The sequence below is a fragment of the Bufo bufo genome, chromosome 2, assembly GCF_905171765.1.
Source record: "Bufo bufo chromosome 2, aBufBuf1.1, whole genome shotgun sequence".
In the NCBI taxonomy this organism is placed as follows: domain Eukaryota; kingdom Metazoa; phylum Chordata; class Amphibia; order Anura; family Bufonidae; genus Bufo; species Bufo bufo.
In genome coordinates this window covers 27,531,196-27,667,339 of record NC_053390.1, presented here as the reverse complement: position 1 = coordinate 27,667,339, position 136,144 = coordinate 27,531,196, and the positions used below count along the sequence as shown (strand labels likewise).

Here is a 136,144-nt window from a genome sequence, read left to right as displayed (position 1 = left end):
GGCTATTGTCACTGACCACCTTGCCCCGTTGGATTTGGCAGGAAGACAGCCAGTAGGATGTTTACTGCTTGATGCACTTTAGCAAGTGATTGGCTGTGTAGTTGCTCATACCCAAGCCGATCAGCTCTAACACGGCATGGCAATGCTTCACTTTAAACATATGATAGTGCAACGTCCTGGTGCCCATGTCTGGGGTATCCCTTGCCCCTTAAGAGGTTTTTACGATATACAGTACAGACCAAAAGTTTGGACACACCTTCTCATTCAAAGAGTTTTCTTTATTTTCATGACTATGAAAATTGTAGATTCACACTGAAGGCATCAAAACTATGAATGTGGAATTATATACATAACAAACAAGTGTGAAACAACTGAAAATATGTAATATTCTAGGTTCTTCAAAGTAGCCACCTTTTGCTTTGATTACTGCTTTGCACACTCTTGGCATTCTCTTGATAAGCTTCAAGAGGTAGTCCCCTGAAATGGTTTTCACTTCACAGGTGTGCCCTGTCAGGTTTAATAAGTGGGATTTCGTGCCTTTATAAATGGGGTTGGGACCATCAGTTGCGTTGAGGAGAAGTCAGGTGGATACACAGCTAATAGTCCTACTGAATAATAGACTGTTGGAAGACCATTTCAGGGGACTACCTCTTGAAGCTCATCAAGAGAATGCCAAGAGTGTGCAAAGCAGTGCCCAAGGACTCATATAATTCCACATGTGTTAATTCATAGTTTTGATGCCTTCATAGTCATGAAAATAAAGAAAACTCTTTGAATGAGAAGGTGTGTCCAAACTTTTGGTCTGTACTGTATGTCCCTCTGTTAGAGCAAGTAGTCGTGACGCAAGTTGCAGTTAAGCAACGAGGACAATGGAGTCCCCTTTGTAGATGGTAGTGTTGGTACCCAGATATAGGCTTGCCAGAGTGGTGTAGAGTGGCCTACAATTTCTCTTAAGGTGTTATATGCACGTGCTCCTACCTGGATATCCTTGGATCCCAGACTTGGTTGGACGAAGCAGTGCAAAAAGGGGTGAATAACTTGGATAATGAAGGAATAATTGAGTCCAGACTTGTAACATTGAACACAGCTTTACTTGGCATAAACTTTATCAAGGAACAATCTTCCAAACTTTATCTTGGTCATCAGCAGGCATTGGATTAACTTCTGGCAGGCAAACACTTCTGCAATAATCTCAGCTCTGCTATGCTGTAGCTTTCTCAGCTATGCTGGCTGGACTAAATAGGAACTTTTCCTCTTTTGCTGGAACTTAGCTGTCTGTGATCTGTCTCTTACTTTATCTTTATCTTTAGTCCTAGGAACTTCTTCCTGGCTTCAAGCTCACTTAGTTTGGATTTAGGCAATGCTTACCCAGGAGGGGACATGCAACCATGTAGACCTCACAGGCAGCCCTGTGGGCCCAGCAGAGCATGCAGTGCTCTGCAGGCCTAGCAGAGCAGGCAGTGCTCTGCTGGTCGACACACAACACCTCCCCTTAGGAAGGGTAACTTAGACTGACCTCTAACTAACTCCTCTGTCTCTAGAGAGGGGAATAGAATGGAACAAGGGTTCCATTCTATCTAACACAGCTCTGCACAGAATTCATTTAAACAGTAATTAGAAAGGGAATACATACACACATATTGCAGGAAATGGCAATAAATATAGGAGATGACACATGATGCACCACCAAAGATAGTGGGGGGACCAAAAGAGGTGGTAATGCCACTCTGGGGTATTACAATAGGAGGGAGGAGGAGGAATGCTTCTGTTAGGGACAGGAAGATGGTCCATGGAGAAGGATGTGGAGGAGTTGGATAAGTGCCTGTTGTGGGAAACAGACCATTACAAACGTGCAAATATCAAGAGGACCTGGCTTGTTGCTGTGGTGCTGCCATGAAAAACATTGACCCAGTGGGCTGTGGAAGACATGTACTGCCCCTATTGATAACATCTGCTCCTGGTGTCCACCGTGGTGTGCACCTTGTCACACAAATAATCCCAGCAGACGTTCTTGCTTCCAATACGTTATATTCTTTATTTCATCTTCAAAAATTACAAAGTTACAGGACGCGTTTCAGCCCGTCCAGCCTTTCTCAACTGCATGAAAGGCTACATGGGCCGAAACGCGTCCTGTAACTTTGTAATTTTTGAAGATGAAATAAAGAATATAACGTATTGGAAGCAAGAACGTCTGCTGGGATTATCTGTTGGACTTTGTCATGGGAATTGCCCCTTCCCGTGCAGCGTGAACAAGGAACGTAAGCTGTTGAATCTTTTTTCAACACCTTGTCAGACTGGGAAAATTGCAGGAGTGGACCACGTGAGAGTACAAGGCAGGGATGGCCTTTTTTTTCGAGAAATAATGCCAGCTAGGTATTCTCCAGCAAGGCTGAGTGCACTCCATCAGCTCCCTAAAGGCAGCAGAATCTATTGCCAGCAACTTGGCCAGATGGGAATTAAGTTTGGGCACCAGCGGATTGCTGGGCACATAGAGTTGTTTCTTGACCACAGATTCTGTTATCGTTGGCTGACGATGGAGTGGAGGGAGGAGTCGTCTGAGTGGGAGAAGCAGTAAGTGATGATGACAAGGACACTGTACGGCACGTGGATTTGGCCTTAAGGAGGACATTCTTGTTGCTCTACCTGGTGGCTACTTCTTGCCGCTTCATGTGGTTCAGTAGAGCCATGGTGCCTATGTTTGAACGCGTTGGCTTATTTTATTCCTGCAAATCTTGCACATTGTAATGCACCTGTCTTCAAGCACTGTGAAGAAAGACTGCCAGGTGGGAAATACTCACACAGAGTTAGCAGTGGCTGAGCTTGGCTTAGGTCTGGTATGTTTTGTGCCTAATGCACCCACAGTATTAGTGGCATCAGCAGTTCCTCAGCTGACCATAATAGAATCTGATCTGGTAGTTATTGGGAAGCTCTGGCCATATGTTACCTCTGCTCTTTATTGCTGCCGCTGCCACCACCCTCCTCCTCTGATGTTGAGTCCTCCACAGCACCCTGATCCATCTCCCAGGTCCAGTTCAACACACAATCATGTCATAGTCAACACCATGCACGCCACTTTGATCAGACTGTGATATGTCATTGTGGGCTCTTTGACCCCCCCTTTCCGATTGCCTGCTCTGTATTTGCCCAGAGTGCCACTATCGCTACCACTGGCCCTACCCCCACCATCATGGCTACAGCCCCTACTATCACCACCAACAGATATACACATGGGATCCCACGCCTCCTGCTGAACCTCCTTCTCATAGTAGTCCAAACACTAACAAATCTTATTAACAGAGAGACTCTCTTGAGTATTTTCCATAATGCTTGGTGGGGTTTGGTTGCCTCTTGTTAAGAAAAAAGAAGATACCCCACTAGAAGGGAGCAGTGAAAACAGGATACAACTGAGGTTTTAAGGAGGAGCAGCAGGAGGAATGCTGTGACCTCTGGCTCCAAGGGACAGTGACTCAAAAGTGACGTGCACATCATCTTGCTGTGACTGAGAGAAGGAAAGGAGTGAGCCATCCAGTCCACAATCTCATCCTGTTTGTCCTCAATAATAATGTTATGCCTTTTGGAAGCCAAGAAGAACTGTGGCCTGCTACTACTACTACTAGCCGAATGGCTGGTGGAGCTCCTGCCGCTTGCTACACACATTCTGACTCTGGGAGGATGAGGCATGAGTCTTTTGTTTTGCACTCTTCCATTTTGTAGACATTTTATTATGAGGCCTATAAGTGAAAAGTCTCGAAAAACGCAACCCAAAAAAACGTTTTGTCTGGTATTGGGCGAAAACCATTTGTCCTATACTAAATCGAGTGTGCGGATTACAAATCCAAAGTCAGAATTGTTGTAACACGTCACAAAATTTTGTTATGCATAAGTATGCCTAAATGAATTAAGCACTTGGAAAGCATTGAATAATTTTGAACAGAACGAGTTTTACTCCAACAATTACCTGATCTACATCAAAGTTTGCATAGTAAATAGTGTATGAAAATGTAATGGAATAACAAAATTTCAAAAAGTCTTGTTTTTCAGTTTAAAAGTCTTACTTGAGCAAGGCCCAGTACTGTTAAAAGTGCTTCAGGCATCTGCTTTTGCGTTTGTGAATGGTCATATTTTCCCATTGCAAAAACCAGCAGTAGTCCCCCATCATGTTGGGATTCCAGCGGCCTTGATACCTGGTCTCCATTGTAGAAATATCTTTATGGAACCGCTCTCCATGTTCGTCACTTACGTGTCCCAAATTGGGTGGGAAAAAGTCAAGATGGGAATGTAAGACATGCACTTTCAATGACATTCGGCAGCCAAGTTGTTCATATGCTGTAAGCATGTTGTCTACTAATTCAGCATAGTTTGCAGCTCGTCTGTTCTCAAGGAAGTTCTGCACTACTAGCACAAATGCATCCCAAGCTGCAAGCTCCAGAGGGTTCAGTTTTGTTCAGAATGTGTCATCATGCATTAGTTTGTTGATTTCGGGGCCAATAAAAATTCCGGCCTTTATTTTAGCATCAGTTTTCAGTGTGCTAAATTTCACCTTCAAATACTGGAAACCATTTCCATCACGATCAAGTTCAATTACAAAAATTTTCATGAAACCAAGTTTAATGTGAAGTGGTGGAAGATAAACTTGAAGTGGATCCACCAGTGATTTGTGTTGTACATTATACTGACCAACTGTGTGATTATTGTCATTACGACTGTGTTTATGTTTCTATGACTGTTCCATAGGCACAAGAAACACATGCTTTGTGTACCCTAACTGTAGGCCAAGCAGCAGTGCTACCACTTTTAGGTCAGCACAAATTTTCCATTTATGTTCTGAGTATTTGATCATTTTCAAAATTAACTCCATAGAAGCATGGGTCTCATTCATTCCAACTGCATGAGCCAATGGAACAGATGGTTTTTCGTTACCATTGTGCAACAAGACAGCTTTTAAACTTGTTTTGTTAGAGTCTATGAATAGCCTCCATTCATCAGGAACATGTGTACCATATAACTCCATCATAAGACCATTTACATCAGTACAGAAACAGACATCAATTTCCATTGCAAAGTATGCAGCTAACTTGGTGTGTCGATGACGAAAGGTGTGAAGTTGTGTGCCTTGTTGTAGCAAATTCCATTCCTGAAGTCTAGAAGCTAGGAGTTCTAGACTTTTCTTTCGATAATGACAGATCTCTTCCCAGGATCATCTAAATCTGTGCGGCTGACCCTCGAGTTGTTCTGGATCAGGATATACATTGTTACAATCAAACATCATCAGATTAGAACCATCTGTTTCAATTGCCGTTCCTGCTGTGGGAGGTGCAGGCACTGGATTCTCTTCATTGTGTGGTACTGGTTTAAAAGCAGACTCAGTCAGGATACACAATTTGTCACTTGTTTCTCTTTGAATATCCGGCAATTTAGTCATGCAAAATTAACAGTCTGAATGGTGATTTTATCTGCTCACGTCAAACCATAGGCACTGGCAAAAGCCATTCCTTTTCCTTTTACCATTCAACCACTGCGTTAGCCCAGAGTAACACACAGTGCAACAAACACGAGGTGCCCAGATTTTATCTTGATCTCCAATTTTACAGTCAAAGTAATACTTGTAAGCAAGACGCACTCGCTTTGTCAGATTCTTGCGCTGATCATAAGTAGTGCATTTGCCACATATGTAGCAGAAATTGTCTGGATCGTTAACACATTTGCGTTTATCCATCTTAAGTTTCAAAACTGATAGCACTATAACAGATCACTTTATCAAAATCTATCCAGCTTGCCTTATATACTTACTGCTGACATCAACCTGAGGACATCAGCCTGAGTGCGTCCGGACAGGTCTGGACATGACCATTGGAATATTTCCAATGTTATGCATTAATATTATAACTGAATAGACTTTGCATGTATAACTTAAAATCTAGACGTGTCAGGCAAATTCCGAGTTCATTTTGGAATCATTTTAGTATAAATCACATGTTTTTCTCTCAGTAGCAAAATCATTGTTGCGCGGTTACCAGTACTAGCAAAATTGCAAGTGTGTTGTCTGTTATTTAAAGACAGAGATGCAATTGCATGTCCCTCCTCTTCTACAAACTCAAGGCGCACTGGTATTAACAATTTACTTTGGAAATAATGCAGTGTTTGCTGTGAAATATCTTTGAACTATGTGTTTAATATCAGGTTCAACATTTGTTATAGTAGTAAAAATGTCTATGAAAAACACGGTCTGCTGCAATAATGCATCCGCTAACACTAATATAACAATGCAGTGTTTGTGGTGATGTCTTTGAACTTGCAATATCACACTAATTCAACAATGACATTATTGTACAAAAAATGTCTATGAAAAACATGGTTTGCTGCAATTATGCATCCGCTAACAATGCAGTGTTTGCCACAAAATCTCTTTTGAACTGTGTGTTTAATATCACTGGCTTAAAAATGGCATTATTGTCATAAAATGCTTTTGCTATAATTAAACATTTAAAGGGATTCTGTCACCAAGTTTTGGGCTATAGAGATGCAGACATGCACGGCTAGATCGCCGCTAGCATGTCCGCAATCTACCTGTCCTATAGGGCTGTGTGCTTTTATTTTCTTTAAAAAAGGATTTTAGAGATATGTAAATTAGTCTTGTAGGTGCCCAAGGGGCTATACGAACCTTCCTGGTGCCCAGCACCGCTTACGTCCTCCGAATCTCCTCCTTTCATCACCGATAGATTGCCGTAATCTCGCGATGCGTGAGCTTGCGCAGTGCCGGTATAGTTGAGCAGCACAGGGAAGGAACACTATACCGGCACTGCGCATTCACATGGGTGAATAAATCAGCATTTTTTATCTGGAGTGCTGTCCGGTTTCCTGTCTATAATATTGGGTAAGCAGCTATACCCTTGGACTTAGCACCCGCCATTGTTTTTCATCCAGTGCCGCCATCGTGTTTTATTGTGTGTGTGTGTGTGTGTGTGTGTGTATATATATATTAGTTTTATCTTGCAGGGGGTTGGTCTTGAAATGCAGCACTGGTAGGCTGAATTTTAATTGTTGCAGCAGCAAGCAGCTTAAGCAAAGCATGACCAGCCCCTCACTCCTTCAAAGCTTTTTCTGATCAAATTCCCTAAACTCTACACAATTATATCATTTTATTCTTTCCCTGTAGTGTCCCTATCACACTATAGTAATTGCTTGTGACTCTTTAATTTTTAGCACACACTGCGGATGCACTTCTTCCAGGTCAGAAAATGAACAGAGTATGGTGCTTCTGCTGGTTCAGAATAGGCATCTCTCTGCCTACAGACAAGCCCTCCACTTCCTCCCAGTGTCATGTGATCCTCCATCTTCTTCATCCTTCATGATTTTTTCCCAACAATATTAACAGTAAAATAGTGCTGGTCGCTGTTTTTATGCAATTTGTCCGAAGTGAACCACAGAACCTTCAGATTTGTTTGGCTCACAAATTTTTTGTGAAGTTCTTAATTTATCAGTTTTGTTTAGAATCAATTCGCTCCTCCTTACATCAAACCAGCAGCCATCTCACATCGCTTGACATACCTTTTATCCCCTGCCCTTCTGATAATCACACTGATCTAACCTATAGAGAAAGAAAAGAGCCCAGTCTATCACCGTCCAGACTTAAAGGGGTTTTCTGGCATTTTTATACTGATGAACTATACTCTAGATAGCAATAATGAAGGACCGGCACTCCTACATAATCATTAACTGACCTTTCTCCTAAATGATAATTAACATTTAGCAAACAACATGTGACGTGATATATGCAACTGTTTTCCCCAAAACCATAGCTTATCCAAGCGATTCTGAGAATGTTTTTTGTGACAAAATGTACATTATGTTTAAGGTAAAAAGAATTTAACCTATATTTATTTTAAAAAATCCAACATTTACAGAAAATTTGGAAAAACATTTGCTATTTTCTAAATTTGAATTTCTCTGCTTTTAAGACATACCTTGTTCTGTCTTCATGCACGTTCACACAGTGTGCAGTCTGACATTCAGCATAAACCATTCCTGCCTTCCAAATAAGAGGACTGTTCTTTGTAGTCTAACTTGTTTGTTGGCAAAACAGGAGTATTTGATTGCTTGATTGGTAAAACAGATATGCTTTTACAAGGATGGTGGAGTTTAAGAAGGAGATATGCAGAAGGACAGCTCTGCTGATGTGCCCTGGTGACGCTTCTCTTTCCCAGGATGCTTTTCACACCCGCAATGCTTTGCACCACCCACAATGCAGCAGTCTTTGTAACAGGAAAAACAAAGTGTAATATAACTTAACACCCCTAGATGGTGATATAACCACACTAATCACTACAGAAATACCAAACCCTAGCAGACGTGATCTGTTATCATTTTTCCTAACCCTGCTGGGCAGAACATACCTCATAAAATAGTTATTAATTAACATTCACCATTTGTAAATGTAATAATATTTTTTAGGACAGCAGAATGCTTTGATTTTTAGAAGCAAATTTTCATTTCTTTTTTTAAGGAAATTTCCAAAATCCACTTGAAGACGAACTGAGTTTTTAAGTCATTTTGTGGGGCTTATGTCGTAGAAACCACCCATAGATGACCCCATTTTAGAAACTACACCCCTCAAGTTATTCAAAACTGATTTTACAAATGTTGTTAACCCTTTACATGTTTCACGAGAATTAAAGAAAAATGGCGGAATTTAAAAATTTCACTTTTTTTTGCAGATTTTACATTTTAATAATTTACAGAAACACCCCATGTTTGGTCATCAACTGCTCTATGGGCATATTGCAGGGCTTAGAAGGAAAGGAGCGCCATATGGTTTTTTGGAGGGCAGATTTTGCTTGAATAGTTATTGATCGGTGTACTGACCACTTTGATCCCACAGGCTTTTAATAGAATTTAGAAACATTTGGCTGTGAAAATAAAAATTTTCATTTCTTCCAATAAAATGTTGCATAAGCTCCCCATTTTTCATTTTCACAAGGGGTAACGAGAGAAAAAGCACCACAAATTTTAAGCATTTTCTCCTGAACATGGCAACAACTTATACGTAGTGGTAAATTGCTGTTTGGGCACAGGGCAGGAATCAGAAGAGAAGGAGCACCATATGGTTTTTGGAGGGCAGATTTTGATGGATTAGTTTATGGGTGCCATGTTGCTAATTTCTGATAACAATACATTTTATTTTTCACAAAGCATTTTTGAAAAAAAAATCCTGTTTTTGTGTCACCATTTTTTGAGAGCCATGTTGTTTAGATTTTTTTTTTTGCCGTCTTTTGTGGGAGTTCATTCTTTGTGAGAGGAGTTGACGTCTTAATTAGTACCATTTTGAGGTACTGTACATAGTACCTTTTTGATCGCTCACTATTAAGCTTTTCGTAAGGCAAAGTGACACCGTTTTTTGTTTGTTTACAGCATTCACCTGAAGGGTTATATCATTAAATAGTTTTATAGAGCAGGTCATTATGGATGCAGTGATACCTAATGTCCATTTTTTTAATTTTTGTTTGCAATCTTACACAATAAAAGCATATTTTTTTTATGGTGTTTTTGATATTTTTTTACGTTTTTCTGTAAATTGTCAAGTGTAGGGGCTCATATTTTGTCTGTGACATTTTCAGTGGTACTATTGTGGGGTACATAGTACTTTTTGATTGCGTGCTACTACACTTTTTGTAATGCCAAGTGATCAATAAATTGCTATTTTGGAGTCGTTTAAAAAATTTTATGCCGTTCATCTGACAGGGTAGATCATGTGATATTTTTATAGAGCTGGTCATTACAGACGCGTCGATGCCTAATATATTAATTTATTTTTATTGTATACGGCTTGATGACGGGAAAGGGCACTTTTTTCTTGAAACTATTATTTATGTTAAAAAAAAAGAAAAAAAGACAAGCCCCGATGCCTGTGGAAGGCATTAGGCTGCCTTCCCAGCCATCGGGTCCCCATCACCGCGGCATGGGGACTCAATGGGGTCAGAGAGGGAGCCCCCTCACTCTGCAAACTCTGTGTATGCCACAGTCGGCGTTGACAGTGGCATACAAAGGGTAAATGTGCCAACATTTATGCATTCACCCATGCCGGCGTATACAGCAATGGCTTGGATGTTAGGAACAGCTGGACCTCTACCACTGATAGAGAGAACGCAGCACCTGCAACCGCCCAACCAGCGCCATAGCTTTATGTCACCTGTTTTAAAGTCACTTTCCTCTGCGCCATACATGTACGGCAGATGTCGGGAAGGAGTTAAAAATGTATACATACACTTGTTCAAAGGAGGTATGAACATTTTATAACTTTGGAGAGAAGAGTCTAATCTATAAACAGATCTACAGGAGGCCATGTATTCAGTCGCTGTGTGCTTTTGTCTCCACAGATGGATCCAGGAGAAGAAATCCACCAGAGAGATGTCCCCGTCCTCTGTATTCCCAGGACTGTCCAGAGGAGAAGGTCCCAGAGAATCCTGAGGTAGATGGAGCTGAGCCCTATACACATCTATATAGGGGGTCCTGCAGTCATAGAGGGGTCATAGATTGTAGGGGTCTCTTATGTGGATCTGTTAGATTTCCCACCTGTCTGCTGTATTGTACTGAATTGTTACAGATGAGAAATCAGGGGGAAGATCTGACTGATATTAAAGTGGAGGATGAAGAAGAGTGGATGATGGGCGATCCCTCGTGCAAGAGTGAGGTGGAGGAGGACATTCCAAGAGATGTCACTACAGGTATGGAATCATAAATGGAGAAAGTGACCTCAGATTCTGTCCTTGGTGCCTTCAGGGCAGGAGGAGAATCTGATCACTGGCTGGTGTGTTACTCTTTGATTGGAGATGTCCCCATCACATCATGGAGTGTTCCTCTTATCCAGCTGACAGTGATCTCTGATCAGATTCTTCTCTGATCCCGGCTGGTCCTGCAGGACATGACGCATCCACACACCCACTGGGAATTATGCGGGCACAGCTTTTGTGTCTGTTCTACATGTACTCTATTCTGCAGGAAATACATACCATCAATTTCCCTTAAAACACCCTGAATTCTTAGTTTAATAAACCCAATGGGTGCTGAAAGCCTTTATTAAAGACTGTGATTGATAATCTCAATCTTTCTATTCCACTACATCCCAGAAATGTCTATAAATGTGATATTTGGTGATGGTAAGGCCATTAGGCTGTACAGACCCCATTGTCATGTCCATGAATTCGGCCGACACCTGTGCTTTACCTCATATATCTTGTTAAATATACACTATGGCCATGATCAAATAGTCTATAACAATATTCAAGAGAATCTCTGACTATACTATACAATGTAACCTGTATGTGGTATTAAATAGATCTCATAGACCTGATGAGTTTGATGTACTTACGTTGAAATTCCATGTCAGAATGGCTGATGCTAAAAAGAGCATTTTATGAGTCCAGGTAGAACTAAAGAGCGTTCATGAGCTATACTCCATCTCTGTCTACCTTTAATCTATGTTCACAAGCTCTTTTCATTGTACCTCCTCCCCAACTGTTGCTGAAATCTCACATGTAGCTTACTAAACTAGAAAAAGAATTATATATAACCCCCACATAGGTAATATACATAGAGATAATAGACACAAAAAGAGGGTTCGGCTAGATATACTGAAACAGATACTTAGGCAATATCCTGGGCAAGTACACATAGACAATACTATGTGAAAACAATGTGGGCTGCTTAGTAAATTTACTCACGGTTCCTGTGATTTTGGAAATATGCCCATTAGGGTTTATCATCATAAGTGGTGTTGTTGGGAGATGAACTGTCCCTGGGCATCCCTTTTGGCTATCCCTGCCTAAAAGCGGAGCACCCGCCCCGAAAGGGGCGACCCCACTTATCGTGGCTAAACCCTGAAAGATGCCCTAGAAAGCCCTAAAAACTTATAAACATAAGTCCCAATGAGTTTCCCCATTAACGATGGTCATGGTTCATCAGGGGACAAAAAGCAGTATCAGATGAAGTAGAGATGCTGGCAACCAAGATAGTGTGGGCGCAATAATATGTCCAAAATCGCCCCTATTTATACCTAAAATGATGGTCATGCGGGCACACTGTTTTAAGACAGTGTATCCACTGGGCCTCCTTGCAGAGAATCCTATTGTCCCAGTCACCACCTCTAGGGGATCTACGAATTACTTGGAATTTAAGGGTCCTATTATCTCCAATCTGATTTTCCAAAACGTGACGTGCAATAGGTTTATCACGATGATGACAAATGTCACCAAGATGATCTCCTACCCTACGTCGCAATTCACGCTTTGTCTTACCAACGTAGTTTAGGGGGCATTCACAAGTACATAAGTAGACCACACCCTGAGTCCTACAATTTGCTAAATATCGCATTTGGTAGATCATACCTGTCGATACACTGGTAAAGGTGGTAGACTTAAGGATCATAGGGCAGCAGAACCAGTCATTGCCGCATTTAAAGGTCCCAGGTGGTTTTCGATCAAGCCAGCTACCCTTTCCATGCGGTTTGGTATAGTGACTATGTACCAGTCTATCTCTGATTGATCTGCCTCTCCTATAGGTGACTAATGGTTGTGGAGGAATAAGGTCACTTATATCAGGATCAGATAGAAGCATTCCCCAATATCTCCTCAGGACACCCAGGACTCTCGGATTCTGTTCATCAAATGTACCAATTATTCTCATAGTCTTGTTCTCCTCTTTGGGGTGAGGACTAGAAGTAAGGAGGGAGTGTCTATCTTTTTGTAGAGAATGTTTAAATGCATCCTTTAGAATCTCAGGAGGATATCCTCTTTGAGAAAAGCGTACCAGCAGATCTTTAGCTTGTGTTCTAAAAGATTCAGATGTGGAACAATTTCTTCTAACACGTAAGTATTGTCCCTCAGGGATGCCCTTTTTCAGGCTCAAGGGATGGTAACTATCCCACCTCAGGAGACTGTTAGTGGCTGTCGGCTTTCGATACTTCTCAGTACATAGTTCCCCATTTTTCTTGGCTATATAGATATCCAAGAAATGTTGAGGTGGGTAAGTTACCATCCCTTGAGCCTGAAAAAGGGCATACCTAAGGGACAATACTTTCGTGTTAGAAGAAGTTGTCCAAAATCACAGGAATCATATTAATATGTATGTTCCATTTCTTATTTACATACGCTTGTTAACCTGCTTCTTTATCTGACCAAAATTGGTCATATATGTACAATTATAGCTCTAAGGGCACCCATGGTTAATGGTATAAATTGCCTCTTTCCCTGTTTTTTTTTTTATCATCCCCCTTCCTCACTTTTGATATCATAATTCTTGGCTAACCCTTTTCTAATACAGGTGCGCTTTAAATTCATGCTCCTCCTCCCCTATTTGCATATTACAATTTATGGTCGTTGGTGCAGGCAAGTTTTTTTAGGTCTTTCTAGGGCATCTTTCAGGGTTTAGCCACCGATAAGTGGGGTCGCCACTTTCGGGGCGGGTGCTCCGCTTTTAGGCAGGGATAGCCAAAAGGGACACCCAGGGGCAGTTCATCTCCCAACAACACCACTTATGATGATAAACCCTGATGGGCATATTTCCAAAATCACAGGAATTGTAAGTAAATTTACTAAGGCAGCCCACCTTGTTTCACACAGTATTGTCTATATGTACTTACCCAGGATATTGCCTGAGTATCTGTTTCAGTATATCTAGCCACACCCTCTTTTTGTGGGCACGTCTATTATCGCTATGTATATTACTTATGTGGGGGTTATATATAATTCTTTTGTTTAATAGTTTTATTATGTATTATTAAAGGTTATGTTTTAGATTTTTTTTTAACTATTGCCTTATTCCTCTTTCAATAACACTTCTGTGAGTTATCTGAAGTCTCACATGTGCTCAATACAACCTGCAGTCTTCATAGCCCCAAGTTACTATAGCTTCAAGATAGCAGGTGATGGAATTAGAAGCTGTAATTTCATGCTCAAAAAACGTCAGCTGGAAGAAAGGGAATCTCTCACTCGAGCAAGGGAGACTGCAGCTTGCACTGAGTAGAGATATTTCAGAAGCAGCAGCAGGGGAGGAGGTACACTAGAAAGAGCTTTCAAATAAGCTCCTGGTGGGAATTATCATCTGGATTCCTCACCGACATCAGAGGTCTAAGATCTATTTTATTTTATTCTGTCAAGGAATGTAATGAAGGGTGCCTATTTGGTGTTGAAGTGCAAAATGTGTTGCCAGAGTACTGAGCTGGTTGTCAGCCATGGTTGAGCGTTTCAAATTTTTAGTTTTTAAGTCCGGATTTACTGTATGTAATAAAAATCTTGACTGGGTATAAAACAGAATCTTGGACTTTTGTCAGGAATTTAGAATTTATTTTTTTAGCCAAAGCCAGGGGTGGATTCAGAGTGAATTGCTAATACTTCTCCTTCCTGCTGGATCCACTTCCAGCCTAATAGGAATGGTATATGTTTGTTTACTCTGTAGTTTGAAAAAAGACTCACAAATTTAAATTTTTATCTGAACAGAAACTTCCAGTAAGAAATCTGAAGAAAACATCATGTTATCCCTAAATTATAAAGAAGAAGATGACAATATCGTGCCAGTGGCCGATGAGGAACCCCATTAACCCTTAATATACATCCACGACTTAACAGGACCAACGTACCTATATCCCCCCTAATTGCGTGACGGTCCTCCTGACCAATAAAAGTTAGTTGCCCCAAGCATCAGGCAGAAAGGGGGGTAAAAGGTATCAGGTGGTGAAGTGTTTCAAAGATAAGCTCAGGTCCTTTGTCACACAGGAGAATTCCCACAAGGAAGAAGCCATACTCCTGGTTTTAGAATGTGGGGAAGTGCTTTATACATAATTCAAATCTTCTTAGACATCAGAGAATTCACACAGGGAGAGAAGCCATTTTCATGTTCAGAATGTGGGAAGTGCTTACATATAAATCACACCTTGTTATCCATGAGAGAACTCATACAGGAGAGAAGCCATATTCATGTTCAGAATGTGGGAAATGTTTTGCAGATATATCAAATCTTGTTAAACATCAGAGAAATCACACAGGAGAGAAACCATATTCATGTTCAGAATGTGGGAAATGTTTTACATATAAATCTAGTTTAGCTAAACATGAGAGAAGTCACACAGGAGAGAAGCCATTTTCATGTTCAGAATGTGGGAAGTGCTTTCCATATAAATCACACCTTGTTATCCATGAGAGAACTCATACAGGAGAGAAACCATATTCATGTTCAGAATGCGGGAAATGTTTTACATATAAATCTAGCTTAACTAAACATAAGGGAATTCACACAGGAGAGAAGCCATATTCATGTTCTGAATGTGGGAAGTTCTTTTCACATAAATCAAATCTTGATGTACATGAGAGACGCAATAAGAGAGAAACCCTTTTCACATATTTAACATATTAGGTTATTATGAACCTTAAACAGCTTGGGTAGTCGTGATCTCCCAGACAACCAAATACATATCTTGGAGTCAATTGTGACTGAAATCCATGGAGGAAACATATTGTGCTATAGAGGCTCCTTCCACATTTGTGTTAGAAGCTCAGTTTGGTGCTTCTGTCACTGAAATTGTCAAAAATAGTGGAGAGAAGAGTCCTGCATGCATTTCTCAGCAAAAAAAATTGTTCTCCAGGATGGAAACCGAACGGATCCCATTATAGTCAGTGAATTGTCCCCATGAACCTTTTTTCTTCTCACTGTATTCATACCTCCACCCACACTGCGGGAGAGTCCAGAGTGACATGGGGAGAAGTAACAACGTTCCATGTAATCGTTTTATAACATATGTGGACATATTAATATTTCATTGTCATACAAACAAGATTTACAGATTAAAGAAAATCTTTTATTTGCTCCAACGACAGCATCACCATTGTCACTGACAGACATTGTCTTCTCAGCTCCTATTATTCTTTCTCCTAGCACTCCTACAGACTAACCCTCCTGTGCGGAGACAGTGATTTGGTGGCATGATGACTATATCACAGATTTTTCTGACCATGTGATCTGTGATAATTAACCCCATATGTACATTCCTGCGGTTTAATGGTAAACCTATCTAGATACTGGAGCTGAGTGATATATTTCTGGTGGGAATCGCTTATGATCCCGGAATAATGCCAACATGAATTCAGCGACCATTTTTCTGAAATTTTTATTACCTTTCTCAATATAACACTTAACTCCAGGTGTGAGGAATAATAAAAATATTTTAAAAAAATAATATACTGTATATAACTGCACAAGAGCAATGCTATTATACAGCTATACACAGTAAAGCCAAACAATATATCTCTAGGTGATCTACAGATCTCATTTCAGGTTGTATATCTGGATTCAAAAGGGCCATTGATACCACATAACAACTTCTGGAAAACATCTGATAAACCCTGTATAGGAAGATATACAGTATATATTTTCTTAATTACATATATTTCAACTCTTACAGTTAAAGGGGTTCTCCGGCAATTAAGAAAATGAAAATACTTAAATATTACTTTTATAATAAATATATTCCCAAATACCTGGGGAGCAATCATCAGGGGAAACAAAATGGCCACCATCAAATTAGTTCACACAAAACCTGTCCTAATCACACAGCAGACAAATTACTTTACAACATTGAGGTAAAGAGCTGCCTCATCCTCCTCTCTGCTCTACTTGTCAGGGATTATGATCCTGAATACAGCGGATAAGAACTTTAGATGAATCTCTGGGAAATTTAGTACAGAGAGGACGGACAGGACAGACTGTGGTAATGTGTTGCTGTGGTAATGGAGACTGCATACAAATGATGCTACTCATTAGCCACACCCCACAATCCTCTCATGTCTCCTCATCATCTCCATTCCCCCAGAGATTCACCTGTATTCAGGATCATAATCCCTGACAAGCAAAGCAGAGAGGAGGATGAGGCAGTTCTTTACCTCTGTGTTGTGAAGTAACTTGTCCTCCTGTGTGATTAGGACAGGTTCTGTGTATACTAATAGGACAGCGGCCATTTTATTTTTCCTAATGATTGCTCCCCAGACAAAATGAGCCATTATAACTAATGAAAGGTATTTGAGAATATATTTATCATAAAGTAATATTAAAATATTTTCATTTTCTTAATTCCCGGAGAACCCCTTTAAAGTAAGATAAGTAAGACATTTATGGCATACTCACAAGCTGAGAGAGGAGAGCTGGTTTATGAAAACAGTGGTGCAGTGAGTTTGGCTTTTTCTTGCTGACCAAACCTCTGCACAAAGCCTGGATATAGTGGTCAGTGGAATGGGATTGGGACCTCCATTCTACAGATAGTTGGAGGTCCCAGAGGACACGGGGTATGCTATAAATGTCTCAGATGAGAATACCCCTTTAAGCAACTTTGTTGTTATTTATAATGAAGATAATGATATGTACAGAACTGTTCTGAAAAAAAAAAAATCGTTTATGACCACTGCCCTGACTTACTCCATATGCTTCCACCTGAAGCTGTCTGTTGGGGTTACCTGCACAATTGCTTGTAGAGGTTACTCCGTAGAGGGGAAGGAGTCCAATGGCAGCGGACACAGGAACCGAGGAGCACGGAAACGGAATGGATGAATGATCCCGATATGCAGGAATGGCGGTGGCTCAATGGACCCGATAAGGTCCACGTGGTAGATGCGAAGAACAAGGAAGGCAAGAGAGTAGTCAGGCAGTCCTGGGTCGGTACACGGGATGGCAGGTACTAGGATTCAGGATGAGGCTGGAGAGTAGTCAATGGAGGCAGAGTTCGGTACACGAGATGGCAGGTACAAGGATTCAGGATGAATCCTTGAGTTTGAATGTGACATCATAATTTGAGCTGAAATCTGATAGGTCCAATGTATCTTTGACCCAGTTTTTGAGAAGGGACTCTCAGCTTATATTTTTGTGGACAGCCACACTTTGTCCCCAATATGAAAAACTGGTGCTGGTCTACGGTGTTTGTCCGCAGCTTGTTTGGAGCGTCTTTGGGCCTCGTGTAAATGCTCCATGATTTTTCCCCGTACTTCTTGCAGGTTAGTTAACCGTTCGGTTACTGCTGGGAGGGCCGTGGTGATTGGCAGATGGGGAATGAAGACTGGATGGAGGCCTGTGTTTCCGTAGAATGGGCTGAAAGAAGTCGAACTGTGTTCCGAGTTATTGTACGCAAATTCTGCAGTGGAGAGATGTTCCATCCAGTCATCTTAAATGGGTAATAAAACAGTGTAGATACTGTTCGAGGGTTTGATTAGTTCTTTCAGTTTGACCATTAGATTGTGGATGAAAAGCTGATGACAAATTTACTTTGATTCCAAGGGCAGAACAGAAGTTTTTCCAGAATTTGGACGTGAACTGTACCCCGCGATCAGAGACCACGTTGTCTGGAATCCCGTGTAGCCGGAACACTTCACGGATCATGAGTTCTGCTGTCTGTTTTGCAGATGGTATTCCTTTGAAAGGGATGAAGTGTGCCATCTTGGTAAGACGGTCTATGACGACAAGGATAGTGTTCATTCCTTGAGAAGGAGGTAAATCGACCACGAAGTCCATAGAAACTGAGCCCCAAGGGCGAGATGGAACCGGAAGAGGTTGTAATAATCCCAGAGGGGAAGAACGTGGTGTAGTGCGCACAGGTCAAACATGAAGAAATATACCTCTTCACATCCCCTTTATAATTGGGCCACCAGAAGGAACGAGATAACAGTTCTTGAGTTTTTTTTATGCCCAAGTGACCGGCCAACTTGGAATCATGAGCCAGTTTAAGGACTTCAAGTCGAGCTATTTCAGGAACATATAGTTGATGATCCGGTTTGATCCAATAACCATCCTTGAAGTGAAGAGGTTACCTCACTAGTGGGGTGGCTAAGAAAAGAGTCACTCTGATATCCATCTTTAATTAGTTTCCATAAATCCTCCGAATGGGTGGCCCCCAAGAAGTTTCTTTCAGGCAGGATCGTGGTTTGATTCTTATTTTCTTGGGAGGAGTCAGAGAACATTCTGGACAGCGCGTCTGCTTTGGCGTTCTTAGAACCTGGACGGTAGGTAATAATAAAGTTAAAACGAGAAAAGAACAGGCTCCATCTGGCATGTCTGGAGGATAATCTTTTGGCGTTATGCAGAAACTCAAGGTTCTTGTGATCAGTCAAGACGGTTACGGGAATGGTGGCCCCCTCCAAAAGGTGTCTCCATTCCGAGAAAGCTTCCTTGATCGCAAGTAGTTCTTTATTCCCGATGTCATAATTTTTCTCGGCTAGGGACATTTGGAGACAAAAATAGGCACAAGGACGAAGCAACTCTTTATCTCCTGCACGTTGTGACAAAACCGCCCCCATTGCTGAATCAGATGCATTTACTTCTACTGTCAATGGTAGTTCCGGATCTGGATGGATTAGCATTGGTGCGCCTGTGACAGAGTCTTTAGTTGACTAATGCGTCTTGTGCCTCGGGAGTCCAGGTAAAGTGTAACGGTTTTCTTTGTGAGTTGTGTGATTGGTTTTGATGACCCTGGAGAAAATCCGGATGAATCTCCTGTAGAAATTGGCAAAACTGATGAATCTTTGTATGTATTTTACATTTCTGGGAGTAGGCCACTCCGTTACAGCTCTAATCTTGCTGGGGTCCATCTCTAGACCCTTCGGAGAAATGATGTATCCCAAAAACTGAACAGTTGTTTTTTCAAATTGCATTCTCGAGTTTAATGTAGAGTTGGTGTTCTCGGAGTCTCTGTAGAACCTTGCAGACATCCATACGATGTTGCTCCAGACTTTCAGAAAAAATTAGAATGTCGTCCAAGTATATTATTATGAACTGATCCAACATGTCCCGGAACACATCGTTAACAAAGTGTTGAAATGTAGCTGGCGCATTACACAGTCCGAAAGGCATAACGTGGTATTTGAAATGTCCATACCGAGTTCGGGAAGCAGTCTTCCATTCGTCACCCGGACGAATACGGACCAGGTTATATGCTCCTCTGAGATCGAGTTTCGTAAATATTCTGGCAGTGCGTAGTCTTTCGAGAAGTTCAGATATTAAAGGAAGGGGATATCGATTTTTTTACAGTGATACTATTAAGTTTCCGGTAGTCTATACAGGGGCGTAAAGAGGAATCTTTCTTTTCCACAAAGAAAAAAAGGAGACCAGCTGGAGAGGTAGAGGGTCGGATAAACCCCTTTTTTAGATCTTTATCTAGATATTTTTTCAAAGCCTTCAATTCAGGATCAGAAAGCGGATAAATGCAGCCAAACGGCATTTCCGCTCCCGGTAATAGTTCAATCGGACAGTCGTAAGAACGGTGAGGAGGAAGCTTATCTGCATTTTTCTTGTCGCCAACATCCTGAAAATTCTTGTATGGCAGAGGTAATAACTCACTTGTAGACTGTTCTGGAACCAGAGGGATCGCTGGAGCCGAAGACTGAGGGTCTTGCAGGCAATTACACTGACAGAATTCCGACGGGAAGTGTAGTACATGGTTTTCCCAGTCAATGGATGGATTATGAATCGCCAACCATGGGATCCCCAAGATTATGGGAAATTTGGGTGAAGAGATCAAAGAAAAATGGATGTCCTCAAGGTGATCCGTGTTGATGCGTATTTGGAGCTTTACCGTTTCTTGCGTAACTGGACCTGAGGAAAGAGGTGAGCCGTCCACAGTCTCCATATCCAATGGTGTTGTTCTCTTTAATAGTGGGATATGGTTTTTATGTGCAAATGTTAAGTCCATAAAATTGCCCCCGGCCCCAGAGTCCAGCATAGCAGAGCAGGAGATTTCGAGTTCAGAGGTGAAGATCTGATTGGGTACCATGAAATGAGACTCGGGGATAGTAGTTTGGTCTTTCTTCCAAGCAATAGGGAAAATAGAGTTTATTTCAGAGTGTATGGAATTTCTGATTCCAATTGTTCTTCTATCTCTCTGACCGCGTGTATTCTACGGACCCTTATAGGGCAGTCGATAGCATAATGTCCCGGTTTTCCGCAGTAGAGACAAAGATCTTCTGAGATGCGTCTTTCCTTTTCCGCTACAGTTATGAATCTCCATAATGCATCGATTTGCATAGGTTCCGCTACAGGCTCAGGATTACGGGGAGCCGATGGCCTGAAAAAATAGGTGGGTCGTTTTTCCTGCGCCCATGCTTTCTCCCTTCTCCTTTCAGTAATTCTCTAATTGACTCCGATACAAAGTTGAATGAAGTCTTCTGGAATATCTGTCCTAGCAAGTTAATCTTTCATTTGTTCAGACAACCCCCGCCGGAACTGATTCTTTTGGGCGGCATAATTCCAGGTGGTGCCGGTCACCCAGCGGCGGAATTCGGCTGTGTAAACGGCCACTAAAACGGTTTCCTTGGCATAGATTATGTAGTTTTAGTTCCGCAGTAGCGCAACGATTAGGATCATCAAACACCTGACTTATGGCAGAGATGAAGGTCTCCAGATCCCGCAGAAGGCTGCTGTCGCTCTCCATATAAGGAGTTGCCCATGCGAGAGCCTCATCAGACAGAAGATTGATGATGAACAATACCTTCATCTTTCCAGTAGTGAACCGGGCTGGAGTCATTTCAAAATAAATTTTACATTGGTTCAAAAAACCTCGGAATTGGCGTCAATCTACATTAAACCTTGCTGGGAGCGGCATGCGCGTATCTCCAGCTGGGGCCTGCTCCTCCAGGAGTTGTCTCTGTAGGGCGATTATTTCCCCTTGTTGATCTTGTACCACACTTTGTAACTGGGAAAACTTTTCCTGATAAGTGGTTCCGAATTCTTGTAGCTCTATAACTTGTTTTTTTTAGGAGCGTCACTGCGGTCTCCATTTTTGTGGCCAGATTATTCTGTTGGGGTTACCTGCACAATTGCTTGTAGAGGTTACTCCGAAGAGGGGAAGGAGTCCAATGGCAGCGACACAGGAACAGAGGAGCACGGAAACGGAATGGATGAATGATCCCGATATGTAGGAATGGCGGTGGCTCAATGGACCACGTGGTAGATGAGTGCCGAAGAACAAGGAAGGCAAGAAAGTGGTCAGTCAGTCCTGGGTCGGTACACGGGATGGTAGGTACAAGGATTCAGGATGTGGCTGGAGAGTAGTCAATGGAAGCAGAGTTCGGTACATGAGATGGCAGGTACAAGGATTCAGGATGAGGCAGGAGAGTCGTCGATGGAGGCAGAGTTCGGTACACGAGCAGGTTAGCAGACAAATACTGAGAGGCTGAAGCAAGACTACGGCTGAGATAGCTCAATAATCTGGCAAGGGAGGAAGTGACATGGTCTTCCTTAAATAGGGTGTACACAGATCTGATTGGTCAAACCAAAAGCAGGAATATTCAGGTCAAGGAGGTGGTTCAAAAAAGTAACAGAAACTGTCCAGGAAGCTCTGTGGTCTAGTGAGCAAGGCTACAGCCTAGTATGCCGGAGTCTCCCGGTTTGATCCCTGACACTGTGTTTATGGACGAATTTAGATTAAAGAAGCACTCCCACAAAAAATATTCTCTCTGTTAGAAAGGTACATGATGTAAACTTTATTGTATTTGTGAGTTATAACTTCCCTTCTGATCCTCAGCTGTGTCATATGACCAACACTCTGATCTCCAACTGACACAGGTCTGTTAGTTCTATATTTATTCCTAGGAGATTGATCAAATTTCATCAGTCCAAGAGGTGGACACTGCTCTAAAAAAGGCTCTAACAAAATTAAGCAGATCCACATTCTGAACAAAATATGCCAGTCTAATGGCAGCCATAAACTTTCTACCCAGAGTATGCATGCCGGCATTTAAGCTCATTGTTCCTTGCAGAATTAAAAGCAATGTGTCATCAAAAAATGACCTATTGTTCAAATCACATTTTAATGTTAACATATTTTTAAATAATTTTTGATTATTTTAAATTTTTCATGTCACTATCTATATTTAAACAGAAGCCATGAATTCCTGCAGTTTTTCCACTGGCCACTAAACCTCATAATAGGTGCCACTTCTTGGCCTGCAAAGATCATTTTATTGCAGTTATCTGCTTATCATAACAGGTAGGATTACGATGACAGATATCACCTCTGTGTATAGATAAGACATGATCCTCCATTCACAATAGGTGATTGTCAGAGCTTATCTATCCTTTCCTTGTACAATGACCTCTGCACAGGTCACGAAGCATACCTAGAAAACTCTCCCATACAAATCAATTAGGTCCCCTGCTGACCATTGTGTCTATGGCCCATGTGGCAGCCATAAAGCAATTTTCTAAATGCTGTTTAGAACTCAGGCAAGATGGCCGCCCCCATAATCATGTTCAGAAACTAGAATAAAAAAATAATAATCTGCAATCCGAAAATGAAAAGAGATATGTGCTACTATCTTGTTTTAACTGGCAGAAAATAATATGGTGACATTTCTTTTAAGCCTGGTTTAACACTGCTGGCACAGCCATCCGACAGGCTGTTCCGCCATAGAATGCTAGGAATTGACCAGACACAAACCCAGCAGTATTTGTCCAGCCGATTCTCTGCATATTTGCTAGGTTTCAGATGAATCACCGCCAGACTCCATTATACTGTAGTTAATGGGGCCAGATGGTAATCTGGCAGTTACGAATCCGGCAGGCTCTTCTCGACCACAACAAACTGTAAACCACAATGTGAAACTAGCCTAAGAAATAAATTCTCAACCTGATCTCTTTAGGCTAATAGATCTCAGGACATCCTGAAACATCTAGGGAATGGATATTATATTCCTCATTAGATGAAAGCTCATAACAGACACTGGAAGGAGAAGACCTGTTTACAGATACCAAAGAGCAATCCTGATAATGCCATTAGCAAAAATCTTGTCAGAGAAGTACAGATCCATTGATGACAAGACTAGGATCTCCCTCTTCTCATGGCAGATGTCTTAGCCAGAAATTACCTTTTTAGACTAGGTATGTATATAGGACCTCATTCTCAAATTCAAAGGGAGATAAGTCTAAAACTTATAGAACTAAGGCCAAGTCCTATTATGACACAGATCGGAGTATGGAAGGTCACATCTTAGCAAACCTTTTAGGAACCTGCTAATCAAGGACTCTTGTGACAAGGATAACTTAAAGAATAGATATGGCCAACATTTAGACATTTTAGGTTCATACACTCAGGCCTTTTCCAAACCTTTCCTGCAGGAAGCATAAGAGGTTGATAATCTGTGCTTTGGAACTATCCACTCAATTCCCGTTGAATCGATTCACTTGATCCTTGTGTAAGCCTTTAAGGGGATTGAGACCTGGCTAGACAAGGTCTTCATGACTGTGTCCGAGAGGCTACTAGGTTGCTATAGTGGCTGTCCGGTTAAGTCTTCCCAGGTCATTGCAGAGTTGAGTGCTCTAGACACATATGAATTGCACTGTGGGGAGTCTTTAGATGTACCCTTGACTCATCTGAATGAGCTTGGAACAAAATTATCTTTTCATGGATTGAAAACCAGAGTGTGGCAAGGTCTTTATAAATTAATCAGAAAGGCCTGTAGATAGTAATAGACGCTGATCAACCTTTAGGCTATGAGACTGTACAGGGTGGGCCATTTATATGGATACACCTTAATAAAATAGGAATGGTTGGTGATATTAACTTCCTATTTGTGGCACATTAGTATATGTGAGGGGGGAAACTTTTCAAGATGGGTGGTGACCATGGTGGCCATTTTGAAGTCGGCCATTTTGAATCCAACTTTTGTTTTTTCAATAGGAAGAGGGTCATGTGACACATCAAACTTATTGGGAATTTCACAAGAAAAACAATGGTCTGCTTGGTTTTAACGTAACTTTATTCTTTCATGAGTTATTTACAAGTTTCTGAACACTTATAAAATGTGTTCAATGTGCTGCCCATTGTGTTGGATTGTCAATGCAACCCTCTTCTCCCACTCTTCACACACTGATAGCAACACCGCAGGAGAAATGCTAGCACAGGCTTCCAGTATCCGTAGTTTCAGGTGCTGCACATCTCGTATCTTCACAGCATAGACAATTGCCTTCAGATGACCCCAAAGATAAAAGTCTAAGGGGGTCAGATCGGGAGACCTTGGGGGCCATTCAACTGGCCCACGACTACCAATCCATTTTCAAGGAAACTGTTCATCTAGGAATGCTCGGACCTGACACCCATAATGTGGTGGTGCACCATCTTGCTGGAAAAACTCAGGGAACGTGCCAGCTTCAGTGCATAAAGAGGTAAACACATCATCATGTAGCAATTTCGCATATCCAGTGGCCTTGAGGTTTCCAGTGATGAAGAATGGCCCCACTATCTTTGTACCCCATATACCACACCATACCATCAATTTTTTTGTTCCAACAGTCTTGGAGTGATCTATCCAATGTGGGTTAGTGTCAGACCAGTAGCGGTGGTTTTGTTTGTTAACTTCACCATTCACATAAAAGTTTGCCTCATCACTGAACAAAATCTTCTGCGTAAACTGAGGGTCCTGTTCCAATTTTTGTTTTGCCCATTTTGCAAATTCAGTGCGCCGATCTGGGTCATCCTCGTTGAGATGCTGCAGTAGCTGGAGTTTGTAAGGGTGCCATTTGTGAGTAGCTAATATACGCCGAAGGGATGTTCGACTAATGCCACTCTCCAGTGACATGCGGCAAGTGCTACGCTGTGGGCTCTTGCTGAATAAAGCTAGGACAGCCACTGATGTTTCTTCATTAGAGACAGATTTCATGCGTCCACATTTTGGCAAATCCAACACTGAACCAGTTTCACGAAACTTAGCAAGCAGTTTGCTAACTGTAGCATGGGAGATGGGTGGTCTCATAGGGTGTCTTGCATTGAAATCTGCTGCAATGTCCTGGTTACTGCGTTCACCAGACATCAACACAATTTCTATCTGCTCCTCACGTGTTAACCTCGGCGACATGTCAATGGCTGTAAACAAAGAGAAATTTGTAAATAACTCATGAAAGAATAAAGTTACGTTAAAACCAAGCACACCATTGTTTTTCGTGTGAAATTCCCAAAGAGTTTGATGTGTCACATGACCCTCTTCCTATTGAAAAAAACAAAAGTTGGATTCAAAATGGCCGACTTCAAAATGGCCACCATGGTCACCACCCATCTTGAAAAGTTTCCCCCCTCACATATACTAATGTGCCACAAACAGGAAGTTAATATCACCAACCATTCCCATTTTATTAAGGTGTATCCATATAAATGGCCCACCCTGTACTTCTTCAGGTCTTGGCAGAGTTCCGTGCCCTAGACACACACGATCTGCAGTGGGAGAAGTCTCCAGTTACACCCTTGACTCATTTGAATGAGTTGGGAAATATGACCTTTTGGTAGATTGAGACCCAAAGCGTGGCAAGGTGTTCATGAATGAATCAGAGAGGCATCTAGATATTAATAGAGACTGGTTAAACTTTGTCAGGCTGAATCTTTTCAGATCTTGGCAGAGTTGAGTGTCCTTGACATCCAAGATCTGCACTGGGGAAAGTCCTAGTAACACCCTTGAATCATCTGATTTGGGAACCATGACCTTTTCGGTCTAAATGGTATGACGGCTGTACTGTATCCTGGTCTACCCTGATCTTCATCAATACCAAGGAAACCGGAGGGCAAATGTAGGCCAGCCTGCACCTCCAAGGAATAGATAGGTTATCTACTGCCAATTGTTTGTCTTCCTGATAAAGGGAGAGGAATGTTTCCATCTAGCCACTGAACCTGACAGCCCTGGGATATTCTCTTGTACTTCCCACATCTTGGCAATCTGCTTGAAGATCTCTAGATTCAGAGACCATTCTCCTGGAACTGCTAGACCTTGACAATGTTGGTGAGCAACAGTGTTGAGGGAGCCTCAAATATGTAAAGCAGACAGATAGGTCAGGTTTAATTCTGTCCATGCGATGATCCTTCCCACTTCCTTAAGATGTTCTGATCTGGTGCCACCTTGCTTGTAATGTTGTCTGCTCTTACACTAACTTCTTCCCTAAATCTGTGGGGTGAGTTAGACAAGATCTTCTATAGCATTAAATATTTTGAGGTTTGAGAACAGAGACCTCTCAAGGGACTCCAAGAGTATGCGGACTGTATGCCCCTCCAGGTGCTAATCTCAACCTAGTTGAGAGTCATTACTAGTCAACAGAAGCCAGATCAGCCAGAACACTTGTCTCTGAGATGTTTCCACCATCTGAGGGCTTGACCGGCTTAAATGACAGGGTGCATTGTTTGATCCCTCTGGGTTATGTTTCCACAGGCTCAGAAACTCTTCTTAAGATATAAGTGCCTTAAGCCTCAAGAAGCTGCATTTACATCTGCTTACATGATGCCTAAAAATCTCAGTTGCCAAGATGCCTTCCCCAGCACAAATGTTGAAATGACTGGCCAGTAGCCTGAAGAAGGCCAATCATCCAGGTATTGAACCATAGAATTTTCTGTGTTCTTAAGGAGGCAGCTATATAGGACACCACCATATAATGGTGCAAATAGCTGAGGAGATCCTGAACAGATGGGCTGTGAATTGCAGGAGCATGACACTGTCTGCTTTATGAACAGCTATTCTTAAACATTCTCTAATAAGCGTCTGTTGCTAGGCTCCGCCTCCCCCTCTCTATCTCATGTGGAGTGAGTTGGCCGTGTGTGCAATCTGAGAAGCAGAGATCCCCTCGCGCGCTGAGGCAGCTCCCCTTGCTATCTCAGGAGGAGTGAGCTGGCTATGTGTGCACACTGGGATGCCGAAAAGCTGAATGCCACCCGCGTGCTAAGGCAGCCTAGGAGGGAAACGGCCTAGAGGTGCGGAACGTGGGTTGCCTGGTTGTAGCCCGTCACACAGAGACTGGGGGAGACAGAAGTGGCAGGGAGTCGAACGCTTCTGAGAGCTGTGGAGGCGGAAGTCAAGGATGGCGGAGAGTGGTGAGCGGGACACTGTGCTGTGTCGGGGGTTGATGTGCTTGCCTTGGAGGGAGCAGGAGAAGACAACTAGTTGGAGGAGGTGGTTGGAGGTTGGAAAGTGTTTCCTCCTTGACTGTGTGAGGGAAGGGGGATTGTTAACATTAATTTTAAATGCTGATAATACACCCCCCCCAACTCCTTCACCCCCCCCCTCCTTATTTGCCTCCTTTCTTTTTTGCTAACCACTCATAAAAACATCCTTTTAATATCCTGCCATTTCTTTAACTCCTGCTTGATAATCTTGGGATTTGGTCGTGAATGGGGTCACCTGAAAGAAGACCGAACTTAGTTTAAAAAGGAAGAGAAGGAAGAGGAAAAGGGGGAAGGAAAGAGAAAGAAAGTTATTTACTTTGACTTTAAGTGATGGGAAGATTGAACTAGTGATATATTGGATGGACTGAGGTGGAATAAGTGGACTGTACCCGTAATTTTTATATAACAACTAATATTTGTTAACAAGTACTAACAAAGCTGCTGATAGTGGACAGTTGTTGTGGATTGTTATTATTGTTTTTTCCATACTTATTATATAGGATACACTCTCTTCCTTTTTGAAATGCCGCACACCGATAATTCTGAAAATAATGAGTTTAAGAGCGACAGATGAATGCCCGAGATGTAGGGAAGAATGCACAGGTTTAGTACATTTAGTTTGGAGATGCCCCAAATTGTTCAGATATTGGTTGGATGTAGCAGGGATTATTGAAAAAGTTTTGGGAGTTCAGATATATGGGGATCCCGTGATATGAATATTAGGAGGCACAACACATTTGAAACTACGGAAAGTAGTTAAGCAAGCACTGTGTCTATTACTATTCCAGGCAAGATTGCTCATTTAAAAAAATAGAACCAAAAAGATCAACCCCTCGTAAGGGAATGGAAGAAATCTGTTAATGAAATTATAAAAATGTAAAAGATAATTATGAAAAACAGGGGAAAAAAATTATTGTTTCATAGAAATTTGGAATCAATGGTTTAAGGTTACATAAAAAGAAAAAAAAAGGAAAAAAAATTGCCTCCCCCCCCCCCTCCTCTCTCTCCCTAATTGAATGGGTTTTGGGATGGGGTGGGTGGTCGGGGTGGGGAAAAGGTAAATATGTTATGTGCAATAGTAATGATTATGGATTTTATATGTTGTATTTGATAATAGTATAAATAACTAATACATTCTCTAATACAGGAGAATGGGTAAGTAATCAAAGCCTTGCTTCTCAATCAGGAGTAGGACCACCTTAGCTGAGATTCTAAAATATACAGCCACCCTGACGGACTTTGTCAAGGATTTATATCCTCATGTCTCGGTATTGACTTTAGGAACTATATTTACCCTTAAGAGCTGCTGTAATGATCTTCATTTCATATCAGAGAAGGCCTCCATTGTCTTATCAAACTCTGAACCCAAGAGTCTACTTGACTCATAATCTAACCCACAGAGGTTTACCTAGAAGGATTATTCCTAGTCTAAGCCAGAGAGCAATTTACCCATGGTAATCTAGGCCATAGATTTGGCCAAAAGCTCATCAGTTAGGAGCTAGCATCACATTAAACGTTTAATAGCCTGGATATCTGACCTGAAGGATACATTTCCTTAGGGCTTTGGAGACATTATGAGCAGTCACAGCAACTTGAAGGTAGGGTTCTCTAAGAGCACTCTCAGCTCAGAGGAGCAAGCCACAGGCAGGCATCAAACTCATAGCTCCATTCCAGCAGGAGGACCCCTTAAGTTGCACTTTTCAAGCCTAAAGCTATGTACTTTGCACTCCAATGAGGACTGACACCCTCAATTCAAGATTCACTTTATGCAGAAGAAAGATCTGATGTAGTATACATTTCTACAGAAGAAAACTGATCAGATGACTTTCTGGCCTTTTAGAACTACAAAACAATCTTATTCTCTTCAGTACAGCATCTGCTGAGTAGATGTGTAGGTCCCCTATCTAGACCTGAACAAAGCACTGACTTGTTCAGGGTTGAGAGGCCATCCATAGTGAATCTGGACTAATTTGGTTAGTAAGGATAATTTACAGGATGTTTCCATTCTGCCATCATTTTTTTCAAAGCTTCAACCACTTTGAAGGCCCCCAAGAGGTGGAGACCGGAGCTTCCCTCTGGTCAACATCCTGGTCCCTTGACTAGATGGACATAAACAATTTCTGTTTATTTATTTTTCTTCCTCAAAATGAATATTACCCTCTTTATTCTTATCTTCCTCAGAGGATAAGAATAAAGAGGGGAATATTCATCTATTTGAGGAAAGAAACCAAAACAGAAATTGTTCATGTCCATCTGGTAAAGGGAAACAGTTTATCCTGAATTCTTCATCAGAATTGTGCACTGATCTGGGTTGTTGACCATGGCAATGTTTAGAATTTTCCTGAAAGCAGAGAGACTGTCAGCTTGGATTTTCAGATCAATCAACATTTCAGAGATGTTTCACAGCAAGGTCACAAAGGTAACATTCTGGCTCCTTCGTAATTCATAGCTATCAGACAAGGGCATATACTGTATCATAATCCTTGCAGCAAGGGGCTTCCATTTGGAAGTGACTTTCCTTCCCGCTGTTGCCAGGACCTGCTGAAGACAATACATTAAACATTTACACCAAGAAAGGAAAAAATACATATAAAATTATACAACTAAGTATAAACCGCTGTTAAAAAAGCATTTTAGCCCTACGTTCAGACTAGACAGTGTGAACAGGAGCCAGAGTAATGAAGCTTCACCTAGAACACATCCACCAAAAGGACCAGAGGTCCCAGACTGATAGGTATTTTTAACAATACGAACATTGGTCTTCTCAGGAAAACTCATCTCATCAGGCTGCCTAGAGGGGAGGAAAGGTAAGTGCAGAAGTGCAAACAAGCTCAATACCAGGCAGCTGCAGCAGCTTCCAAGGTTCAGAAACCAATACAAGGTTAATGTAGCCCAGAATAAAAAAAACAGAAACATTACAATAAATCCAGAAGCAAAGCAAACCATCTGTCCAAGTCCAAATAGGACAGGAAAAAAACACATGGTAGGAGGGGATAGGTATCTTTATATAGGCTCAGGGGTCTCTAATAAATTAGTTTGATTAAATTAAAAATTCATACCTCCCAACTTTTTTGTGTTTAAAGAGGGACACTTACGGTTCATTGTGTGAAAGATCCATTTTTTCGGCATATTTATACACTCCACTTTTCCCTCACGAAACAGTGCAAAAATTATCTGAATATAGAAATGTCTAAAATTCTAATTGCATCTAATAATGAAATAATATACAAGGTGGGGTCTAATATACAGAGAGGAACCAGAGAAACACTTAGAAAATCTATACCTCGGATCAAAAAGAGGGACATTTATAGAGCAAAGAGACTTGGGACAAACAGACTTGGGTAAAAAAGAGGGACACTTGGGAGGTCCGAAAATTCCATCTGTCCTACTAGTCCACAGGGGTGTAAATCCCCATTATTGTGCTGCTGGTTAGGACTTAAGGGAAAAGGGTTGTGATCACCTCAATCAGCCATTTGGCCATCTCCAGTAGTCAGGTAGAGCTGCCCCTCCCTGAAGTGCTCTTCAAGGATTCCAATAAATAAGATTCGGTCAATGTAAAGGGAGAAGATAATTTGGTTATTTCTGCGTCTGAGCAGCAGGATAAAATAAATTATTTTTGTTTGTTTTTTACAAACAGGACATTTTGTTCTCCCTCCCTATTTCAGTCTCCAACCTCTCGATATGAAGAATCTTCTCTAATTGCTCAGTCACCATCTGTACAATGAGAACTGAGCCCTGTAACCATTGTTATAGGAGACATCTATTTGCCACTAAGCTAGTGGAGTGGAATAACAGGGGCAGATGTGTCACCCCCGACTGTTGTGGTCCCTTAAACCCTTTAGGACCTGAGGGTTTTACACTTTTGTATTTACGTTTTTTACTCCCGGCCTTCCAGGGGTGAGAAGTTTGAGAACCTTTACATTTTTCTGTTCACATAGCCGTATGAGGGCTTGTTTTTTGTGGGACAAGTTGTACTTTCTAATGGCGCCATTTAACATTGTATACAATGTAGTGGGAAGCTGTAGTGGGGAAAAAATGCAATTCCGCTACAGTTTTATTCTGACCCCCCCCCCCAATTTTTTTTATAGTTACATCTATGAAGCTCACTTTTATAGGAAAAAATGGGCCTCTGAATTGAAGGAGAGCACACTACTCACATGTGGCATGCACTCTGGAAATATTGTATGGAATAGTGATAATTGTACTTTTTCAGTTTGCACACACTAATTTTCCATAAGTCCTCCATGATGTAACACTTTTGTGAGAGAATTACTGTCAATTCCCTCTTATCTGAGGTATACTCTCATGTCCAAGGCCTTCTTATCAAAGGAAAACTCATGTCCGAGGCCTCATCTGCTCCTTCTTATCTAAGGAATATTCTCAGGTCCAAGGCCTCACCTGATCTCCTTCTTCTTAACTAAGGAATACTCTCATGTCCAAGGCTTCACCTGATCTGCTACTTCTTACCCAAGGAATAGTCTCATGTCCAAGGCCTCACCTGATCTGTCCCTTCTTACCTAAGGAATACTCTCATGTCTAAGGCTTCACGTGACCTGCTTCTTCTTATCTAAGGAACATTATCATATCCGAGGCCTCACCTGATCTGCTCCTTCTTACCCAAAGAATACTCTCATGTCTAAGGCTTCAAGTGATCTGCTCCTTCTTACCCAAGGAATATTCTCATGTCCAAGGCTTCACATGATCTGCTTCTTCTTATCTAAGGAACATTCACCTGATCTGCTCCTTCTTACTAAGGAATACTCTCATATCTGAGGCCTCATCTGATCTGCTCCTTCTTACCTAAGGAATATTCTCATGTCCAAGGCGTCACCCGATCTGCTCCTTCTTACCCAAGGAATATTCTCACGTCCTAGGCCTCACCTGATCTGCTCCTTCTTACCCAAGGAATACTCTCATGTCCAAGGCCTCATCTGATATGCTCCTTCTTACCTAAGGAATACTCTCATGTCCAAGGCCTCATCTGATATGCTCCTTCTTACCTAAGGAATACTCTCATGTCCAAGGCTTCACGAGATTTGCTTCTTGTTATGTGAGGAACATTCTCATGTCCGAGGCCTCACCCGATCTGCTCCCTTTTAAAGGGGCTCTCCAGGCTTTTAATATTGATGACCTATCCTCAGGATATGTCATCAATATCAGATCGTCAGGGGTATGACACCCGGCAACCCCGCCGATAAGCTGTATGGGGAGAGGGCTGCGGTCCATGCACACATGCACTCAGTCCAGCCAAGTATGCATATGTCCTGACACCGACACCAATCCACCTCTGGACTTCACACACCGACACAGCACAGCTGACACCTTTTATTTATAGAGGGATCAGGTGCCAATAGACTGAAGGTGAGGTCACCAGGGAAGACACAAGGCACTATTTATCCTCACCTCACCCAGCCACCAGCCAATAACCAGCAGACATAATGTCCCTAATTAACCCATCAGTACCGAAGCCGATTACTGAAGTAAACCTGACAACCAGCAGCCAGTAACAGTGTCAGAGCACCAAGCAAAAGTCAGGACAAACTCCACATGACATCTCCCTCCATCTCACAGATCTAGCTGACCCCGCCCCCTCACTGATCACATGACATTTAGGTCATCACAGGTCCTACACCACACCACCTCCCCTCCACTGCTGAGACCCGCCCACTACACGGATCACATGACGATGACGTCACCCCAGGTCCTTCAGCTCTGGCAGTGCAGCAGATACTGGGCAGGTCCTGGTCGGTAGTCAGGGCTCTTGTTCTCTCTGGTATCAGCCATTCCTCCAGCCTGCAGGTAAGATGAGCTGTGAGGAGACAGTGTGGTGGAGAGCTCAGACATGTCACCTCTGGAGATTCTCCTCCATTACACACAAGGAATCCTTCTCCGCTCCTCAGCTTAGTGTGATGGGGGGAGGAATAGTGGGGGTTGAAATAATTCGCAGGCCCCTGACTGTCCTGGTGAGGGGCCCCTGCCTCCAGGAGGAGAATGAATGGCTCGGGGGCCCGGCCTGAGCTCAGCTCTCTCCAGTCTCTTCTCTAGGAGTTGTGGACACAGCTGAGCACAGCCCAGAGGTGGGACCTGCATCTATCAGACATTTATCTCCTGTGGAGCCACCAGAAATCTCCATGTTGGGGCCCCTTCAGGCTCAGGAAGTGCGGTTCTGGAGGTGACATCTGGTCTTGTCCCCTGGATGATTTCCTCTCCTCTTCTCATAAAGGCCCCTGCAGTACTAGAAGCCTCCAGCTCCTCCAGTCCTCTCCTCTTCTCCTGAATGAGCCACCAAGGATGGACAGGAAGGAGATCAGCAGAAGAATATTAGACCTCACCTTGGAGATCATCTCCCTGCTGAGCGGAGAGGTAAACTTTTCTAGATTTCTCTCCTCTTTATTGTATTCTGTAACAAGTCAGACATCGGGAAGGAGAAGCCATCATAGGAAGTGATAGGAAGAGTCCAGGGTCCTGGAGAACGGCCTCCAGACCTTCCAAGTGACGGAGAACCTGAAGATCAGCCCCCAGTATGGTGAGTGATGTGTCATGTGACCAGTGACCAATAGTCATGTTGTAGGAGCCATGAGAAGGTAAGTAGGCACGTTGTACCCAGGAGGAAAGGGCCGGAGGAGAGCACATGGCCCCTGAAGGGTTTATTCCCTAAGTGTCTCTCTCCATCCACAGGAGTACACAATAGTGAAGAAGACATCGGGGGACTGTGTGACTCCCATCATCCATCTCCAGGAGTCAGGAGGGCGGAGCAGGACCCCTCACCCCATCACAGAGCCTCCCCCTCACCCCCTGATACACGAGCAAAAGATCCTAGAACTCACCCACAAGATGATGGAGCTGCTGACTGGAGAGGTGACACTGCTGGGAATGCTGGGAAATTCTCCAGTAACAGCACTGGAGGGGTCTGGGTGATGACGGTGTCATTGTGTTGTCAGGTTCCTATAAGGTGTCAGGATGTCACTGTCTATTTCTCCATGGAGGAGTGGGAGTATATAGAAGGACACAAGGATCTGTACAAGGAGGCCATGATGGAGGAGCACCAGCCTCTTATATCACAGGGTAAGAGCCGTCATGTGCAGTGTATACACGTGTGTGCAGTGACATGTAATGGAGGAGCACCAGCCTCTTATATCACAAGGTAAGAGCCGTCATGTGCAGTGTATACAAGTGTGTGCAGTGACATGTAATGGAGGAGCACCAGCCTATTATATCACAGGGTAAGAGCCGTCATGTGCAGTGTATACACGTGTGTGCAGTGACATGTAATGGAGGAGCTCCAGCCTCTGATATCACAAGGTAAGAGCCGTCATGTGCAGTGTATACACGTGTGTGTGCAGTGACATGTAATGGAGGAGCACCAGCCTCTTATATCAGAAGGTAAGAGCCGTCATGTGCAGTGTATACACGTGTGTGCAGTGACATGTAATGGAGGAGCACCAGCCTCTTATATCACAAGGTAAGACCCGTCATGTGCAGTGTATACACGTGTGTGCAGTGACATGTAATGGAGGAGCACCAGCCTCTTATATCACAAGGTAAGAGCCGTCATGTGCAGTGTATACACGTGTGTGCAGTGACATGTAATGGAGGAGCACCAGCCTCTTATATCACAAGGTAAGAGCCGTCATGTGCAGTGTATACACGTGTGTGCATTCGCTCTGGTAGTTAGGACTAGTGGATGCAGTATAGAGGCAAAGTACACAGATCTTGAATTAAACAGTAGTGTATATTCACACATTGGTGTATAACAAAATGCAGATAAGGTGTATCATAAAACGCAGGTGGCTTGGTGTTTGTTCACACACAAGGAAAGTCCATAAACAATAAAAGTCACCTTTTCTCCTGGGTGTTAATTCACACCCTGTTTGCAGTTCAGCCTCATCAAGTCCATAGGCGGCCTGAGTCCTCCAGCCCGGCTCAAACCTCAAATCCCAGCACAGCACACAGACTCCTGAGCTCCACTGTCAGAGGGAGGTAAATCCACCACACCTGGCAGTGCTGGCTGGTTTTTAAGCCTGGCAAAACCCAGCCTAGAACATGGGGAGTAGTCACCCACCCAGCACTTTGACTACTCCCAGTACGAGCCGTCCCGGATCAGCTTTGACAGCCATGTTAACTCCCAAGGTGTCAAATAGCAATAGCTGCTGCTGACACATAAAATGCCAGCTCTTACTTCACCGAGGCCAGGAACCTTGGTGACACATACCTTCCATCATGATGATTCCAGGTACCTTCTTACAGCAGTCACATGTAATGGAGGAGCTCTACAGTTTCTTCTCACATTACATTAGAGGCTCCGTGTTCTTTATATGTCAGTCATATCCATAGGGCTCTAGTCACGTGATGGGAGCGTTTTGCCCTTCTGGCCTCCATTGGGCCGGTATAGTAGACTACACTGCTCTATCAAAGGAGTCCTGTAAAATCCGTATTCCGCAGCGTATACATTGTAGATGATACATGGAGCTTTTGGGCAATGTCCGCCCCTGTGTGACTGTATAGAGCCTGATGTCAGAGGGAGATATTAGGAAACCCTCCTCACATATGTTCTGCTGGAGGCTCAGAAGTGGTATGAAAAGGTCCTTACTTTTATAAGGAGAGTCCATCATAGTGCCTTTCCAGTCGTTCTCCTGCCCTTCATGTCTGTGATCCTCTAGTCACTCCACAAGCAGAGAAGATACAACCTGCTACATGTGACTGGAGGAGGAGGTCGGATCACCCCCTTTCCTTATCAAAAGCTCAGAGGAGCGGGACAGTCACAAAAATGTCTACAGCTGATCTGCCATGTGTGAACGTGCTCTTAGATAACCAGTGGCTGATCTGTGCTGCTCTTATAATCTGTCCACCGTGGGAATTGTAAGGTTCTGCCATACGGAAATAGAGCCCACAACAGGCGAGTTCGTCAGGGAAGGGGCTTAAGATGCGCCATTGTGACACAAAAGCCAATCACTAGGTGGTGTAGAGAGAGACAGAAGTGTGTCGCCGTGCAGCAGATTTGTCTTTCAAAATAAGCCCTTATGATAAAGTGGAGCATCTTTAGACTGTTTAAACTGTTTAGATTTGTAAATCTGCCCAATTGTTCCCCCAATGATTGCAAGGTCTCCAGACCTTGAGGCAGAAAAGCAGCATCAAACCATAATGCTCCCTTTCACCAGGCCCAAACTGTGAAGCTCCCTTTCACCAGGCCCAAACTGTGAAGCTCCCTTTCACCAGGCCCAAACTGTGAAGCTCCCTTTCACCAGGCCCAAACTGTGAAGCTCCCTTTCACCAGGCCCAAACTGTGAAGCTCCCTTTCACCAGGCCCAAACTGTGAAGCTCCCTTTCATCCATATTGATTATAATGGGATCAGTTAGTGATCCCACCACTTTCCAGCATAAATAGCGGGTTTCGGCCACACAAATAAGTTTTTATGGCATTGATGCTGGATCAAGCTGCTGAATTATCTCTTACTGAGATCTGAACTTAGCCTAACACGTTTTCTGAGGTCTTCTACGTAGGGGCTACGTAAGCTGCAGAATACTGTACACCAGGGCATAATATTTTTTGAGGGAGGGGACTGGATAAAGCAATTCCAACGTTCAGGATTTGTATTTACAGCGTTCACCGCGTTGTATAAATGACGTTACCTTTATTCTCCTGGTCAGTGCGATTTTAATTTTATTTTTTGTGCAACTGCCATTTTTTTTAAATGTGTATGGCAAGTGATAATGTCCATTTTTTTTTTATATACTTTATTGATTTAGCATATTTTTTATGAAAAAACTGACTCTGAATTGACTATTGGCAGTAAGTTGCCCATCTTCACTATTCAATCTTGCTACAAAGGAGGATGGGGGTTTCAGTGGTCTCAGAGGTTCCTGTCCAGCAGGGCAGCAGTTTCTGTCATGGGCTCACAGAACATATATACTAGATGTCATCAGATATTTTTCTTTTTCTCCATTCACCATGACAGCTCCTTAGGAGAAAGGAAATATTGTCCCAGGGAAAGTAGACTTGGAGGAAGATATAGATGTAGAGCTTTCTCAACCTTTTTGATCAGTAGGGTGCTTGTGGGTGCTGCAGGGCACTCTTTAAAAAAAATTACCCCCATCCTCTAAACATGGCTACAATTAATATTGTGCAGTCTGCTTCTCACATTTGCTCTCATAGTTCAGATGCTACTTCAGTCTTGTGGCCTGCTAGGTGCTGGGACCTCGGCACAGGTGGTGAGGAGCAGAATGTTGTTATTTCCCCTGATAACTAAACCTAGAAGTGAAGGAGCTGAGAGAAGTGTCTGATCTATAGGAGGCCATGTATTCAGTCACTGTGTGCTTGTGTCTCCACAGATGGATCCAGGAGGAGAAATCCACCAGAGAGATGTCCCCATCCTCTGTATTCCCAGGACTGTCCAGAGGAGAAGGTCCCAGAGAATCCTCAGGTAGATGGAGCTGATCCCTATACACATCTACCGTATTTTTCGCTTTATAAGACGCACCTGATGATAAGACTCACCTAGGTTTTTGAGGAGGAAAATAAGAAAAATATATTTTGAACCAAAAGGTGTGCTTTTGGTAGCTTTTGAACTAATGGTGGTCTGTGGATGACGCACTGTTATGGGGATCTGTGGATGACGCACTGTTATGGGGGATCTGTGGATGACGCACTGTTATGGGGGATCTGTGGATGACGCACTGTTATGGGGGATCTGTGGATGACGCACTGTTATGGGGGGATCTGTGGATGATGCACTGTTAGGGGGGATCTGTGGATGATGCACTGTTAGGGGGGATCTGTAGATGATGCACTGTTATGGGGGATCTGTGGATGACACTGATAGGGGATCTGTGGATGACACTGAGGGGGGATCTGTGAATGACACTGAGGGGGGATCTGTGAATGACACTGAGGGGGGATTTGTCAATGACACTGAGGGGGATCTGTGAATGACACTGAGGGGGGATCTGTGAATGATACTTATGGGGGTCTGTGGAGGACACTTATGTCATCCACAGATCCCCATAAGTGTCATCTACAGATCCCCCATCAGATGCACCTAGGTTTTTGAGGAGGAAAATAAGAAAAATATATTTTGAACCAAAAGGTGTGCTTTTGGTAGCTTTTGAACTAATGGTGGTCTGTGGATGACGCACTGTTATGGGGGATCTGTGGATGACGCACTGTTATGGGGGGATCTGTGGATGATGCACTGTTAGGGGGGATCTGTGGATGATGCACTGTTATGGGGGATCTGTGGATGACACTGATGGGGGGATCTGTCAATGACACTGAGGGGGGATCTGTCAATGACACTGAGGGGGGATCTGTCAATGACACTGAGGGGGGATCTGTTAATGACACTGAGGGGGATCTGTGAATGACACTGAGGGGGGATCTGTGAATGATACTTATGGGGCTCTGTGGAGGACACTTACAGTGGCGGAAATAATTATTTGACCCCTCACTGATTTTGTAAGTTTGTCCAATGACAAAGAAATGAAAAGTCTCAGAACAGTATCATTTCAATGGTAGGTTTATTGTAACAGTGGCAGATAGCACATCAAAAGGAAAATCGAAAAAATAACTTTAAATAAAAGATAGCAACTGATTTGCATTTCATTGAGTGAAATAAGTATTTGAACCCCTACCAACCATTAAGAGTTCTGGCTCCCACAGAGTGGTTAGACACTTCTACTCAATTAGTCACCCTCATTAAGGACACCTGTCTTAACTAGTCACCTGTATAAAAGACACCTGTCCACAGAATCAATCAATCAAGCAGACTCCAAACTCTCCAACATGGGAAAGACCAAAGAGCTGTCCAAGGATGTCAGAGACAAAATTGTAGACCTGCACAAGGCTGGAATGGGCTACAAAACCATTAGCAAGAAGCTGGGAGAGAAGGTGACAACTGTTGGTGCGATTGTTCGAAAATGGAAGGAGCACAAAATGACCATCAATCGACCTCGCTCTGGGGCTCCACGCAAGATCTCACCTCGTGGGGTGTCAATGGTTCTGAGAAAGGTGAAAAAGCATCCTAGAACTACACGGGAGGAGTTAGTTAATGACCTCAAATTAGCAGGGACCACAGTCACCAAGAAAACCATTGGAAACACATTACACCGCAATGGATTAAAATCCTGCAGGGCTCGCAAGGTCCCCCTGCTCAGGAAGGCACATGTGCAGGCCCGTCTGAAGTTTGCCAATGAACACCTGAATGATTCAGAGAGTGACTGGGAGAAGGTGCTGTGGTCTGATGAGACCAAAATAGAGCTCTTTGGCATTAACTCAACTCGCTGTGTTTGGAGGAAGAAAAATGCTGCCTATGACCCCCAAAACAACGTCCCCACCGTCAAGCATGGGGGTGGAAACATTTTGCTTTGGGGGTGTTTTTCTGCTAAGGGCACAGGACAACTTATTCGCATAAACGGGAAAATGGACGGAGCCATGTATCGTGAAATCCTGAGCGACAACCTCCTTCCCTCTGCCAGGAAACTGAAAATGGGTCGTGGATGGGTGTTCCAGCACGACAATGACCCAAAACATACAGCAAAGGCAACAAAGGAGTGGCTCAAGAAGAAGCACATTAAGGTCATGGAGTGGCCTAGTCAGTCTCCGGACCTTAATCCAATCGAAAACCTATGGAGGGAGCTCAAGCTCAGAGTTGCACAGAGACAGCCTCGAAACCTTAGGGATTTAGAGATGATCTGCAAAGAGGAGTGGACCAACATTCCTCCTAAAATGTGCGCAAACTTGGTCATCAATTACAAGAAACGTTTGACCTCTGTGCTTGCAAACAAGGGTTTTTCCACCAAGTATTAAGTCTTTTTTTGTTAGAGGGTTCAAATACTTATTTCACTCAATGAAATGCAAATCAGTTGCTATCTTTTATTTAAAGTTATTTTTTCGATTTTCCTTTTGATGTGCTATCTGCCACTGTTACAATAAACCTACCATTGAAATGATACTGTTCTGAGACTTTTCATTTCTTTGTCATTGGACAAACTTACAAAATCAGTGAGGGGTCAAATAATTATTTCCGCCACTGTATGTCATCCACAGATCCCCATAAGTGTCATTTACAGATCCCCCATCAGATGCATCAGTGTGGAGGGAGGAGGCAGGGACACTCATGGCGGGGCCCGGTGCAGTGACTCTACTCTAATACACAGGGCCCCGCAACTGTTAAACATTCAATCTGATCTATATCTAATTGTATATGCTCTGTACGGTACTTACTGTAGTACTGCAAGTATAGCATTAAGATGGCGCAGACCGGCATCTCCCTCGGTCATGCGCCGTCTGCCGCAGCTCCCTCCTCATGCGCCGCCTGCCCCAGCTCCCTCGGTCATGCGCCGCCTGCCTGCTTATCTCACTTTATGAATGAACAGGCAGGCGGCGCATGACAGAGGGGGCTGGAGCTGGCGGCGCATGAGGAGGGAGCTGCGGCAGGCGGCGCATGACCGAGGGAGATGCCGGTCTGTGCAGTCTTAATGCTATACTTGCGGTACTACAGTAAGTACCGTACAGAGCATATACAATAAGATATAGATCAGATTGAATGTTTAACAGTTGCGGGGCCCGGTGTATTAGAGTAGAGTCACTGCACCGGGCCCCGCCATGAGTGTCCCCGTCTCCTCCCTCCACACTGATACTTCGCTGGCCGCGCTGTGCAGCATAGCGGCCAGCGAATTATTCGCTTTATAAGACGCACGGCCATTTCCCCCCTACTTTTGGGGGGGGGGGGGAAGTGCGTCTTATAAAGCGAAAAATACGGTATATAGGGGGTCCTGCAGTCATAGAGGGGTCATAGATTGTGGGGTCTCTTCTGTGGATCTGTTAGATTTCCCACCTGTCTGCTGTATTGTACTGAATTGTTACAGATGAGAAATCAGGGGGAAGATCTGACTGATATTAAAGTGGAGGATGAAGAAGAGAAGATGATGGGCGATCTCCCGTGTAAGATTGAGGTGGAGGAGGACATTCCAGGAGATGTCAACACAGGTATGGAATTGTGAATGGAAAAAGTGACTTCAGATTCTGTCCTTGGTGCCTTCAGGGCAGGAGGAGAATCTGATCACCGGCTGCTGCGCTGCTCTTTGATTGGAGATGTCCCCATCACATCATGAAGTGTTCTCCTTATCCAGCTGACGGCGATCTCTGATCAGATTCTTCTCTGATCCCGGCTGTTCCGGCAGGACATGGTGGTCAGTCACATCCACACACCCACTGGGGATTATGGGGGCACAGCTTTTGGGTCCTGGAGCTCCTATAACAGTGGTGGCGAACCTATGGCACGGGTGCCAGAGGCGGCACTCAGAGCCCTCTCTGTGGGCACCCACACCATGGAAAAAGTCTATGGTGTACCAATATGCCGTAGACTTTTCCTGTCATTCATCAGCGCAGGACGCAGTATGGACATAACAAGCAGCGCACTGAATGTAGGCAGGATATTATAGCTAAAGACAAAGTACATGGAGGATATACTACAGGGTGGGCCATTTATATGGATACACCTTAATAAAATGGGAATGGTTGGTGATATTAACTTCCTGTTTGTGCCACATTAGTATATGTGAGGGGGGAAACTTTTCAAGATGGGTGGTGACCATGGCGGCCATTTTGAAGTTGGCCATTTTGAATCCAACTTTTGTTTTTTCAATAGGAAGAGGGTCGTGTGACACATCAAACTTATTGGGAATTTCACAAGAAAAACAATGGTGTGCTTGGTTTTAACGTAACTTTATTCTTTCATGAGTTATTTACAAGTTTCTGACCACTTATAAAATGTGTTCAATGTGCTGCCCATTGTGTTGGATTGTCAATGCAACCCTCTTCTCGCACTCTTCACACACTGATAGCAACACCGCAGGAGAAATGCTAGCACAGGCTTCCAGTATCCGTAGTTTCAGGTGCTGCACATCTCGTATCTTCACAGCATAGACAATTGCCTTCAGATCACCCCAAAGATAAAAGTCTAAGGGGGTCACTGGATATGCAAAATTGCTACATGATGATGTTTTTCCCTCTTTATGCACTGAAGCTGGCACATTCCCTGAGTTTTTCCAGCAAGATGGTGCACCACCACATTATGGGTGTCAGGTCGGAGCATTCCTAGAAGAACAGTTTCCTGGAAAGTGGATTGGTCGTCGTGGGCCAGTTGAATGGCCCCCAAGGTCTCTCGATCTGACCCCCTTAGACTTTTATCTTTGGGGTCATCTGAAGGCAATTGTCTATGCTGTGAAGATACGAGATGTGCAGCACCTGAAACTACGGATACTGGAAGCCTGTGCTAGAATTTCTCCTGCAGTGTTGCTATCAGTGTGTGAAGAGTGGGAGAAGAGGGTTGCATTGACAATCCAACACAATGGGCAGCACATTGAACACATTTTATAAGTGGTCAGAAACTTGTAAATAACTCATGAAAAATAAAGTTACGTTAAAACCAAGCACACCATTGTTTTTCTTGTGAAATTCCCAATAGGTTTGATGTGTCACATGACCCTCTTCCTATGGAAAAAACAAAAGTTGGATTCAAAATGGCCGACTTCAAAATGGCCACCATGGTCACCACCCATCTTGAAAAGTTTCCCCCCTCACATATTAACTTCCTGTTTGTGGCACATTAGTATATCACCAACCATTCCCATTTTATTAAGGTGTATCCATAAAAATGGCCCACCCTGTATATTGGTATTCTGGTTAAATTGACGTGTTGGCACTTTTACGATAAATAAGTGGGTTTTAGGTTGGTCACCTGGTCCGTAAAAGGTTCGCCATAACTGTCCTATAACATGTCATAAATAAAACATTGTACAAATAATACTTAAAGAGGACCTTTCACCTGGATATCCTTAATCTAATTATTATCCTTCCTTATAGTGCGGCCTCCACTGATGTCTTGGCATTTATTTATTTTCTAAAGAAACCCCCCTATTCGTCCACTGTGGTCCCCGTATCTTTTGGCGCCTCATATGCTAATGAGGTGACTCGGTTATACTAGGCGTGGACTTTCATTTGTCCTGGGCGCAGTTATCTTGCGCTCGCAGCCAGGGAGAAGATAACCACGCCCAGGAGAAATAAAAGTCCACGCTTAGTATAACCGAGTTGCTTCATTAGCATATGAGGCGCCAAAAGATACGAAGACCACATCGGACGAACAGGGGGTTCTTTAGAAAAAAATAAGTGCCAAGACATCATTGGGGGCCGCAATATAAGTTAGGATAATTAGATTAAGGATATCCAGGTGAAAGGTCCTCTTTAAAGGGGTTGTCCAGGCTTTTTATTATTGATGACCTATCCTCAGGATAGGTCATAAATATCAGATTGGCGCGGGTCTGACACCCAGCACTAGGGATCGACCGATATTGATTTTTTAGGGCCGATACCGATACCGATAATTTGTGAACTTTCAGGCCGATAGCCGATAATTTATACCGATATTCTGGGAATTTTCATTTTTGAGAAAAAAAAAAATTCCTACACAAATCTGCTGAAAATTAATATGTTTATTGTTAATGTGTATTTTTTTTTTGTTTATTGTTAATGTGTATTTTTTTTTTATAAATCTTTTTCATTTATACTTAATATTTTTGTGTTTTTTTTTTTACTAACTTTTAACCCCCTTAGGGACTAGAACCCTTGTCCTATTCCCCCTGATAGATCTCTATCAGGGTGAATAGGAGCTCACACTGTTCCTGCTGCCCTGTGCTCTGTGCACACAGCAGCATGGAGCTGAACATGGCAGCCAGGGCTTCAATAGCGTCCTGGCTGCCATGGTAACCGATCGGAGCCCTAGGCTTACACAGCTGGGGCTCCGATCGGAGGAGCAGGGGAGAGGGGATCCTGTGGCCACTGCCACCAATGATTAATACTGGGGGGGCGCACTGCGCCACCAATGTTTTTACTATTGGCCGGGATGGGGGTGGGGGGCGCACTGCGCCACCAATGATTAATACTGGGGGGCTTGGGGGGGCGCACTGCGCCACCAATGAAGATAAGTCTATCGATCATTCATATACAGGAGGCGGGAGCTGGCTGCAGAATCACATAGCCGGCTCCCGACCTCTATCAGCGGTAGCTGCGATCCGCGGCACCTGAGGAGTTAACTACCGCGGACCGCAGCTATTGCTCATAGAGGTCGGGAGCCGGCTATGTGATTCTGCAGCCAGCTCCCGCCTCCTGTATATGAATGAATGAAAGGCTTATCTTCATTGGTGGCGCAGCGGCCACAGCCCCTCCCCTCCTCTTATGTTCTATCCCCTCATTGGCGGCAGCGGCAGCAGCAGCACAGGGGGAGGAGACACGGCTTCCTTCTCCCCTGTGCTGTGGAGGGAACACAGAACGCGCTGAGAGCAGCGCGTTCTGTGTTCCCCATACGTTATCGGTATATCGGCAAAATAGATGCCGATACCGATAACGTTCAAAATCCTCAATATCGGCCGATAATATCGGCCAAACCGATAATCGGTCGATCCCTACCCAGCACCCCTGCCAATCAGCTGTACAGGGAGACTGCGTGCACTGTGTGCACGTGCCATCTCCCTTCTCTCTTCCTGCTCTGCTGCTGTATGTCTATGGGACTGCAGCGCTATCCTGACTCACCTGTTACCTTCATTCTCTGGGTCAGTACGATTACAGCTATACCACATTTGTATAGTTTTGAAAATAAAAAATGTATTTTGGTTTTTTCAACAGACTTAATTTCATCGTCGCCTATTGCCCTGGGGTTAAGAACGTCAAGGCTGATGCTTTGTCGCGTAGCTTTCCTGGGGGGGAGGGTGATTCGGAAGATCCTGGTCCGATATTGTCTGAAAGGGTAGTCATATCCACCCTATATCCCAACATCGAGGCAGAGGTGTTGGAGGCCCAGGGAAATGCACTGGATTTTTGTCCTCCAGGGAAGTTGTTCCTTCTGAGTTACATCACAAGGTGTTCGAGGAACATCACTGTGCGGTTCTCACAGGACACCCTGGGAGCAGATCCAATGTTGATCTCATCTCTCGTAGATTCTGGTGGCCCGGGTTGTGTAAGAGTGTTGAGGACTATTTGTCTGCTTGTAGTACTTGTGCATGTGCTAAGGTGACACATACTTGGCCTTCTGGATCTTTACTTCCGTTACCCATCCCGTCCAGACCTTGGACTTATTTGTCCATGGATTTTATCACAGATTTGCCTAATTATTCAGGAAAAACTATGATTTTGGTGGTTGTTGATCGCTTTAGTAAGATGTCGCACTTTATAGCATTATCAGGTCTACCTAATGCTAAAATTCTTGCACAAGTGTTTGTCGATAACATCATGAAATTACATGGTATTCCTTCTGATGTGGTGTCTGATAGGGGGACTCAGTTTGTTTCCAAATTCTGGAAAGCGTTCTGTACTCGTCTGGGGGTACAATTGTCCTTCTCTTCGGCCTTTCATCCTCAGTCCAATGGACAGACTGAACACACTAACCAGAATCTGGAGACTTATTTGAGATGTTTTATCTCGGAGAACAACCAGGAGGAGTGGTCTTCATTGTTGTCTTCAGCCGAATTTGCCATAAATAACCTTAGACAGTCCGCTGATAAGTCGCAGTTTTTAGGGCATATGGGTTCCACCCGCAATTTGGCACATTTTCTGGTATGGAAACTTCTGGTATACTGGAAGAGGAAAGTTTTTCCTCTTCGTTGTTATCTATTTGGTGGAAGATTCAAAATATTCTAAAAAAAAAAAAGGGCAATAAGTAGAAACGTATGGCTGACAAGAGACGCATGATGGTCCAGACCTGAGAGTGGGTGATTCTGTGTGGCTGTCCACAAGGAACATTAAGTTGAAAGTACCCTGTTGGAAGTTGAGTCCAAGGTTTATTGGTTCATACAAAATCATTGCCATTGTTAACCCGGTAGCCTTTCATCTTGAACTCCCTCAAGCTTTGAAGATTCATAATGTATTCCATAAGTCGTTGTTGAAGAGATATGTCGTACCTGTTGAACCGTCCTCCTTACCTCCCGCGCCTGTCATGGTGGACAGTAATCTAGAATTTCAAATAGCCAGGATAGTGGACTCCCGAATTCTCCATAGATCCCTCCAGTATCTCGTCCACTGGAAAGGTTACGGACCAGAGGAGAGGATGTTGGTTCCAGCAGCCAATGTTAATGCTAAACGTCTTGTGAAAGCTTTTCACAGGGCTCATCCAGTTAAAGTCTGTCCAGGGTGTCCAGAGGCCACCCGTAGAAGAGGGGGGTACTGTCACGGTCCCACCCATGACAGGGATAAGAAGATCTAAGAGACTGGCTGCACGTGATTGACAGTCTTTTAGTTTCCCTTTTCTGTGTTGTTGCTGGGGATGACCACACCTCTTGTCTCAGGTGTAGCTTAAAGGGATTCTGTCAGCCCGATTTTTCGATACTGAGCTGTTCATATAATCATATCAGTCTCCTTTATCTAAATAAAAATATACTAGTCTTACCCCCACCTGCCCTTTCATTTTTGATAAAAATCACTTTAATTTATATTCTAATTACCTTCATAACGTGCCCAAGGGGCTGTCTCTCTGGCCGTTGGTGCCCAGCTGCGGCCCTTATCTTGGAGCCCAGCGCAGCTCCTCTGTTAATTATTCACTCCTCTCCTCTGCTTTTTTTTTTCACGCAGTGTGTCGTAATCTCGAACCTGTTGTCTCTGGCACCAACGGCCAGAGGGACAGCCCCTTGGGCACATTATGAAAGTAATTGGCATATAAATAAAAGTAATTTTTATAAAAAAAAGAAAGGGCAGGTGGGGGTAAGACTAGTATATTTTTATTTGGATAAAGGAGACTGATATGATGATATGAACAGCTCAGTATCGAAAAATCGGACTGACAGAATCCCTTTAAGCTACACCTGAGACAAGAGGTGTGGTCATCCCCAGCAACAACACAGAAAAGTGAAACTAAAAGAGACTGTCAATCACGTGCAGCCAGTCTCTTAGATCTTCTTATCCCTGTCACCGGCGGGACCGTGACAGTACCCCCCTCTTCTACGGGTGGCCTCTTCTAAGACTAGTATATTTTTGTTTAGTGTAAGAAGGTACAAGGAATCATCGTGGATGATAGGTATGTGTCACCGAGGTTCCTGGCCTCGGTGGAGTAAGAGATGGTTTTTATGTGTCAGCAGCAGTTGCTGTTTGACAACTTAAAGGGGTTCTGCAGATTGTTTAAACTGTCTGGATAGATCATCAGCATCTGATCGGCGGGGGTCCGACACCCGGGACCCCCGCCAATCAGCTGTTTGAGAAGGCAGCGGTGCTCCAGCAGCGCCGCGGCCTTCTCACTGTTTAACGCTGGCCCAGTGACGTCATGACTAGTATCATGAAATGCATGTTTTTAATGAAAACGGAATGAAAACGCATCAATATCGCACATGCGTTTTTTGGTGCAATAAGATCTACAGAACTTGTTGAATATGCATGATGAAAATTTATGAAAAATATAGTATCTTTATTAGAGAAAAGAGTAATGTTTAAGTTTAGACAGAATCCATTACAAAATCCATTACAGAGATTAGGGAAAACCAGATCCATTTCCCCCCTATATAAGGACAGGCATTATGGAGTTTGGTATTGGACCCCCCTATTCAACACAAGGACCACCAGCTTTCACAACTTTGGATGTTTTAAAGAAAAACTATCGAGAATATACCGCATGAATCTGTGGAATCAAAAACATAAAGGAGCTACTGGCGCCAGTAAGTGAAAACCTAATCTGTTAAAGTGAACGGCAAAGGACATCTGTTGTCGAGATATTCTTGACATTTTAGCAAAAGTCGTATATTACTATTCCTCGTTTAAGTCGACACTCACGTGAATAAGCAGCAGCGGAAGACTGGGCTTGAATCACCACGGGGGACGCCGCAGACCGTCCATTGGATCCGCCTACGTACATCTGTTTCGTGAGTAGACAACACAATTAGAGATGGAATAAGTATTTGCGATGAAAATATAATCGACACATAGTCCTATTCGAATATACAGTAAGACATTTTTCGACTTGTTCACTAACAGACTATAAACTATTGAAAAAATTCGGAGCAATATCGAATATTTCTCGAATATTTCACGACTATTTGTGCACAATTCTGGACATTGGATTGAATATTAACAAGCAAACTCTATAGGAGAATCTCGAATATTTAATATCATTTTTAATCCTGCGATTTATTTATGTGAAATCTGGACATTGGATCGAAGATTTACCAATGAGTTTTATAGGAGCACCTTGTTCTTAATCTAGGATTGTATTAATAATAGCATTGTTTTAATATTGGCATTATTCAATATTAGCATTGTCTAATAGGTATTGTTTTAGTCTGGCCAGACCTGTTATTGATTGTAGTGTTATTTTAGGAGTATCAACTATTATCATTGGATTTTATGTAATAAAGTACCACATACTCCAGATATAGAGAGTGCCTAGCCCTTTTTTGAAATATTGGGTGAATCTGTTGGCTGAGAGCACCCATCCGGGGAACCTCACGCAGCGGTGTGGCCTAATTTTGGTTTTAATCAAATCCCACTTTAGTATCAACTTGCCTGGGTGGGGCTAAGCTCCATTTAAGTGATACTAGTCGTGACGTCACTGGGCCTGCGGTAAACAGTGAGAAGGCCGCGGGGCTGCCTTCTTAAACAGCTGATCGGTTTAAACAAACTGCAAAACCTCTTTAATAGTTAGTATGGCGGTATAGCTCATCCGGAATGGCTCTTACTTCCCATGTTCCAGGCCTGGTTTGGCCAGGCCTAAAAACCAGCCAGCACTGCCAGGTGAGGGGGATTACCTCAGTCTGACAGTGGAGCTCAGGAGGTGTGTGTGTTGGGATCTGAGGCTTGTGCTGAGCTGGAGGGCTGAGAGCCATCTGTAAGGGAAACAGGCCCCCTAAAAGACTGCTATGGATTGATGGAGGCAGAACTGCCAACAAGGTGATTTTTTGCCCTCCCCAACTGAAAAGGGGAAACTAAGTGCAACACCCAAAACAACAGGGGGGGGGGGGGAGTAGAACCTCCAGCACACACCAAGACTGGAGGACATCTGACTCCAGCTTGCCAGCCATAAATAACATCACTCCCTCCCCCAGCCACCTTCAACATGCAGCCTCAAGTAAATAACATCACTCCTCGACATTTAGTCTCATGATAACATCCCTCCCTTCAGCCCTAACATACAGTCCCAGTTACCCGTATTTTTCGCCCTATAAGACGCACCTAGGTTTTTGGGGAGGAAAATAAGAAAAAAAATATTTTTAACCAAAAGGTGTGCTTTTGGTGGGTTTGGAACTAATGGTGGTCTGTGGATGGCACTATTACTGGGGATCTGTGAAGGACACTGTTATGGGGGGATCTGTGGATGACGGACACTGTTATGGGGGGATCTGTGGATGACGGACACTGTTATGGGGGGGATCTGTGGATGACTGACACTGTTATGGGGGGGATCTGTGGATGACTGACACTGTTATGGGGGGATCTGTGGATGACTGACACTGTTATGGGGGGATCTGTGGATGACTGACACTGTTATGGGGGGATCTGTGGATGACGGACACTGTTATGGGGGATCTGTGGATGACGGACACTGTTATGGGGGATCTGTGGATGACGGACACTGTTATGGGGGGATCTGTGGATGACGGACACTGTTATGGGGGGATCTGTGGATGACGGACACTGTTATGGGGGATCTGTGGACGACGGACACTGTTATGGGGGGATCTGTGGATGACGGACACTGTTATGGGGGATCTGTGGATGACGGACACTGTTATGGGGGATCTGTGGATGACGGACACTGTTATGGGGGGATCTGTGGATGACGGACACTGTTATGGGGGGATCTGTGGATGACGGACACTGTTATGGGGGATCTGTGGACGACGGACACTGTTACGGGGGGATCTGTGGCTGGCACTGTTAGAGGGGGGATCTGTGGGTGGCACTGTTATATATGTGCCATCCACAGACCCCCCCAGCCCATAACAGTGCCATCCACAGACCCCCCCAGCCCATAACTGTGCCATCCACAGATGTCCCCCATAAAAATCTCATCCACAGATCCCCCCCCCGGCGCGTCACTCACTGACGTCACTTGCCTGCGCCGCCTGCTTCATTCAAAAAGTAGGCGGCGCAGGCACGTGACATCAGGGAGTTACGCTGCCGGCCTGCCTGCATTCTACTGAAGCGGTTAGGATGTACGGTACTATTAGGAGTGGGGGGGCATGTTTAATAACTATTAATTGAAATACAAACCAGATTCCAAAAAAGTTGGGACACTAAACAAATTGTGAATAAAAACTGAATGCAATGATGTGGAGATGGCAAATGTCAATATTTTATTTGTAATAGAACGTAGATGACAGATCAAACGTTTAATCCGAGTAAATGTATCATTTTAAAGGAAAAATACGTTGATTCCAATTTTCACGGTGTCAACAAATCCCCAAAAAAGTTGGGACAAGTAGCAATAAGAGGCTGGAAAAAGTAAATTTGAGCATAACGAAGAGCTGGAAGACCAATTAACACTAATTAGGTCAATTGGCAACATGATTGGGTATAAAAAGAGCTTCTCAGAGTGGCAGTGTCTCTCAGAAGCCAAGATGGGTAGAGGATCACCAATTCCCACAATGTTGCGCAGAAAGATAGTGGAGCAATATCAGAAAGGTGTTACCCAGCGAAAAATTGCAAAGACTTTGCATCTATCATCATCAACTGTGCATAACATCATCCGAAGATTCAGAGAATCTGGAACAATCTCTGTGCGTAAGGGTCAAGGCCGTAAAACCATACTGGATGCCCGTGATCTCCGCGCCCTTAAACGACACTGCACCACAAACAGGAATGCTACTGTAAAGGAAATCACAGAATGGGCTCAGGAATACTTCCAGAAACCATTGTCAGTGAACACAATCCACCGTGCCATCCGCCGTTGCCAGCTGAAACTCTACAGTGCAAAGAAGAAGCCATTTCTAAGCAAGATCCACAAGCTCAGGTGTTTTCACTGGGCCAGGGATCATTTAAAATGGAGTGTGGCAAAATGGAAGACTGTTCTGTGGTCAGACGAGTCACGATTCGAAGTTCTTTTTGGAAATCTGGGACGCCATGTCATCCGGACCAAAGAGGACAAGGACAACCCAAGTTGTTATCAACGCTCAGTTCAGAAGCCTGCATCTCTGATGGTATGGGGTTGCATGAGTGCGTGTGGCATGGGCAGCTTGCATGTCTGGAAAGGCACCATCAATGCAGAAAAATATATTCAGGTTCTAGAACAACATATGCTCCCATCCAGACGTCATCTCTTTCAGGGAAGACCCTGCATTTTTCAACAAGATAATGCCATACCACATTCTGCATCAATCACAACATCATGGCTGCGTAGGAGAAGGATCCCGGTACTGAAATGGCCAGTCTGCAGTCCAGATCTTTCACCTGTAGAGAACATTTGGCCCATCATAAAGAGGAAGGTGCAACAAAGAAGGCCCAAGACGATTGAACAGTTAGAGGCCTGTATTAGACAAGAATGGGAGAGCATTCCTATTTCTAAACTTGAGAAACTGGTCTCCTCGGTCCCCAGACGTCTGTTGAGTGTTGTAAGAAGAAGGGGAGATGCCACACAGTGGTGAAAATGGCCTTGTCCCAACTTTTTTGGGATTTGTTGACACCATGAAATTCTGATTCAACATATTTTCTCAGTTTAAACTTTTGTTCCGTGATTTATGTTCTATTCTGAATAAAATATTAGAAGTTGGCACCTCCACATCATTGCATTTAGTTTTTATTCACGATTTGTATAGTGTCCCAACTTTTTTGGAATCCGGTTTGTAAGATATTTTATATTAGTATACCGGAGCGGCGGTGCTATAGTACACTGACTGCACCGCCCCACCTCTATTGCCGGCCCCCAGCTCCTCCTCCCAGTCCCTCCCCCGCTCGCTCGTACATCGCAACTTGCGATGTAAAACTGCAATTTTGGGGGGAGAAAAAGTGCGTCTTATGGGGCGAAAAATACGGTAAATAACCAAAACTCCCAGCATTGCGCTGCCTCTCTATTCACTTACCTCTCCTCATGTAGCAGACATCACCACAGCTTCTTCTCCAGGACTTTTCCTTCTAACTGCCGTCCTCTCCTGCACTAGTCACATGATGGTGACATCATTGCAGGTCATACTCAACCCTTGCCTTCTGCACTGATCACACTTGCCTGATTGCACTGATCACTGCAATACAGTTGTATCTGCCTGGCAGGCAGTACATTCAGGGCCTTGGACAAAACATCCGGGGCCCAGGCCCTGAATGATTTAACTTAGCAACGCCCCTGTGACCAACCAAGTGTGGGGTAGTGAGTGAAAGAACTGGGTCCTCAGACATGCTGACATTTGTTGGCAGAAGGCAGATTGCCAGATAAATGTTTGTCCTTCATGTGTGTAATAAAAGTGGTGACTGAGTATAGATTCCTGGACGTTGTCAGAGTATTATATAAAAATCTTTGTAAGGTTGGAATGATGTGCATTTTTTTAACCAAAAACAAGGAGAAGAATCAAAATGAATAGCTTCCAAACTAATAGGAATGTTTATAGGTTTGTATTCTATGTAGTTTGGAAATAAATCGCAAATTCCGATTTTTATCTTCACAGAAAATCCCAGTAAGAATTCTGAGGGAAACTTCATGTTATCACTAAATTATAAAGCAGAAGATGAAGATATCATGCAGCACTCTTCAGGAGAAAAACTCATTATCCTTAATGTACATTCAGGACTTCACAGTGCAGATCTATCATATAATTCCCGTAATCAAGAGGAATCTTCTCCTGACCAATCACATATTGTTACCAAAATTATAGGTCAGAAAGGGGCTAAAAGGTTCCTCTGTGGTAAAGAGTTCAGAAAAAGCTCAGGTCTTTCTACACACAGAAAAATTCACACAGGAGAGAAGCCATATTCATGTTCAGAATGTGGGAAATGTTTTATAGGTAAATCAAGTCTTCTTAAACATGAGCGAATTCACACTGGAGAGAAGCCATATTCATGTTCTGAATGTGGGAAAAGTTATGCAAATAAATCACATCTTATTACACATGAGAGAATTCACACAGGAGAGAAACCATATTCATGTTCAGAATGTGGGAAATGTTTTACACAGAAATCACATCTTATTAAACATGAGAGACGTCACAAAGGAGAGAAGCCATATTCTTGTCCAGAGTGTGGGAAATGTTTTACAGATGAATCAAGTCTTGTTAGACATAAGAGAATTCACACAGGAGAAAAACCGTATTCATGTTCAGAATGCGGGAAATGTTTTTCAGATGAATCAAGTCTTATTAGACATGATAGAAGTCATACAGGAGAGAAGCCATATTCATGTTCACAATGTGAGAAATTTTTTACACACAAATCAAGTCTTGTTACACATGAGAGAATTCACACAGGAGAGAAGCCATATTCATGTTCACAATGTGGGAAATGTTTTATAGATGAATCAAATCTTTTTAGACATGAGAAAAGTCACAAAGTAGAGAAACAGTATTCCTGTTCAGAATGTGGTAAATCTTTTACACAGAAATCACATCTTATTAGACATGAGAGAATTCACACAGGTGAGAAACCATATTCATGTTCAGAATGTGGGAAATGTTTTGCAGATAAGAAAAATCTTGTTACACATGGCAGAAGTCACACAGGAGAGAAACCATATTCATGTTTAGAATGTGGGAAATGTTTTATAGGTGAATCAAATCTTGTTAGACATGAAAGAAGTCACACAGGAGAGAAACCGTATTCATGTTCAGAATGTCAGAAATCTTTCATACAGAAATCACATCTTATTAGACATGAGAGAATTCATACAGGAGAGAAACCATTTTCGTGTTCAGAATGTGGGAAATGTTTTGCAGATAAAACAAATCTTGTTATACATGGCAGAAGTCACACGGGAGAGAAACCATATTCATGTTCACAATGTGGGAAATGTTTTGCAGACAGATCAAATCTTGTTACGCATGAGAGAATTCACAAAGTAGAGAAACTATACTATGAATGTGGGAAATGCTTTACAGATAAATCAACATTTGTTACACATCAGAGAAGTCACACAGAAAAGAAACCGTTTTGACTTTTTATATGTGAAAAATGCTTTGTAGGTGCAATGTCCTTACTGCAAGTGTTAATGTCACTGTATTTTGTGCATTATATGTCCCGTAGGCTGTATATTGAGAGATATAGGGGACTTCCTAGCTACTGTTGCTAGGTAGGACTGGCACTATCCCTTCCTTTCTAGGAGGAATTGGAGTTCAACCTAGTGTGAGCTGCAGATAAAAAACAGCTAATGAGCAGAACTGACGGAGAACATCTCACCTTATGGATTAAAAAGCAGTACATTGACAATATATGTGCCAGTTATTAAAAAAACTGCAGAAAGCTAATCAGCCATATAATGAGGATTGCAGAGAATTTTTTGAGAAAGGTAATGCACTTATATCAAGGTTACAGACTTCTCTGCATATTGGTGGGAACAATAAACTCCAGGCTCCCCATTATAACAAAAGGACTAAAAGGGCCCTCTTTTCATAGGCTGTATTCCTTTGTGGATACCGGGAACATATATATATATATATATATATATATATATATATGAGAGAGACTTCAAAGAAGAGGCAGCACTCCAGAGTGTCAGTAAAAACGACCCACTTTAATTCCCCTGTGCAACGTTTCAACTGCTCCTTGCAGTCTTTCTCAAGACTGCAAGGAGCAGTTGAAACGTTGCACAGGGGAATTAAAGTGGGTCGTTTTTTACTGACACTCTGGAGTGCTGCCTCTTCTTTGAAGTCTCTATAACCATATTTGACCGAATTGCCTAAGGTCAGAGGATTCTGCACCCGACTACATCCACAAGTGCTGCTGCTCTTTCTTTGTATTGTATATATATATATATATATATATATATATATATATATATATATACACCCTGTACAGAATTATTAGGCAAATGAGTATTTTGACCACATCATCCTCTTTATGCATGTTGTCTTACTCCAAGCTGTATAGGCTCGAAAGCCTACTACCAATTAAGCATATTAGGTGATGTGCATCTCTGTAATGAGAAGGGGTGTTGTCTAATGACATCAACACCCTATATCAGGTGTGCATAATTATTAGGCAACTTCCTTTCCTTTGGCAAAATGGGTCAAAAGAAGGACTTGACAGGCTCAGAAAAGTCAAAAATAGTGAGATATCTTGCAGAGGGATGCAGCACTCTTAAAATTGCAAAGCTTCTGAAGCGTGATCATCGAACAATCAAGCGTTTCATTCAAAATAGTCAACAGGGTCGCAAGAAGCATGTGGAAAAACCAAGGCGCAAAATAACTGCCCATGAACTGAGAAAAGTCAAGCGTGCAGCTGCCAAGATGCCGCTTGCCACCAGTTTGGCCATATTTCAGAGCTGCAACATCACTGGAGTGCCCAAAAGCACAAGGTGTGCAATACTCAGAGACATGGCCATGTTAAGAAATGCTGAAAGACGACCACCACTGAACAAGACACACAAGCTGAAACGTCAAGACTGGGCCAAGAAATATCTCAAGACTGATTTTTCTAAGGTTTCATGGACTGATGAAATGAGAGTGAGTCTTGATGGGCCCGTGGATAGATTGGTAAAGGGCAGAGAGCTCCAGTCCGACTCAGACGCCAGCAAGGTGAAGGTGGAGTACTGGTTTGGGCTGGTATCATCAAAGATGAGCTTGTGGGGCCTTTTCGGGTTGAGGATGGAGTCAAGCTCAACTCCCAGTCCTACTGCCAGTTTCTGGAAGACACCTTCTTCAAGCAGTGGTACAGGAAGAAGTCTGCATCCTTCAAGAAAAACATGATTTTCATGCAGGACATTGCTCCATCACACGCGTCCAAGTACTCCACAGCGTGGCTGGCAAGAAAGGGTATAAAAGAAGAAAATCTAATGACATGGCCTCCTTGTTCACCTGATCTGAGCCCCATTGAGAACCTGTGGTCCATCATCAAATGTGAGATTTACAAGGAGGGAAAACAGTACACCTCTCTGAACAGTGTCTGGGAGGCTGTGGTTGCTGCTGCACGCAATGTTGATGGTGAACAGATCAAAACACTGACCGAATCCATGGATGGCAGGCTTTTGAGTGTCCTTGCAAAGAAAGGTGGCTATATTGGTCACTGATTTGTTTTTGTTTTGTTTTTGAATCTCAGAAATGTATATTTGTGTATGTTGAGATGTTATATTGGTTTCACTGGTAAAAATAAATAATTGAAATGGGTATATATTTGTTTTTTGTTAAGTTGCCTAATAATTATGCACAGTAATAGTCACCTGCACACACAGATATCCCCCTAAAATAGCTAAAACTAAAAACTACTTCCAAAAATATTCAGCTTTGATATTAATGAGTTTTTTGGGTTCATTGAGAACATGGTTGTTGTTCAATAATAAAATTAATCCTCAAAAATACAACTTGCCTAATAATTCTGCACTCCCTGTATATATATATATATATATATATATATATATATATATATATATATATATATGAGAGAGAGTGCAACCCTTTAACCTAGGAAAGGAGAGATTGCACAGCCTAATTAAAGATATATGGCAACTGTAAAGCCTGCATTTAACCTGTACTTTGCCTGTGTAAACCACCTATTGAATTGCTTCAGTAAAGTACAATGGACTTCTTGTACCAAACCCAGCCTCATCATTGGCTCCACGCTTCAGGGGAACCCTGCCTTGCATTTTACAGCACTTATCACCATCAAGGGCACCCCAAACCACCATCAGGCAGGAGAGCCAAAGAAGAAAAAAAGATGTGCCCTTCCTATCACTGCATGGCCCAAAGGAGTGACAGAGTGATTTACTACAGCAACCATTCTAACTACTTCTCCTATCCTCTCCCCTCTCCTGTGCTCCCTGCATGATCTGGCATCATGAACAGGATATTGCCTCTGCGCCTACTTGTGAACTCTTAGGAGTGCAGCTGCAATGAGACTTTATTGTGCTGTGCATCAGTAATTTTGCCAACCTTGCCGGCTGTCAGTAAATGGACATCTGTGCTAAACAAGTTGCCACTGACCAGTCCATAAGAGGTTAAGACTGGAATTTTTGCTGCACCATTTGTGTTGGCAATGTTCCACTCTGAGCGGGAAAACTGATGGCCTGTCTACTCAAACGAACCAAATCTGCTGCCTATACGATCCAGGGGGAAGGAAAAAGGAGCCAGACCCTGCCAGAAGTGAGAGGGCACCGCCATTTTTAAAGCAAATGCAGAATCAGTGCTCTGCACACAGCATCAAAAAACAAAGTTGAAAGAGGTTCCAGATCCATAGAAGTGAGTGGAGAACAGCATCTAACATATCTGGGAGCATCACAGTGCAATATAGACTGTTCAGAATTGCTGCAAGCACTTTTCTTAAAGGGGTATACACAGACATAATGGCCATAACCCACAGAAATGCCAAGCTAAAGTGTGCAATTGCATCATTTAAAATCCTGTCCGTGCTCAGAGGAAAAGACTGTGGTATAGATATTCGAGAGACTGTATGCCACCTTTGAAAACTAAAACCACATCCAAGATAATGATGTGGTTCTTTGGCACGAAACAGCAGCCTGGTCAGTCCATCAGAGACTCTGCGTTATCTCTACAGGAGACTCTGAAGGCCGTTGTGCATATAGACCCCCTGGGAAGCAGAAAACATGGAAAAAACAGTGTGAGCAGTTTGTAGAAGGTGAAGGAACAGAAACTCTAAAGATTGGAGAATACAATAAGTGTCAGTGGCTCACCTGCATGTGCTACCGTGGAGATGGTGCTCACTCCAAGGGCAACACCTCAAGTCCGTAAAAGTGTATGAAACAGATAAAAGTGAAGATTGGAGGGCACTCAAAATATCAGGAGGTCAAATGGAGTTTTAGTAAATTATATAACCTTGTTTATTATAATAAAAGAATAGGACAATGTGGTCGTTATAAAACACTGGACTGTAGTCTCAATATAATTGTTATACTTGTTCCCTATTTCAGGGAAACCCTCCTGTGGATCCCTGTGTAGATGGTCCACGTGGATATCAGTGCTATACCCCCTGTATGGGGTAAGATCGTATTACTATTACTGTCTCCACCTAGAACATCACCCCAGTGATAATAACAGAAGATGATTATAATGTAATAACAATAAAACTAACAGTGGTATGCAATATAACACAAATAAAAATTACATAAAAATTTGGCAAGTTCAATGTGTTAAAAGTGAATATATAGAGAACATTATACTTTTAATTATTGTTTAGAGACATGGATTTATCTATAGGGAGTGTACTGGTTTCTCTAAACATGGCTGTCTGAGGAACAATGGGTGTTTCATGGCTGAGCCATGATCTGATAAGAAGATATGTCCATAAAACACATCTGGTGTGGAATAGATATCTATTCATATATTCACACACACACATATATATATATATATATATATATAATATTCCTGTGTGCGTTTATTTAGCGTTTGAACTTATTAATGATTCGTACATAATATGCAATATTGATTTATTATAACCAAATATTGCTAATGTATATTTTATACCGTGTGTATCTCACTAAGTGGATATATAATCTTAGGAGATGTAGAAGAGCATTTAAGTAGAATTTTCCTAATTGGATCCATTCGGAGGAGCTGATGTTATTTCAAACATCTTTATTTATTTTATTTTTTTTACTTTATAATTATCTTTATTTTAATTTTAAGAAAATGACATAATATTAATACATAACCAATATTAATCACATTAGTATATAATACATATAAATACATCACCTAGCAAAACACGATCATGTATATAATATAGAGATCAAAAATATCCCTATAGACCCCCCCCCCCCCCCCCCGTCATTGGCTGTCGTTCCCCTCTGTTCAATCGAAAACAGAAAATACAATTACTTATTTTACTTATTTCTACGTGGCTCTGCGTGCAACTCTCCGATTCCTTTCAATCTCTTCATATACTTTGATTTGCTGATAGTATAGAGCCCACTCCCTTGACGAAGGCTGGGAGGCAGAGCCCCAATACCTAACCAGTATAGCTTTTGCTACCATCAAGCCTCTCAACCAAATCCATCTAACCTGAGGGGGAACTTCTGTTTCAGAACTATAATCTCCAAAGATCACTATCAGGATCCCCGGATTATAATTCATTGTGGATTCCTTTTGTAAAGCAAAAAAGACCTCATCCCAAAATTTCCTTACTTTGCTACAGCTCCAAAGCAAATGGCCATAATTCGCATTCACATATCCACATTTTGGACAACAAACGTCCCGATCCCGATTCTGGGGAAACATTCCCTGAATTTTGGGCGTATAATAGAGTCTATGGAGGATCTTAAATTGAATTAATCTATGAGCACTGGAGACTGTCGCCTTTCTCACGTTCTTATAAATAGTAGGCCACTGTAAAGGAGGGCAATTCAGCTCTTGCTCCCATTTACTTGGACTTTTAAAAGGTGTTACAGTAGCCAGTGCCCTCCGGAGTTTAGCATATAAACTAGATATCTTCACCCTCTCATCCTTCTGAGCGTCACAATAATCAAAAAATAAATTATGTTGTGGAAAAATACGGCCCCTGTTCCTAGAGGCTTCAAATATATGTTTCAAACGTGCATACATGAATAAATCTAGTGGTGTAATATCAGTTAAACCAAATTCCAGAAGTGATTTAAAACGACCTAAATAAAAAAGATGAGACACCCTATTGATGCCTTTACGTGACCAATAACCGAAATCTGTAATTTTACAAAATTCCTCTAGCCCCCCATTTCCCCACAGCGGGGTGAAGGGAAACGGACCAGGGACTCCAAGGATCTCCTTCAACCTATTCCACACCCTCTGTATTAAAAGGGGGATCAACAACGACTTCCTCATTCCCATAATCCCTGTCTCCAAACATGCAAAAATATTATCTATTGACTCATTAATAACAATATTCAAATAACGTGTAAGTAAACTCTCTTTCCCATTACAACAACGCTGAATCTGTACACAAAAATAATACCCCTGAAAAAAAGGTAATGACAGCCCACCATCTTCCTCCGACAACCATAAATATCTCTGCTTTATTCGCACCCTCTTCCTGCCCCAAATTAGATCATTAATCAAGGTCTCCAATCTATGAAAAAAAATGTCCTCAATCCAAATAGGGGAAGCACACATTGGAAACAGAACCATAAGCAAAATAATCATCCTAATCAATGCGATTCGATCTGTCTGTGCCAGCATCAATTTACGCCAAGTCCCAACTTTGGTCCTAACTTTATCCAGCACTGGGGCCAGATTGAGCTCATAAAACCTACTTATTGGAATCCCAATCTTAACCCCCAAATAATCTAAAGTATCATCGGGGGCCAAAACACGGACTCGGGTCCCTACATCCACCGCCTTCCTGTTCAGCGGAAGAAGCGATGACTTCATCCAGTTAATCATATAACCTGATAATTTACCATATTGTTCTATAACCTCTATAACATACGGAAGAATTTTACAACCCTGGTCCAGAAAGAGAATCACGTCGTCTGCATATAGGCTTATTTTGTCGCTCACTCCTGTGACCCCAAAGCCCTCTATGCGCCTATCAAGACGAATCCGGCAAGCCAGCGGTTCTATAAAGAGAGCGAAGAGGAGAGGAGACAGGGGACAACCCTGTCTCATCCCTCTCAGCATCATAACAGGAGAAGCACCAATACCATTAATATTAATATATGCGACCGGTTGTTGATATAGCATTTGAGTCATTTCCAAATTTTTTTTCCCAAAACCAAAAGAAGACATTGTAGCCCACAAAAAAGACCACTCCATCCTGTCAAACGCCTTTGCGGTGTCTAATGACAGGACGGAGTGGTCCACACTGCCCCCTACCGACAGATTCAAATAGACCCTATATATACTCGTATGTATTTGTCGACCCGGGATAAAGCCCGTCTGGTCAGGATGTACCAGCCCGGCTATAACCCGCTTCAAGCGACCAGCCAAAATTTTTGCAAAGAACTTATAGTCGGTATTTAGGAGTGATATAGGTCTATATGACCCCACATCGCATGGATCCTTATCCTTCAAGACCAAAACAATCACTGCCTCTCTAAAAGATGGCGGTAAGGAACCGAATGAGCAGGATTCATTAAAAACCCGAAGGAGGATTGGCAGAAGGGATTTGGCATGGTACCTGTAGATTTCAAACGGTAAGCCATCTAATCTGGGAGATGAACTATACTTTAGGTACGGGAGAGTCGCCTGAAGTTCCTCCAAAAGAATGGGGGAATCCAGCATTTTTCTGGCTTCAATAGATAACTGGGGGAGTGCCAGTTGTTGGAGATAGTAGTCCATGTCAGACCGACGAACCGTAGACTCAGATTTGTATAGAGTAGAATAATATTTTACGAATTCCTCTCTAATCTCGTCTGCAGATCTCACTCCAGTTCCCTGTAGATTCCTAATTTCTTTTATACTGATATCCTCTCTCTGGTTGGCCACCAGACGAGCCAAAAACCCACCTGTTTTTCCTGACTCGCAAAAACGATTTTGGCCCTGAAATAAAAGCTTGTGTTGTGCTTTTTTATATAAAAGTATCTTAAGCTGAGAATTAGCCTCCTTTATTTGAGTAATAAGCTGCTCCCTGTGACAGCCAATCAATGCGGCACGCAAACTCTTTATTAAATCTGTCAATTCTTTCTCCCTTCGTCGTGCTTCCTGTCTGAATCTATGGATTTTATTAAAGTACAGACCCCTAATGTGGGCCTTCAACGCGTCCCACACATAATGTATGTGTGTCGAACCAACGTTGAAGCCCCAAAATTCCTGAATATCCTGATCTACTTGGGTTTGCTCCCCTATCACCTCAAGCCAATGTGGGTTCAATTTAAAAGGCTTTACGGAAGGTAAAGCCTCCGAGAACACAATCAGGACTGGGGAGTGATCCGATATTCCGTGCGGTTCATACTTCATCCTCAGGACGCGACCACACAGATCCCGACTTGCTAAGGCCAAGTCAATACGGGACATCGACCCGTATGACTGGCTGAAGCAAGAAAAGATTTTTTTTTTTCCATAGAGGTGGCGCCAGATGTCCACCAGCGCCAGCTCCTGGCAAACAGCAATCAAGGGAGACCCACTGCGGCCGCGCCCAGCAATTGAAGAGAACCGGTCCAACTCAGGGTCTAAAACTGCATTAAAGTCACCTGCCACCAATAAGGCGCATTGATTTTTGGTAGATATATATTGGGCTAAATGAGAAAAAGCCGTTGATTTAAATGGCGGGGGAACATAAATAAACGCCAATATCACCTCCTGCCCCTTCCAGTGCCCATGAAGAAATACGTATCGCCCTTCTTTATCAATGATACTGTCTAATGGTTGGAACTCCGTCCCACGATGGATATATACACTAACCCCTCTTGCATAAGCAGAATAACAAGCATGATATTCAAAAATAGACCAATTCCTTTTTAATGTATAAATCCTATCTTCTGTTGCGTGGGTCTCCAGAAGTGCCACAATCGCAGGCAAGTGACGGACCACAAGATCAAATACCACCGTCCTCTTCACTCTATCTCCCAGACCTCTCACATTCCAACAAAAAATGTTACCTACCATATCAAATCACAAAGGAGTAGCCCCCATCTCAGCGGAGAGGCACGCACAGCCACGAGACAGAGAACAGCAGCCAATCCCTCCCTTAAACCCACCCCCAAAAAACCCCCCTTCATGGTTGACAGGGCATTTTACAATACCCATCAACCTCTCTCCTTCCTCCAAAAACCTCCCCCCCACCACCTCCCCTCATTAACCTCCCTCCTCACCACCTCATCATACTATTTCATAGACCCTTAGTATCCAACCATTGCGCCGCCTCCACATGTGTGGGAAAAAAACAAACAGAGTCATTATGTACCACTCTTAATTTAGCTGGGTATAACATTGAGTACTTAATCTTAGCTGAAATCAATCTTTTTTTAACCTTAAAAAACGATCTTCTTTTATTTTGGGTCTCTTGGGAGAAGTCAGGGAATATTAATATCAGATTACCGTCAAAATATATCTCTGATACTTCTCTTTTTCGTCTAAGAACCCAATCCCGGTCTTTTGAACAGACAAATTTTGCTAAGATAGCCCTAGGGGGGGCACCTGGAGGAGGTTTTTTAAACGGAATTCTATGGGCCCTTTCCACACAGAAGGAGGACACGTCGCAATCTAGGCCCAAACTTTCTACCAACCACTGCTGAATAAATTTTGACGGATTGTCCTGCTCAACCCCTTCTGGGAACCCTATTAAGTGCAAATTATATCTACGAGATCTATCCTCCAACTCAACCACTTTCCTTCTTAGCCAGGCGCGATCTTCATCTACTTCTTCCAGTCTGTTCTTCAATACCCCATTCTCTACAGTGACAGATTTAACGACAGTCTCCAATTCCTTAACCTTTAATCTCAACTTCGTCACTTCATCTCTTATTATAGAAACGTCCCCTTGTACTACTGCAAGAGAAGAGGTCAGCTCTGCAACCGAAGTGCTAGTGGCATTCACCACTCCCAAAATGTCGTGCAATTTATTATTAATGCTCTCAAGGCCTTCACTGTGGGAGGAACTGGTCTTTAGTATACCCTGATCTGGCCGGTCCGTATTATCTGAACCTGTCTCAGCCTGAGGCGCCAATCTCTGTACTCCCCCTCTAGTTTTGGGTGGAGGGGACTTCAAAAATTTATCAAGTCGAGCCTGCGGGCTCCCCCCTGATCCACCTTTTGGGGAGGTCAGACCACCTGATTTACGATATTTTGGCGGCATTTTATATGTATGTCAATATATTACAACTACGTAGAAACTTCCAACACCGCTTTGTCATATATAAGTAAATAGCGGACACCTGCCATCAATGATTCACAGAACTCAATAGGAAAAGGGGACAGATATTAGTAGATATACAGAAACAGCAAGAAGTAAAAAAGGAGCTGAGACAGTGTATATATCCTTCAAAGGCCCCAGATACAACTCGGACTGCCTGGTTACTCCCCTCAGCAAGATAGAATATATTGACCAGGAATTATGTAACGACCATATAAATAACTATATACATACAGATAAATTCAAAAAAATTGCTGAGTATAAATCAAGGAGTATATAAGCAAAGGACGAGCTAAACTAGGGGGGCACGGTGAACAGATATTCTGCTGTCACCACCCCACCGATATATCAACTGGAAGGCACCTTATAAAAATACAAGTTCCTTTTAGCTCTGAATCAAGATCTAGTTCAGCCAGTCCGGAAAACGTCAACCCAAAAATAACAATAGGGCCAAAAATAGCTTGCTTCACAAAAGAAAAAAAGAATAACTTATAGGTCTATCGGAGTAAAATAATATAGTACATGAGACCTCTATAGAAAAAACAGTGGTTGCCTCCTCAGACCACAGGAACCTGCCCAGCATCTAAAGACCCCAGAAGGGCCTGATCCCCCACTTAGGAGACAATCCCCAGAGAGATAACAGGTCATGCAGGCATAATCATCTTCAGCCCCTGTCATTTAACCAGGAGGCCATCCAGCATGGTATCTCAGTATATACAACTATCCAATACCAATGGTGCCGCTGGTTGGAGGAGATAGTTGCCCGTAATCTCTAAGCCTCACGCGCACGCCAATGAGTGCATCCAAGGACCTTACTCCACAGAACATCAAGATCCAGCCTCCACTCACGGTTCCACCGACGACCACAGCCAGGTACCACCACTCACCAGCATCAACCGCCGGATCCGGAGGAAAGAAAGACAGCACCCACCGCGGGGTCAGCACGGCATCCACTGCAGAGTCAGGACACACAGTCTCCACTGCAACGTCAGCAGGACCAAGACGGGACGGAGCACCGCAGCACTCGCGCTTCAGTTCCAGAGAGAGCACGTCAGCTTCCGACGCCCACCAAAGGTAGAAGAATGTACCTCAGCCGTCCCACACCGAACATCACCGGGGCTCTCACTTTGCAGGTAAGCGGGTAAGCCAGGAGTGTGGGTTCCAAAGCGTTATGGTCAGAGGACGCCAGATTCCAGCTTCAGAGTCAGCGGCTACTCCCGGCGCAGCACATACACGGCTGCTGGCAAGTTCACCACCAGGGCGCAAGTTCACCACCAGGGCACAAGTTCACCGCCCGGGCTCAGCGTTCTGGATCCAAACGGGAGGCATGGAGGCATGGAGGGAAGGGAGGGGCTGTAGCGAAGGGGGAAGCGCGGCACGCACCCCTACGTCATGCCGCCGTTTTCAAACATCATTACTCAATAGCTGAGACAGTTGGGGTACACAAACCAGGAGAAAAGTTAAAAGATTATTGTTCTCTTATCTGACCGTAAATAAGATGGTCTGTTAACTTTCAAGCTGGATCCTGAGAAAGTGATTCTAAAGTGTCAAAAAAGAATCCCTCCTAATTGATATGAGGTGGGAAAGGTTAAAGTTTAAGTTGTATAATGAAGCCATTTATGTGTGTTAATTCTTAAATGTCTGAAATTATTATGTGGTACAACAGTGCCATCTGGAGGTAGATGGATAATAGTATGTCATTTTCAACAGTATTTCAAGGGTTAAAATGACATCATTATCTACATACGAATACAACCACCTTGTAAGATTGGAAGTCCCTAATCTAGAAGGGGATGAGTTCTTAGATGACATAGGGTATAAAGTATGCGTGTAATAGGTTAGGAACAACTGAAACTACAAAAAAAACTACAACACAAGAAAAGACTTACTACAAAGAAACATTGGCACAGAGAAAATTGTCCATAAGAAGGATTTACCACAAAGAAACTTGGATTCATTTTTGTCTACTGGAAAAGTTTTGAGAACTGATCACATCCGAAACTCTGTTCATCCTTGACCCGGTAACGTATATTGTACTTACTGATCATGGCATTAATAAGATATTCCTCTCAGCATATAGTCAAGAGTTCCCATACTGTGGGAACATATAGTGTTAAACACCTCCCTATTGCTAGTTGTCCTCTTAGCAAAGATGCATATTGCTAATGGGAGATTAGACATTATCTGAGTAGAGAAAAACCTTGGGAAATTATATTTCCATAGTCTGATTGCCGAGTGGGGTATAATATATCATATATTTTTTATTGGTCATAAGGAGACAGTGGATCAGTTATTCTTCCTGTATTAATCCGTGCTTATCCTTTTTATCTTCAATTTTTTATGATATATATTTCATTGGCTTTCTGATAGTTTTGTGCTGGTGAGAAAGTAATACTGGGTTACACCACCATCCAGTGGTGGTTTGTGGATTGTGCATCATTTTGTCTATCCATTTATCTTATGTCTGTTTTGTATTGGATTTTACTCATTTATAAATAAATTTGTACATATATTTTTACATAAATATTTGTCCCTTGTTTCACTGATTGTACAAAACGAATTAAGATTCCTTATCAAAGAACTTAGAGGTGATTATGTAAGCCTAGAGCAGGGGTGTCAAACTCGAATTCATCGGGGGCCGCATCAGCAGTTTGGTCACCCTCAAAGGGCCAGAAAACTTACAGTTACTTGGCTTGGCCCTTGGGGATCTCGGACGCCACTTCCACACTTTGGCCGGGGGCTCGGCGGAGCTGATGTGCTTTATCCTAATGAGAAAGATTTCATAATAAGTATTTGGAGAAGGTGCAGAGGGATAGCAGAGCAGGGAGAGGCTGGTGCTGCTACTAGGGGGTCATACCATGGGGGAGTAATAAAGCCCACCATAATGCCCCCCCCCCAGTAGTAATAATTCTCCTTATAATGTGACAGTGCAAAAAATACCCCCTTGTAATGCCCCCATTTGAGCGAATGTTCTCATAGTGCCCCCATAATGTGCCAGTATAAAATGCTCCAGTAGATGCCCTTAGTGTCCCCCATAATGTGCCAGTATAAAATACCCCTATATAGTGCCCCTAATAAATGACCCCATAGTGCTCCACACCCTCCTTCCTCCTAGTGCCCCCCATAATGTACCAGTATAAAATGCTCCAGTAGATGCCCTCAGTGTCCCCCAAAATTTGCAAGTATAAAATACCCCTTCTTAGTGTCCCCCGTAGATGACCCAATAGCACTCCTCTCCCCCCTTCCCCATAGTACCCACCATGTGTTCCAGTATAAAATTGTACTGTACAGAGACCCCATATAAAATACCCCTTCTTTGTGGCCTCAGTTGATGCCCCTATAGTGCCCCCAATCATGTGCCAGTATTAACAGCCCCCCCCCTGTGCCAGTAATAATAGCTCCCTATGCCAGTAATAGCAGCCCCCCTGTGCCAGTAATAGCAGCCCCCAGTAATAACAGCCCCCAGTAATAACAGCCCCTCTGTGCCAGTAATAACAGCCCCCGGTAATAAGAGCCCCTCTGTGCCAGTAATAACAACCCCCAGTAATAAGAGCCCCTCTGTGTCAGTAATAACAGCCCCCAGTAATAAGAGCCCCTCTGTGTCAGTAATAACAGCCCCCAGTAATAACAGCCCCTCTGTGCCAGTAATAACAGCCCCCAGTAATAAGAGCCCCTCTGTGTCAGTAATAACAGCCCCTCTGTGCCAGTAATAACAGCCCCCTTTGCCAGTAATAACAGCCCCCCCTTTGCCAGTAATAACAGCCCCCCCTTTGCCAGTAATAACAGCCCCCGCCAGTAATAACAGCCCCCCCTTTGCCAGTAATAACAAACAGCCCCCCCTTTGCCAGTAATAACAGCCCCCCCTTTGCCAGTAATAACAGCCCCCGCCAGTAATAACAGCCCCCCCTTTGCCAGTAATAACAGCCCCCGCCAGTAATAACAGCCCCCCCTTTGCCAGTAATAACAGCCCCCCCTTTGCCAGTAATAACAGCCCCCGCCAGTAATAACAACCCCCCCTTTGCCAGTAATAACAAACAGCTACCCCTTTGCCAGTAATAACAACCCCCGCCAGTAAAAGTATTGTACATAATAAAAAATAATAAAAAAAAACACATACTTACCTCCATGTCAGTGATGCGATGCAGGCCTCTTCTGGCCTGTGTCCCACGCTGTATGGCTCAGGCAGCGCGATGACGTCATCGCGCCGCCTGCGCCGGCCTCTGATAGGCTGCCGGCCTAGTGCCTGCAGCCTATCAGAGGAAGGGAAAGGGAAAGGGACACGCCTCTCCCTCCCCTACCGCAGCACAGGCAGGCATCTGAATCGCTGTCCTGAGGACGGCGATACAGATGACTGGAGATGAGCGCTTCCACAATGGAAGCGCTCATCTCCCTGTGCCCAGCCGCCGCCACCAGCTCGCTCGCCTGCCGCATATCGGCGGCGGCTGCGGGGGCCACATGACGAGGTCTGGCGGGCCGGATTCGGCCCGTGGGCCTTGTGTTTGACACCCGTGGCCTAGAGGATCCGATCATTTTATATTTTATTTTTCTAGGATCCTCTCTTTTATATGAAGATTAATTTTATATAGAAGATAATTTGACAGGATAGAGGCCGGGTCCTGCTGAAATGCGATATAATAGTTCTTCAAAAAACAATAGAATTAAAAACCTGCTAGAATTCAGTACATTAGTCCCCTTCAGTAAGGATAACGATCGGTGGTCCTTAATTATTCACAGACCAATACCTCTTAGTTTGCTGCATTAACAGGGGTATAGATATAATGTCTGGACGCCGACCAGAGCGCATACTATTGAAACAACTGTGAGACATCTACAAGCCGGCACTATCCTACCAAGTCCATCGGAGGGTAACTTAGCCCTTGTGGCAAACATATAGATTAAGAGATCTATTGGTTCATGTGGCATTGTCTGCTGACTAATTACTATATCTAAAACGGCATTCCTCATAATTTGATTGCGGTAATACACAGGGAGACCGCAAGAGAGGTCTGGACATTATATCCATACCCCTGTATAGATACCAGCATCCCTGGTATAGAATAAACCCGAGACCTTATAATATGTGAAAGATTGGGCATACACCCCTAAGACCTAATGTATCTGCACCTGTTTTTATACTAATATGTAATGCTACATCCTATCCACACACAGATAGAGGGATATTATTGATGGACTTTGTACAAAGAACATTATTTTACCAAACTACCACACAATCAGACTAAGTGACAATAGACATACAGTCAGGTCCATAAATATTGGGACATCGACACAATTCTAAAATTTTTGGTTCTATACACCACCACAATGGATTTGAAATAAAACAAACAAGATGTGCTTTAACTGCAGACTGTCAGCTTTAATTTGAGGGTATTTACATCCAAATCAGGTGAACGGTGTAGGAATTACAACAGTTTGCATATGTGCCTCCCACTTGTTAAAGGACCAAAAGTAATGGGACATAATAATAATCATAAATCGAACTTTCACTTTTTAATACTTGGTTGCAAATCCTTTGCAGTCAATTACAGCCTGAAGTCTGGAACGCATAGACATCACCAGACGTTGGGTTTCATCCCTGGTGATGCTCTGCCAGGCCTCTACTGCAACTGTCTTTGGTTCCTGCTTGTTCTTGGGGCATTTTCCCTTCAGTTTTGTCTTCAGCAAGTGAAATGCATGCTCAATCGGATTCAGGTCAGGTGATTGACTTGGCCATTACATAACATTCCACTTCTTACCCTTAAAAAACTCTTTGGTTGCTTTTGCAGTATGCTTTGGGTCATTGTCCATCTGCACTGTGAAGCGCTGTCCAAAGAGTTCTGAAGCATTGGGCTGAATATGAGCAGATAATATTGCCGAAACACTTCATAATTCATTCTGCTGCTTTTGTCAGCAGTCACACCATCAATAAATACAAGAGAACCAGTTCCATTGGCAGCCATACATGCCCACGCCATGACACTACCACCACCATGCTTCACTGATGAGGTGGTATGCTTAGGATCATGAGCAGTTCCTTTCCTTCTCCATACTCTTCTCTTCCTATCACTCTGGTACAAGTTGATCTTGGTCTCATCTGTCCATAGGATGTTGTTCCAGAACTGTGAAGGCTTTTTTAGATGTCGTTTGGCAATCTCTAATCTGGCCTTCCTGTTTTTGAGGCTCACCAATGGTTTACATCTTGTGGTGAACCCTCTGTATTCACTCTGGTTAAGTCTTCTCTTGATAGTTGACTTTGACACACATACACCTACCTCCTGGAGAGTTTTCTTGATCTGGCCAACTGTTGTGAAGGGTGTTTTCTTCACCGGGGAAAAAATTCTTCGGTCATCCACCACAGTTGCTTTCAGTGGTCTTCCGGGTCTTTTGGTGTTGCTGAGCTCACCGGTGCGTTCCTTCTTTTTAAGAATGTTCCAAACAGTTGTTTTGGCCACGCCTAATGTTTTTGCTATCTCTCTGATGGGTTTGTTGTGTTTTTTCAGCCTAATGATGGCTTGCTTCACTGATAGTGACAGCTCTTTGGATCTCATCTTGAGAGTTGACAGCAACAGATTCCAAATGCAAATAGCAGACTTGGAATGAACTCTGGACCTTTTTATCTGCTCATTGTAATTGGGATAATGAGGGAATAACACACACCTGGCCATGGAACAGCTGAGAAGCCAATTGTCCCATTACTTTTGGCCCCTTAACAAGTGGGAGGCACATATGCAAACTGTTGTAATTCCTGCACCGTTCATCTGATTTGGATGTAAATACCCTCAAATTAAAGCTGACATTGTGCAGTTAAAGCGCATCTTGTTCGTTTCATTTCAAATTGTGGTGGTGTATAGAGCCAAAAATTTTAGAATTGTGTCGGTGTCCCAATATTTATGGACCTGACTGTATATTTATAGTGGCAGCAACTACCAAAAGGCCTCAAACCTAAAGTGTCCCAAGCTATTTCCAGTCCTGGGGGCCTTGGTAATCAACACGTGATATTCCATATCTGTGGATTAATGTGTATTGTTTAGAAGGATTTTTCTTACTAATATTTTTCCTGTTCCTCTTTGCATTTTGGATAGCCTATGAAATCTGCAAAGATCAGAAAAAGTATACCCAGTAGGAAGGTGGGTTTGAGGAAAATTCACTGTAAGATGACAAACTAGGCAATACTAAGGCCCTGATTTATCAAGATCATCATCTGTTGCACTGGTTTTAATAGGACTTCCTCTGGCTGTCCATGTGCCAGTATGAAATCTTCAGAAACTTGAAACTGCCACAGATTTCATTCATTATCTACACTGACACCCCTCCATTAACCTGTTTTGTAACATCAGCAACAGAGACATAAAATACTAATTGCGACTATAAAAGTCGTAAATCCGGTGAACCATCTGGACCACCTGATGAATTTCGAATGGTCTATGACCTAAGGGAAGTGAACAAGCGAATGGTTATGTATACTCCTATAGTCCTTAATCTTCACAGGTTGTTGAACCAAATTCCTTAAGTAATAGACCTAGCTAATGCATTCTTCCCAGTTCCACTGGAGGAATCCCGTAGACAGTGGCTAGCATTTACACGTGGGGAAAATAATACCGCTGTAGTATGTTACGACAGGGCAGAGCTACTTCACCCTCCTCATTTTCAGAAGCCCTAAATCAGATACTTATGGGGTGAAAATACACAATTTTCTCCAGAATGTAGATGACCTCATGATCTGTGCAGAAAGCAGACAGGAATACATTGAAGAGCCCATATCTCTACTTTGCTTTTTAGCTAAAGCAGGAAGTAAGGCAAGGCAACCAGATTGGCTCCTAGATCTTGTCCAACACACAATCATCATCACCAGTTTTATTATACTGTGATATGTCATCATGGGCTCCTTGGCCCCCTCATGATTCCCTTCTGTGTATTTGTGCCACTTTCCCCATGGCTGCCTATACCACCTCCAATGTGACTACAACTTCTACCATAACTAACACAGCTATGCACAGGGTCTCCTGCCTTCCATGGAACCTCCTCATGGCAGTCCAAATGCTGACACTTCTCACATAAGTCATCAACAGGGAGACGGTCTGGAATATCTGCCATGGAGTTGCTTTTCTTAGGAAAAAAGAAAGTGGGCAGTGCTTGTTTACATAGCTTTGGATTTTTGAGGAGTTTCTCCTTCTCATGTGTTTTATTTATATAATTAGGTCCTTTTGTGGTGCTGTGCTTTAACCTTTTTCCTATTCCATTACAGATCTCTGTGTCGGGTATGTGCTGGCTTGGTGCTCATGTCAGCCCTGCTTGGTGTATGCAGTGTGGCGTCACTTACACCTCAACGTTTCTGGGGTTCATAAGACTCCATACACTTGCGGCTATACCCAACTCCTGCAAGACAAGAAAAGTTGACAATTGCAATAAGGTTCCATTTTTTCATCAGTACTTGATAAGGATCTTTATGAGGTTTCTGGGTCTTATGTCGGTACCTTGGGCCCTATGGCATCTTCGACCCTCTACGCAGAAGGTCCTTCGCAAATAGAAACCCAACCCCAGGGGGTTAGATAAGTGATCCCTGTCTTTATTAGCCTGTCAATCACTCAGATGGTAGCTCTGGCTGGAAGACATGAAGTCTTAGAACCAACCAGTGGACCTTATTGAGCATTGATGCCTCCCAACTGTAAGAGGCACTTGGAATTCACTGGAAGAGCAAACTTCTTCCAATCAGATGTTTATGCTTGGCCCCATTTGAGCAGACATTAAAGTTCCTGTCTCTGAAACTTACCTTTTTGCTCGCCATTATCTCAACTAAGAGTGTACACAAACTGCAAGCTTCTATGCCGCTCTGTACAACTGCTACCTGCCGGATAGGGTACTGCTGTGATTCCTTTCAGGTTTCTCCCTTAAAGTTCCATTCTTTACCACCCTTAATCAGATTATTTCCCTTCCGGTTTTGTGTCTGAACCGTTCTAGACATTGCTAGATGTATTACAATTTATTTGGCTAGAACTCAGGATTTTAAGAAGGATTAGAACATCCTAGTCCCTTTTTCAGGCTGCAGGAAAAGGTTTTAAGGCCTTTAGCAAATGGATTAAAGAGTCAATTTCCATTTCCTTTGGAGGGATAGAATTTCCTAGCTTTGTTGAAGGCTCATGCACACAAACATATTTTGTTTCCATGTCTGTTCTTTTTTTTTGCTGATAGGATGCAGACCTATTCATTTCAAAGGGTCCTCAAAAAATGTGGACAGCACACCGCGTGCTATCCGCATCTGTATGTCCGCTCCGTAGCCCCGCCAAAAAAATAGAGCATGTCCAATTTTTGTCCGTTTTGCAGACAAGGATAGGCATTGTGACAATGGATCTGCAAAAAAACGGATACAACACGGATGGCACACGGACGCCAGGGATGTAAGGGAAGTGTGGATTTCTAATGTTAATCTTGTTTTCCCTTAGTCCTAACAGCCGCACAAGTGTCCCTCCCTAAGTCAGTTCACTTTATAACACAAGGGGGTGGAGTTAATTAGAATATTTTAGTACTTTATTATTCACAAAATTATCTATTTCAAATCAAAACATTACAAATATCTCACCCACTAATCTTTTTGTAGCGAGGCCATTCAGAAGAGAGATGAAAGAGAGAGAGGAAAAAAAAGGGAGACAGAAGAGACTTATATCCAGCTACCCCATATCTTTATCCATTGATGTGACAGATTCTTACTATGATTATACATTTTCTCATGGCTTTTAACTTTACTCACCAAGGACTCCCATTCACCATTAATGGGCACTTTGTTAGAGCACCAAAATCTGGAGACAGTGATTCTGGCAAGTAGAATATGTGATATCGGGGTGCACTTTCACCCCAATTACGACAAATTACCAAGCTCACTATGCATCGCAATATCAAATGAAGCAGGACAATTCAGACCAGTTTTAACATTAGTCATATGAAATACTTTAGACCAATAAACTTGCAGTGGTGGGCAGCCCTAAATGAGATGCCTAAAATCAGCCCTTCTAGTTAATTCCCCATTATTGTGCTGCTGGTAGGACGTAAGGAAAGCATTGATGTCTAACGTTAATCTTTTTTCCCTTCGTCCTAACGGCAGTAGTGTCTCTCCCTAATTTAGTTCTCTACAATAACACAAGGGGGTGGAGTTAATTAAAATATTTTATTACGTTAGAAGTCAATGCTTCACTCCTGTGTGACGTTTCTCATGTATAACAAGATTTGATTTATCTGAAAAGCCTTTCCCACATTGTAAACATGAATACGGCTTTTCTCCTGTGTGAATTCGTTCATGTTTAACAAGACTTGATCTATCTGTAAAACATTTCCCACATTCTGAACATGAATACGGCTTCTCCCCTGTGTGACTTCTCCTCTCGTGTTTCATAAGACCCGACTTATCTGCAAAACATTTTCCACATTCTGAACATGTATATGGTTTCTCTCCTGTGTGACGTCTCTTATGTGTATCAAGATTTGATTTATCTCTAAAGCACTTCCCACATTCTGAACATGAATATGGCCTCTCTCCTGTGTGAATTTTCTTATGTGTAACAAGATTTGATTTCTGTGTAAAACATTTGCCACATTCTGAACATGAATATGGTTTCTCTCCTGTGTGAATTCTCTCATGTATAACAAGATCTGATTTTTGTGTAAAACATTTCTCACATTTTGAACATGAAAATGGCTTCTCTCCTGTGTGAATTCTCTCATGTATAACAAGATCTGATTTTTGTTTAAAACATTTCCCACATTTTGAACAGGAATATGGCTTCTCTCCTTTGTGGCGTCTCTCATGTTTACCAAGATCTGATGTATTAGTAAAGCATTTCCCACATTCTGAACATGCATATGGCTTTTCTCCTGTGTGACTTTTTTTATGTGTAACAAGATTTGATTTATGTGTAAAGCATTTCCCACATTCTGAACATGCATATGGCTTCTCTCCTGTGTGAAATTTCTGATGCGTAACAAGATTAGATTTTTGTGTAAAACATTTACCACAATGTGAACATGAATATGGTTTCTCTCCTGTGTGAATTCTCTCATGTTTAACAAGATTTGATTTATCTGTAAAGCACTTCCCACATTCTGAACAGGAGTATGGCTTCTCTCCTGTGTGAAATCCATATGTAGAAAGCCCTAAACTTTTTGTGAACTCTTTACCACATTGAAACCTTTTACCCCCTTTTTGACCTGTACATGAGGTTACAATATATGATTGGTCAAAACATTCCTCATGATTAGGGGGATTATATGATAGATCTCTACTGTGAAGTCCTGGATGTACAGGGTAATTAAGGGTAATTAAGTTTTCTCCTGAAGAGTGCTGCATGATATCTTCAGTCTGTAGTGATAACATGACATTTTCTTCAGAATTCTTCCTGGGAATTTCTGTGAAGATAAAAATTGGAATTTGTGATAATTTTTTCAAACTAAAGAGAAAATATAGTTATAACATGCCTGTTAGTCTGGAAGTGGATCCAGTAGGAAAGTGAAATAAAATTCATTCATTTTGAATCCACTCCTAACTTGGGCTAATAACCTTCTAAGTCCAGGATTCTGATTTACAATTAGTCACAACTTTTAATCTTGACTTGATAAATCTCAAAAATAGGAAGACCTGACCATGTCTGGCAACCAGCTCTGCACTGTGCCAACACATTCTGCCCATACAATACAGGCCACTAGGTGGCAGCACTGTATTGTTATATTGAATATTAATTGAAAGTTAAGTGTTCAATTATGGCTATATAGCCATCAATGAACACAATGGGCAATCTAATGATTGTCAGTTATAGTCAGGGTGACTTAAAAAAAAGTTCAAATTGGTAACACTGAAAAGTACAGATCGCCCTGCAAAAAATAAACTCACACAGCCCCGTACACTTAACTACAAAAAATTTATAGGGGTCAGAATATGGTTCATTTTTAAAAAAATATATTTTTTTCAGTATTAAAATGCAAGAAAAATTATACAAGTGTCGTATCGTTGTAACCATACTGACCTGGAGAATGATAACAGGTCAATTTTAAAGCATAGTGTACGGTATAAATATTTTTTTTCCCCACCCCATTTGTAATTTTTTTTTTTCCACTTCCCACTACATAGTATGCAACCGTAAATGGAGCCACTAGAAAGTACAACTCGTCCCACAAAAGCCCTCATAAGGCTATGTGAACAGAAAAATAAAGTTAGGACTATGGGAAGGCGGGGAGTGAAAAACGAAAACGAAAAAATGGAAAATCTCAGGGTCCTCTAAGGGTTAATACAGCACTTTAAAGGATCTGTCATCACATGTAGCAACATAAACGACATTCATTATTAAACAGGATCTTAGATCTGATGAAGCTGGTGGACTCACTAGAAGAACTCATGCCATAATACTCATCTAAAGTTTGACAAGCACTTTTTACTGTACCTTCTCCCCTGCGGCTGAAATATTACGCATTCTCCGTAAACTTATATAGTAAGGCTTTGTAATGAGAGCTTTTTTCCAGCAGCAGTTTGTGTGGAATTTTATATCTTTTATATTAATTATTATTTGAACATACAGATGCCTCTGAATAAATTAAATATCATTGAAAAATGTATTTATTTTAGCAATTCAAAAAGTGAAACTCATATTCTATAGATTAATTTCACACAAAGTATTTATTCTAATGTTGATGATTATGGCTTACAGCTAATGAAAACCCACAAGTTAGTAACTCAGAAAATTAGAATATTGTACAAGATTTTTAATACAGAAGTGTAGACCTACTGAAACGTTTGTACAGTATAGGCATGCACTTGTTCGGGGCTACTTTTAAATTAAAGGGGTTCTGCACTTTCATTTAAATGATGATCTATCCTCTGGATAGATCATCAGCTTCTGATCGGCGGGGGTCCGACACCCGGGACCCCCGCCGATCAGCTGTTTGAGAAGGCAGCGGCACTCCAGCAGCGCCGCGGCCTTCTCACTGTTTACCGCCAGGCCGCCAGCCCACTGACGTCACGACTAGTATCAACTAGCGTGGGTGGGGCTAAGGTCTGTTCACTTGAATGGAGCTTAGCCACGCCCACACTGAGCAACAGTCCAGTCCTTTTTCTTTTTAGCCCAGATAAGACAATTCTGACGTTGTCCCTGTGTAATAAGTGGCTTGACACAAGGATTGCGACAGTTGTAGCCCATGTAATGGATAAGTCTGTGTGTGGTGGCTCTTGAACTCCAGCTGCAGTCCACTCCTGCAGTTGTCTCTGGTCCTAAAGTATTACTTTACTGAGAGAGTAGTGGATGCTTGGAATAGCCTTCCTGCAGAAGTGGTAGCTGCAAATACAGTGGAGGAGTTTAAGCATGCATGGGCTAGGCATAAGGCCATCCTTCATATAAGATAGGGCCAGGGGCTATCCATAGTATTTAGTATATTGGGCAGACTGGATGGGCCAAATGGTTCTTATCTGCCGACACATTCTATGTTTCTATGTTTCCTTGTGAATCTCCCCCAAATTCTTGAATGGCCTTTCCTTGACTATCTTTTCAAGGCTGCGGTTATCCCAGTTACTTGTGTACCTTTTTCTACCACACTTTTTTCCTTCCACTCAACTTTCCATGAATAATCTTGGATACAGCAGTGAAATGTCAGGTCTTTAGCAATGGCCTTTTGTGGCTTTCCCCTCCTTGGGGAGTGTGTCAATGACTGTCTACTGGACAACTGTTAAGTCAGCAGTCTTTCCTACGATTGTGTAGCCTACTGAACCAGACTGAGGGACCATTTAAAGGCTTAGGAAACCTTTGCAGGTGTTTAGTGTTGATTAGCTGATTACAGTGTGACACCATGAGTCTACAAGATTGAACTTTTTCACAATATTCTAATTTTCTGAGATCCTGATTTTTGGGTTTTCATTAGCTGTAAGCCATAATCATTAATATTAAAATAAATCAACCCCCGAAATAGCTCACTCTGTTTGGAATGAATCTATAGAATATCAGTTTCACTTTTTGGATTGAATTACTGAAATAAATGAACTTTTCTAAATTCTAATTTATGGAGATACACTTGTAGTTTTATTTATGTCACATGTTATAGGAGCTCCAGGACCACATCCAAATTATCCGAAAACGGTGCTTAACCCTTTCCTGCACAATGAGGTACATGTAGGTCACTGGCGATATGTAATTCCTGCACAATGGCGTACATGTACACTGTAGTTCATCAGGATAGCACAGACACAAAAGCTGTGTCCACATAATCCCCAGTGGGTGTGTGGATGTGACTGACTGTCACGGTTCCTCAGGTGACTGGTGTCAGGAGATCAGAGAGACTGGCTGAGCGTGGAGGAATCTAACAGCCTCCTTGATTTCTTTTTATTCAGTGTTGATAGGGTTAATGACCACTTCCCTTTTCTCATCTGTTGCTCAGTGGTCATCACTTCTACCCTTTATAGTCTAACCCCACCCTTCTGATTATGTGGTAGATAGCTTCATTTGGGTTTGGCTGAGCTGGTGTGAGATTGTCTCTGGTGTTCCTTTCTTCCATCTCTACAGAAGTTAAGTGTCTCGTTTGTTTTTATTTGTTATATTCCCTGCTGTTGTATCTGGGCCTGAGACAGAGACTTCCATTCATCCATCTGGGTCGGAATGGGTTGTCTCTGGTCCTAAACTTATTCCAGGGCCTTATAGGGAAATCAGGGCCTAGGTATCCTGCATATGAATATTCCTACCTTTAAGGTCTATTCATATTGATAGGTAGTCAGGGCCCGGATTAGGGTTGTCTAGGAGGTGACCTGTTTCTTCCCTAGTTTCCAGTCCCAGTTACTGTTCCCCCTTCCCTCCTGTGTTCAGTGTGGAGTTTCCCCCCACACTGATCGTGACACTGACATGTCCTGCAGGAACAGTCGGGATCAGAGGTCACAGTCAGCTTGATAAGGTTAACACTTCATGATGTGATGGGGACATCCCCAATCAAAGAGCAGCGCAGCAGCCGATCAGATTCTCCTCCTGTCCTGAAGGCACCAAGAACAGAATCTGAAGTTACTTTCTCCATTCATTATTTCATACCTGTGGTGACAGCTTCTGGAATGTCCTCCTCCACCTCACTCTTACACGGGGGATCGCCCATCATCCACTCTTCTTCATCCTCTACTTTAATAATAATCAGATCTTCCCCCTGATTTGTCATCTGTAAAAATTCAGTACAAAACCAGAGACAGGTCGGAAATCTAACAGATCCACATAAGAGACCCCCACAATCTATGACCCCTCTAGCACTGCAGGAACCCCCTATATAGATGTGTATAGGGCTCAGCTCCATCTACCTGAGGATTCTCTGGGACCTTCTCCTCTGGACAGTCCTGGGAATACAGAGGACGGGGACATCTCTCTGGTGGATTTGTCCTCCTGGATCCATCTGTGGAGACACAAGCACACAGTGACTGAATACATGGCCTCCTTTAGATCTGTCTATAGATCAGACACTTCTCTCAACTCAGTTTAGTTATTGTTAGACTTGGGCCTTCTGCCATACCTTACGCTCTCTCACGTGTCATATGGCCAACATCTCCTGCCTCACTGCTGCCTCCACCAGATGGGTAAACGCATGCTTGCAAGACACCTGTCATTTATACTTCCAGGGGTGCGTGCTTCCTGCATCCCATCACGGCCCTTGGACAGGGTTTCAAGTTTAAATAGCAGCTTCCTCTTCCAGGAAGTTGCCTGAGCGTTGAGCTGCTAACAGTAATAGCAAAGGTGTTCTGTTCTGATCTTCTGTGTTTGACACAGTCTGTATGACCATTCCGTTTGCCTGCATCGACACTCGGGACCTGTCTGATCCTCTATACCACCCTACTATCTGATTCCGCCTCTGACAATCATCATCATCTGCTGCCTTTATTCCAGTCTTCTCTGCAAAACCACGTCTCACCACCGTGTTTGCTATTCGACTCAGTTCACACTAACTGCGTGTCTAACGGCAACCTGAGCTATTGGAGCATTACCTGTTGTCTGACTCAGTAGCGAACCCTAAAGGTAGCGGTTCAGTTTCTCTCTTGCTGCGTTTTGTCCTGTCTCCTGTAAGAGTGCTTAATAACACCCTAGGGGTGAGTGGCTGCCATCCCTTTGTTGAAACAGAGAACCCACACTATCTCTGGTTTGACCAGCGGGTCCCACCCACTGGCCGTAACAGTACACTCAGGCCATAGATTCCGCTGACTCGGACGTGGCCAAAGTCCTATGTGAACTGCAACAGCAAAGTACCATTCAGAAGCAAGTAACATCTTATCTCCAGCATATGAATGCTCATCTGGATTCCTTGTCAGTGGCTATTCAACCTCCACAGACTCTGATGGTCTAATCTGTTACTACTCCTCTGACTGCTTCTGGCGCTGGTTCATGTTTATCTCCGCCTCCTCGCTACAGTGGAGATCCCAAGTCTTTTACCCTACCAGTTTACTTCTGAACGTGCTAAAGTGGCATTTATTATTTCCCATCTGGAAGGAGAGGCCTTGGCATGGGCAAATCTTATCTCGAAGAGAGCCGGTCTAATCACCAACAATATTACTCTATTTCTGGACTCTTTTCACAAAGTGATTGAAGAACCTGATCGTGTCTCATTTGCTTCTTCAGCTCTTCTGCGCATCCGTCAAGGTGCATGCTCTGTTGGACAGTATGCCATTGAATTATGTACCTTATCCTCTGAACTGTCTGGAATGAAGATGCTCTCTTTGCTACCTTCCGGGAAGGCCTTAATGGCAAAATCAAGTATGAGCTTGCAAGAAGAAAGATTTCATCTGCTTTGGATGCCTTAGTGACTGGCTACAAGAATCAACATCAGTCTGTCTGAAAGGTCCTGCGAATCCCTTAGTGAAAGAAGTCTTCTGCTAGAGCACCCAAGCTCTGGATGCCTCCACCTCCTGTGTCTGCTGATCCTGAACCCATGCACCATCTTAGGCTGTCGGTTGAGGAAAGATGGCACCATCTCGCTGCTAGTCTTTGCCTATACTGCGGTAGTTCCAGCCATCGTCCACAACTGTTCTAGGAAGTTGGGAAACTCCACTGCCTAGGGTCATTAAGAGATGTGTCCCTAGGCAAAGATAACTCCTCTCTGAAAAACTCTGTTCTACTGTCGTTTGGTTATGCTAGATTCTCTGTGACAGCTTCAATTGACTCTGGTTTGGCAGGAAACTTCCTGCATCAGGCCATGGTTGATCAGTATCATATCCCAGTTCGACTACTTAAAGAGGACCTTTCACTAGAATAAAAAATCTGAACTAAGCATACAGACATGGAGAGCGGCGCCCAGGGATCTCCCTGCACTTACTGTTATACCTGGGCGCCGCTCCGTTCTCCCGGTATAGGCTCCGGTATATTCATATGTTCGGCTCCACCCAGTTGAGCCTGCCGGCGTCTCTTTCTCCCAGGCTGTAGCGCTATGAGACTATGAGCTGAGCGCTGCGATTGGCCAGCGCTACAGCCTGGGAGAAAGAGACGCCAGCAGGCTTAACTGGGTGGAGCCGAACATATGAAGATACCAGAGCCTATACCGGGAGAACGGAGCGGCTCCCAGGTATAACAGTAAGTGCAGGGAGATCCCTGGGCGCCGCTCTCCATGTCTGTATGCTTAGTTCAGATTTTTTATTCTAGTGAAAGGTCCTCTTTAAGAATCCCCTGATGGTGATGTCCGTCAACAGCAAAGCCCTAAAGCCCTATCCGAATCTGTGTTATGTGCCACCGAGCCTCTGGATCTTCAAGTTAGAGTTCTACATTCTGATATTTCCCTGTATATACTTCCGGAACTCTCTCACCCTGTCCTGTTGGGCCTGTCCTGGCTCTGAGTCCATGAACCCGTTGGAAATGAGGAGATAATCCGCTTGGGACCGCTGTGCCAGAGCAAGTTCCTGACCTCTGTATAGTCTAAGGTTCGCTCCCAACCACCTGCAAATTTAGAAGGCCTACCTACTGCATACCATCTTTTGCAGATGTTTTCAATAAAAAAGAAGCAGAGACTCTTCCTCCTCATCGTCCATACGATTGCCCTATTGATTTGTTGCTTGGATTTACTCCTCCTCGTGGTAGGGTGTATCCCCTCTCACCCGTAGAATCTCAACGATGGCTGACTACATCAAAGAGAATCTTGTTCATTCACAAGTCCATATCTCCAGCTGGGGCTGGCTTCTTTTTTGTAAAAAAGAAAGATGGATCTCTTTGTCCTTGCATTGATTATCATGGACTGAACAAAATCACTTTGCCTTTGATTTCTAAGGTTTTTGATAAATTCAAGGGTGCCAGAATATTCTCTAAATTGGACTTATAGGAGAGGCTTAGGGCTATGATGAGGGGGAAGCGCTTCCCCTGACCTAAGCTGGCTGTGTTGTGCCGGGAGTCAGGAGCGAGGGTAAGCCTAGCAGTGGGCGTACCCTAAAGGGAGTGTTTGAGAACAGGGGGGGGTGGGTGGGTATGAACAGAAGCGCCCTGAGGAGCTGGGGGCTGGAGCTTAAGAAGGTAAGATGCCCCTCCCACAAATTCAGGCTGACTTTTCAGCCTTCCACTTATGGGAGAGGCTTAGGGCTATGATGAGGGTGAAGAGCTTCCCCTGACCTAAGCTGGCTGTGTTGTGCCGGGAGCCAGGAGCGAGGGTAAGCCTAGCAGTGGGCAAAAATAGACGAGGAGAGTAGTGTTGAGCGAACTTCTGTTTTAAGTTCGGCGTCTAAAGTTCGGCTTCCGGTTAGCGGAGAATCCCGATATGGATTCCGAATTCCGTTGTGGTCCGTGGTAGCGGAATCAATAATTGGCCATTATTGATTCCGCTACCACGGACCACAACGGAATTCGGAATCCATATCGGGATTCTTCGCTAACCGGAAGCCGAACTTAAAACAGAAGTTCGCTCAACACTAGAGGAGAGCAGAGTAGTGTCCAAAAAAAACTTTAATTCCTCTCAGAGAGCAAGGTTACAGAAAGCCTGGGAAATCTCTACGTTCGGGTTCGGGATGTACCTCGTGAAGCAAGAAGAACGCCAGCGACCCATGCATTTAATCACGTGCGCCGGGACCCCATTTTTTGATGCTGAGGACGCGGCCCCGATTCGGAGCGAGTGTCCTGTGATGGCCAGCGGGTTGTAACCGAGACCTGAGGCCAGCGTTCTGATGTGGGACACGAACTGGATTGAAGTCAGGAAACCCCCACACCAAGGAAGCAGCGGGCCATCTAGGGGGGCATCTTGCAACAGGGCTACCAATTGACGGAGGACCATGACCGGGCACCAATCGTTCGAGGTTTTAAAGAACCTGACCTCCGAGGGAGGCCCATGCTGATTGGCTTTCGTGGAAGGGAGCCAGAGGACAAAATGGTCATGGACCCAGGACAATTGCCGCACCTGCAATCCCTGACGTTTAGGGGAGGTGCTGGTGAACTCACCTGGCCTAAGGAACCCGTAAAACCCGAGGTACATGGCTGCCTTAATAACTAAACTAGGAGAGTGTCCAAAAGGATGTCCATCCAGCGCGGACGACAGTCTCCTAAACATCTCGCCGGAGACCGGCTGTCTACGGGCGGGAGGGGCTTCCCCGCACTTCTGGATCCCCCTAAGGGCCACTTTGACTGCCTGCACTGAAAAAATGGAACCTCCATTGGGTTATGAAGCATGGCGCAGTGCTCTATCCCCGCTAGGTACAGCTTGATGGTGTTAAACGACAGCCTGAGATTGCGGTGACAGTGGGCTATGAACGCCAGGGTGTAGGAGACATTGTTCAAGCCCCCTTGCGGGTGGGACCTGGAAAAAACTTTGTAAACCTTGACACCGGCTTGGTAGTTTCTGATGGTATTGGAGGAGAGGGAATGCTGAACCAGGTTCCTGGCGTGAGCAAGGAGGGACTCTAGTCCATCACCAGAGACTGGAAGACCGGAAGGGGGAACCCCGTGGGGTCTGCTCCTGGCAGCACCTGAAAAAAGAGGGGGAAATTAAATCGGGACAGGGCATCCACCGCCACATTCTCGACCCCCGGGATGTGGCTGCAGAACACATGGAAATTATGAGTGAGAGAGAGCCAAACCAGCCTGCGCAGGAGGGACATGATCCTGGAAGATTTAGCCCGACCTCTTGTGATGATGTCCACCAAGGCTTGGTTATCGGTGATGAACATCACCGGTGTGTTCGCCCACCGATGACCCCACACCTGGGCCGCCGCCACAATGGGGTAAAGCTCCAGGAGGGAAGACGAGCTCAGACTTTCGGAGACTGACCGGATCTCTACGGGCCACTGGCCAGCCAGCCAATGGGACCCAAAAATAGCGGCATACCCCCGGGATGCGGCAGCGTCCGAGAAAACGGTGGGGTATGACGGTGCCCATGACGGTACGAAAAGAGAGATACCGTTCCAGGAGGATAGGAACAGGGACCACATGGCCAAGTCCGCCCTGGCATGGCTGTCCAAGTGGACGATGCTGCTCTGGTCAGGACCGAAGGCAACAACTGGAGCAACCTGGAGGTGAATGCCCTGCCCTGGGGCATGATTCTGGAGGCGAAGTTGAAACGCCCCAGCAGGGATTGGAGCTCCACCCTGGACAGATAGCCCACGGACATGGCGTGGGAAATTGCCGCACGGCAACTCGCCAGTTTTTCCTCCAGGAGGCTGGCCTCCATCCGGATGGAATCCAGGGTGACGCCGAGGAACGTCACCCTATTGGTGGGGCTCTGTTTTTGCGTGGGCTATCGGGACCTGCAGGCTGGAAAAAATTTGGAGAAGAGTAGCTAGGTTGCCCGACCCGCCTTGTGGACCCTCGATGATCAAGAAGTCATTGAGGTAGTGGATGACCGTGGGTAATCCGCCATGGTGGACGAGGATCCAGTGCAGGGCCTTGGCAAATTGGTCGAACAACCATGGGCTACTCTTCGAACCAAACGTGAGCCTGTTTGCGAAATAATAGCGATCGGCCCATCTAAGCCCGTAGTAACCCCATAAGAGCGGTTTAACCGGGAGGAGCTTAAAAGGCGTCCGAGATGTCCGCCTTTGTCAAACAGGAACCCCTGCCGGAGTTCACTATGTCCTTAATCGCCTCGTCTATAGAAGAATACAGGGAGTGCAGAATTATTAGGCAAGTTGTATTTTTGAGGATTAATTTTATTATTCAACAACCATGTTCTCAATGAACCCAAAAAACTCATTAATATCAAAGCTGAATATTTTTGGAAGTAGTTTTTAGTTTGTTTTTAGTTTTAGCTATTTTAGGGGGATATCTGTGTGTGCAGGTGACTATTACTGTGCATAATTATTAGGCAACTTAACAAAAAACAAATATATACCCATTTCAATTATTTATTTTTACCAGTGAAACCAATATAACATCTCAACATTCACAAATATACATTTCTGACATTCAAAAACAAAACAAAAACAAATCAGTGACCAATATAGCCACCTTTCTTTGCAAGGACACTCAAAAGCCTGCCATCCATGGATTCTGTCAGTGTTTTGATCTGTTCACCATCAACATTGCGTGCAGCAGCAACCACAGCCTCCCAGACACTGTTCAGAGAGGTGTACTATTTTCCCTGCTTGTAAAGCTCACATTTGATGATGGACCACAGGTTCTCAATGGGGTTCAGATCAGGTGAACAAGGAGGCCATGTCATTAGATTTTCTTCTTTTATACCCTTTCTTGCCAGCCACGCTGTGGAGTACTTGGACGCGTGTGATGGAGCATTGTCCTGCATGAAAATCATGTTTTTCTTGAAGGATGCAGACTTCTTCCTGTACCACTGCTTGAAGAAGGTGTCTTCCAGAAACTGGCAGTAGGACTGGGAGTTGAGCTTGACTCCATCCTCAACCCGAAAAGGCCCCACAAGCTCATCTTTGATGATACCAGCCCAAACCAGTACTCCACCTCCACCTTGCTGGCGTCTGAGTCGGACTGGAGCTCTCTGCCCTTTACCAATCCAGGCACGGGCCCATCCATCTGGCCCATCAAGACTCACTCTCATTTTATCAGTCCATAAAACCTTAGAAAAATCAGTCTTGAGATATTTCTTGGCCCAGTCTTGACGTTTCAGTGGTGGTCGTCTTTCAGCCTTTCTTACCTTGGCCATGTCTCTGAGTATTGCACACCTTGTGCTTTTGGGCACTCCAGTGATGTTGCAGCTCTGAAATATGGCCAAACTGGTGGCAAGTGGCATCTTGGCAGCTGCACGCTTGACTTTTCTCAGTTCATGGGCAGTTATTTTGCGCCTTGGTTTTTCCACACGCTTCTTGCGACCCTGTTGACTATTTTGAATGAAACGCTTGATTGTTTGATGATCACGCTTCAGAAGCTTTGCAATTTTAAGAGTGCTGCATCCCTCTGCAAGATATCTCACTATTTTTGACTTTTCTGAGCCTGTCAAGTCCTTCTTTTGACCCATTTTGCCAAAGGAAAGGAAGTTGCCTAATAATTATGCACACCTGATATAGGGTGTTGATGTCATTAGATCACACCCCTTCTCATTACAGAGATGCACATCACCTAATATGCTTAATTGGTAGTAGGCTTTCGAGCCTATACAGCTTGGAGTAAGACAACATGCATAAAGAGGATGATGTGGTCAAAATACTCATTTGCCTAATAATTCTGCACTCCCTGTACTTCATGGAGAACTCCTCGGATGGAATGAGCGAGTTGAGGCTGGGGACGGCAGAGGCATGAGGCGCGGACAGGTCATAGATTAACCTCTTTTTATTAGAATTTTTCTTGGACACCAGGCCAATGGGGTTGATGCGCCAGGAAGGGAATGGTATCGACTCAAGCGGGCAGATGAGGAAACCCTTGTCGACTTCCGACTGGAGCAACTCCTCAACCGCTGCCGGGTCCTCAGAAGCTGACCAGGTTTTACCTGCACTGGAGCCGCCGCCAGGCCGATTAGGTCCGCCGGGCCTGAGTGAAGATTCCGGCGTGCGCTCCACACTGGAACGCACGCCGAACACGCGACCAGGAGCCTACGCCTGCCCGAGGATTGCGGCGTGCGCTCCACGCTAGAACGCACGCCGAATACGTGACCAGGAGCCTAGGCCTGGCGGAGGATTCCGGCGTGCGCTCCACGCTGGAACGCACGCTGGCCTGCAACAGCGCCCAAGCCAAAGGACGGGACGGGGGAGGCCCTGAGGAGGGGGTAACCCGCGGGCCGCCTCAGGAGGGAGGTGAAAAAAGTTGGATCAGAAGTGGATATCGGCGTGCGTTCCACGCTGGAACGCACGCCGACCCAGTGAGCCGGAAGTATGTGACCGCTGCTGGAGGAGCCCTTGTGGAGCAGGGAGCATCATCGCACATTATTTACCTATCCTGAAGACGTGAACGGCGGTGTATGGAAAACGAAAACGAAGCAGCTCACGACGTGCAAGGGTGCAGTACCAGAGCAAGCGACTCCTTATCCAGCGTATGAACAGAAGCGCCCTGAGGAGCTGGGGGCTGGAGCTTAAGAAGGTAAGATGCCCCTCCCACAAATTCAGGCTGACTTTTCAGCCTTCCACTTGTGTGGAGCCTATTAAATAATATCCGTGTGTATCCGTGAAGGCAACGAGTAGTGAACCACCTTCAATACCTGTGATGGACCTAGTAATGCCGTGTGGTCTGTGCAACTCCCCTGCTGTTTTTCAGGAATTTGTAAATGACATTTTCAGAGACTTACTATATTCTTGCGTATACCTGGATGACATCCTCACCTTTTCCAAAGATCTTCCCTCTCACCATAAACACGTTCAATTGGTGTTACAACGTCTCTGAGTGAACCGTTTATACCCAAAATGAGAAATGTGTGTTTTTGACAAGTCTTCTTTAGCTTTCTTGGGCTACATTATCTCGGATCATGGGCTTCAAATGGATCCTGAAAAAGTTTCTGCTAAATTCGATTGGCCCAGAGCCGATGGACTAAAATCTATCCAGAGATTCATCTGTTTTGCTAATTATTATCAAGAGTTTATTCATAACTTTCCTCTCTGACTGCTCCTTTCTCTGACCTCACCAAAAAAGCTATTCCTGAGGGTGAAAATGCCTTTCTGACCCTGAAGAAATCTTTTGCCTCTGCACCGATTCTTCATAGTCCTGATGTCAATAGACAGTTTTTCATGGAGGTGTACGCATCCTCCACCGGTGCTCGTGCAGGGCTTTCTCAAAAAAATTCTGTCACGTTATTACCATGTGGCTTCTTTTCCAAGTATTTTTCTGCTGCTGAAAGGAACTATTCAGAGACAAAAAAACTACTAGCCGTAAAAATGGCTTTTGAAGAATGGCGTTATTTATTAGGAGCTCTTCATCCTTTAATTGTCTTCACTGACCATAAAAATTGGACATATTCAGACTGCTCAGAGACTCAATCCCAGACAAGCTCGATGGTCACTTTTCTTTGCACGCTTTAACTTTCAGCTTCATTTCCGTTCTGAAGATAAGAACATTAAAGCCAATGCTCTTTCCAGGCTTTGATGTTTCTGATGTTGAGGATGATCCACAACACATAATTGATCCTTCCAGATGCATTTCGGTGGCGCCTGTCAAACTGTCTGAAATACCCACGGGTAAGATTTTTGTTCCTGAAGCCCAACGTATTAAAGTCCTTTATTAGGAACATGCCTCCAAGACATGCTGGTCATCCTGGAGTTCGGGGAACTCAGAAATTAATTGCTCTTCTTTGTTCATGTTGGTCTTCCATGAACAAAGATATCCAAGACTTTGTCTACTCTATGCGCCAAAATAAGCCTTCTAAGTTAAAACCAGCCGGTCTCTCTCTTCCTCTGCCTGTACCTAAAGTCCCTTGGCAACATATAGGAATGGACTTTATCACTGATCTTCCATCCTCTAAGGCTGCGATTAGAGTTGAGCGAAGCGAGCTTCGGATGCTTAATCCAAAGTCGCTTAGTTCGAAACTTCAGAATAATACTGTACGGAGATTTGTCTCCATACAGTATTAGAATGTATGGGCTTCGATGAGGCAAAGTAGGTTATTCACGAAGTCTTGCATGACTTCATTGAATAACTTTGGTAGTTGATTTTTAAAGTGGAACACCACTTTAAAACTCGAAACCGAACTCTGCTTCGGTTCCAAGGTACTAGTCTGTTTTCTCACAAAAATTGCCTTCCTACCCAAAGCCCAGCTCTCCAGAATCTTTGTGTGTATATTTTGGTCTGGGAACTCTCATATCCACGAGTATACAAAGGGATTTCCTAAAGAACTTGGCATGCCCTCACATATTTTAGACTATATTAAACATAAGGGGGATCACTTTGGTGACAAGTTAATAAGAGTATCTAATACACTGGAAATGCCTATTCCTGAGATAATCAAAAGTCTTGGTTTCAGGAAGTTCATAATTTGGGAGTATAATATATTGTGGGCCCAAGTTGAATCTTCCATTGAGAGGTACCTATTAGAGTACTTTCACACCAGCGTTTTTCTTTTCCGGCACTGAGTTCCGTCAAAAGGACTCAATGCCGGAAAAGAACTGATCAGGTATATCCCCATGCATTCTGAATGGAGAGTAATCCGTTCAGGATGCATCAGGATGTCTTCAGTTCAGTCATTTTGACTGATCAGGCAAAAGTTAAAACCGCAGCATGCTACGCTTTTATCTCCGGCCCATAAAACTGAAGCCTTGCCTGAATGCCGGATCCGGCATTTTTTTTCCATAGGAATGTATTCAAAATACCGGAATGCCGGATCCATCCTTCTGGTCTGCGTATGCGCAGACCGGAAAAAAAGGTGAGAAAAATAAATGCCGTATCTGTTTTGCCGGATGACACTGGAAGGACCGATCCGGCATTTCAATGTATTTTTCTGATTGATCAGGCATTTTTAAGACTGATCAGGATCCTGATCAGTCTTACAAATGCCATCAGTTGGCATACGTTTTGCCAGATCCGGCAGGCAGTTCCAGCGATGGAACTGCTTGCCGGATCACTCTGTCGCAAGTGTGAAAGTAGCCTTAAGATTTCCCTAAATTCACGCGCTTCAAATGAATGAATGCTTCCTTCCTTTCGGAGTGGGATCAGCTTACTCTTCCAGCACCACTTCATCTGAATGGACATCCCATCAGTCCTGTAAAAACAGACCTCGCACGAGACCATCTCCTGCCATTCTCCTACTTGATCCTCTAGAGAGGTCTGGATCCTGGATTCGGATGCTGTTGGAATCCTTCTCCCCTGATTGGCCGGTGACTGTGGATCTTTATGGATTATTAATACTTCATTACTATTTCTCGGCTGCTGTTATGTCACAGTTTGGTTTATATTATATGGGGTCACATGTCCTCTGTGCCGGGCACAGCTCTGCTTCATTTCCTCTGTTGGTGCCGACCAGGGCCCTGCAGTCCTCCTGATGTTTCTCTCTATAGCGGGTATAAGATTTGCTGCTGTTTTGTTTCCATTTTCTATTATTTTTCTTCCTCCTTCCAAGCAGCCGGAGCTCAGGATATGGCCGGTGACCCAGTGTCTCTCCTGGGTGCGGTGTTATTTCATGTGTCATTTCCTCTGCTTTTCTCCTAAACATGGGGGTTGAACACTTTTCCTCTTTTTAAGGTGATGTTCCGATTTTTACTGCCCATTGTTGGGGATTTCTGTATTTTCTGGGTGCAGCCGTGTGTATCTGGGCTGGATATTCTTTCTGAATCATTACTGTTGTTATTGGATTATAGGTTTTGTTCTCTTCTCGCCTCTTTTCTTCCTTTCCCTCCTTTTTGTTACCCTGCGGCCATGCCTACGTTTCTGCTGACTCAGCCGCCACCAGTCTCAGATTTGAACCTCGCTATTTTAAGGCTGATATCGCTCTTCTTCAGGAGAAACATTTTGACTCCAATGGCAATTTTAAACAGTGGTATGTCCGCCCCTACAGTGTCTTACATGACAGAAAAAGGGGCTGGTGTTGCACATCAGATTCCTGTCCCTTACAAGTAACAGGCGTAGCTGAGAACCAGCAGGTAGATCTAATCCTCCAGAGTCTCTTTTAGGACATCCCATTACCCTATGTTATATACACTCACCTAAAGAATTATTAGGAACACCATACTAATACGGTGTTGGACCCCCTTTTGCCTTCAGAACTGCCTTAATTCTACGTGGCATTGATTCCACAAGGTGCTGATAGCATTCTTTAGAAATGTTGGCCCATATTGATAGGATAGCATCTTGCAGTTGATGGAGATTTGAGGGATGCACATCCAGGGCACGAAGCTCCCGTTCCACCACATCCCAAAGATGCTCTATTGGGTTGAGATCTGGTGACTGTGGGGGCCATTTTAGTACAGTGAACTCCTTGTCATGTTCAAGAAACCAATTTGAAATGATTCGAGCTTTGTGACATGGTGCATTATCCCGCTGGAAGTAGCCATCAGAGGATGGATACATGTTCTCATTCTGTTTATGCCAAATTCTGACTCTTTCCAGTCTTCAACAGTCCAATTTTGGTGAGCTTGTGCAAATTGTAGCCTCTTTTTCCTATTTGTAGTGGAGATGAGTGGTACCCGGTGGGGTCTTCTGCTGTTGTAGCCCATCCGCCTCAAGGTTGTGCGTGTTGTGGCTTCACAAATGCTTTGCTGCATACCTCGGTTGTAACGAGTGGTTATTTCAGTCAACGTTGCTCTTCTATCAGCTTGAATCCGTCGGCCCATTCTCCTCTGACCTCTAGCATCCACAAGGCATTTTTGCCCACAGGACTGCCGCATACTGGATGTTTTTCCCTTTTCACACCATTCTTTGTAAACCATAGAAATGGTTGTGTGTGAAAATCCCAGTAACTGAGCAGATTGTGAAATACTCAGACCGGCCCGTCTGGCACCAACAACCATGCCACGCTCAGAATTGCTTAAATCACCTTTCTTTCCCATTCTGACATTCAGTTTGGAGTTCAGGAGATTCTCTTGACCAGGACCACCCCCCTAAATGCATTGAAGCAACTGCCATGTGATTGGTTGACTAGATAATTGCAATAATGAGAAATAGAACAGGTGTTCCTAATAATTCTTTAGGTCAGTGTATATGCCCCAGTGAGAACAAGCCATCCCTTCTGAGAGCCGTCTGGTCACACCTGGACTCCTCAGGACACTCTGCATCTTGATCAGAGGTGATATTAATCTGACGGCCCCCACTGCTCCTGTGATCTCAGATCTCCAGTGTCACCTCCCCCCCCCCCCCCCATTTATTCCTCCTTCCTCATGGACAAAAGATATCTCTACCAGTGGACAATACACTTATAATGCCCACCCCAGAACTGGTTATGTTTCCGGTAACATTATAACCGTTCGGTTCCTTTCATCCTCTTCTATCGGCCTATAACATGGCCTGTTCTCCGCTCTCCTCGCTGATCGATAGTTACTACTTCTACCCCTCGGATATGTCCCTGGAGGATGAGAGCGTTTATTAAACCATTCACAGGGAACCTCTACAGCAACATCTCTCTGAATGAATCAAGGATTCGGTCTCCTCTGTCCTGACGCTGTGGGAGGCTGACAGTCCAGTCTTCTGTAGTTACTGTATTTCTATGGCCACTCAGTCATAGAGATATTAAAGGGTTAAGGTTGCAGATCTCCAGGGCACAATCTCACACCCCGAACATCTCATTATTTCCTCTCCTTCTACACCTGCCTTATACAAAAGAGTTCCTGCTACGTCCCAACTTAAATAACCATTATATCGGAGGGGGTCCTATCGCTGGAACTCGCACTGATCACGAGAGCGGGGGCCCCGTACCACCTATAATCCCCTGAAATAAATAGAGTGGCTGGTCGGCATGCGCGTGGTCGCTCCATTCATTTCTATGGGAGTTCTGGAGATAATCAAGCGCTGTACTACCCTACCTTGGGCATTCCCATAGAAATGAATGGAGTGGCCACACGCATGTCCCTTATCCTGTAGTAAGCGGATAACTTAATCTAACCGGAATACTCCTTTAAAGAACTTACATTGATTGATATGGAAAAATTGCTGCAATACAAATCCAGCGAACTACAAGCCAAACAATGTAAATCCCCCAGACATGGTGTCGTCTCTTTTGTGTTCTCAGATTCTCACGCTCCATCATATAGAAACATAGAATGTGTCGGCAGATAAGAACCATTTGGCCCATCTAGTCTGCCCAATATACTGAGTACTATGGATAGCCCCTGGCCCTATCTTATATGAAGGATGGCCTTATGCCTATCCCATGCATGCTTAAAGCGAACCTTTCACCTCATTTTCACTTTATAAACTAGCAACAGTACCTTATAGATTATCTTGAGTGTGTTGTTATCCATGTTAGTGCTGCTTTCCTGGGCTCTTTATACTTCAAAAAAGCGTCTTATAAACTTCACATTCGGTGCTCCAACAGTCATGCAACCAGTCAAGGGGGTAGCCCTTCCATCTCCTCTGGCCGTACCGCCCCTGCCCTAACCCCTCCTCTATGCTCCTAACTGACAGCCGGCTCAGTCGCCGGGACGGCACTTCTGAAACCTGCGCATGCGCCGTCCTCCTGATTCGCCGCGGGATCCCGTCTTTCTTGCTGACAAAAGCGCGATCATGTAAGAGAATCGCGCATGCGCCTTACGCGATGCCGGCCTGTCTGCTCTCCCTCCCGTGCGCGCGCTGCACTATTGTCAGCAAGAAAGACGGGATCGCGCGGCGAATCAGGAGGACGGCGCATGCGCAGGTTTCAGAAGCGCCGTCCCGGCGACTGAGCCGGCTGTCAGTTAAGGAGCATAGAGGAGGGGTTAGGGCAGGGGCGGTACGGCCAGAGGAGATGGAAGGGCTACCCCCTTGACTGGTTGCATGACTGTTGGAGAAGTTTATAAGACGCTTTTTTGAAGTATAAAGAGCCCAGGAAAGCAGCACTAACATGGATAACAACACACTCAAGATAATCTATAAGGTACTGTGGCTAGTTTATAAAGTGAAAATGAGGTGAAAGGTTCGCTTTAAACTCCTTCACTGTATTTGCAGCTGCCACTTCTGCAGGAAGGCTATTCCATGCATCCACTACTCTCTCAGTAAAGTAATACTTCCTTATATTACTGTTAAACCTTTGCCCCTCTAATTTAAAACTATGTCCTCTTGTAGCAGTTTTTCTTCTTTTAAATATTCTTTCCTCTTTTACCTTGTTGATTCCCTTTATGTATTTAGCAGTTTCTATCATATCCCCTCTGTCTCTTCTTTCTTCCAAGCTCTACATGTTAAGGTCCTTTAACCTTTCCTGGTAAGTTTTATCCTGCAATCCATGTACCAGTTTAGTAGCTCTTCTCTGAACTCTATTAAAGCTTTCCATGACTCCCTACAGATCCATAACAGCCTGATACATCAGCCACCCCATTTACTTCTACACCTTCTCTCCTAAGGACATACATAAGCTCCCATTACATGTCACTGCACACACGTGTATACACTGCACATGACGGGTCTTACCTTGTGATATAAGAGGCTGGTGCTCCTCCATTACATGTCACTGCACACACGTGTATACACTGCACATGACGGCTCTTACCTTGTGATATAAGAGGCTGGTGCTCCTCCATTACATGTCACCGCACACACGTGTATACACTGCACATGACGGCTCTTACCTTGTGATATAAGAGGCTGGTGCTCCTCCATTACATGTCACTACACACACGTGTATACACTGCACATGACTGCTCTTACCTTGTGATATAAGAGGCTGGTGCTCCTCCATTACATGTCACTGCACACACGTGTATACACTGCACATGACTGCTCTTACCTTGTGATATAAGAGGCTGGTGCTCCTCCATTACATGTCACTGCACACACGTGTATACACTGCACATGACGGCTCTTACCTTGTGATATAAGAGGCTGGTGCTCCTCCATTACATGTCACTGCACACACGTGTATACACTGCACATGACTGCTCTTACCTTGTGATATAAGAGGCTGGTGCTCCTCCATTACATGTCACTGCACACACGTGTATACACTGCACATGACTGCTCTTACCTTGTGATATAAGAGGCTGGTGCTCCTCCATTACATGTCACTGCACACACGTGTATACACTGCACATGACTGCTCTTACCTTGTGATATAAGAGGCTGGAGCTCCTCCATTACATGTCACTGCACACACGTGTATACACTGCACATGACGGCTCTTACCTTGTGATATAAGAGGCTGGTGCTCCTCCATTACATGTCACTGCACACACGTGTATACACTGCACATGACGGCTCTTACCTTGTGATATAAGAGGCTGGTGGTCCTCCATCATGACCTCCTTGTACAGATCCTTGTGTCCTTCTATATACTCCCACTCCTCCATGGAGAAATAGACAGTGACGTCCTGACACCTTATAGGAACCTGACAACACAATGACACCGTCATCACCCAGACCCCTCCAGTGCTGTTACTGGAGAATTTCCCAGCATTCCCAGCAGTGTCACCTCTCCAGTCAGCAGCTCCATCATCTTGTGGGTGAGTTCTAGGATCTTCTGCTCATGTATCAGGGGGTGAGGGGGAGGCTCTGTGATGGGGAGAGGGGTCCTGCTCCGCCCTCCTGACTCCTGGAGATGGATGATGGGAGTCACACAGTCCCCCGATGTCTTCTTCACTATTGTGTACTCCTGTGGATGGAGAGAGACACTTAGGGAATAAACCCTTCAGGGGCCATGTGCTCTCCTCCGGCCCTCTCCTCCTGGGTACAACGTGCCTACTTACCTTCTCATGGCTCCTACAACATGACTATTGGTCACTGGTCACATGATACATCACTCACCATACTGGGGGCTGATCTTCAGGTTCTCCATCACTTGGAAGGTCTGGAGGCCTTTCTCCAGGACCCTGAACTCTTCCTATCACTTCCTATGATGGATTCTCCTTCCCAATGTCTGACTTGTTACAGAATACAATAAAGAGGAGAGAAATCTAGAAAAGTTTACCTCTCCGCTCAGCAGGGAGATGATCTCCAAGGTGAGGTCTAATATTCTTCTGCTGATCTCCTTCCTGTCCATCCTTGGTGGCTCATTCAGGAGAAGAGGAGAGAACTGGAGGAGCTGGAGGCTTCTAGTACTGCAGGCGCCTTTAGGAGAAGAGGAGAGGAAATCATCCAGAGGACAAGACCCGATGTCACCTCCAGAACCACACTCCCTGAGCCTGGAGGGGCCCCGCTTCTCACAGCCCCCACCACATGGATTCCAGGGGCCCCAACATGGAGATTTCTGGTGGCTCCACAGGAGATAAATGTCTGATAGATGCAGGTCCCACCTCTGGGCTGTGCTCAGCTGTGTCCAGAACTCCTAGAGAAGAGACTGGAGAGAGCTGAGCTCAGGCCGGGCCCCGGCTCCATTCATTCTCCTCCTGGATGCAGGGGCCCCTCACCAGGACAGTCAGGGGCCAGTGAATGGTGACAACCCCCACTATCCCCACTACTACTCCCCCCATCACACTAAGCTGAGGAGCGGAGAAGGATTCCTTGTGTGTAATGGAGGAGAATCTCCAGAGGTGACATGTCTGAGCTCTCCACCACACTGTCTCCTCACAGCTCATCTTACCTGCAGGCTGGAGGAATGGCTGATACCAGAGAGAACAAGAGCCCTGACTACCGACCAGGACCTGCCCAGTGTCTGCTGCACTGCCAGAGCTGAAGGACCTGGGGTGATGTCACTGTCATGTGATCAATGCAGGGGGCGGGGCTCAGCAGTGGAGAGAAGTTGTGAGGGACCTTAGGTGACATCACTGTCACGTGATCTTTGCTTTTCTTCTTGGACTCCGCCCTCTGCACTGATCACATGCCGGTGACGTCATCGCAGGTCCTTCAGCTCTGGCAGTGCAGCAGATACTGGGCAGGTCCTGGTCGGTAGTCAGGGCTCTTGTTCTCTCTGGTATCAGCCATTCCTCCAGCCTGCAGGTAAGATGAGCTGTGAGGAGACAGTGTGGTGGAGAGCTCAGACATGTCACCTCTGGAGATTCTCCTCCATTACACACAAGGAATCCTTCTCCGCTCCTCAGCTTAGTATGATGGGGGGAGTAGTAGTGGGGAGAGTGGGGGTTGTCATCATTCTGTGCTGGATGAGAGAATCTGCTCCGTGTGAATGAGGTTTTTACCGCCAGGAGCTTAGATACACCCGGAGCTCAGGGTTTTCCCGTCAGTGCAGCTTTATGAGGGTCTGAGTTTTGCGGGATGAGTTGTACTTTTTCTTGGCCTCATTATCGGGGACATGGGACTCACTGATTAACCTTTATTCTTTTTTTGGAGGGGGGATGAAGAAAACCAGCAATACGACCCTTCTCCTGAATGAGCCACCAAGGATGGACAGGAAGGAGATCAGCAGAAGAATATTGGACCTCACCTTGGAGATCATCTCACTGCTGAGCGGAGAGGTAAACTTTTCTAGATTTCTCTCCTCTTTATTGTATTCTGTAACAAGTCAGACATCGGGGAGGAGAATCCATCATAGGAAGTGATAGGAAGAGTCCAGGGTCCTGGAGAACGGCCTCCAGACCTTCCAAGTGACGGAGAACCTGAAGATCAGCCCCCAGTATGGTGAGTGATGTGTCATGTGACCAGTGACCAATAGTCATGTTGTAGGAGCCATGAGAAGGTAAGTAGGCACGTTGTACCCAGGAGGAGAGGGCCGGAGGAGAGCACATGGCCTCTGAAGGGTTTATTCCCTAAGTGTCTCTCTCCATCCACAGGAGTACACAATAGTGAAGAAGACATCGGGGGACTGTGTGACTCCCATCATCCATCTCCAGGAGTCAGGAGGGCGGAGCAGGACCCCTCCCCCCATCACAGAGCCTCCCCCTCCCCCCCTGATACATGAGCAGAAGATCCTAGAGCTCACCCACAAGATGATGGAGCTGCTGACTGGAGAGGTGACACTGCTGGGAATGCTGGGAAATTCTCCAGTAACAGCACTGGAGGGGTCTGGGTGATGACGGTGTCATTGTGTTGTCAGGTTCCTATAAGGTGTCAGGACGTCACTGTCTATTTCTCCATGGAGGAGTGGGAGTATATAGAAGGACACAAGGATCTGTACATGGAGGCCATGATGGAGGAGCACCAGCCTCTTATATCACAAGGTAAGAGCCGTCATGTGCAGTGTATACACGTGTGTGCAGTGACATGTAATGGAGGAGCACCAGCCTCTTATATCACAAGGTAAGAGCCGTCATGTGCAGTGTGTGCAGTGACATGTAATGGAGGAGCACCAGCCTCTTATATCACAAGGTAAGACCCGTCATGTGCAGTGTATACACGTGTGTGCAGTGACATGTAATGGAGGAGCACCAGCCTCTTATATCACAAGGTAAGACCCATCATGTGCAGTGTGTACACGTGTGTGCAGTGACATGTGATGGAGGAGCACCAGCCTCTTATATCACAGGGTAAGAGCCGTCATGTGCAGTGTATACACGTGTGTGCAGTGACATGTAATGGAGGAGCACCAGCCTCTTATATCACAAGGTAAGACCCGTCATGTGCAGTGTATACACGTGTGTGCAGTGACATGTAATGGAGGAGCACCAGCCTCTAATATCACAAGGTAAGAGCCGTCATGTGCAGTGTATACACGTGTGTGCAGTGACATGTAATGGAGGTGGAGTGCTGTCCACATGTTTTGGGGCCCCCTAGAAGTGAAGGGGTCCAGATCTAAACCGCAAAATTGTAGATCAGATGCGGAAAGCAAAATACAGCCATCTGAATGAGCCCTATTGGAGAGGAGACTGGGAGTAGTTGTTTTATCCGATCACTAAACCTAGAAGTGAAGGAGCTGAGAGAAGAGTCTGATCTATAGACAGATCTACAGGAGGCCATGTATTCAGTCACCGTGTGCTTGTGTCTCCACAGATGGATCCAGGAGGAGAAATCCACCAGAGAGATGTCCCCGTCCTCTGTATTCCCAGGACTGTCCAGAGGAGAAGGTCCCAGAGAATCCTCAGGTAGATGGAGCTGAGCCCTATACACCTCTATATAGTGGGGTCCTGCAGTCATAGAGGGGTCATAGATTGTGGGGGTCTCTTATTTGGATCTGTTAGATTTCCTACCTGTCTGCTGTATTGTACTGAATTGTTACAGATGACAAATCAGGGAGAAGATCTGACTGATATTAAAGTGGAGGATGAAGAAGAGAGGATGATGGGCGATCCCCCGTGTGAGAGTGAGGTGGAGGAGGACATTCCAGGAGATGTCACCACAGGTATGGAATCATGAATGGAGAAAGTGACTTCAGATTCTGTCCTTGGTGCCTTCAGGGCAGGAGGAGAATCTGATCACCGGCTGGTGTGTTGCTCTTTGATTGGAGATTTCCCCATCACATCATGAAGTGTTCCCCTTATCCAGCTGACGGTGATCTCTGATCAGATTCTTCTCTGATCCCGGCTGTTCCTGCAGGACATGACGGTCAGTCACATCCACACACCCACTGGGGATTATGGGGGCACAGCTTTTGTGTCTGTGCTATCATGATGGATACATGTACGGCATTGTGCAGGAAAGGGTTAACCATCATGTTGGGATAGTAAAGAAATATAAAACAGTAATTCATACATTTTGGTGATTTCCTTTTTGATGGTTAAAGGGATTTTGCATAAAAAAAAAGTTAATATCGCTCTAAACCTGTCCTCCTAAGACAATGACTAAATTCTCTCCTCTTTCACTTTGGGCTGCGACTCTTCTTTCTCCTTTTATGACAGCACCCCAAAGATCAAGCCCCCATACTTGTACATCAACGTAAAAAGGAAAAAGTTATGGGTATTTTGAATGCAAAAGCTCAAAAATTACTAGTTTTCTCAAAAATCTATTTTTTCTTTTAATTGTGGAAAAGGACTAAAGCATGAAAAATATTCTATCACCGCACTCGTACCTCCCCATAGAATAAAATTAGCTTCTTATGACCACATTGTCATGTCCTTGGATTCGGCCTGAGACGTGCGCTTTACCTCATGGTGCATTATCTGGTGACTAGGATCAGCTTTTCCATTACAATAGACGATCTCTCTCTAGATTTCACAATACAAAATGCATGTAGTATGATATAGAGCTTAGACCTGATGAGGCCGGTGTACTCTCCTTGAAACTCCATGTCAGAATGGCTGTAAAAAAATACTTTTTTTTACATTTTTCTGTCTGATTTTAAGATAAGCGTATTATTACTCCCGCTAGAGATTGTTTGAGTCCTGTGTTCACAGCTAAAGTCGGTCTCCATCCACCTATAGCTCAGGTGACAAGATTCCAGTGCACCTCCTCCTCTGCTGCTGAAGTCTTGCACATGCTCAGTACAGGCTGCAGTAAAAGAAAGCTGAAGATGGAATTAGAATCTGTAATACCACACTGAAACTGCTGCTGGAAGATGGAGGATCTGTCACTGCAGAGCCAGGGAGACTACAGCTTGTACTGAGAGTGTGTGAGATTTCAGCAGCAGCAGTGGAGGAGGTGCACTGAAAAGTGCTTATCCATTAAAGGATAGGGACACCTTTTTTTGCACAAATTTATTTATTTTGTAGAGAAAATCATTTCTCCAATTGGTTCTATTTATCTATCTTTTTTTCGTTTTCCTTCTCCAGCCTCAGGTGCTTCCTATGCTCAGCGGCTGCTCTCAGTGGGTTTACAGAGAATCCCTCATCTGACGGATTCTCTGTAACTCCTCCTGGCTCCACACGGGAGCGCGCAGTGTCTCTCTCTCCCTCTTCTAACCCCCCCTTCAGGATGGCAGAGTGGTGCAGACTGTCAGCTGTAACATACAGCTGACAGTCTGCTTCAACCTGCAGACATAACCCCTTCCATGCCATGGTCCTTGGGGACCTTAGTATGTAAGGGGCTTACCATCGGGCCGCTGCTGTGGCAGCGGCCCGATGCTTGAATGGTTAATGTGTGGAACATGCCCCCAACCCCATCTCCCCTGTTCAGTATGGCCTCTTGTGCCCCCCCCCCCCCCCCCCCGGCAGCGCAGCAGTCCTGCATCTATCCAACCCCCAACCCCTGTCAAGGCTGGACACAAACCCCCACCGCAGTACAGGATGGCGCGGCAGCACAGGACCCCCCCCTAATCCCCTGCCCCAGTTCGGGATGGCCGAGCAGAGCCCCCCTCCCCTTCAGGATGGTATGGCAGCAGAAAGCATGCGCTCCCCCCTCGCCGTTCAGGATGGCCAAGCAGAGCTGACGACACACAGCTGACAATCTGCTTGAAACGGATGACATCGGTGCTGGCACCCATGTTGACCGTTTAACCCCTTCCATGCCGCGGTCCTTAGGGCCCGCTGTGTGGAAGGGGCTAACCATCGGGCCACTGCTCTGCTGTGGCAGCGTCCCGATGGTTACCATGGCAACCGGACGCCTTCACAGTCATCCAGATTGCAATGGTATATCTGAGCCTGATCAGGCTAAGGGTCCATTCAGACATCCGCAAAATGGATCCGGAAAGTCCAGTCTTCTGTGGTTACTGTATTTCTATGGCCACTCAGTCATAGAGATATTAAAGGGTTAGGTTGCAGATCTCCAGGGCACAATCTCACACCCCGAACATCTCATTATTTCCTCTCCTTCTACACCTGCCTTATACAAAAGAGTTCCTGCTACGTCCCCACTTAAATAACCATTATATCGGAGGGGGTCCTATTGCTGGAACTCGCACTGATCACGAGAGCGGGGGCCCCGTACCACCTATAATCCCCTGAAATAAATAGAGTGGCTGGTCGGCATGCGCGTGGTCGCTCCATTCATTTCTATGGGAGTTCTGGAGATAACCAAGCGCTGTACTACCCTACCTTGGGCATTCCCATAGAAATGAATGGAGTGGCCACACGCATGTCCCTTATCCTGTAGTAAGCGGATAACTTAATCTAACCGGAATGCTCCTTTAAAGAACTTACATTGATTGATATGGAAAAATTGCTGCAATACAAATACAGCGAACTACAAGTGCCGCAGGCCCCCTAGAAGTGAAGGGGTCCAGATCTAAGCCGCAAAATTGTAGATCAGATGCGGAAAGCAAAATACAGCCATCTGAATGAGCCCTATTGTAGAGGAGACTGGGAGTAGTTGTTTTATCCGATCTATAGACAGATCTACAGGAGGCCATGTATTCAGTCACTGTGTGCTTGTGTCTCCACAGATGGATCCAGGAGGAGAAATCCACCAGAGAGATGTCCCCGTCCCCTGTATTCCCAGGACTGTCCAGAGGAGAAGGTCCCAGAGAATCCTCAGGTAGATGGAGCTGAGCCCTATACACATCTATATAGGGGGGTCCTGCAGTCATAGAGGGGTCATAGATTGTGGGGGTCTCTTATGTGGATCTGTTAGATTTCCCACCTGTCTGCTGTATTGTCCTGAATTGTTACAGATGACAAATCCGGGGGAAGATCTGACTGATATTAAAGTGGAGGATGAAGAAGAGTGGATGATGGGCTATTCCCTGTGTAAGATTGAGGTGGAGGAGGACATTCCAGGAGATGTCACCACAGGTATGGAATCATGAATGGAGAAAGTGACTTCAGATTCTGTCCTTGGTGCCTTCAGGGCAGGAGGAGAATCTGATCACCGGCTGCTGCTCTTTGATTGAAGATGTCCCCATCACATCATGAAGTGTTCCCCTTATCCAGCTGACGGGGATCTCTGATCAGATTCTTCTCTGATCCCGGCTGTTCCTGCAGGACATGACGGTCAGTCACATCCACACACCCACTGGGGATTATGGGGGCACAGCTTTTGTGTCTGTGCTATCATGATGGATACATGTACGGCATTGTGCAGGAATTACATGCTGCCAGTGACCTACATGTACCTCCTTGTGCAGGAAAGGGTTAACCATCATGTTGGGATAGTAAAGAGATATAAAACAGTAATTCATACATTTTGGTGATTTCCTTTTTGATGGTTAAAGGGATTTTGCATTAAAAAAATAAAAAAAAAAGTTAATATCGCTCTAAACCTGTCCTCCTAAGACAATGACTAAATTCTCTCCTCTTTCACTTTGGGCTGCGACTCTTCTTTCTCCTTTTATGACAGCACCCCAAAGATCAAGCCCCCATACTTGTACATCAACGTAAAAAGGAAAAAGTTATGGGTATTTTGAATGCAAAAGCTCAAAAATTACTAGTTTTCTCAAAAATCTATTTTTTCTTTTAATTGTGGAAAAGGACTAAAGCATGGAAAATATTCTATCACCGCACTCGTACCTCCCCATAGAATAAAATTAGCTTCTTATGAGCACATTGTCATGTCCTTGGATTCGGCCCGAGACGTGCGCTTTATTTCATGGTGCATTATCTGGTGACTAGGATCAGCTTTTCCATTACAATAGACGATCTCTCTCTAGATTTCACAATACAAAATGCATGTAGTATGATATAGAGCTTAGACCTGATGAGGCCGGTGTACTCTCCTTGAAACTCCATGTCAGAATGGCTGTAAAAAAATACTTTTTTTTTCTGTCTGATATTAAGATAAGCGTATTATTACTCCCGCTAGAGATTGTTTGAGTCCTGTGTTCACAGCTAAAGTCGGTCTCCATCCACCTATAGCTCAGGTGACAAGATTCCAGTGCACCTCCTCCTCTGCTGCTGAAGTCTCGCACATGCTCAGTACAGGCTGCAGTAAAAGAAAGCTGAAGATGGAATTAGAATCTGTAATTCAACACTGAAACTGCTGCTGGAAGATGGAGGATCTGTCACTGCAGAGCCAGGGAGACTGCAGCTTGTACTGAGAGTGTGTGAGGTTTCAGCAGCAGCAGTGGAGGAGGTGCACTGAAAAGTGCTTATCCATTAAAAGATAGGGACACCTTTTTTTGCACAAATTTATTTATTTTGTAGAGAAAATCATTTCTCCAATTGGTTCTATTTATCTATCTTTTTTTCGTTTTCCTTCTCCAGCCTCAGGTGCTTCCTATGCTCAGCGGCTGCTCTCAGTGGGTTTACAGAGAATCCCTCATCTGACGGATTCTCTGTAACTCCTCCTGGCTCCACACGGGAGCGCGCAGTGTCTCTCTCTCCCTCTTCTAACCCCCCCTTCAGGATGGCAGAGTGGTGCAGACTGTCAGCTGTAACATACAGCTGACAGTCTGCTTCAACCTGCAGACATAACCCCTTCCATGCCATGGTCCTTGGGGACCTTAGTATGTAAGGGGCTTACCATCGGGCCGCTGCTGTGGCAGCGGCCCGATGCTTGAATGGTTAATGTGTGGAACATGCCCCCAACCCCATCTCCCCTGTTCAGTATGGCCTCTTGTGCCCCCCCCCGGCAGCGCAGCAGTCCTGCATCCATCCAACCCCCAACCCCTGTCAAGGCTGGACACAAACCCCCACCGCAGTACAGGATGGCGCGGCAGCACAGGACCCCCCCCTAATCCCCTGCCCCAGTTCGGGATGGCCGAGCAGAGCCCCCCTCCCCTTCAGGACGGTATGGCAGCAGAAAGCATGCGCTCCCCCCTCGCCGTTCAGGATGGCCAAGCAGAGCTGACGACACACAGCTCACAATCTGCTTGAAACGGATGACATCGGTGCTGGCACCCATGTCGACCGTTTAACCCCTTCCATGCCGCGGTCCTTAGGGCCCGCTGTGTGGAAGGGGCTAACCATCGGGCCACTGCTCTGCTGTGGCAGCGTCCCGATGGTTACCATGGCAACCGGACGCCTTCACAGTCATCCAGATTGCAATGGTATATCTGAGCCTGATCAGGCTAAGGGTCCATTCAGACATCCGCAAAATGGATCCGGAAAGTCCAGTCTTCTGTGGTTACTGTATTTCTATGGCCACTCAGTCATAGAGATATTAAAGGGTTAAGGTTGCAGATCTCCAGGGCACAATCTCACACCCCGAACATCTCATTATTTCCTCTCCTTCTACACCTGCCTTATACAAAAGAGTTCCTGCTACGTCCCCACTTAAATAACCATTATATCGGAGGAGGTCCTATTGCTGGAACTCGCACTGATCACGAGAGCGGGGGCCCCGTACCACCTATAATCCCCTGAAATAAATAGAGTGGCTGGTCGGCATGCGCGTGGTCGCTCCATTCATTTCTATGGGAGTTCTGGAGATAACCAAGCGCTGTACTACCCTACCTTGGGCATTCCCATAGAAACGAGTGGAGTGGCCACACGCATGTCCCTTATCCTGTAGTAAGCGGATAACTTAATCTAACCGGAATGCTCCTTTAAAGAACTTACATTGATTGATATGGAAAAATTGCTGCAATACAAATCCACCGAACTACAAGCGCCGCAGGCCCCCTAGAAGTGAAGGGGTCCAGATCTAAGCCGCAAAATTGTAGATCAGATGCGGAAAGCAATATACAGCCATCTGAATGAGCCCTATTGTAGAGGAGACTGGGAGTAGTTGTTTTATCCGATCTATAGACAGATCTACAGGAGGCCATGTATACAGTCACCGTGTGCTTGTGTCTCCACAGATGGATCCAGGAGGAGAAATCCACCAGAGAGATGTCCCCATCCTCTGTATTCCCAGGACTGTCCAGAGGAGAAGGTCCCAGAGAATCCTCAGGTAGATGGAGCTGAGCCCTATACACATCTATATAGGGGGGTCCTGCAGTTATAGAGGGGTCATAGATTGTGGGGGTCTCTTCTGTGGATCTGTTAGATTTCCCACCTGTCTGCTGTATTGTACTGAATTGTTACAGATGACAAATCAGGGGGAAGATCTGACTGATATTAAAGTGGAGGATGAAGAAGATTGGATGATGGGTGATCCCCCGTGTAAGAGTGAGGTGGAGGAGGACATTCCAGGAGATGTCACCACAGGTATGGAATCATGAATGGAGAAAGTGACCTCAGATTATGTCCTTGGTGCCTTCAGGGCAGGAGGAGAATCTGATCACCGGCTGCTGCTCTTTGATTGGAGATGTCTCCATCACATGAAGTGTTCTCCTTATCCAGCTGACAGTGATCTCTGATCAGATTCTTCTCTGATCCCGGCTGTTCCTGCAGGACATGACGGTCAGTCACATCCACACACCCACTGGGGATTATGGGGGCACAGCTTTTGTGTCTGTGCTATCATGATGGATACATGTACGGCATTGTGCAGGAAAGGGTTAACCATCATGTTGGGATAGTAAAGAGATATAAAACAGTAATTCATACATTTTGGTGATTTCCTTTTTGATGGTTAAAGGGATTTTGCATAAAAAAAAAAAAAAAAAAGTTAATATCGCTCTAAACCTGTCCTCCTAAGACAATGACTAAATTCTCTCCTCTTTCACTTTGGGCTGCGACTCTTCTTTCTCCTTTTATGACAGCACCCCAAAGATCAAGCCCCCATACTTGTACATCAACGTAAAAAGGAAAAAGTTATGGGTATTTTGAATGCAAAAGCACAAAAATTACTAGTTTTCTCAAAAATCTATTTTTTCTTTTAATTGTGGAAAAGGACTAAAGCATGAAAAATATTCTATCACCGCACTCGTACCTCCCCATAGAATAAAATTAGCTTCTTATGAGCACATTGTCATGTCCTTGGATTCGGCCTGAGACGTGCGCTTTACCTCATGGTGCATTATCTGGTGACTAGGATCAGCTTTTCCATTACAATAGACGATCTCTCTCTAGATTTCACAATACAAAATGCATGTAGTATGATATAGAGCTTAGACCTGATGAGGCCGGTGTACTTTCCTTGAAACTCCATGTCAGAATGGCTGTAAAAAAATACTTTTTTTTACATTTTTCTGTCTGATATTAAGATAAGCGTATTATTACTCCCGCTAGAGATTGTTTGAGTCCTGTGTTCACAAGCTAAAGTCGGTCTCCATCCACCTATAGCTCAGGTGACAAGATTCCAGTGCACCTCCTCCTCTGCTGCTGGCAGCGTCCCGATGGTTACCATGGCAACCGGACGCCTTCACAGTCATCCAGATTGCCATGGTATATCTGAGCCTGATCAGGCTAAGGGTCCATTCAGACATCCGCAAAATGGATCCGGATGCGTTCCGTAACATTGCGGAACGGATCCGGACCCATTCATTTTCAATGGTGATGGAAAAGATGCAGTCCGCGGCTCCACAAAAAAATATCCATGTCCTATTCTTGTCCACAGCTGCAGACAAGAATAGGCATTTCTATCGGGGTGCCGGCCCGGTGTTACGGACCCGCAAAACACTGTGGACGTGTGAATGGACCCTAAGTGTAATTGAAAATTAACTATACAGTGTATTGTAGAGGCATCAGACCCACTGGATCTGCAAGAACCAAGTGGGTCTGGGACAAAAAAGTGTGAAATTTTTATTTATTTTTTTTATTTAAAAAAATAACATACTTTACCCGCACATATAATTGGTTAAAAAAAATACTAAACATGTTTGGTATCGCCGCTTCCATAACTACCTAATCTATAAAAGGATCATGTTACTTTCCCCGCACGGTGAACGCCATAAAAAAAAAAACTATGATAGAATTGAAGTTTTGCCCACCTCACTTCCCAAAAAATGGTATAAAAAGCAATCAAAAGAGTTATATGTACCCAAAGTTAGCACCAATCAAATTGTCATCTCATTCCGCAAAAAATGAGACCCTACCTACGACAATCGTCCAAAAAATATAAAAAATATGGCTTTCAGAAAATGGAGACACAAAAACATTTTTTTTCTTTTCAAAAATGCTTTTATTGTGTAAAAATCAACTTTATGCTGATCTCACTGAGGGCAGCATAAATTTGTGACAGAAATGCTAATTTCAGCGGTGTGTCACTCATGAGCTAAAAGTAAGTGGTTGCCGAGAACCAGCTTTATAATCATTGCAGCCCGGGCCTGGAGAAGAGTCAAATCTACCTGAGAAGAGTCCTGGTTATTCATAATCTCCTGCTCTCTCGCCCATCTGCTGATGATTGGCAGTTCTCTTCTAGAGAGAAAAGGAGAAGTCTAGGTAGAAGACTGTCAGTCATCAGCAGGTGGGCAGGAATTCATGAATAACCATGACTCTTCTCCGGTGGCCATGACTCTTTTCCAGGCCCAGTCTGCAATGATTGTGATGTTGGTTCTCGGCAAGTTTTGTCACAATCTACAGTTCTCTGGCCCTTGATATCCAGACACCATTCTTTTTCAGTGGAATTTGGCTTCCCTTTCTGTGGTTCGGACCTTTCTGTAGTGGGTGGCGCACTCTGCGCCCCCTTACCGACTTCCGTTGAATCCTTGGGACCTTAATCTGGTTCTCAGCGCTCTCCAGTCCTCTCAGTTTGAACCTTTGAAGCAGGTGTCCCTTCGCTTCCTGTCCTACAAGGTGGCCTCTTGGGCAGTACATCATGAGTAAGGATGAGCGAACCCGTGGAAGTTCGGGTTCGCTGAGTTCGGCCGAACTTCAGGTAAAAGTTCGGTTTCGAGACCACGTGGTGAGCGCGGTGACGTCATCGCAGGTCCTTTTGCGATCAAGTGGATGAGGTGATTTTTATTTTTATTATTTTTATTATTAAGAATGCTATTATTTTCCGTTATAACCATGTTATAATGGAAAATAATAAATTCACCCAAACCCGAACCTGAACTTCAGTGAAAAAGTCTGGGTCCGGGTACCCGAACTCGCAAAGTTCGGTACGAACCCGAACTTTGTAGTTCGGATTCGCTCAACCCCAATCATGAGGCTTCAGCCCTTCAGGGGTGCAAGGCGACTGCCTGGTCTTCTTACACACCTTTTTTCCAAATTTTACAGAGTGCACACCTTTGCATCTTCTGACACTTCTCTGGGGCGTAGAGTTTTGCAGATGACTGTCCTCTGATTGGCCGGATGGCTTCTTCCTTTAGGGAAAGTAGTGAATAGTGATCTGGATTGTTTAAGACTTAACTTTTACTTATTATACATTATAAAATATATCCCTCAAAGTGGTTCAATATAAATACAACTTTTCATAGTCCCACACTACAGGGGACTCCTTGAAAACAAGGGAAACCGTGTCTACACTTAGTGTCAAACACTAAAGGGTGACAGAAGCCGTTATGCCCAATCACCTTACAATTTTTCCACAGTCACACACAGAAGAGGACTCTTTGGAAACAAAAACAATTATGTCTACACTTATACTTTCAGTGTCAGACAGTATAGGGTGGCAAGAGCCGATATGCACGAGCACCCTAAATGTACAGAAAACAGGGTAGCAGTAATCGATATATATCGGCACCCTATATACACAGTGATGTGAATAGATAACATATAGCAATGTATACAAAAATGCACGGCGGCATACAGAGAAAAGTATGCACATTGATTAGGTACATAAATATCATCATACACGAAGGATGCACAGCTGCACCTATATCAAAAAGGTGCACGGCGGCACCGAAGAAACCCAGGGTCCTACCCTACAGTTGATAGGCTCTTCAGACACCTCCGTTCCACTATTTCTTGGTGGGATGGTCCGGTTTTGGTGGTACGAGGCCCTTAAAAGTGGGAGTAGCAGGAAGATGTTCCTATATATCCCTGGATGACCCTAGGGGCCCTACAATAGCCCTATTGGCCTAACCACGGAGTGTCCCACTAGTTGGGCCCCCGTCCGGAACCTAACCCTGGAATTGCGTTCCCTATTTGGCCCTGAAAAGATCCCGACATGCACGTTTCTGAGGCAGAAACAGTCCTCTCATCAGGAAAATATATAAAAAAGGGCTAGATGTAATACACTTGCCAGAGAAGATGTTCACCAATAAGTGTTTGCTGGAAAAGGTATTTGCCAGCAAATACAAAAAACCACTGGAAAAGATAGCCCCCAGTGGAATAAAATACACAGGTAAGTGCCAAAAAGGGAATAAAGAAGGGGGACAGATGGAGGACCCCTTCCCCCTAGTTGCGGTAGATGATTAGAGCCGCTGGCATGGATGTTACCTGGCGTCCGCAGGTGCCCGCCGATATTTAAACTGTCGCGTCCTTTAGGACCCACCCCAGGGACTGCTCTACTATCGTCCCATGGTCAAGCGTGTGTCCCCCAATGATTCGGATGAGAAAACTAGATTTTTGTACTTACCCGACTTAGGGGTGGGCAGGGCTGACTGATTCATGCGCATAACAAAACACAAGGTGCATATTAAAATATATAAATATATAACACTATATAAACTGACTATGGTTTCTGCTGCACTGTACCTAAATTTTAGAGGAGAACAATTAGAAAAAAATATTTTTCATTACACCTCAGGTCAGACCAGCAATCAGACCCCCAATGTTAATCAGACCCCCAATGGCTCAGATCAACCCCCAAACCTTTAGCCATCTATCAGCCCCCCATGTCAGCCATAAGCCCCCCAGGTCAGCCATTAGCCCCCAGTGCAAATAAAATTAAAAAAACACTTACCTCTCCTGCTCCTTGTCACTATCGCGATCCTCTTCATTCTGCTGTCGGCTGTGTATAGTGGCGCACAGTGTGAGGTCACAGAGCGACCTCACGCTGTGCGCAGCCCTGCACAGCCGATAGCTGAGCCGAGGACCAGGAAGCGGTGAGTACAGATCCTTCACCGCTTCCTGGTCCTTCTGTACTAATGAAGCGCTTCGATAATGGAAGCGCTTCATTAGTACAGCGTTAAAGACTGCCCTGATCGCCGCGGCCCGGCAAACCATCTTCCAGGGCCCGGTCTTGGGCCGCGGCCCGGCTATTGGGGACCGCTGCCCCAATGAACGGAAGAGAAACAGATTTTACGGTAAGTACAAAAATCTAGTTTTTTTTTATCACATTACATCACAAAAAGTGTAATACCAAGCAATCAAAAATTCATATGTGCCCCAAAATGGTACCAATCAAACCAACATCTCATCCCTCAAAAAATTAGACCCTACCTAAGACAATTGCCCAAGAAATAAAAAAAATATGACTTTCAGAAGATGGAGACACAAAAACATGATTTTTTATTTTTTTTTAAATGCTTTTATTGTGTAAAAATAAAATAAAAAAAAATGCACATATTAGGTATCGCCGCGTCCGTAATGACCTGCTATATAAAAATATCATGTGATCTAACCCGTCTGGTGAACGTCGTTAAAAAAAAAAAAAAAATGCATAAAAAAGTATTTATTGAATAACCCATTGGCTATGCTAAATCTTTAATTACATGCAATTACAAAATAATTCAGATGCTAGTTTGAAAATTGTAGAATATTGTATTTTTCATGAGACAACCTCTTTAAGGTAAAGGGCATCTGTCAGCAGATGTGTACCTATAAACCTGGCTAACACTTTGTATGTGCACCTGGAGGCTAAAGGTATCTGTGTGGGTCCCATGTTCATATATGACCGCATTGCTGAGAAAATTTTTTACCTAGAGGCTCAGCTCTCTCTGCAACGGCCGCGCCCTCTGCACCTTCACTGACAGAGCCAAGCAGTGAAAATATCATCATGGCTGTTGCAGAGAGAGCTGAGCCTCTAAGTAGTAATGGTAACACTCCCGTTGCTCCTAGAGTCTCATTTGCATATCTTAAAACATAATTTTTCTCAGCAATGCGGGCACATATGAACATGGAACCAACACAGATGTCTTCAGCTGCCAAGTGCACATGTAACAGGTTGGCCAGTGTCATAGGTACAAAACTGCTGACAGAGGCCCTTTAACTTGTTGTATTAATGTGATGATATTGAAGGGCCAAATGTCTTCACATAAGGCAGATCACCATACATGGTTGGTTTTTCACATTTTTGAGCTGGTTTGTGTAACAAAAGTGGTGAACAGGTCTAGAGCAGAAACCTGGACTTGGTCAGAAATCAGGAAGTGTTATAGAAAGCTTTAAAAGACTGGAATCACACATGAAGTTTTTGGTGCAGACTTCTGAACCAAAGCACAGAGTGGATTCAGAATGAATCACTTATACCCCTAGTCAGGTGGATCCCCCAGTGGGCCCCTAGTCCCCCACCCCCTGAACAAGGGCCAGCCAGTATCCTCTTTCCCCAGGAACCCGCCTTTTTGAAGTTGTTGCAGGGACCCTCATAATCATCTTGAGTGTCTTGCTCCCCTCAACTATGTGAATAGGTAATATTTGCATGTACACTGCGCCCCCACACTGAGTTTTACTGGTGGGCTCTAGGCACCTAAGTTCGACACTGTCCCTGGATTCACTATCAACCTAAAAATAATTTTTTTCACGTTTTCTACTCAAATCATAAAATTCCAATTTTTATCTTCACAGACAATACCATTAAGAATTCTGATTCACTAAATTATAAAGCAGAGGAAGATAACATGCAGCGCTCTTCAGGAGAAAACCACATTACCCTTAATGTGTATCCAGGACTTCACAGTACAGATCTGTCTTATAATCCCTCTCAGCATCAGGAACCCTCTCCTGATCAGCCACAGATAACGACAAGTAAAGGTCAGAAAGGGGCTAAATGGTTACAGTGTGGTAAAGCATTCACAAAAAGATCAAGACTTTCTCTACACAGTAGACGTCACACAGGAGCAAAGCCATACTCCTGTTCTGAATGTGGGAAGAGCTTGACAAGTAAATCAAATCTTGTTACACATGAGCGAATTCACACAGGAGAGAAGCCATATTCATGTTCAGAATTTTGGGAATGTTTTAGACAGACAGCAGATCTTGTTAAACATAGGAAAAGTCACACAGGAGAGAAGCCGTATTTATGTTCAGAATGTGACAAATGTTTTACACAGAAAGCACATATTGTTGAACATGAGAGAATTCACACAGGGGAGAAACCATATTCATGTCCAGAATGTGAGAAATGTTTTGCACAAAAAAAGAGCCTTATTATCCATCAGAGAATTCACACAGGAGAGAAACCATATTCATGTTCAGAATGTGGGAAATGTTTTACGCAGAATAGTAGCCTTATTAACCATCAAAGAATTCACACAGGAGAAAAACCATTTTCATGCTTAGAATGTGGGAAATGCTTTACAAATAAATCCAATCTTGTTACACATGAGAGAATTCACACAGGAGAGAAGCCATATTCATGTTCAGAATGTGGGAAATGTTTTGCAGACAAGTCGAGTTTTAAGAAACATGAGAGGAGAAATCACACAAGGGAGAAGCCGTATTCATGTTCAGAATGTGGGAAATGCTTTACAAATAAATCCAATCTTGTTACACATAAGATAATTCACACAGGAGAGAAGCCATATTTATGTTCAGAATGTGGGAAATGTTTCGCATTCAAATCCCATCTTGTTGCGCATAAGAGATGTCACAGAGGAGAGAAACCATATTCATGTTCAGAATGTGGGAAATGTTTTACGCAGAATAGTAGCCTTATTAACCATCAAAGAATTCACACAGGAGAAAAACCATTTTCATGCTTAGAATGTGGGAAATGCTTTACAAATAAATCAAATCTTGTTACACATGAGAGAATTCACACAGGAGAGAAGCCATATTCATGTTCGGAATGTGGGAAATGTTTTACAGATAGATCAAATCTTGTTTTACATAAGAGTGTTCACACAGGAGTGAAGCCATATTCATGTTCAGAATGTGGGAAATGTTTTACACTGAAATCGTACCTTGTTAAACATGAGAGAATTCACACAAGAGAGAAGTCATATTAACCCCTTAGGGACGCATGACGTACCGGTACGGCATGTTTCCCGAGTCCTTAAGGACCCATGACGTACCGGTACGTCATGAGTTTAAAATGAGATTGCGGCGCTGCGGGGGTTAATCCGAACGGGATGCCGGCTGAAATAGCGGACCGCTGTATGGAAAAGGTTAACAGCTCAGGGAGCACCCTCCCTCTCCCATCGGGGGTCTGCTTGTGCCTTTGCAGCCCCCCGATGGAGAGGGAGAGAGCCCCCAGACAGCCCCGTCCTTACCCTTCCCCATCTGCGAAGTTGTGGCTACAACTGAGCAGACGGGGAAGGTTCCCATGGCAACGGGACGCCAAAGCCAGGAACTGTGTGTGAGAAAACCCAGGGTGGCGCTACCCCAACGCGCGTTTCGACATACCCCTGACGAAGGTACGCCGAAACGCGCGTTGGGTAGCGCCACCCTGGGTTTTCTCGCACACGGTTCCTGGCTTTGGTGAGTCCCTATCTCCTGCTGCCCTCCTCTGTTTATTTACGTTTATTGGTCTGCAGCATATTTCCATCTTTTACTTCTTGTCTGCACGCCAATTATTACTTACAGAGGTGCTATGCGTTTGACAGGTGCCTCACCTGGTACCTTATTGCTTCAGTACTCAGTACATGGATTAGATCATTGATTCAGTATTAACTTCCATGCTTCATACATATATTGTACCATGCTTTTCTGATCCGTGTGCTTTTTCTCCCAGGGTGGCGTTTTTCTTTTTCTGTCCTCCGCTCCTTTTTCATCATGTTTATGACACCATTTATTTATTGCTTCCATTCATGTCATTTTTTAACCATGTCTCAATAAAATATACTTTTTTGGTATCATGAGCTCCTTTTCCTTTTTTTCTGCAAAAGTGTACCAATCAAACCGTCATCTCATCCCGCAAAAATCATACCCTACCCAAGATAATCGCCCAAAAACGGAAAAACTATGGCTCTTAGACTATGGAAACACTAAAACATGATTTTTTTTGTTTCAAAAATGAAATCATTGTGTAAAACTTAAATAAATAAAAAGTATACATATTAGGTATCGACGCGTCCGTATCGACCGGCTCTATAAAAATATCACATGACCTAACCCCTCAGGTGACCACCGTAAAAAAAAAAAAAACGGTGTAAAAAAAGACATTTTTTGTCATCTTATGTCACAAAAAGTGTAATAGCAAGCGATCAAAAAGTCATATGCACCCCAAAATAGTGCCAATCAAACCAAAAATTGTATACATATTAGGTATCACCGCGTCCGTGACAACCTGCTCTATAAAATTACCACATGATCTAACCTGTCAGATGAATGTTGTAAATGCCAAAAAAGCTATTTCTTGTTACCTTGCCGCACAAAAAGTGTAATATAGAGCAACCAAAAATCATATGTACCCTAAACTAGTACCAAAAAAACTGCCACCCTATCCTGTAGTTTCTAAAATGGGGTCACTTTTTTGGAGTTTCTACTCTAGAGGTGCATCAGGGGGGCTTCAAATGGGACATGGTGTCAAAAAAACCAGTCCAGCAAAATCTGCCTTCCAAAAACGTATGGCATTCCTTTCCTTCTGCGCCCTGCCGTGTGCCCGTACAGCCGTTTACGACCACATATGGTGTGTTTCTGTAAACTACAGAATCAGGGCCATAAATAATGAGTTTTGTTTGGCTTTTAACCCTTGCTTTGTAACTGGAAAAAAAATATTAAAATGGAAAATCTGCCAAAAAAGTGAAATTTTGAAATTGTATCTCTATTTTCCATTAAATCTTGTGCAACACCTAAAGGGTTAACAAAGTTTGTAAAATCAGTTTTGAATACCTTGAGGGGTGTAGTTTCTTAGATGGGGTCACTTTTATGGAGTTTCTACTCTAGGGGTGCATCAGGGGGGACTTCAAATTGGACATGGTGTCAAAAAAACAGTCCAGCAAAATCTGGCTTCCAAAAACCATACGGCGCACCTTTCCCTCTACGCCCTACTGTGTGCCCGTACAGTAGTTTATGGCCACATATGGGGTGTTTCTGTAAACGGCAGAGTCAGGGCAATAAAGATACAGTCTTGTTTGGCTGTTAACCCTTGCTTTGTTAGTGGAAAAAATGGGTTAAAATGGAAAATTAGGCAAAAAAAAGAAATTCTCAAATTCCATCCCCATTTGCCAATAACTCTTGTGCAACACCTAAAGGGTTAACGAAGTTTGTAAAATCAGTTTTGAATACCTTGAGGGGTGTAGTTTATAGAATGGGGTCATTTTTGGGCGGTTTCTATCATGTAAGCCTCACAAAGTGACTTCAGACCTGTAGTGGTCCCTAAAAATTGTTTTTTTTGTAAATTTCTGAAAAATTTCAAGATTTGCTTCTAAACTTCTAAGCCTTGTAACATCCCCAAAAAATAAAATATCATTCCCAAAATAATTCAAACATGAAGTAGACATATGGGGAATGTAAAGTCATCACAATTTTTGAGGTATTACTATGTATTACAGAAGTAGAGAAACTGAAACTTTGAAATTTGCAAATTTTTCCAAATTTTTGGTAAATTAGGTATTTTTTTAACTTTATTTTACCAGTGTCATGAAGTACAATATGTGACGAAAAAACAATCTCAGAATGGCCTGGATAAGTCAAAGTGTTTTAAAGTTATCAGCACTTAAAGGGACACTGGTCAGATTTGCAAAAAAAGTCCTTTAGGTGAAATAGGGCTCAGTCCTTAAGGGGTTAATGTTCACTATATGGGAAAGGTTGTGTACTAAAATCATATCTTGTTAGACATGAGAGAAGTCAGTAGAGTGCCTTTTTTGCGCTCAGGGTGTGGCAAATGTTTTATTGCTATAGACAACATTAAGGAGAGAAGCTGTTTTATATGTGGAAACTGTTTTGCAAGGAAATCAATTAGATTAGAAGAAAGTATATATTGTTTTGAATATGGGAAATACTCTAAGACCAAAACCGAACTTAAACCCCAGTTATTCACAGACCTTGAGGTTGGGGCTACATCACAACATATGTCACATGACAGCAAGTCTCGGAATAGTTGTGCAACTTTTCTGCAACTTGCTATTTCCGCGATGCGAGGGAGGCTCGTACCCGTCTGCCATTGGCTGCTTCCCCCGACACCGTATGTTTTCATCCGTGTACAGGGAGAAGCATCAGCGGGGACCAGGAGCGGCGCAGGGAGCCAAAGTAAGTATATTCCCTCTGAGGGGCTTGGCACATGGGGCGCGGGGGGCTGTTTGTGATATCGGATAACCCCTTTAACATCTTTGTCACATGACACCTGTCACCAAACAAAGTTATACAAAAGGTTGCAAATCCAAGTATTCAAGACAAATCATAAATAGCGCATATAATCACGTGAACGTATTAATTATAGAAGGAATATCCCATATCACTTGTCATTAAAACCACTCAGTCAAGTATTATATAAGTGCAATGGTAATAAAATGGAATGAAATGCAATGGTAATTTTGTAGTATAAACATATACTACAAAAAGTTAGGGACATTTGGTTTGTGGGTGAAATTTCAGGATGAACCTAAAATGCCCTCTAAACCTTTACAGGTGAACTTAATGTAACATTCTCTAAACTTCTGAATGCACATGTCCAACTGTTCAATGTTTCAGTACTTTTTGCACAACTTGCTGTTCTCTAACAAGGAGCTTAAAGGTGTATTGTCACTATTAAAAATGTATCATAAATGAAAGCTTACTCCATAAATAAATTTTTTATTAAATATATGTATTTGAAAAAATGAATTTTAAAAGTTCTAAATGCTGGTTCCATCCTATGGTAGCCTGGACATTTCCCACTTCAGTGGCCAAGACTGCGCAGTTCGTTCTTGTGAAGGAGAGAGCCGGCTAACCCTAACTGCTTTGTACAGCAAGTGCAGAAGCCCCTTGCCACTCCTCCCTAAAGCTCACCATAAACCGGGCCCTCCTGCTCCACCCAGGGTTGCCACCTGTCAAGCTGGTGCCGGTATGTTTTTTTTCTGGCCTGCCCTGGGCAGATTGATTTACATGCGCAGGAGCTCATGCTGAGGATCGCAGGGTAGCAGCATTACACATTAGCAGGCACGCTGACCGGCTCTGCTCACGGGCCTGCTGACGTTGATTGATGCTGCCCAGCGGTTCGCTCTCAGACTGAAAGAAACATGCCAAGGTCAAAAGAAAAAGCATGCAGAGAGATCATCAGTGGTTCTCCCCCTCCTCCGTGCCTCCTGACTGCTCCTCTCCTCCAGGTAGGAATGTAAGTGACCAATCTGTGTTTGTTATATATATATATATATATATATATATATATATATATATACATACACATACACTGCTCAAAAAAATAAAGGGAACACAAAAATAACACATCCTAGATCTGAATTAATTAAATATTCTTCTGAAATACTTGTTCTTTACATAGTTGAATGTGCTGACAACAAAATCACACAAAAATAAAAAAATGGAAATCGAATTTTTTAACCCATGGAGGTCTGGATTTGGAGTCACTCAAAATTAAAGTGGAAAAACACTACAGGCTGATCCAACTTTGATGTAATGTCCTTAAAACAAGTCAAAATGAGGCTCAGTAGTGTGTGTGGCCTCCACGTGCTTGTATGACCTCCCTACAATGCCTGTGCATGCTCCTGATGAGGTGGCGGACGGTCTTCTGAGGGATCTCCTCCCAGACCTAGACTAAAGCATCTGCCAACTCCTAGACAGTCTGTGGTGCAACGTGACGTTGGTGGATAGAGCGAGACATGATGTCCCAGATGTGTTCAATTGGATTCAGGGACGCCACTACAGTCAGTAATAGAAAAAGACCGGACTATAGACAGTGAGTACAATCTATACACTGCATGAAATTAACCCCTAAATACTAAATACCACCCTGATCATCTATACTTGAAACCTGTGAACAGCACGGACATAGCACAAATAAGTGCTTGAAACATTGGGACTAGAAAAACCTCATTTTATACACTATATCAATCAGTGTGAAGGATTTTTAAGGAACTTTTAGGATGTTCTTAATGAATTAACAATATGAATTTTTTATTAGATTGCATTATTAGATTGTCATTTATATAATGTTTTAACCAAAATTGCCATTAACTCTTAGAATAATTCTTATGTGTTTTATTGAATGCTATTTAATATTATATTATATAATAAACGTGTTGTACCCTGAGTGTAGCTGCAGATATTGAGTGCCCACTATACAATTATCTTCTCTATACTATATTGTGGTTGGGGTGAACCACACCTTAGTGTGAGCACCTGTTCATGATATCAGGAGGGGTGAGCTACTATATCCATAATTTTTCTTCAATTGGATTCAGGTCTGGGGAACGGGCGGGCCAGTCCATAGCATCAATGCCTTCGTCTTGCAGGAACTGCTGACACACTCCAGCCACATGAGGTCTAGCATTGTCTTGCATTAGGAGGAACCCAGGGCCAACCGCACCAGCATATGGTCTCACAAGGGGTCTGAGGATCTCATCTCGGTACCTAATGGCAGTCAGGCTACCTCTGGCGAGCACATGGAGGGCTGTGCAGCCCTCCAAAGAAATGCCACCCCACACCATTACTGACCCAATGCCAAACCTGTCATGCTGGAGGATGTTGCAGGCAGCAGAACGTTCTCCACGGCGTCTCCAGACTCTGTCACGTCTGTCACATGTGCTCAGTGTGAACCTGCTTTCATCTGTGAAGAGCACAGGGCGCCAGTGGCGAATTTGCCAATCTTGGTGTTCTCTGGCAAATGCCAAACGTCCTGCACGGTGTTGGGCTGTAAGCACAACCCCCACCTGTTGACGCCGGGCCCTCATATCACCCTCATGGAGTCTGTTTCTGACCGTTTGAGAAGACACATGCACATTTGTGGCCTGCTGGAGGTCATTTTGCAGGGGTCTGGCAGTGCTCCTCCTGTTCCTCCTTGCACAAAGGCGGAGGTAGCGGTCCTGCTGCTGGGTTGTTGCCCTCCTACAGCCTCCTCCACGTCTCCTGATGTACTGGCCTGTCTCCTGGTAGCGCCTCCATGCTCTGGACACTACGCTGACAGACACAGCAAACCTTCTTGCCACAGCTCGCATTGATGTGCCATCCTGGATAAGCTGCATTACCTGAGCCACTTGTGTGGGTTGTAGACTCCGTCTACTGCACCGCCAGCATTCAAAAGTGACCAAAACATCAGCCAGAAAGCATAGGAACTGAGAAGTGGTCTGTAGTCACCACCTGCAGAACCACTCCTTTATTGGGGGTGTCTTGCTAATTGCCTATAATTTCCACCTGTTGTCTATCCCATTTGCACAACAGCATGTGAAATTGATTGTCACTCAGTGTTGCCTCCTAAGTGGAGAGTTTGATTTCACAGAAGTGTGATTGATTTGGAGTTACATTGTGTTGTTTAAGTGTTCCCTTTATTTTTTTGAGCAGTGTATATATATATTATGCATGTGTGGGTATATATGTCCACATGGTGTGTGTGTATGTGTGTATATATATATATATATATATATATATATATAGTAGATATCAAAATTCTACACACCCCTGTTAAAATGTCAGGTTTCTGTGCTGTAAAAAAATGAGACAAAGACAAGTCATTTCAGAACTTTTTCCACCTTTAATGTGACCTATAAACTGTACCACTTAATTGAAAAACAAACTGAAATCTTTTAGGTGGAGGGAAGAAAAAAACCTAAAATAATTTGGTTGCATAAGTGTGCACACCCTCTTATAACTGGGGATGTGGGGATGTAGCTGTGTTCAGAATTAGGCAATCACATTCAAAATCCTGTTAACCGCTTCACGTCCGCCCATAGACTATAAACGTCCTATGGGTGGACGTCTATTTCTGACAGCACGTTTTAAAACGTCCTGTCAGAAATAGCAGCTGCACGGTAATCGTGCAGCTGCTGATCGGGTTGCCCGCTGTCAGTGACAGCAGGGCAACCCTAAGACAAGGCAGGGACAGTGCCCAGGTGTCCCTGCCTTCACGATCGCTGCAGACACAGCGCTCACCGAGCGCTGTGTCTGCAGAGCAGGAAGCGCTGTGCTCTTCCTGTTCCGGCCCGGCGGTCATGTGACCGCCGTGACCGGAGTGTGCAGGAGCTGTGTGAGGTCTCTCAGAGACCTCGATCAGCCCTGCTCTGAGGCTGTACAGCGCTGGATTGCTGCTGTACAGCCTCTCTAGGGGTGCATTTGTCCTGTAACTGGGGCTACTATGTCAGCCCCAGTTACAGGAGAAATCAACAGTGAAAAAAAAAAGAAAAAGTGAAGCAAATGTCCCCCAGAGGTCTTGTATGACCTTATGGGGGACGAAAAGTGTAAAATAAAATAAAAAAAATAAAGGGTTGAAAAAATAAAATAAAATAAAGTTTCACATGTAAAAAAAAAAAAAAGTTCCCAAGTAAGGAATAAAAAAAAAAAATTAAAAATAGAAAAAATAAAATAAAATAGACATATTTGGTATTGCCGCGTCCGTAAAAACCAGCTCTATAAAAATATCACATGACCTAACCCCTCGGGTGAACACCGTAAAAAAAAAAAAAAAAACTGTGTCAAAACAAGCAATTTTTGTCACCTTGCATCACAAAAGGTGCAACACCAAGTGATCAAAAATGCGTATGTCCCACAAAATAGTACCAATAAAACCGTCACCTCATCCCGCAAAAAATGAGCCCCTACATAAGAAAATCTCTCAAAAAATAAAAAAACTATAGCTCTCAGAACATGGACACATTAAAACATAATTTTTTTGTTTCAAAAATGCTATTATTGTGTAAAACTTTAATAAATGAGAAAAAGTATACATATTAGGTATCGCCACGTCCGTAACAATCTGCTCTATAAAAATGTCACTTGACTGAACCCCTCAGGTGAACGCTGTAAAAATAAATAAATAGAAACTGTGCTAAAACAACCAATTTTTTGGTCACCTTGCCCCATAAAGTGTTATAATGAATGATCAAAAAATCATATGTACCCAAAAATAGTACTAATAAAACTGGCACCTTATCCCCTAGTTTCCAAAATGGGGTCACTTCTTGGGAGTTTCTACTGTAAGGGTGCATCAGGGGGCTTCAAATGGGACATGGCATCTAAAAACCATGTGGAGTTCCTTTTCTTCTGCGCCCTGCCGTGTGCCCATACAGCAGTTTATGACCACATGTGGGGTGTTTTTGTAAACCGCAGAATCTGGGTAATAAATATTGAGTTTTGTTTGGCTGTTAACCATCGATGTGTTAAAGAAAAAAATTGATTAAAATGGAAAATCTGCCCAAAAAGTGAAATTTAAAAATTTGATCTCCATTTTCCTTTAATTCTTGTGGAACGCCTAAAGGGTTAACAAAGTTTGTAAAATCGGTTTTGAATACCTTGAGGGGTGTAGTTTCTACAATGGGGTCATTTATGGGGGTATCCACTATGTAGGCCCCACAAAGTGACTTCAGACCTGAACTGGTCCTTAAAAAGTGGGTTTTGGCAATTTTCTTAAAAATTTGAAGAATTGCTTCTAAACTTCTAAGCCTTCTAACGTCCTAAAAAAATAAAATGATGCCAACATAAAGTAGACATATGGAGAATAATAAATATTTTATGAGGTATCACTTTCTGTTTTAAAAGCAGAGAAATTGAAATTTAGAAAATTGCGAATTTTTCAAATTTTTGGGTAAATTTGGGATTTTTTCATAAATAAAGGTGAAATATTTTGACTCAAATTTATGACTATCATGAAGTACAATGTGTCACGAGAAAACAATCTCTGAATGACTTGGATAAATAAAGGCGTTCCAAAGTTATTACCACATAAAGTGAGATATGTCAGTTTTGCAAAATTTGGCCTGGTCAGGAAGGGGGCAAATGGCCCAGATGGCAAGTGGTTAAATAGGAGTCAGCATACACCGGCCATCATTTAAAGTGCCTCTGATTAACCCCAAATAAAGTTCAGCTGCTCTAGTTGGTCTTTCCTGAAATTTTCCACTCCATCATCAGCGATAGTCTCTTCAAAGAGAAAGGAGACCGGTGAGAAACAAGACACAGAGCAGACATCGGGAAAGGTAACACAGGCCAGTACATTAAATTCGGGTGTGACGCCGCCCGATCCTGGCCTGTCATCTATACCCCAATTTTTTGGACAACACGATGGTCTGTGTATTTTGTTGATTTTTTTGCATCCGTGACCGACTCGGCTAGCACCATCTGCTCTAGACAGCAGCACCATTCACCTCACTGTGTAGCTGTCTGTGGAACGAACCCACCGGGAGGAGAGACTGGTTAATAACAGTGACTGCAATAAAGTAGCCAGGAAAGCACTACACTTTAACAGCTTTATCCTGTGATCTTCAAGAACATTATTAACTGTCATCTACAGTATATCAGTACTTTGAGTCACTCCTCACGGGTGCTACAGAGCCAAGAACACCCACATAGGGTCACCTTACCCTCATCTTATTTTTATATAATAATATCTTTATTTTAATTTTTTATTATATAAATTTGTATTACTATATAATACATTTTCTATCTTATATTATATTATCCCTTCACCTCTTATCATTCAGGTGAGATTTTTAGTTCTCATTGGACACTTTGGACTGACCCTCACTAGGTCTTTTCATCAAATATTTTTAGTATTAATAAATCCTGCTTTTTCCTATATTTGAGTGCCGGTCTATACTTTCATTTGCATTATAGTCCTTCTGACTGGGTGAGTCAGACCAGATCCAGATCAGTCAGGAGAAGGGTACAAAAGAATTTCCAAGGCATTAGAAATACCATGGAACACAGTGTAGATGAAATATGAAAATTGATGAAAAGACGAGAAGAAAACTGGTCTGAGAGGCTACTAAGAGGCCTACAGCTACATTAAAGGAGCTGCAGGAATATCTGGCAAGTACTGGCTGTGTGGTACATGTGACAACAATCTCGTATATTCTTAATATGTCTGGGCTATGGGGTAGAGTGGCAAGACGAAAGCCTTTTCTTACGAGGAAAAACATCCAAGCCAGGCTACATTTTGCAAAAACACATCTGAAGTCTCCCAAAAGCATGTGGGTGGGAAAAGGTGTTTTGGTCTGATGAAACCAAGGTTGAACTTTTTGGCCATAATTCCAAAAGATATGTTTGGCGCAAAAACAACACTGCACATCACCAAAAGAACACCATCCCCACAGTGAAGCATGGTGGTGGCAGCATCATGCTTTGGGGCTGTTTTTCTTCAGCTGGAACTGGGGCCTTAGTTAAGCTAGAGGGGAATTATGAACCTTCAGGCTTCTGCTAGAAAGCTGAACATGAAGAGCAACTTCATCTTTCAGCATGACAACGACCCAAAGCATACATCCAAATCAACAAAGGAATGGCTTCACCAGAAGAAGATTAAAGTTTTGGAATGGCCCAGCCAGAGCCCAGACCTGAATCCGATTGAAAATCTGTGGGGTGATCTGAAGAGGGCTGTGTACAGGAGATGCCCTCGCAATCTGACAGATTTGGAGTGTTTTTGCAGAACAAGAAGAGAGGGCAAATCTTGCCAAGTCAAAATGTGCCATGCTGATAGACTCATACCCAAAAAGGCTGAGTGCTGTAATAAAATCAAAAGGTGCTTCAACAAAGTATTAGTTTAAGGGTGTGCACACTTATGCAACCAGGGGAGGGCTGGCAGCCTTAGTCCTGGGGGGCAAATCCAGTCAAGTGGCCCATTTTTAGCCCCGCCCATTATTAAAAGCCCCTCCTACATTTAATAGGCCACTCCCAACACACACTGTACAGCTGACATTCTATAGTTGAGGCCTGTCTACACATCATACGGAGAGAGGAGGGTCTGTCCTGGCTGCACGGCCTGCTTATATAACAAGCTACAGCCAGGAAGCTCCTCCGCTCTCCTCCCTCCCCAGATCCTGCTCAAGGCCTGTGGTTCCCCCCACCATCTGTCACCCGCTCGTGGCCTGCTGCCCCCTTTGCCGTCCTCACCCAGCTCTGAATCCTCCTTCTGCAAATGGCAGGGGGAGGAGCCGGAGCATCTCCTCTCCTACATAGCGCCCCATACCTCTTACATCCAGTGTGGTCACCTTTGATGTAGACGTTCTCTTTCCTCATCTTCTCCATTCAGACCAGACCGCCATGATGATTTTTCAGCCATCTCCCGTCTCTGCAGAGATTGAGAAACAGACATTAGTTTCCTGCCACCCCCAATACTATACTGCAGAAACAGTCCCCCTGAAATACTACTACCACACAGATAGTGCCCCCAATACTGTACCCGCTATGCCCCCAATACTATACTGCAGAAACAGTCCCCCTGGAAATACTACTACCACACAGATAGTGCCCCCAATACTGTGCCCGCTGTGCCCCCAATACTATACTGCAGAAACAGTACCCCTGGGAATACTACTACCACACAGATAGTGCCCCCTTAAACAATTATTGGCACACAGTGCTCTAGAAAATAACTGCGCCCAGACACTAATAGTATAGAGATAATGTCCCCCAAAAATAATTGTGCTAAGCTGATACTGTGCCAGGGTGCCCCCAAAGTAACAGTGCTCCCCAAAATCCCACCAATAGAAATAATTCTCTGCCAGAGCACACTTAGTAGTAATAATGCCCCTATAGTGCCCTAGTAATCATGCTCCTCATAGCCCCCCCCAGTAGTAGTAAAGCTCCCCATAATACCCCCTAGTAGTACTAATTTTCCCTATAATGTGACAGTACATGAAATACCCCCGCTTAGTGCCCGCAGTTGAGCTAATGTCCCCATAATGTATGCCAGTATAAAATACCCCTATATAGTGCCCCAGTAAATGCACTCATACTGCTCCTCTCCCCCTTCCCCATAGTGTCCCCCATAATATGCCAGTAAAAAAATGCCCCTTAGTACCCCCAGCAGATGCCCCTATAGTGCTCCTCTCCCCCACAATGTGCCAGTAAAAAAATTCCCCTTCTTAGTGCCACCATATGCCCCAATAGTGCTCCACTCCCCCATAGTGCTCCAAATAATGCCCCATAGTGCCGCTCTCCCCTATAGTGCCTGCCACAAAAGGCCCCTTTAGAGCCCCGACTTCCCCATAGTGCCCCCAAATAATGCCCCTATAGTAACACCAGATGCCCCATAGTGCTGCTCTCCCCTATAGTGCCCCCCAGAATGTGCCAATAATAATAAAAAAGCCCCTTTAGAGCCCCTAGATTCCCCCATGGTGCCCCCCCATAATGTGCCAGCAAGAAATGCCCCCATAGTGCCAGCCTCCCCATAGTGCCAGCCCCCCCATAGTGCCAGCTCCCCCTATAGTGCCAGATCCCACCCCATAGTGCCAAATCCCCCCATAGTGCCAGATCCCCCCCCATAGTGCCAGCCCCCCCATAGTGCCAGATCCCCCCCATAGTGCCAGATCCCCCCCCCATAGTGCCAGCTCCCCCTATAGTGCCAGCTCCCCCTATAGTGCCCCCGCATAGTGCTAGCTCCCCAAAAGTGCCAGATCTCCCCCCATAGTGCCAGCCCCCCTATAGTGCAAGCCTCCCCTATAGTGCCAGATCCCCCCCCATAGTGCCAGACCCCCCCCCCATAGTGCCAGCCCCCCCCATAGTGCCAGATCCCCCCCCATAGTGCCAGCCCCCCCCCCCATAGTGCCAGCCCCCCCCCATAGTGCTAGCTCCCCCAAAGTGCCAGATCCCCCCCCCATAGTGCCAAATCCCCCCCATAGTGCCAGCCCCCCCTATAGTGCCAGATCCCCCCCCATAGTGCCAGATCCCCCCCATAGTGCCAGATCCCCCCCCATAGTGCCAGATCCCCCCCCCCCCATAGTGCCAGCCCCCCGCGAAGAAGAAAAAAAAAAAAACACTAAGGCCTCTTTCACACGGGCGTTGCGGAAAAATGTCCGGGTGCGTTGCGGGAACACCCGCGATTTTTCCGCGCGAGTGCAAAACATTGTAATGCGTTTTGCACTCGCGTGAGAAAAACCGCGCGTGTTTGGTACCCAAACCCGAACTTCTTCACAGAAGTTCGGGCTTGGGATCGGTGTTCTGTAAATAGTATTATTTTCCCTTATAACATGGTTATAAGGGAAAATAATAGCATTCTGAATACAGAATGCTAAGTAAAACAGGGCTGGAGGGGGTTAAAAAAAATAAAAAATCATTTAACTCACCTTAATCCACTTGCTCGCGATGCCGGGCATCTCCGTCTGACACTTTTACTGTATAGGACCTGTGGAGAGCATTCACTATAGTTTAAGGACCTGGGATGACGTCACTCTGGTCATCACATGGTACGTCACATGATCTTTTACCATGGTGAATCACCATGGTAAAAGATCATGTGACGTACCATGTGATGACCGGAGTGACATCATCCCAGGTCCTTAAACTATAGTTAATGCTCTCCACAGGTCCTATACAGTAAAAGAGTCAGACGGAGATGCCCGCATCGCGAGCAAGTGGATTAAGGCGAGTTAAATGATTTTTTATTTTTTTTAACCCCCTCCAGCCCTGTTTTACTTAGCATTCTGTATTCAGAATGCTATTATTTTCCCTTATAACCATGTTATAAGGGAAAATAATAAGGTTCGGGTCTCCATCCCGATCGTCTCCTAGCAACCGTGCGTGAAAATCGCACCGCATCCGCACTTGCTTGCGGATGCTTGCGATTTTCACGCAACCCCATTCATTTCTATGGGGCCTGCGTTACGTGAAAAACGCACAAAGAGGAGCATGCTGCGATTTTCACGCAACGCAAAAGTGATGCGTGAAAATCACCGCTCGTGTGCACAGCCCCATAGAAATGAATGGGTCAGTATTCAGTGCGGGTGCAATGCGTTCACCTCCCGCATCGCATCCGCGCGGAATACTCGCTCGTGTGAAAGGGGCCTAATACTTACCTCCATCAGCAGCGATGCAAGCCTCTTCTGGCCTGTGTCCCTGCTGTGTGCTGCCGGGCTCAGGCGTCGCGATGATAATGACGTCATTGCCCTGCCTGAGCCGGCCTCTGATAGGCTGCAGGCATTAGTGCCTGCGGCCTATCAGAAGAACAGGGGAGGGACACGCCTCTTCCTCCCCTGCCCCACAGCACACAGCACGGCCGCAATGACATCCAGGGCCGCGCCGCCTGTGGTGATGATCGGCGGTGCGGCCCAGCGGCCGTTTATTTAGGGCGGCCTGGGGGGCAATTGCCTCCCTGCCCCCCGGCCCAGCCCGCCCCTGTATGCAACCATATTATTTTATTTTAATATTTTTTCTTCCCTCCACCTAAAAGATTTCAGTTTGTTTTTCAATTGAGTGGTACAGTTTATAGGTCACATTAAAGGTGGAAAAAGTTCTGAAATGATTTATCCTTGTCAAATTTTTTTACATCACAGAAACCGGACATTTTAACGGGGGGAGGGGGGGTGTAGACTTTTTATATCCACTGTATCTATGTATGCATGTGTGGGTATATTAGATATAAACCAGCAATCTCTATTTGGAACCACTCAGAGATGTATATAAAGTAAGGCTCCATTCACACGGATCCGCGAAACCGGTACTAATTGCGCGAAACCGGTACTAATTGCAAACAAGAATAGGACATGTTCTATTTTTTTGGGGAAAGGAATTGTGGACCCGGAAGTGCAGGTCTGCAATTCCGTATCCGGGCAGCACATCGTGCTGCCCCATAGAAATGAATAGGTCCACAATTCCGTTCCACAAAATGCGGAACGAAATTGAGGACGTGTGAATGGGGCCTAAAATAGCAAGAACCTTTTAATATACAGAATGTACAATAAGCATAGAAACAAGTTTAAAATTGTGCACAAAGGATAAGCAAATAAATATCAAGATTGTATAAACCACATATAATTAATAAAACACTTGATAATTCTGATATCAATTAAAAGTTCATATCAAGCATACACCTCAATGGGTAAAGGGACTACCACCTCAAAATAATCACGTGGGAGGTAGGATGGCATTTCCAAAAATATGTTGCAACAGTGTAAAGAATTGATTCTGTAACAAGTGTCACCATACTAATTTATACACATCCAATCCTGGAATATCGGGATACAGACAGTCTCCTCATAAGGTGCTATTTAATCCTAATATCTCATAAAGTGTATTCAAGAAAACGCAGTACATGAGTCCATTGTGTCCAGATGCCAGGTGTATATCTACCCAGTCCTTCTGGGAATAAAAACAACAATCAGATGTTGTATTGCGCAGTTAAAGGGACTGTAGTATCTAAGCGCAGTTCATTCAAAAACTAGAGTAATCCGTACCCAGTTCATTTAAGGGTTAAGTACATGGTCGGATGTCAATAAGGCGTCCCACTGGCAATGATACCCTGGCCGCGATTACCTGTTCCGTCGCTCTGACTGTGAATGCAGTCTCCTGTCCAGGTCACGCTTACAGCGTCCCACATGGTATTAGCGATGTCGGCGTCTCACGCGTTAAAGGAACATTCCCGTCCCAGCTGATGGGAGCAAGTGGCAGTAAATAGAGCGATACAGGCAGGGTGGTTTGAACCATATAGGATCCAAATTCAGATATGCGGGTACAATCATTATTCCACAGACGCATTTCGGAGACTATCACTGCCGCCTTCATCAGTGGTCACCCGTATTTTGCTTTTCTGACCATAAAGTAAAAATCTGGAAAGGAGCAATTACTTCTATTCCATATATTTTTCAGTGGTACAAGCTCTTTCTATTATGATTTCACATAAGTAAGTGACCGCAATTAAAACTTAACATTTAATCAGTAGCTCATTGAAATAAATAGGCCCAGATATGAAAGTTATTGAAAAAGAAATACAAATAGATGTCGCACCAAAGTGTACAGAATGCGACCAATAACTGTTTCACAATAATTGTATGGTCAACAGGTAGCAGAGAGTACAGAGGGATAGATGTTGGAGAGAATAAGATACTGGGTCTCTGTCCCTATATGTCCCTGTGTCTAACTGCAAAATCTCTCTCTCACAGTGTCCCTTAATCTCCCTCAATCAGGCAACAGTGACTGCCCAGTTTCGTCAAGTAATAAGGAAACAGAAAGGGAAATAGTATGATCAATTCAACACAATTGTCCCATAAACAAATCAATACAGTTGTCCCTTGTCCCGACGCGTTTCATTGGTCCACGCCAAATCCTCAGGGGACCAGTCTACAGGGTACTCTTATAATGCTGAAGGAACACTTTAAAAATCAACACATTAACCACTTAGCTTTCCAATAGTAGCTCATCATGGTTCAGCTGTAGTCTAGATTCATCTGATGGCCTGCGTGTGGCAGCTCAAGATATCACGTCCTGCAGTGGCAGCAACAGTATGAGCGTCTCAAGAGGCCGCATTTAAAACCACGCTGGATCGCTCAAAGTTCACCCTCTCCTGTCACATCATCGGTCACAAAATTGATCACGTGACGAGTCAGATGACCTAAACCGCCACGTGATTAGAAGAGACCGACCTGGGAGCGCCTCCTTCAGATGTGAAGCCGCTCCCCTACGCGGAGAGAGAGGCGGGAATGAGGGAGGTGGCTGGCCCTTAAATCACTTCCCACACCCCGCCCGTAAGTGTGATAAATTTATGATATGCCGAGAGCAACATTACAGTACCTGTGCTCAAGGCAAGAAAAAGTTTTACCGGCAGTACAAAGTTACAATCAATGAAAAAACAATAATAAATTACTAATAGGAGTTTACTATAAACCACCTAATATACCAGAGTCCACAGAAAATCTACTACTAAACGAGATAGACAAGGCGGCAAATGATGAGGTGGTTATTATGGGGGACTTCAACTACCCAGATATAGACTGGGAAACTGAAACTTGTATATCTCATAAAGGAAACAGGTTCTTGGCAATAACCAAAGACAATTACCTCTACCAACTGGTTCAGGACCCGACTAGAGGGATGGCCATACTGGACTTAGTATTAACCAATAGACCTGACAGAACAACAGACGTGCAGGTTGGGGGACACCTGGGAAATAGTGACCATAAAGTAATAACCTTCCAATTATCATTCAAAAGAGCGTTTCTACAGGGAGGAACAAAAATACCAAACTTCAAAAAAGCTAAATTTAGCCAACTAAGAGAGGCCATAGGCCTAACTAACTGGGACAAAGTCCTCAAAAATAAAAAATACAGCCACAAAATGGGATATCTTTAAAAGCATCCTAAAATCTCATTGTGAGAGGTACATACCGTATGGGAATAAAAGGTTAAGGAACAAAAAGAAACCAATGTGGATAAACAGAACTGTAAAGAAAGCAATAAATGACAAAAAGAAAGCATATAAAACACTAAAACAGGAGGGGAGCACGGAAGCACTGAAAAACTATAAGGAAAAAAATAGAACATGTGAAAAACAAATAAAAGCGGCCAAACTAGAGACCAAAAGATTAATTGCCAAAGAGATTAAAACTAACCCTAAAATGTTCTTCAATTATATACATGTTAAAAAGTATAAATCTGGGGCGTGGCCTGACCGAGCTCGATGGCGGCTGCTTGTTAGCAGAGCTCTCGCCACCAGGACCTATCTTAGCCTCTATCTCAGCACTATCCTGACATCGGCATGAAGATCCAGCCGAAGGAATACATACAGACCGCAACAGGGCATACTAGAGCAATGAACACACTCCTACTCCAAATGGAAGATCAGGAGAATAGAAACAGGAGGAGGAATATTAGGCTCAGGGGCCTACCAGAGGCTGATGATAAAGAGGACTTATTCCAAGTCATGGACTCGCTCTTCCACACGCTACTAGGCCCAGAGCAGGCAGTCCATATTACTGTTGAGAGGGTACACAGAGCCCCGAAACCGACATCCCGTGATAATCCAAGGGATATAATCTGCGATATTCTGAGCTATAGGGACACCGAATTAATCCTGCAAGCAGCGAGGAAAAAAGGGGAAGTGAAGCTCCAGGGAGTCAGTGTACAGATTTACCAGGACTTGGCCACATCTACCTTACAAAAAAGGAGACTACTGAAGCCGCTTACTGACCTATTACGATCCTCCAAGTTCCCGTACAGGTGGCTCTTCACATTTGGGATCTTGATTACAGCAGGGAACCGCCGCATAACTGTTCGTACGCCCCGAAGACCTATTGCCGGTCTGGGAAGCGCTACAACAGCTGCCAATGGAGATTCCCTCCTAAATGCCTATCCCGCATATGGAGGACTTACCACCGCTGCCAACAGCGTCGAGATGGATTAAACCTGAAACCCCAGAGATCCGGGAAGAACAAGAGGGCATGGTCTCAAGGAGCACCAGAATGAGGGTTTGCGGCTAACGTCATTTTTTCTCCTTCTCAGCTATAACGTCACTGATTTGCCTGGACTGTTACATTGATATATGCTTTCCCCCGTGATAGCGGTGTCTAGGTTTTTCACTGATCCTGTTTTTTTTTTCTCTTTCCTCTCTATCTCTTAAGATAGTTGAATGCTACTCACACACTACAGTTTAATATGTTCATAGCTCTGTATTTCTTCTTTGTCTCACTCTGCCTAGCAAAGATATTGCAAGGATAGTATTTATATGTCTTGTTTATGATGACAGAGGCTAGGAGTTGGTATTCTGGGCTGGTCGGGATACATGGTATAGGCATGTGCAATAATTTTACTCTCCCCAGCACAAAATTCCGTATATATCTGGAATCACCTTCTAGTTACGGTTACTGTTTTAAGTTGTTAACTGACTTGTTAGGTACACCCTTGATGTCTGGTCGGATATGTGACATCAATTCGCGGCGCTACACCCAGTTACGATGGCTCCATTAACATTATGTTTATCCACCTTTAACGTACATGGTTGTAATAACCCTAAAAAACGCAGTCGAATATTCCAAGTTCTCAAGAAAATCGGTGCAGATATAGTACTTCTTCAGGAGACCCATTTTTCACACTTGCATGTACCTAACCTTAGCAACTCCCCCTTTAATATCTGGTATCACGCCACCTCCGACAGCTCTGCGGCTAGAGGGGTCAGTATAGGTTTCAAGCGGGGCATCCCCTTTACACTTCACTCTGAAGTAAAAGATCCGGAGGGGAGATACCTACTATTGAGAGGGGAAATAGGCCATCTCGCTATCACGATCTGTAATTTGTATGCGCCTAATGCGAGACCGTTTAGTTGGCTAAAAGATCTACTGGGCAAGATTAGTGCATTCGCTACAGGTATACTTTTGGTAGGGGGCGACCTCAATCTCACCCTGAATCCACTGCTTGACTCCTCTACCCAGAAATCAGCCGTCTCGTTTCGAGCTCTTAAATCGGCCCAAACACACCTCAGAACTCTACACCTCAGTGATGTTTGGAGGTCGGCGCATGGTGACAGGCGTGACTACACGTTCTATTCTAACCCTCATAGATCTTACCAGAGGTTAGACTACCTCTTTATATCTGACAGATATTTGCCAGCGGTACAGTCCTCTACACTCCATAATATCACGATCTCTGACCATGCGCCGGTCTCCCTTGTCATTCGCTTCCCAGAATTATGTGGTAAGGAATGGACCTGGAGGCTAAATCACACCCTTCTAGACTCGCAAACCCAGGTGGACTCCATATCACAAAAATTACAGGGGTATTTCACTACCAACGCGCAATAACTTCCCTTCTAATTACCGCCTTATGCGCCTCCCATATTATGGTTTTAGACATATTGGGCGTTACGCCCAATATGTCCAAAACCATAATATGGGAGGCGCATAAGGCGGTAATTAGAGGGGAATTTATTGCGCTAGGATCCTATATCAAAAAAAGCAGAGCGAGTAAGATGTCAGACCTTTTATCCCATATTGCCAGACTTGAATCGTCACATAAGCGATCACTTGCACTCAGAGACCTTGAGGAGTTAAAAGTCGCGAGACAAGAACTTAAGGAGCTGTTGAATGTTCAAGCGTCTAGGGCCTACTTGAAAGTCAAACATAAACATTATGTCCATGGGAATCGAGGTGGTAAGATAATGTCAGCGCTCATCAAAAAACTAGATGACCAAGTTTTTATCAAACGTATGAAATCACAGGAAGGGTTCATTACAACAGATACCCAAAAAATATCAAAAATCTTTAGGGATTATTACCATGATTTGTATAACCTTCGACGAGAGGAACAAGGGGACATACAGACAACGCGTAAAAGGGAAGTAGACAATTTCCTGCGGAAACTGAACCTACCGGCCCTTGATGACTCCTCTAGATTAACCCTGTTAGCCCCTGTTACCCTGGCTGAGGTAAAAAAAAGTCCTAAATACGATGCCATCTGGCAAAAGCCCAGGCCCTGACGGACTAACTGTGGATTATTATAAAAAGTTTTTCTCAGTTCTAGGCCCACAACTGGTAATCTTCTTTAACTCCTTGCTAAATGGGACACCCCTGACTAAACAATCACTGGAGGCGCACATTGTTGTGTTGCCAAAGCCGGGCAAGGACACGGAAGTCCCATCTAGCTTTAGACCGATTTCTCTGCTAAATGCAGACGTGAAACTGTGGGCGAAACTTCTGGCCAATAGACTCTCCCCTTTGCTACCGGAGATTATCTCCCCTGAACAATCAGGCTTTGTGGGGGGCAGGGAGTGCAGAGACAGCACATTTAGAGTCTTACAGGCCCAACAATTCGCCTTGAAAAAGAGGAAGAAGCTTGTGTTCCTCAGCACTGATGCTGAAAAGGCGTTCGACAGAGTGGATTGGGATTATATGAAAGCCACACTGCTGAAATTTGGCCTTCCCTCTCAATTTGTAGATGCTGTGCTGTCTTTGTACTCTAACCCCTTCGCAAAATGCAGGTTAACGGTATTTTGACGCCTTCCTTTAAGATATCAAATGGAACGCGTCAGGTTTGCCCGCTTTCGCCCACATTGTTCATACTGTGTTTGGAGACATTTATACAGGCTCTGAGGCAGGATCCCGCAATACAAGGGTTGACAGTGGGCAAAGAGGTGCACACTGTGGCCGCGTTCGCAGACGATATGCACCTCTTCTTAACAAAACCAGACGAGGCATTGCCGGCCCTCCTAAAACAATTGGATGTTTATGGCTCCTTGTCCAATTTTTAAAATTAACCTTTCCAAATGCACAGCCCTGGGTATTAATATCTCCCACTCGTCAGTGGCGAAATTTGAGAGGGACTTTCCGTTTAAATGGCATAACTCACATATTAAATATTTGGGCGTCAACGTAACAAAAGACCCTAATCAACTCTTCCACCAGAATTACCCACCCTTGCTTTCCAGTATCAAACAACAATTGGCTGACATAAAGATCCCCTTTCTGTCTTGGTTAGAGAGGAAAAACTTATTAAAAACCTACATTTTACCTAAGTTGTTGTATATCATGCAGACCTTGCCTATACCCCTCCCTCAATCCTTCCTGGCGCGGGTCCGTAGTCTTTTCTCCTCATTTGTGTGGGGTGGCAGCAGACCCAGGCTGGCAAATAAGGTTCTCACTAAGCCCATATTTAGAGGGGGTTTCGGCCTCCCAGATGTGGCAGCATACTACAGAGCAATTCAGCTTAGATTACACTCTGATATCAGTAACCCTATGGTCAACAAGTTAGGGTGCAAGATTGTCAGAAGCTTACTGGGCCCTAAGGGCATAGCGACCTTATGGGACCCCAAAATAGTGATAAGCAACAGTAGGGGTAAAGACGGACTAGACCCTCTGAAGGGAGTTATGCACACATGGTCTAAGATATCGCCACTTTTACGTTCTTCCCCTTGTCTATCTCCGTTCACTCCTACTTGCTATGTCCCATACTTGATAGTACAGGGTTTCCAAGACGATTTGGGTCTATGGACGGCGTTGGGTCAGGTGGCAATAGGGGACGTTTTAAAGCAACGGATAGTTCCTTCCATTCACAGCTTGAAATTAAGTTTCCCCCACATTCCATGGTCATCCATACACTACTCACAATTATTGAAAGTCTGTAATCAGTACATAGCCTGCACCCCTAACAAACTCGACCCCTCC

The 136,144-nt window shown here is 44.0% G+C and overlaps 2 protein-coding genes and 1 long non-coding RNA gene across 3 annotated transcripts; 2 read left to right on the top strand and 1 right to left on the bottom strand.

Moving 5' to 3' along the window:
• The first annotated feature begins 16,592 nt into the window (after nt 1-16,592).
• LOC120991268 lies at nt 16,593-22,250 on the top strand. The gene is made up of 3 exons (XR_005776607.1): nt 16,593-16,723; nt 19,119-19,124; nt 22,240-22,250. It is a non-coding gene; the product is annotated as an uncharacterized LOC120991268 (long non-coding RNA).
• Nucleotides 22,251-38,313: 16,063 nt separating this feature from the next.
• LOC120991223 (zinc finger protein 260-like) lies at nt 38,314-114,206 on the top strand (the record flags this gene model as incomplete). Its single annotated transcript, XM_040420082.1, has 6 exons — nt 38,314-38,355; nt 41,798-41,918; nt 53,555-54,828; nt 81,609-81,619; nt 113,255-113,670; nt 113,758-114,206. Coding segments are annotated over exons 2-6 (2,271 nt in total), but the record flags the coding sequence as incomplete, so codon positions are not given.
• On the bottom strand, nt 74,318-79,902 carry LOC120991235 (zinc finger protein OZF-like). The gene is made up of 2 exons (XM_040420097.1): nt 79,850-79,902; nt 74,318-76,202 (listed from the first exon to the last, which is right to left on the bottom strand). Exon 2 carries the CDS (start codon nt 76,168-76,170, stop codon nt 74,983-74,985), a length of 1,188 nt encoding a protein of 395 aa, XP_040276031.1. The 5' UTR covers nt 76,171-76,202; nt 79,850-79,902; the 3' UTR covers nt 74,318-74,982.
• Nucleotides 114,207-136,144: the final 21,938 nt, after the last annotated feature.

Bases quoted from the DNA above. Each gene is read 5' to 3' on its own strand.
- LOC120991235 (XM_040420097.1), bottom strand. From the start codon at position 76,170: ATGTTATCACTACAGACTGAAGATATCATGCAGCACTCTTCAGGAGAA.